Genomic DNA, 144,179 nt, shown 5'->3' with positions numbered 1-144,179 from the left:
CGATAATATTCCACAGAAATTTACCGAAGACCTCCGCTTGTCGATCTTTAAAAGCTCGCTTGAACTTTATTTCCGCTATGCCTGTACGTCCGCGCTTTTGCTGCTTTTGAACCAGTATGTCGGTGCCTTTCGCTGAATGAACCAGTATGTTGGTGCCTTACTGAATGAACCAATGTGTTAGTGCCTTTTGCGATGAGCCAATGCTTAGGCGCTTTAAGCTAAGTGAGACGATCTTTCATCAGGTCGATCACTTTATGTAATCAAGCCGATTACTAAAAAAATCGTGTCAAATTGCTTAGAGGGGCAAACTGGCGTACCAAGGAACCCTAAATATATTGCACGAGGTTGGAACACCCGTACTGAGTGGCTGAACGTTCTGGCGCCGCTGAAACAACACTGGCGCCGCTTATCTGGCTGTAGCGCCAGACGCTGGAACTAGCGCCAGGCGCTAAAGCTTATCGACTAGCGCCAAGGTCTGACGCTTGGCGCTAGAGTTGGGTTTTCCTTAAATACCCTTCTCTTCTTCATTTCTGCTGCTGTTGTTCGCGTTTCTTGCTCGAGAATTCTTAGAACTTCAATTCACCCGTTCTCGCTTGTTTCTCAACCAAATTCGATCAAATTTGTTGCAAATCAAAGCTTATTCCATCCATTTTCCCGATCTATGTAAGTTTCCTCCAAACTTACGCCGGTTTTAATGAATTTTGCATGCATTTATCCACAAATTTCTTGAAAATTCAAATTTAGAATTGCTTAATTCTCTTTATTTATCAAATTTTATGCCATGAAATTGCTTGATTATGTTTATATATTGCCTTGGGAGTAATTTGAGACTTGTTTGACTCAATTTGGTGAAGAAATGAACAAATCACCATTGTTGAACCTCTTAAGGTCGGGAAGACAATGTGGCTTGTTCTTGATGTTTTTGCTAGCAATTCTTGTCCAATTTATCACAATAATTACTATAGTATTGCAAGAAATTGTTTGATTGCTCGAAAAGGTCGTGTATGCTCAATTTGAATTTGTGCTATGTTTAGTACTACGTACTCTGTTTTTTGCGAACATAGTATCATGCGGCTAGGCGAACCTTAGATACCATAGAACCTTAATTTATGATAATTATGCACAATGTAGCATGGCTAGACAGCGAGGCTCGGGTTCACTGTCCCGAGACGTTCGACGGGAGCATGAGCCCATAGAGGACGATGCTGAACCGTCCTCTTCACTCGACCGACTCCCTGAGTAGGATGAGCAAACCTTATACTTCTCTCCCGTCCACCATATCTCTGAGAGGGTGAGACGGGGCGTCACAGTTGGGAGGACACGCTGTCATGGTTCCGGTTGTGACGGTTTGGGCGACCTGTACAAGATGTACATCGCCAAAGACGATCAGACGAGACTTCTATGGGAGTCTTGCGGGCTTACTGCACTGTTCGAGACCTCCGAGGCCATGATTACCTCTAGCGAGGGTCACCATGTAGTCCGTACTCTGGTGGAGTTCTTTTGGGACACCACTAACACTTTCCACTTCCCCTGGGGTGAGATGATGGTCACTCCTACCGACTTCAGTCTCATTACGGGACTAGAGTGTAGCTCTGTGGCACTGCCGTTCGATAGCGGGATTGACGTCTTTTCTTCTGAGGTCGAGGAGCTGTTGGGTCCGATTGCTATTCGGGCTTGAGCTGAGGTGGATTTGACTCAGTTCAATGCTAGGGGGATTCGCCGCTTGACTCTAGCAGTGGCTTTTGACGATGGTGCGACTACCCGAGAGCAGCGGGTGCGCATCTTTGCACTTATTTTGCTGTCAGGGACGTTCTCCTCTGACAAGGGTAGTAGGGCGCTGCTTTACTACCTTCCTGCTGTCCGTGATCTACACCGGATCGGGACTTACGACAGGGCCAGCTTGGCCTATGCTGATTTCATCTGAGCGTTGCAGGATTCGTGTCGGCATCGGTCCTTCGCGGGAAACGTTGCTCTATCCGGCTTTTGGAGGGTCGTAGAGGTATACTTTATTCCCTATAAAGTTTAGCTCTACATTTTAGTTAGCACTTGCTGATAACTTTTGCTTCTTGTATATCTGGTTCTACGAGTACTTCCCCTTAGCTGTGCTGGCGAGACCGTCGCCGCGCAGGCTTCCAGTTAGTGCTTCCTGGGGCAGCCGCCGTGTGGGGATGTCCACTGCCTATGTCCGAGATTGGATCATCTCGGTATGATTCTTTTCTTATTTGAACATTTTGTGATGCCTTAGATAGATTCTTGTTTGATAGACACTCTTTGCAGGAGCCTGAGATACTGTACCGACCGTGGGTCGACTTGGTAGTCCCTGGGCTTGCCGCGCAGTATTCTGCTGAGCGTCGCTATTTCTTAGGGACCTATGGAGCGGCTGCGTATCTTGGAGAGAGGGTTGCTTTGTCGTTCCTACTCCTCCACCACGTCACATGTTTAACGCCACGAGGTTGGTGAGCATGTTAGAGGGAGCTGGTACCCCTTGGCGATCTTACACGATCCCTGGGTGATGCTATGGGGAGGAGCTACTGCCGTTGTTAGCTCCAATTCCTGTACCTGCTGAGGATATGGCGGTATGATTTTCAGTTTCTACCTTTCGTTAAGTAGCCCCCAAGTGATGCTTCACTGATTTTGTTTTGCTTTGTCAGGATGATCCTGCTGAGTTCGTGCCACCCCGTATGTCTATCCACTATCAGGGGACATATGGGCCGATTGAGGAGATGATTCCTCCGGCTCCTGAGGGCGAGCGCTTTGTGGAGCGGTCGATTCCTCGTCACCAGACTCGGGTAAGCTTATTTATTTGCAACTTTTTGTCCATATATGTTATGCATGTTTACTGACTTAATTCTTTGACAGTTCTCACGTGAGGTGGTTTCGACAATGGCACGATTCATAGATGCCTTCCGTAGCCAGCTCGCCCGGATGAGGAACGTGGCTACATGTCGTCGAGACGACGCTGTTCAGGAGGTAGCTTCCCTTCTTATGTTTTTGCATTACCGCTTCTATTTTTCACGTTACTGATCTTAGTTTCTTTTGCAGGGTCATCCCATTCCTTCTCGTACCCGCACGAGACCTGAGGTGCGGAGGGATCGTGCGAGGTCTAGCTCGAGACGTCGCCGCACTGGTTGGGGCGGTTGTTCTAAGGCTGCCCGTACCGAGGCGGTAGAGGGCTCGGGCTCTTCATCTAAGGGTGCACATGCTGCGCCGGTAGGCCAGGGAGGGGCTACCTCGGCTCTTAGAGGTGATGAGATGTACAAGGTCGGCTCGTCATCGCAGCAGCCTCCGCAGCCTCAGCCTCATGCTGATCTCGGGTGGATGGGTCCGGTGCTGAGTTTTCCTCCTCTCGAGGAGACTGGAGCTGGAGCCGGAGCGGGTGGATAGGTTACTCCTCGTACGGCGCAGTTTTATGAGATGATGGGTGTATGCCCTCCAGCGCCGTAGTTGTTCCTGTGCTTTTATTATTTTATTTTGACTTTGTATAGAACTTTGTCTTTTATTAGACTCATTATTTAGACACGTTTGTATATACATACTATTATGAGTTTGTTCATTATTTATTGTGTTTTTTTATTTTTTCATTATTATGTGCATGTTTGTGTGTGCAAAGAATTGTGAATAATAATTTTGCGCAAAAAATTCAGTCATTTTTATTATTGATGGTGGGTATTCGACTTTCTCCCCCAAAAAAAGAAAAAATGAAAAAATAAGAGTCACATAAAAAATATTGGATTTATAAAAACTTGGAAGTTAGTCTAAATAAAATCCGAAAAAATAATATAATTAATATAATAGTTATATTAATTAAGAGGAAAGAATAAATGAATTTTTAGAAAAAGAAAAGGAAACCGTAAAGTCATTAGCAGACTTGAATCAGGTCAAAACGCGGTTTTTTGGAAAGCTCGTATGATGAGACATATTAGCGCCAGCTGGCGCCACGCGTTTTGGTGTAGCGCCAGGCGCTACACTTAGCGTTTGGCGCCAGGCTCTTGCGTCAGGCGCCAATAGTTGGCGTCTGACGCTAATGAGCGCTGACTCGGAATCCTTCCTGGATTGAAACTACTCCGATTTTGAGCATAAATAGCCCTCTGCCCAGCCGATTTTCTTCATAGTTTCAGCAAATAAAATTTTTCTTAGCTTTTAGAAAAATAACATCATGTCTCTAGTCTCCAAAAGTTTTACCAACTACACTCATGAATGGTGTCGGTCTCTTAATGCCAAGGAGAGAAAAGAGTTAGATGTGTTTCACTTGGGGGGTATTTATGGTGTCAAGGGGGTAGATCTTGATTCAGATTTTTTTCATACCGCTCTAGAATATTGGGATGTAGATAATCATTACTTTAGAATAGGGTATGATGAAATTAACCCTTTGCCGGAAGAATTCGGTGCTATTTTAGGCTTCCCTGCGCTAGATCTTGTAGTAATCCCTAGAATAAACGAATATTATTATAAGGATTTTGAACGCTTCTTCAATTTAAAAGATAGAAATCTATCAAAAATAGTAGATGGTAATGAAGTTAATTTGAAAGAATTTGCTCGCCATTATTTTGATAGACCTTATTCTGAATCTTTCCATGTTTATAGAAGAAGGGCTTTCCTGTTTTGCATGCTTAATCAATTTTTTCTCACTAGTGGTAAAAATAATGAGGGTCAATCAATTATATCCACTGTTTTAGAACAAATTAAATCTGGGAGAAATCCAATGCCCTTAATAGTTGGAGAGACTATGCTTAGTCTTGATGAATTAAAGAAAAATCCAAAAGCACCTTTTCGGGGCTCTCCAATTTTATTACATGTAGAAAAATAATATTTTTAATTACAGAAATCAAAAATATATTTTTGTATAGTAATAATAATTTTTTTGCATTGCAATTTTTACAGATGTGGCTAATGGAAAGACTGGAATTAATTAGCCCTCTGGACAACATTGAGAAGTATACTCCAAATTGCTTCATGAGAAGGAAGAAACGCTTCTCTAAGATGGGGCGCCATGAGTGGAAGGTCTTCGAATCTTGTAATTTTGCCATCAAGTGGGTCATCCCTTGGTGAAAAATAGAAAAGATGGTTGGTGTCAACAAGCAGCCTTTCTGCCGTCTTCCAAGTTTGTCCTGCATGACTTTTTATTATCCCTGCAGGGTAAAAAGACAGTATGGCCTACCTCAGACTATTCCTTCCGGTGATCTTCGTCGTCTCTACGAGTTCCCAGTCTCCCAGGAAGTAGACAAATTTGATGCTTATTGGAGTGCTAGACCTTTATGAGAAGTAATTACCCAAAAGGTTCCTCCTTCTTTGCCCAATAATGTGAAAAAGTGGCTTCTGAAGAAACCCTCAAAGGACGTGAAGAAAAATCAGAGTAAAACTGATGTGAAGTGTCGTCTAGGTGACAAAGTGATTCCTGTTAAGGAACGCTTGGGTGAAAGAATTGAGTTCAAAACACCTATAATGCCTAGGAAGAAGAGTACTACAAAAGATAAAGGAAAAAGGAAAGTTGACACCACAGAAAAGAAAGCTTGGGTAGAAAAGAAGCATGGGGTCCTAGCTAAGGGGGAAACTATTTACTCCAAAATTGAATGTAGGTCCTCTAAAGGATGCCTACTAGCTAAGGTTATGGATGAGGAAGAAGATGCAGACAAGAATTGGAAAAGGGCTAAGAAAGAGAAAAAAGATTAAGAGTATTGCTTAATTTCCAATTATTAGACTTAGTTTTTAAATTTAAAGTTAATTTATTTAAGCTTTATTTAAATTCCATCAATAATGTAATTTATTTTATTAATGAAATTCCAGCTTTTTAATTAAAACATTTACTTTAAATTTATTTTATTAAAGCAATGAAAACCGAAGAATTAATTTTCCAGAAATTTTTTCGAGTACGGAAGTCGAAAACTTTCCGAAAAACACCGGAATATTCCCAGACATTTTACTGTAAATTGGCGCCACAATTCTGCGACTGGCACCAGCTGCGATAGTCTGGCGTCAGGCGACGGAAGCTATCGTCTGGCGCTGATGTTCATCGGCTGGCGCCAGAATGTTTTCTGTGACGCCGATGTTTCGTCGATCTTATGTTGAATTTTTTATTATGTCTGGGATGCAAGATTTGAAAAAAATAAAGTGGTCGCACCCGTAACGGGTTTCCTATGTATCCTTTCTTAAGGAATCAGGCCAAACGTAGCTCTCTTGAGTATCCTACTCAAGTAATTATGGGTAGTATTTCTTAAGTTGGTCAAGATTTGTCATGTTCGAGAACTCATTGCCATCCATATCAGTTAATTTTGCTGCACCTCCTGACAGGATTGTTTTGACAATGTAGGGTCCAGACCAATTAGGTCTGAATTTTTCCCTTGGATCTAAAACATTTTTCCTTAATGCTTTTAACACCAAGTCTCCTACTTTGATGTTTCGTGTCTTGACCTTCTTATTAAAATGCCTAGCCATACGAGTTTGATAACATTGAGTGTGATGTAGAGCTTCTAGTCGTTTTTCATCGAGTAGAATTAGCTCTTCATATCTTGCCCTAGTCCATTCAACTTCATCGAGTTTTCTCTCTAATGTGATGCGTAGAGATAGAATCTCTAGTTCGACAGGTTGTACAGCATCCATTCCATAAACCAAGGAAAATGGCGTATTTCCTATTGATGTGCGAATTGACGTGCGGTAACCCCACAATGCGAAGTGAAGTTTGTCAGGCCAATCCTTGTAATTTTCCGTCATTTTCTCGATGATAGTTTTTAAATTTTTATTAGCTACTTCGACTGCTCCGTTTGTCTGAGGTCTATAAGGGGAAAAATGATGATGTTGAATGCCATATTTTTGTAGCAATTCTTCACATTCGGCTTGAAAGTGAGTTCCATTGTCACTTATCATTTCATGTGGGACTCCGTATCGACAAATAATATTTCTTTCGATTAAGAGTGCTACATGTTTTGCAGTGAGTTTAGCGTATTATTGCGCTTCGACCCACTTTGTAAAGTAATCAATTGCCACTAGGATATATTCGTGACCTCCTGTTCCTGGGGAAGTGATTTTGCCGATGATGTCAATTCCCCATGTAGAGAATGACCATGGCGACGTGTAAGTGTAGAGCAAGGATGGAGGAACATGTTGTAAATTGGCATAGATTTGGCACTTAGGGCATCTTTTTACGTATTGATGGCAATCCCTATTCATTGTAGTCCAATAGTATCCTTCTCGCATTATCTTTTGGACTAACATTTTGCCATTTACGTGAGTTCCACAAATTTCTTCGTGGACTATCCTCATTGCTCTTTGGGCATCCTTTTTTCCTACACATAAGAGAGCTCGACCCTTAGGTACCCTTTTATATAGCTCGTTGTCTATGAGTACGTATTGGGAAGCCAAGAGTCTTAATGCTCGTTTTGCTCTTTTGTCAGCATGGGGAGGGTATTCTCCTTTGGTGACATAATTAAGTATATCTGTATACCACGGTTCTTCTTCTTCTTCTTCTTCTTCGTCTTGGATTACTTCATCATCTTCTATAGCTTGAATATATGCTGGTTTGTGCCTTTTTTCTATAGTTAGAGGCATTTGCTCGATTTTCGTGGGAATCCTAACCAATGAGGCTAGTATTTCCAAGGCATCAGCAAATTGATTTTCTTCTCTAGGTAGATATGTGTATTCTACCTTCTCCAACTGATTAGTAAGGGTTTCCAGATAGGTTTGGTAAGGGGCTAGACTTTCGCTCCTTACTTTCCACCTTTTGGATATTTGATTGATGATTAATGAAGAGTCTCTGAATATCCGTAACTTTTTTACTCCCAATGCCAAAGTTGTTTCAAGGCTTACCACGCATGCTTCGTATTCAGCAGCGTTGTTGGTAACGTCAAAATCAAGCTTTATAGAGATTGGAACATGCTCTTATTTAGGTGATACTAGTAATACTCCAATGCCACATCCCTTTTGGTTTGAGGCTCCGTCGAAGTATAAGGTCCAAGTATCATCTTCAGTGACCATTAAGTCTTCATCTGGAAATTCATTGTCTTACATTGGCGTCGAGTCTTCTATTGGAAAGTCCGCTAGAAAGTCTAACACCACAGATCCTTTGATAGCTTTTTGCGGCATGAACCTTACATCAAACTGGCTAAATTGACTATACATCTCGATATGCGCCCATTGAGTGTAGATTTCTCGAATAGATACTTGAGTGGATCTAATCGGGAGACTACGAAGACTTTATGCACTAGCATGTAATGTCTTAACTTGGTTGTGGCCTACACCAAGGCGAGGCACAATTTCTCAAGTGGTGTATAACGTGCTTCATATTCGAGCATTTTCTTGCTTAGATAGTAGATCGCATTTTCTTTGCCTTCTACTTCTTGTGCTAGCATAGCTCCCATTGTCTCTTTGGTAACTGTTAAATACAGCCTAAGAGGTATTCCCGAGAGTGCTGGTGCTAATACGGGAGGATTTGCGAGATAGGCTTTGATCTTTTAAAAGGCTTTTTGACACTCGTCATCCCATATTACTGGTACATTCTTCTTAATCTTTTTAAAGATTGGTTCACATATTGTCGTCAATTTTGATATGAACCTACTTATGTATTGCAACCGGCCAATAAATCCTCGAATCTGCTTCTCTGTTTTGGGCGGTGGCATTGACATGATTGCCTTGATCTTGGTTGGGTCTATCTCTATTCCTCTAGAGCTTATGACATAACCCAAAAGATTGCCTGAGGTGACTCCAAAAGCACACTTAGATGGGTTTAACCTCATATTGTATTTTCTTAGCCTTTCGAAAATTTTTCTTAAGGCTACTTGATGGCCTGGGCGATCTTTTGATTTTACAATCATGTCGTCCACATATACTTCGACTTCTTTATGCATCATGTTAAGGAGTAAGGCAGTCGCTGCACGTTGGTAAGTAGCACCCGCGTTTTTCAACCCGAATGGCATTACCGTGTAGCAGTAAGTGCCCCATGGTGTTATGAAGGTTGTTTTCTCCATGTCCTCTTCTGCCATGAGAATCTGATTATAGCCTACGTATCCATCCATGAACGAGAGAAGTTCGTGATTTGCTGTGTTATCCACCAGAATATCGATGTGTGGTAGGGAAGTCGTCCTTTGGACTTACCTTATTTAGATCTCGATAGTCGACACACATTCTTACCCTTCCATCTTTTTTCGGAACTAGGACGACGTTGGCGACCCATTCGGGGTATTTTGATACCTTGATGAAACCTGCAGTTATTTGTTTTTGAACTTCTTCTTTTATTTTAAGAGCTACGTCGGGTTTCATTCGAAGTAACTTTTGTTTTACAGGTTTCATCCCCGGAATTAGTGGTATAGTGTGTTGAGCTATTTCTCTATTAATACCTGCCATATCTTCGTATGACCAAGCAATTACATCAATGAATTCTTTAAGCAAGTTAATTAAATCGGTTCTTTCTTGTTCATTGAGTGTTAATCCGATTTTAACTTCTCTTTTATTGGTTGAATCATTTGAGATATCAACCGTCTCAGTTTCTTCAATTATCGGTGTTTTCTTTTCAAGTGTTTCCATTGCTTTAATAAGTTCTTTGTCTTTTTCATTGTTAGTTAAGCAATGCTCGTCATCTTGGGTTAAAGAAGAACACCAGGAGTAAGGGGAAGAAGTCATATTATTATACTCTGAGATCATTACATCAAGGAGTGATATGTCCTCAGGGACTTGATCATTAATTATTCTAGGAGAAGAGATATAAGGGGAAGGTGCTACAACTAAAGACCTAGATGACTCTATAGGGAGAGACTCTGACTCTGACTCAACATCGGTCCTTGCCCTGTCGTGATAGAGATCTTCCTTCCACTTGGAATAGTCACCTTGACGGTCTTGCGCCACCCTTGTAGTGATCCTTCCGCTGGAGTGATTAGCTTCGAGGGAACGAAGTTTTCACTTTGTAGGACTGTTTGAATGAGCGAGGAGTTATCCTCTTTGTATGTCGGCTCATCCTTTTCTCTCCCAAATAATAATCCCATGACGTTAAAGTCAAAGCATGGGGGTGCTTTCTCCTTATGGACAGGAGTTGGGATTTCGTCCATGAAATAGCAATCTAAGAAAATTTCAAATCCCGGTTGCCTTATGCCGTTTACGACAAATGGTTCGGGAAATTCGTAGCATGGATAGTCCTCTCCTTCTTTTATGAATTGACCATTAAGTGTAAGAGGGTACTGATCCATTGGGATTGCTTTCTTTTGAATGCGAGCGTCCTTACGCGCCTTCGACTTCTCCTGGGCTCGCTTAAGATCTTTCCGAGTCGGTTCGAAACCAAGTCCAAAAGTATCTAATTTAGGGAGGCTAGGTGAGTCCAGCGGTTTTGCTATTCCTTTCTTCTTTCCTAGGGTCATCCCAGGAAAATGTCCTTGCTTTTTCAGAATAGCATTCACGATCATGTTGGAATGGGGGTCGTGGCAGAAAGGGATCCTTTCATCCTCCTGGATTAAGGAGACCTCTTCATTAAAGCCCCACAAATCTTCATCGTTTTCATCGTGCTCCACGTTAATTATTGGATTCTCATAGGCGAAGCATCGATGGTAATAGGAATTCCTCCAACTATAGCTTTTACTTGTTGGTGGAGAGATGAGGGGACGGCCTTTAGGTCATGAAGCCAAGGGCGTCCCAACAATAGATTAAATGAAGCTTTAATATCTACTACTTGGAAAGTAGTAGCATGTTCTATCGCTCCCGCCGTTACATTTATAGTAATTTTACCAAGAGCTTGACGACGAGTGTTGTCGTAGGCTCTTATTCCTTGCGTTGACGGGGTTAAGTCTTCATCCCTTATTCCTAGCATCCTCGCAATTCTAAGTGGACAGACATTAATGGCTGATCCATTGTCTACAAGAGTCATAGGGACGTTCATTCCCTTGCAAACCACTGTTAGGTTTAATGCTTTATAGTGTTTGTCACCTTCTGGGGGTAAATCCTTATCGGAAAAGGTGATCAAATTGATGGGACTAGGTAGATCACTCGTGAGGAAGCTAACCAACCCCTCAGGAGTGGTGTCAGAATCTATCCCTATTTTGTCCAAGGCATTCATTACAGCTAACCTATGTTCTCGAGACGTTGCCAGGAGCTTCCATACGTTCATTTCGACTTTAGTTTTCTTGAACTGTTTGACGATGTCATTATCTTCAATGATAGGTATGGGAACTTGCTGTGTGGTTGGCATGGGTTGTGTTGAAACAGGAGGTTGCATTCTCCCGGATCTTGTGAGGACGTCTATTGATGAATCTTCTTCAACCCAAAATTCATCCATGGCATATGAGACCGAAGGTGGAGGTCCTACCATGTCTTTTAAATAGACGTCTTCTTCGTCGCTGTCCCAAACTCCATTAATATTTACATCCTCTTCTTGTGGAACTTGGACTAGCTTTTTATCATCAATCATTTTCTGAATTAAATCCTTGAATTTAAAACAGTTTTCGATAGTATGACCCCCTGATTGATGATATTGACAATAATATCTATCTGTCCTTTTCAATGATTCAAATGGTCTCGGTTCGAGAGGTTTGATCTCGCCGCTCTCGGAGAGCATTTTGAACATTTGTACGTAGGGGATCCCAATTGGAGTGTAGAGTCTATTACTATTCTTGGGTTTATCGGTGACTTGTAAAGGAAAACGTTTCGCCTCATAAGTCGTTCCCATGGGTGTGAGCTCTCTCTTAGGTTCATTTTTCAGGAGTGGAACCTCGTCATATATTTTCTGAAGTTCTTTTATAACCTTGAGGGCTTCACGTAGCAAGTGTGATCCTTCCATCATAGTCAGTGTAAGCAATTGTAAGTCCTCTTTACTTGCTAGTTCTGGAAGGCTATCCATGGCATCGAAAAAGATCTCCTCCTCTTCTTCGATGGCATGGGTTTCTTTAAAAGGTTTGATGAGAGATGAAGGATCAACTTCGTTTTCCTCATCAGAGATGGACAAGGAATGAGCGAGAGGCGCATTATCAATACTTGGCTTCTTACTAGCAGGGGGCAATGGCAGCTTGTTGTTGTCGATTAAGTCTTGGATAGCTTCTTTAAGCTTCCAACAGTTCTCGGTTAGATGGCCCCTACCTTGTTGATACTTGCAATGTGCATTGGGGTTTCAGTTAGCCGTCCTCTTCTCGACTGGTGGGTCCCCAAATGGTCCAATAGGAGTTATAAGACCTTTTGCATTTAATCGATCAAATGCGGTATCATAACTCATGCCAATAGGAGTAAAGTTCCTCCTAAATGGTTTCTTTTGTCCTTGATTATTCATAGCAAGGACTTCACCTAGGTTAAAAGTGCTAACATTGTTTGAGTGGGTGGTTTTGGAAGAAGAAAGATTGTCATTCTTCTTGCCTTTCCAGCCACTGTTGGAGTTATTGTTGGCAGCTTTCAACTTAGTCAGGTCGTTTTCAATATTAATTCCAATGTCGTAGACGGCCTTGAAGGTATGGAGATTATTCTGATATTTGAGATGCTTTGAGTATTTTTCTTGAAGGTTTTTGATGAATAACCTTACAGACTCTTTTTCACTGGGCACCTCAATCATCTTAGCTGAGGTTTCTCTCCATTTGTTAAAGAAGGAGGTGAAGCCTTCATTCTCCTTCTGCTTGAGGATTTCAAGTTCCCTATGGTCAGTCTCAACTTGAATGTTGCATTTGTATCTATCAACGAAAGCGTTTGCTATGGACTCCCAGGTGGAGGTTTTTTCTTTCTCGAGAGAAAAGAACCATTGCTGGCAAACGGTTTCGAGAGATAGTGAAAACAGAGAGGGGAACACCTTCTTTTCGATACCCTTAATACTCATTATTGTTTCAAAGGCTCTTAAATGAAAATAAGGGTTATCCGTTGCTTTGAATTTCGGGATGTCGTTGGCATTGAACTTCTGTGGAAGAAGATCCTTGTCCACCAAGACCCCTTGTGAGCTAATCCCTTGAAACTTATAGTCGCTTGATAGCTTGCTCAGACTCTCTTGCATGAGGTCCATCTGTTGTTGTTTCACGGGATCATCGATCTTGAGGGTTATAATCTTTAGTGCCTCAGTCACGGTAACCAGTTGGTTCCTGAGCTCATTGACTTCTTCTTGTGTTGTCATTGTTGTCCTAGCCTTCCTCTTACGAGCGATAGGTTTATCGAAAAGTTGGACTTGTACAAAAAGATTGTCTTTGATTAACCGCCCTTCCTTTCTTGCCCACGCGTTGGAATTTAAACCATTTTTGTTTTAATTACTTGACTCAAATCGACCTTGACTTTACGGTTTTAAAGAGGAAAAAAAAAATAGGTGCATATTTTTGGCAAAAAAAAGGTATATATTTTTAGGAATCAAATATGGAATTTAATCAAGTGTGGTATTTAAATTGGAGGATTAATATCCGACTTACCCCCATAAAAAAAATGATGAAAAAAACGCGCATACAAGACTTTCTTAGACATGGTAAAAGTATGTGCATTGGTGTCTGCGTTGAGTGTAAGTGACATGCTTGGACTTTTGTGTAAGACCATGGGACTTGGTGCCTAGACTCAATTAATGACTTAACAAGGTATTATTAACAGTAAAATTTAACCGAATTACTTAGCAAACTGGTTAATTAGACACGAAGTGATGACTCGAGCAATAAACCGAACTGTCGTCAAAACGACAGGACTGGCGCCTCTCTTTGCATTGTAGCGCCAGACGACAGAACTGTCGCTAGGCGCTACACTCCACAGAGTGGCGCTACAGTTCAAACTTTGGCGCCATTGCTGGAGCGTCGATCTGAAACTATTTTCGGTATTATTGATCAACAGGGGTATGCCTAAAGTCGTACTAAGTCAACTCTGGTTAAAATATTAGACTTTACTTACTCAAATTAATTAATTAATTAATTAATTAGGCAAAGTTCTCTTAGTCATTTATTTATTTAATCTTAGCACAAGTCAAACAAACGGTTAAGAAAAACACATAGAGTATGCACAACAAATTAATGCACAATTAGTCAAGTAGGCACGATATGATGCAATGAGTTTGCAACCTAACCATGGCTCTAGTTCTCTAAAGTTCGGGATATGGGTTAGTCAATAGAGGGTCCATGGTTAATTATCCAGATGCACCGCGCGGAAGCCTAACCATGAAGGGTTGGCGCGAGTGGATGGGACACCGCGAATTTAGAAAAATTCGCTTCCATGGTTTGGTGAATTCAACATTCTCGGATGTACCCTTTGTTGCTCAGAGCGTTCAATCGGGTAGATGGAGCATGAATTCCCAGAGGGTTATGTCCATATGTAGAACACATATGGGTTTCAGAAAAGTGAGAAAAACTCAATCAGGAAGTAGGATCGAGCGAACAATGCTAAAAACTGGTCGAAATTAGAACGCATATTTCGGGCTCGGTATTGGAAGAACTTGGCGCCAGCAAACAGAGGCTGGCGCCAGCTTTTGGCTGTAGCACCTGGCGATAGAGGCTGTCGTCTAACGCTAAAGTCAAAATACTAGCGCTGATCTTTGTTCCCTGACGCTAGTTCCTACATGCCTCAGCAGCTTTTTGTGCTCGATAAAATTTTCCAGTTTCGCGCAGTGTTATTTCGATCCTAGTTGTGAAAGATATTTCTCAAATTTCCTACGTGTAAAAATCCTATGTTTTAACTCATTACGGATGGTCTTTCCAATGAGATCTTTTTTATGCAGATGACAATAATGTTAATCAAAATTACGCAAATGAAATACTTAGAACTTTTCGAGTCTCATCCACTCATTCTAAATCATTGCCGAAATAAATTTCAGGAATTAAAATAGAAATCCTCCCCGGCGGAGTCGCCAAAAACTGTAGGGAATATTTCAAGTGTTATCCCTAGCTTGAACCCCACTGTGATCATACACTAAAGTACGGTGGCGTCCAAAGGGAAAGAAGCTAGAGCAAAAGAGTCGCCAACAAGTTTTAGGAACTTGTAAACCGTTCACGAGGTGAAGGTTACACCAAAGTTTCGTCAGCTTACCGACTATAGCTCATTGATCCAGACTTTTGTCACTAACATACAGCGTGATCGTTACGAGCAAACGCTTATCGAAATGGCCTCAGCCTACGTCGGCTAGACATTTTTTCTGCCGCAGAAGGCCCTGCGGGCATTTTAAACTTCGGGGGTAGCCCAGCATTATTCTTTTCGTTATATTCCCCTTTTAGTCTAGTATCGAGTCAAATTTCGATTGGAAAAAAGTAAAAAAGTTTTCTTCACAATCCAATATATTATTATAACTCAAAATCTTGCTCGTAGATGTAGAAGAAAAGTAGAAACAAACAAAAAAGAACCTTCTCGTAATTTTTTTTTATTTATAGATCATCCAAAACTGTCAAAAAATTGAATTGTCAACAAGAATTTTGTTATTATTACAAGCAGACTGCCTGCTATCTACTTTGGAGAGTGTTCTCTAATTGGCAGTCAATTTACGTTTCAGAATCGAATTTTCGGCGCTACTTAACGATCCAAGAGATCGTCAACTCCAATAGGTCTTGAACCATGACTGGTAGTTCGGGGATGAAGGTACCAATCCAACCTAAAAGAGATTGAACCTGCCCTAATAGTAGGCCTCTACTTTATTCTGATCGTATTCATGTGCGCTTTCTGACTAACATGCAATCAATAGGATTAACCCTAAACCTGTTTATCTATTTTGGTTGAATATTAATGCACAAATAAATCTATTATTGGCGATCACTTGAATTATAATCAAATTAACCCTAAACAAGATTATTAATTATCTTATTATGCGTGATTACAAGTACCAACTCCCTTTAAACATGCATAAAGGCGTGAACAAGAAATAACAATAAATATATATCAAGCAACATAATAATAATCATAATTATTATAAGGAAAAATTGCCCAGAATAATCCCACCTTTCGCTCATCCGCCCAAAATAATCCCACCTTTCGATTATTTTTTAATAATCCGACCTATATGTCCGATCTGCTCCCAACAGTCCTAAGTGACTTGAAACCGGCTAAACAAGTTACCATTTGTGACTTGTGATTGTGTTGCACACGTGTCACCACGTAACGGGACAAAAAAAAAGAAAAATTAACAAAAAAAAATATAAAAAATTAAATAAAAAAAAAACCCACGGCCACCACCCTCTCCGGCACACCCCACCGAAACCACCTCCCCTATCCAGCCCAACCATCGAAATCTTCTCCTCTACCCAGACCAACCACCGAACCTCCTCTTCTTCCCAGCCCAACCACCGAAAATCGACCCTGTTTGCGATTTTGGGTGATGTGTTTGGTGTTTGCGATTTTGGGTGGTGTGTTTTGTGTCTGCGATTTTGGAGTTGATTGGATGGTGCGATTTTGGGGCTGATTGGATGGTGTGTTTTCAGGACCGATTGTACTGTATGGTGCATTTTGGGGGCTGATTGGGTGTTCGCGATTTTGGGGATGAATGTGGGTGGTGCGTTTGCGAAGGAGCGACAGTGTCACTGCAATGTTGGTGGTGTCGCGGGCTGGTGTCGGAGTCGAAGTCGGTCGAAAACGGGGGTTGGGAAGGGGAGGGGAGTTGGTGGCCGGAATCAAGGAGGGGATCTGGTGGTCAGAATTGGGTAAAGGCTGGTGGCTGGCTGCCGGATCAGAGTTTGGGGTTTTTTTAATTTTTTTTTTCTTTTTTTTAAATATTTTTATTTTTATTTTTCATTTTATTTTTTAAAACAAATCATAGGCTGACACGTGTTTTGCAACTTGTAATAACAAGTTTGATGACCGGTTAGGACCATTAAAAGCGGAATAGGTATAAAGGTCGGATTATTAAAAAATAATCGAAAGGTGGGATTATTTTGGGCGGATGAGCTAAAGGTCGGATTATTCTGGGCAATTTTTCCTTATTATAATCATCATAACAATCATAATTAAAATAATCATATCAACGCTAAAGCATAATAATAGGAAGATCCTAGGCATGATACTAACAAGATTAATAACAAACCCTAGCATGTCACTAAGCAATAAAAATCAAAGCTTTAACCCTAACATGATACTAACATGAATATTAGGAAAGAAAATAAAAGGCATCGCAGGAATCATGATTGATATTAGTAAATCACCCTAAGTATCATACTAAGAACTTATTGTTATCACCCTAAACATCAAATTAAGAAAAACATCCTAACATGATACTAGGAATCATAATAACAACCTAAGCATGATTTCTATATCATAACATCAATAAATCAATTAAAGCACTTACTTGGATGCCTCGTACCTCTTTCTAATAACAAAATACACGCGTTAGTAACTTCAAGGAAAATAATAATTAAAAAAATTAAATTAAATAATTGAAATAGAGATTTGGGACCAAACCCTCATAAATATCAAAACTTTCACGTCTAGGGAGAAGGCAACTTCGAATATAGCTAGGTGTATCTAAGTCTTGTGAGTGCGGAATTTTGTATTTGAGAAAAGGCTAGTTTAGAAAAGAGAGAGAGAATAATCAAGAATTTCATGATGAGAGTTGATGATAAGATAGAATTGGAGAGAATTGGTGAATGAAAACGGGATTTTTAGAAGACTATTTATAGAGAAAAATTAGCCAAAAAGATAGAAAATCAAAACAGAGTTCTGACGCGCAAAACGAGGTTAGCGCCAGACGCTGACATTAGCGCCAGGCGCCAAGCTTAGCGTCAGGCGCTAATGCTGGCGTTTGGCGCTAACTTAATTATTGACGCGTTTTCTAACATCAGATAGAAATTGATCGTACAGGAGGATAAAATCGTATTTTCCTCAAAAACATTCTTTTGTTCTGATTAAAACTCTAAAAAGTCAACAAACGTCAATTTATCAATGCTAATTGAATTAGAAATGAAAAGAACATTCTAGAAGAATGTAGAAGACTAAAACCATTCCTAATTGCATTAGGATTGATAAATCCATAGTAGGCCCTCCTCTAGATCATTGGGCCGCATATAAGGCTCAAACCAAGCCTAGTTTAGTAATTTGGCCATAACCTCCTCAATATTCATCGGAATTGGGCTTATAATATATCGTTGGAAAGTTCTTTTCAAGCCCAATCCAACTACACTACTATTGGACCCATATCATGGACCAACCAAACTGGATTGGCTGTTTTCTTAAAATAGGTTTTCAAAAACAGAGAGAAGAGAAAAGAAATTAAAACTATCCCAACACTAAACTTTCCACACTTTCACTTCATTCGATTATGATTCGACGTGAAAGGTACTCATCACCGGGTTTGGTTTTGGGGAGACACAAATGGGTGTCTACAGTCCTTAGTTTTTTTTATTATTATTTATTAAATTCTACTAAAGAAATTATAGGCACCTGATTGTGTCTCCCTAAAAACCAAACCCATGGATGAGTACCTTTCACGTCTTTGATTATCGAGTTAGGTGAAATGTTAAAGAGTCTCGTAAATTTCTCTTTCTAACCTCTCCTAAATATTTTAAGCCAAAATCATATATTCCATGCCTTTGAACTCCAAATAATTCATTTCGTGTCCTTTTTGGTCTATAATCTGGGTCCAATGATTGTATAGTTGGATGGGGCTTGAGAAGAGATTTCCAACGATATATTATAAGCCCAAATCCGAGTTATACCGAATAAGTTATATATAGCCAAAATACTAAACTGAGCCCAAACCAAATCTAAGCCCACCTTACCTATGACCCAATGATCATGTGGAGGGTCCAAAGACTTTAACCCATTCCAAAACCAATTAGAATTAATTATAATCTTCTATAAGTTTCTAAAAGATCTTGATTATCCTTTTCAAAAGATAAGAGTTTGAAATTGAATAAAATTTCTCTTTTTGAAAGTCCTAATTCTATTCAAATTGAAAGCAAATATATTCAGATATGATTTTTGTGCTTCATAATTTTTATCCAAATTTTACATGTTTGGATATATCTTGAAATTATCTTTTCAATGATATATTATAATATTGATTCCGAGCTATATAGAAAAAGATATGAGAGAAATACCAAACTCTAACCAAAACTGACACTGTCCCACTATTTCGTTCATATCTATTCTAAAAAAATATTTTAATCTTTTTCCAATTGAATTGGAAAGTAGACTTCAAAATATTTCCAACGACATATTATTTATCTTATTTCGATTTTTGGATCAAAATTTATGATAAAAACAATAACCGCAAAAACTGTTATCTATCGAAGGAGTTTTATTCCTATTCGAATTTGGATATTTTCTTGATTCTTCAACCCTCTTTTTTTCTTATAAATGGAGGTCATATCACCCCTTTTCAATCACCAACAATCATCATATTTTCTTCCTCTCTAAGTTAAAGGTTATTCTCTCTCTCTTTCTTACTTTTCTAAGCCTAGCCACACATAAAATATATTCTCTTTGATTTTTCTTGATTTCATCACAATTCCTCATTCACTAGACTCAAATACACCTAGCCAATGTTGAAGTTGCCTTAGACCTCGATGGGAAAGGTTGATAGTTCTGAGGGTTTTGTCTCAAATATATATTTCAGTTAATATTATTTTAATTGTTTGATTTAATATTTTTATTGAAGTTACTAACTTGTGTATTCTTTTGATAGAAGAGGTACGAGGCTTTAAAGTGAGTAATGTAATTGCTCTATTTCTTTAGGAATCATGCTCAGATTATTTTATTAATTCCTAGTATCATGTTAGGATGTCTCTATGATTCCTAGTATCATGTTAAGATGCTTTTATTGATTCCAAGTATGGATAAAGCATTGATCTTTAGTGACATGCTAGGATTTGTTATTAATCATGTTAGTATCATGGTTAAGATCTTGCTAATATTATATTATGCTTAGTGAATATATTATATGATTATGATGACGTTTTTTTGTCTCAATATATTATTATTATTATTACGTTGCTTGATGTTATTGTTATTGCTTGATCACGCCTTTTCCTGCAGGCTGAAAGGAAATTTGTACTTGAAATCACGCTTAATAAGATAATTAATAATTTGATTTAGGATAATATGATTATAATGCAAGTGATCATCAATAATAGAATTATTTGTACATTAATAATCAACCAACATAGATTAAACAGGTTTAGGATTAATATAATGATTGTATGTTGTTCGAAAAACGCACATGAATAAGAGAAGAACAAAGTAGAGGCTTATTTAGGGCGAGTTTAATCTCTTTTAGGTTGAATTCGTACCATCATCCCCTATTATCCAGTCATGGTTCAATACCACTATGGAGTTAGCGATCTTTATGATCGTGAATGGGGTGTAACCTTTACCTCGTGGACGGTTTACAAGTTCCTAAAACTTGTTGGCGACTCTTTTGCTCTAGCTTCCTTCCCTTTGGACGCCACCATGCTTAAGTGCATGATCACAGTGGGGCTCAAAGTTGATGCTTGAAATATTCCCTACAGAAACAAACTTATAAAAATTAATTTCCTAATCTGTTTTTTTTTTTTAAAAAAAAATAAATTTTAATCTTATACAATATAATTACGTTGAATAAAAAAAAAATTTGATTCTTTAACACAAATATTTATATACCTGTAAAAAAATTTCTTAACATAATTTTGACCAGTTTCTACATCATTTTCTATCTAACATATCTTTCATAATAATTTATTTTGATCAAAATTTGTCAACTATGTTTTTAGAATTTAATTTTTGTTTATAAAAAATTAATTATACAATAATTTAAATATGATTATTGAAAATTATAATCGTGCATGGCACGGGGACAGACTAGCAATGACACATGTCAAAGTCTGGTGTGTCCTTAATATATTATATTTTTATATAATTAACTAGTATTCATATCGTACGATGCACGGATTTTTATCTACGATGCACGGATTTTTATCTATAATTTTTTAATGTAAGGATTGATCAAGTTATGTATGCCTTAAGAAGTGAAAATAGGGGGGGATTTAATAAAAAACATATGTATGAAAAATTATACTAGCAAACAATTGGATTGAAACTCTTGAACAACATTGAAAGCTAGACATGCTACTGCCTTTCGTAGTTTTCAAAATATCAGTCAATTCAACATTTGATATGCCTATAACATGAAGCAAAATAGGAAATCAACATTTTGAAAGATCTTAGATTTTAATCTAATTAGCAACTAAACTATTTGACTAAGATGCAAAATGAGGAAAACCGAAGAAAAAAAAAAGGATCTACTTTGTTTAATGAAAGTTAATGGTAGAATGCCCAAAAAAAAGTGCATTAAAAATTGATTTACTGTAAACATACTTAGATTAAGAAGGAACGGAAAGATGCAAACTAAAAACTTAAAAAAAATTATAATAAAGAATAATGATCACACATAATATTAATATTGAATTTGACGCATGATTATAATTTTGATCAATTATTCCAAAAAAAATATATAAAAAAACTTTAAAAAGAAAAACATACCTTGATAATTGTGAAAATATTTCAACAAATAATATCAATTCAAACCAAAAACTTCACAAGTTGACATAAACCTAGAATGAATAAGCAAAAATATGTTAAAAAAATATATACAAAATCATGAATTGCACTATACCTTTTTTTTGCTAACTTTGTTTGTAAAAAAGAATGTATTGATTATTAGAGTAAAAAATTAGTGCTTTAGTTATTAAAAATTGGGGATGAATAAAATGATTTGGAGCAGAAAGAAGGGAAGAGTGATTACATTTATAACTGAAATTTAATTAGGGGAGAAAGTAAAACGCATTTTGATTTGAATATATACTAACAAAAATGGGAGTTTGATTAAAAAATATAAAATAAAAAACTAATGCAACCCTTCATGAAAAGAAATATAAAAAAAACAAATGCAACCCTTCAAGTATAAATTTACCGAAAGCTAATAAGTAAATGAAGTGGTTTTTGGGGAATAAAAAAAAAACATGAAAAAAAACCATGAAAAAATAAGGACACATGGACACTTTAAAATTCCTTTAAATTTAATTTACTCTTGAAAATTGTTTAAATTTAGAAAATCATGACAAAAACACACTAATTACACCGATTTGCGCGTGTTTTTGTCATGAATTCCTAACTTTATACATTTTCCAAGAGTAAATTCAATGCTTATATATAGCCCTAAGGGCTATGTATAGCATTACCCTTAAAATAATAGTATAGATTACTAAATTTTATTTAAGGAAGTTATTTAAAAATAAGTTTGTTTTTGTCAACTATTTAAATGATCAATAATAGATACCATTCTTAGTTGATATGAAATTAATTACGGAATAATAAAGAAATATATAGTTTTTTTTCAAGAAGATGTAATTTTGGTAGAAATTTTTATAAGAATATGATGCTGATCAAATATTCTATGTTACTTCAATTTTGTTCTAGATATTTTAAACAATTTATCCTTTCTCCGTTTTTTGATACTTGCAACACTTCCCTACAATGCAAATGTCACAATACTTGCAAGTTGCAACACACTATAAATGGAAAGTTATTTTAAGGGAAAACTATACTATTTCCCTTATCTAAAGCACATGGCCCTCTAAATTACACTACTAGTGTTAAAGGACCAACTCAACCAAAAGCTTAAGTTGTGATACCATGTTAGATTTCGGGAAAACTCCTCAATCTGGAGTGTGTACCATTGATCAAATATATAGAGTTTACAATGCTAGGTCTAAACACGTTAGGAAACCTAGATACGATAAACATACAAAATATACAATAAATATATCTTAATATGCGACAAATATTATCCTAAATATAATATCTATCACACCCCCGCAGTCGTAGCGGGAGGAGGTCGTACGCTAAGACTGGATCGAAATTCCAGAAATAATTCTCGCGGGAGGCCTTTAGTGAAAATGTCTCCGAACTGATATCTAGAAGGAACATGGAGAACCCGAACCTGTCCCAAAGCAACCTTTTCTCAAACAAAATGAATATCCATCTCCACATGTTTTGTGCGTTGGTGCTGTACCGGGTTGCCTGAAAGGTAGATAGCACTGACATTATCACAATAAACAATAGCCTGCCGTAGAGGACAATGTAGCTCTAGCAAAAGATTACGGAGCCAACACGCCTCAGAGACAACATTTGCGACGCCTCGATATTCTGCTTCTGCACTCGACTTAGATAATGTATGTTGACGCTTAGATGACCAAGATACGAGGTTGTCCCCAAGGAAGCAACAGTACCCCGATGTGGAGCGCCTGGTATCGGGACAACCTCCCCAGTCATCGTCAGTGTAAGTAATCAGTCGATGAGAAACAGTAGGATATAAATGTATACCGTGATCAATGGTACCCTGAACATAACGCAGAATGCGTTTCAAAGCCTCATAATGAGGTTCCCGAGGATCATGCATAAATAGGCACACCTGTTGTACCGCATATGAAATATCTGGCCCGGTGAAAGTGAGGTACTGAAGAGCACCTGCTAAACTGCGATACAAAGTAGGATCCCGAAAAGGTGGCCCTGCATCTGCACTAAGTTTGGACTTAGTGTCAACTAGAGTGGCGGCAGGTTTACAAGAAGCCATTCCTGCATGCTCTAAAATCTCCTGTGCATACTTCTCCTGAGAAAGAAGCATATAAGAAGGTTTTCGGGTTACTACCTAAAAAATAGCTAAGAGGCCCCAAGTCAGACATGGGAAACTCAGTTTGCAACTGAGAGATAATCCTTGTGCGCAACTTGTCAGATGAGGTAGCTAATATAATATCATCAACATATAATAGCAAATATGCCATATCATCTCCCTACCGGAAAGTAAAGAGAGAGTTGTCACTTTTAGCAATGACAAAACCCAATTTAGTAAGAAAATTTGCGAAGCGTTGGTACCAAGCTCTAGGAGCTTGTTTCAAACCATAGAGAGCCTTGCGGAGCCGACAAACATGAGAGGGAGCCCTCCGATCAACAAATCCCGGAGGTTGATGCATGTAAACTATTTCCTGCAAATCACCATGTAAAAAGGCATTTTTGACATCTAGTTGATGGATCGACCACTTCTTAGCCATAGCTAAGCTCAAAACAGTTCTAATAATGGCCAGTTTTACCACCGGACTGAAAGTTTCATCACAATCTATACCAACTTCCTGCGACCTGCCATCACAAACAAGACGAGCTTTGTGCCTTTCAAGGTCACCATTAGACTTGAATTTATGCTTAAACAGCCACATACAATTAACAACATTCACCCCTGTTGGCCTAGGCACCAACTCCCATGTCCCCGTTTTAATTAAAGCACTATACTCATCAAACATTGCCGCATTCCAATTAGGGTCATGTAAGGCTTTTTTATAGCTTTTTGGAATGGGTGACTTGTGAATAGAGGGACCCGAAGTAATCAAAGAGGTTTGACTGTACTTTGGGTTTGGCTTAAATATGCCTCGTTGACTACGAGTAACACGAGGGGATGGTGGTGGTGGGCGTGTGGGTTGAATGGGAGGAATACCCCTAAAAGGGGGAGGAGTGTATGGTGGTTGTGCAGTGCGGCAGGTGGGGTCCGGCTGGCTGGGCGTGGCTGGGCTGGGTGAGGCACCGGAGCAGGCAGGTGGGTCGGGTGGCTGTGCAGGCCGCGGGTGGGCCGCAGCTGTGGCAGGTGATGAGCAGGCCACCCGCGGAGTGGACTGGGCAGGGGATTGGGGGAAGGCGGGGTTTGGGTCTGGTGGGGAGTTGGGCTTGGTTGCTGGGCTTCTGTAGTGGGCTGAGGTAAATGGCGCAGCAAATAGTGGGTGAGAAGAGGAGAAGCTTCATCGAAACCCAAAAATTCATAGTCCTTAATCCGAAAGTGACCCAAATTTGTGTACGGGAAAGAGTGCTCATCAAAGGTGACATGCCTAGATAAAATAATTTTATTAGTTGAAATATCTAGACATCTATAGCCGCGGTGATTCGAAGGGTAACCTAAGAAGACACATGGAGCGGAACGAGGAGCTAATTTATGTGGAGCAGTGGATGATAAATTAGGAAAGCAAAGGCACCCAAACACCCGTAAGTGAGCATAAGAAGGTTGTTTTCTAAACAACGCTTGAGTTGGAGTTATGTTTTTGAGAGCTTTGGTTGGTAAAATATTTATGAGATATGTAGCGGTCTCAAGAGCATAAACCCAGAAATTAGGTGGAAGGGAGGCATGAAAGAGAAGTGTGCGGTTGACATTGTTAATGGTTCTAATCATACGTTCGGCTTTTCCATTTTGTGAGGATGTGTGAGGACAAGAGAACCTAAAGACCATTCCAATATCTAAGCACTGCTTTTTGAAAGGATCGTTATCAAATTCTCGGCCATGATCACTTTGAAAGGCTTTAATGGGCCGTTCAAATTGAGTTTGGACATAAGTACGAAAATTCACAAAAGTGGAAAAAACTTGAGACTTATAAGCAATAGGAATAGTCCACACAAAGTGAGTGAAATCATCAATGAGAACTAAATAATATTTATGACCATTAACACTACGAATTGGGGAAGTCCACAAATCGGCATGAATAATATCAAAAGCACAAGTAGTATGACTAGTAGAATCATAAAATGGTTTTCTAACATGCTTTCCTAATTGACAAGAATTGCAAAAAGTGGAGGTTGACTCCTTATTACAATTAATTAAATTATTGCTCCTTAAAAAATTAAAAGAACTAGCTCCAGTGTGACCCAAGCGACTATGTCAAGTGGATGGGGTAGTGACCATAAGAGTAGAGGCAAGGCATGATGAAGGTGTGGTGGTGGTTACTGGATAAAGGTCTCCCAAGCTATTGCATCTCGTTACTATCCTCCCTGTTCGAAGGTCCTTCACAGAAAAGCCATAAGGGTCAAATTCAATAGAAACATTATTATCATATGTGAATTTGCGAACTGAAATTAAGTTTTTAATGATTTGAGGGGCTAAAAGAACATCACGAAGGAGTAATTTATTATTAGGAAGGGTAGTATGACCATAACCCGTAATAAGAATGCGGTGTCCATTGCCAACTAAAATATTATTATTAGTGCTTAAATTAAATAGGGGCATGAGAGTACCTGAGTTATGAGTCATGTGAGATGTCGCACCCGAGTCCATATACCAACCGTTGTCCGGATTAGGTAAAGTCATGGACGAGTAAGTCGAACCTAGCTCCGTAGGAGTATAAAGTTGGCCATAAGGTGATGGATTGGCCAAGTATGCTTGCTGCGTTGGGCCTGACTGATGTGAAGGCCCATTGGGTGCTTGTTGCCTAGGTTGTCCAACTGGGCCAGAAGTGGTTGGATATGGACAAGGTGGTGTGGCCCAAGATCCATGCCACTGCTGGGCTTGCCATGGATGGGCTTGAAAGTCGGGCCACATTTGAGGTGTGGGCCACTGTTGAGCTTGAGGTGGGGTTTGTTGTTGTTGAGGGTTATTGGGCTGCTTGGTGGAATAGGTGCCCCTCCCTTTTCCACGGCCCTTACCCGTACCACCGCCTCTGCCACCGACTCGTCCCCCACGTCCGCGACCACCAGAGCCGCGGCCACCGTTAGCGGCTGGTTGCTACGGATTGGAGTTTGACGAAGCGTCATGTTGAGCGACGAACGCCGACTGACTTGAGTGAGCTTGGTCATTAGCACGACGGGATTCTTCAAGTAACATTCGAGACCTGGCTGAATTAAACGATGGTAATGGTTCGGTTTGTTGAATCATTGTCGCCACCGTGTCAAAATCCGAGTTTGTGAGACCGGAAACAAGGCGGATAACCATCTTCTGCTCCGAAACCGGTTGATCAATGTTGGCTAATTGATCTGCAATACTCTTAATCTGTTGACAATAAGCAGTGACATTAGAATAATTGCTAATGTGGAGTAAATTAAACTGATTTTCAAGATACACGGCCCTTGTATTTTTATTATCTTGAAAAATTTCTTTAATTCTATCCCAAAGTTGCCGTGCAGTAGATTTAGGGGCGAAAATTGTGTTGAAAAGTTCGGTTGAGATAGTGTCGTATATCCATTGTTTAACAATGGCATCGAGACGCTTCCATAAGGCATCCGAAACATCAGTCGGTCGGGAAACGGTTGGGTCGATGTGATCTAACACATTGTACGCACAAGCGTGATTCTCAAACAACTCCACCCAGTTGGATTATTGAACCTTCTCGTAATCAAGAACCAAAGGTATGGCATTCTTGATGTTACTGACTGCTAGAGCCGGATGAAATTCCGACGTTGGAGCCGGTGGAGGCGAGTTGGGTACTTCGTCGTCCTTGGCCATGGAGTGTTCAATGGAACAGGGAGCAGAAAGTTAAAGCAATAAGGAGTTGAAATCTGAAGCAATAAGCAGAGTATAATGTAGCGGAAATATGTGATGTAAGCAAGGTCCCAATAAAACAAAAAACCAAGAATTGCGAATTAATTCCACTTTAAAGGAGGGGTGGATGAGATTCGAACCCGTGACCTCTATGTCACGTTGGCTCTGATACCATGTTAAAGGACCAACTCAACCAAAAGCTTAAGCTGTGATACCATGTTAGATTTCGGGAAAACTCCTCAATCTGGAGTGTGTACCATTGATCAAATATATAGAGTTTACAATGCTAGGTTTAAACACGTTAGGAAACCTAGATACGATAAACATACAAAATATAAAATAAATATATCCTAATATGCGACAAATATTATCCTAAATATAATATCTATCAACTAGCAACCACTCATCCCATATCTATACTTATATATTAAAAAGCGTTCCTAAAATTGTTTATGTACCAGCCATTCCCCTCTCATAGCATTGTGCCACATCATCACTTAATGACACGTCATTACCAATTAACAAATTATACCAACTATTATTAAAAAGATTTTGATGGGTTTCGAACGCTAAACATCAAAGAAACAAGATCTAATTCCTTGCCATCTTAGCCAATAACAATTGATGTCATCTATACATATAAAAATAACTATAAATGACATGCATCAATTAAAAAGGAATGAAGTACAAGATAAACAGTTTTATTTATTTATTTTATTTTTTTTAAAAAAACAAGGAATAAAATCAGCATTACACAAACAATAGAGCGTTAAAAAAATCTTTCTATGCTCTTTATCAATTAGTAACATATTTTTTAACATCTATGCATAAAATACATAATCGGTGATAATATATTTTATTTTGTCAAAAAAGATGATAATATATTTCATAGATATACAATTTAATCAAAGTGGTAACCCGGTGCAACGCCCGGGCCGCACCCTAGTTAAAGTGTATTATATCATGTGAACCCCACATTTCTTAAATACCGTGAAAAAGTGTGTGTTGCAACTATTAAAAAACGGAGAAAATATATTTTATGTTATAAATAAATTAATTTGTCAGAAGAATATATGGGGTAATTAAAGTAACCGTGCATGTCACAGGACCTAACCTAACCTAGTATATACTAAAAGACACACCATAATGACACGTGTCATCCCCTAAAAAAAATATATTAATTAGGATTTTTTTTTTTACTTTTACCAATAAAAAAAATCACAAAATTACTTTTTACGACCAAAATTTTAAAAATTTTATTTTACCACAAAAAAATTTCTAAAAATTGTTTTTTACCGCCTACCATCAAGAAAAGTGTTAAATTTGTTTTAAAAAATCTTCGATTTTTCGTGCGCAAAACATGTTGTTCATAGGTTTAGGGGGGCAATTTTGCCCTATAAATCCAATTCGAAGTTAAAATTGAAAAAAAATGATCGAAAATGCCACGTTTTGCATGTTTCATGTTAACCGAGGTATTTTTAAACACGTAAAAGGAAGTTTTTCCGATCATTTTTTGTCAATTTTGACCTCAAATTGGACCCAAAGAGCCAAAATGCCCCCCAAAACCTCTAAAGATGATGTGTTTGGCACAAAAATTGAAGAATTGAAAATATTCCGTCAAGTTTTTTACGGCAGTTGGTAAAAAACAATTTTTTTGTGGTAAAATAAAACTTTTAAAAATTTTGGTAGTAAAAAATAATTTTTTGATTTTTTTTGTGATAAAAGTCAAAAAATCTTATTAATTAAGGAAACAAATCATTTACAAAATAATAATATTTTTTGATACATATTATTTCATATTAATGTAATAATAGTTGAATAAAAATATTTCAAAAATATTTTTAAAAAAATTTGGGCAACTCTAAACAAAAATTACATTCTTAAATATTTCGTGACCAGTTTTACAATAAGAAAAAAGATTGCTTGTAGTTTTTGCCTAATTTTGTTTAGTTGTATACTAGGTCATCCCCGTGCGATGCACGTTTGAAATTTATCTTTCTTGTAATTTATGTTTAAAAAAATGGAAATAAATAATCTCACCTTTGCCGGAACTGAAAATAACAAACCCACCTTTTGATATTTACGAGGCAAACCCACCTTTGTATACCATCTTCTTTTGATGAACCTTGACCTGTTGTTGCCGAGTTTAGTAGGTTGTATGCCTCATGTCAAATCTTAATTGGTGTATTTCATTATTAAATAAAAAAAAAAAATTTAAAAAAAAACCCCAGCCACCTTGAAACCCTAAACAACGAACCCTGACCCCAACCACCAACAAAACCGGTCGTCCGCCCTCCTTAACATTGGCCGGCTAGCACCCATCAACAGGTGATGTGTTTTTATGGTGTTTAAGGGAGGTTTTCAAGGGGCTAAGATTTTCGGCCGTTTTCAAAGGTCAAAGGTAGGGATGGCAATTTAATCCGAGTTCGATTCGAATCCGATCCAATCCGAAGGAAAAAATCCGATTCGAATCCGTTTAAAATTAGTCCGAATCCGAATCCGATAAAATAGATCCGAATCCGAATAGGAGGTGGATCGGACTTGGACCCTACGCAAAGTCCGACGGAGTCCGATCCGAGTCCGAATCCGAGAGTATAAGCATATGCTCTATAACTTGGGACAATTATTTGCTTGTTTTGTAGCAAAATTTTGTTATGTAACTTAGTTTATAATTTAAATATGTTATGTTTATCCTTTAATTGGTATGACAATACAAGCAATTATAGGTATATGACATTACAAAAAATAAATAAAAAAAAATATTCGGACCATTTCGGAGGTCCGAATAAACGGACCGAATTCGGATCCGGAAATTACGAGTCGGATCGGATTCGGACTCGGATTTTTCGGATTCGGACTTGGATTCGGATCCGAGTCCAGGGTCCGTTTACTAAACGGATCGGATTCGGATTTAGCCACATCCGACCCGAATCCGATTCGTTGCCATTCCTAGTCAAAGGGGTTAATAGACGCTGGGATGGAGGTTTTCAATCGTATCCTGAAGGTTAGACGGGTGAATCAGGGTTGGGATGGAGATTTTTGGTGGATTTCAAAGATTATAGGGGGTTTTCGCGGCTGGCTGGTGTTTTAAGGGTGGTGATTATGGTAGTTTCGGGGGTAGGAAAAATTTGGGCCAGGGGGTGATTTCGAAGTTGGACTTAGATCGGCGAGGTGGTTGTTTCTATTATTAGGGGGTTTCGGCTAGCCGATATTGGGGGTTTAGGGTGGCGGCTGGCTGGTTAGGTGGGCCTAAGGTAAGGGTTAGGATTCCGCGGTGTCTTGGAGGTGGCTGGTGATTGGTGGGTTTTTTGTCTTTTTTTTACATATTTTTTATTTTTTTCTTTAACTTTTTTATTTGGACCAATTATTAGGCGACACGTGGCTATAAAAAAACATTTTAACTTGTTTAACAGGTTGTAGGTAAAAAGGTTCATTAAAAGAAGATGGTATACAAAGGTGGATTTAATTTGCCTCGTAAATATCAAAAGGTGGGTTTGTTATTTTCAGTTCGGGCAAAAGTGAGATTATTTATTTCCATTTTTCCTTTTATGTTTTGTTACATTACATTTAATTTGAAGATTAGAATTATGTAAAAAAATATTTACTCGTAAGTAAAGTAACGTCAAACAAATTAGGTATGTGAAACTATAATTTAGAAGAGAAATTTGATTAATTGAATTTTATACACTCTTATGCATTGAAATGAAAAGTGTATATTAAAAAAAATCATTAATAGTTGATGACATCACACATAGAATTGGAGGGAAAAATTTTAATGTGAGAATAACAGCTAGGATAATTTGAAGGTCTGTGATGTTAGCAACGTTTTGTTTTAGTAATATTTAATAAATTAAAATCTACAGTTAAAAAATGCAAATACTGAATCGACCTACCACATAAGTTAATGATTCCTCGACTACTTTATTTTAATACTTATCAATCAATAATCTATAAATATATATAATTATATATTAACGTACATGGCACGGGATCTAACCTAGTATAATACTAAAACAGACACCAGGAATGACACGTGTCACTTTCTGGTGTTGTTTTTTCCCTCTAAAATTATTTCCACAAAAAATATTCTTACTTATTTAACTTTCTATTTTACTTTATTGACTTTATAGATTATAATAATAATAAAAGATTTTTTAGTATCTACTAATATTAATATATCTTATGGTAATAAAATAAATTTTTTATTTTTGTATATACAACTTCATAGTCACTAAATGTCTTTCAAATTAGGATTTTTTTATAAATTTCCACCCAAAAATGTACCATGTATTGAAATAACCACCCATTTTTTTTTAAATTAAAAATAACCACCCATATTTTACAAAACATGTAGGTTTTACCACCCGACTTGTACTCTGACAAGTTTTCTGAGCATAGGCTCCACATAACGGCTGTTTTTTTTTTTATGTATAACAGTTGTTTCTCGATTTAGTTCCTCCCTTGTTTCACAAACTACTCCCAAACTTAAAATTCTTCATTTTTTCCACAAATTCTACCAATTTTTACTCCAAGTTTTGCAAATTAACAAGCGAATCCTTTTAAGAATGCACTTAATTTTTTTTACACCAATTTGTACAACAAGGTAATTGAATAACGCACTTAATTTTTATTTCTTTTAGTTATTTTGCAATGTTTAATGAAGTAAAATTCAAGTTATACGATTTTTGTTGTTTGGAATGTGTTTTATTAGGAATTTAATGATGTAATCGTTGTTTGATTCATCCAATTTGGCTTGAATAATTAGGGTTCTTCATAATGAAATTGTGGGAAACATGCTTGAAAAATGGTTGGAGTATAGGTCGGGGTGGTAAAACCTACAGTTTTGTAAAATATGGGTAGTTATTTTTAATTTCAACAAAAATGGGTGTTTATTTCAACACATGCTACATTTTAGGGTGATAATTTACAAAAAATCCTTCAAATTATATAACTAATAAATAAATTTAAACTTTTAGCCGGGATACGAGATAGCGACACTTGGTGATTCAATTTTCAACAAGTGTCACGGTACGTTGAATATATTTAGGCCTCGTTCTCTTCACCTTATTTTTGTTCAACTGAATTATTTTTACTGAAACAAAATTATATTTGCTGAACTTTAATTATTTTTACTGAACTTAAATTAATTTTATTGAAATGAAATAATTTTTGCTGAACTGAATTTATTTTTGGTAATTTTCTGTTATAATTCATTAAGAAAACTGAATTTTACTGAACTGAACTTATTTTTATTGAATTAAAATTATTTTTACTGAACTGAAATTAATTTACTGAACTGAACTTATTTAAACTGAACTAGAATTATTTTTACTTAATATTATTTTTTAAGGTGAAGAGAACAAGGCCGTAGATAGACTTCGTTGGATAAAAAAGTTAGTTTAGAATTCTATTTTCAATCAAATTTGAACAGAATTTACGACAAAAAAGTTGGATAGAATTTTAGGTAAAATCAGGTTAGAGCTTTATTTTCGATAAAATACCAATATTTCATATGTACATCTCGATGAATTATAATTTTATTAAAAAAAATATTAGGTTTAACTCTCAATAATTTCATATAAAAAATATGAAGTAGTACAAAATGTATCCATTAACTACAATATATTCTAATCGATTAAAATAATATACTTCACAGTCTAATATGATTTTATTATTGTATGTAAACCTCACAATCAGGTCAGATCACAAGTCATTTTAGATTGAGTCATTACAAGTTACAATTCAAGAAATGTTCAACCTTATCCCAAAGTTTGGGTTTCGGTTCAACCCAACAGGTATAGAACAATTTTTTATTTAATTTATTTTTGGCTAATTTTTAGAAATTTCTAATATATCATGCTTACTTTGCTATTTTTTATGTATCTAATCGAACATTTTCACTAATATTATTGTTAGTCATGACATCCTACTACATAGTTTAAATCGTTAAAAAATCACATCAATTCCTAACTAATTTTGTATCAATGATATATTTTAAAATTTGACATATAGATTAAAAATTTCTTAAAATTCGTTACACACCCGTGCATCGAACGAGCACCAAACTACTTTTTTAAGAAACTCTAACCTATTAATCAGCTTAACATCTCTTTGGTAGAGATACAATTTTAATTTCAAGCTAGGGGTTCATTTGACATCACTATAATTTTTTAGTATTTTGTTTTTCAAAAGCATATGATATATGTCATATAATGAAACAAAATTAGTTAAACTTATTTAAATCGTGATAAATTTGAAAACTGACAATTAAAAGTGGAAACACCTTTTTTTTATTTCATGTTTTGGTTTTTTGTTTTAAAAAAAACAAAAAAACTGAAAACCAAAAACGATGTAAAACAAACCCTAAGTTATAGTGTACACAAACCAAAAAAGAAGTATATATTTTTCTTTTTGTAAATTATTATTAAATTAAAAATTCGTTATAGTTTACACAAACTTTAAAAAAAAATCGGGTGTACAATAATTATTGTACATCCATTATAAAGATTTCTTAAAGTGATCAAAAGTTACCCTTGAAATGAATAAATGTTACCCCAAATATTCATAAAAAAATAATCTACGCTTTATTGGTAAAGAATCACATTTTTAAATGAGTAAAATTAAATTATAAGTGATTGAAAGTAATTTTATTACCCTTAAAACTTTTCTTTTTCTCTTACTAGTTTAGGACTCGTGCCATGCACGGTCTATTTAAAAATTATTCAAAAATTGACAAAACATACGCATAAAATATTTTAGCATGAACAAACAAAAAATTGACGTAATGTAATGTTGCAATGACCATTTTATTATTGTTAATAATAAAGTATTTGTCAAGAAAAAATCATTAATGAAATAAACTAAGGAAAAATTGCTCAGAATAATCCCACCTTTGGTGCGTCCGCTAAAAATAATCCCATCTTTGAGTTATTTTTAAATAACCGATCTTTATACTTATTCCGCTCAAAATGGTCTCTGCCGGTCATGTAACTTGTTATAACAAGTTACTTGACACGTGGCGACTTATGATTGGTCAAAAAAATAAAAATAAAAAGTATGCGTAGTATGTGTGTATAAGCATGCGTAGTATGCGTGTATACATATGTACATGTACATATATACTACCTCCAGTCCAAATTACTCGCAACTTTGGGGTATTATTTGTGAGATATAAAATATTCCAAAGTTGCGAGTAATTTGGACCGGAGGTAGTATATATATATATATATATATATATATATATATATATATATATATATATATATATATATATATATATATATAAAATATTCCAAAGTTGCGAGTAATTTGGACCGGAGGTAGATATATATATATATATATATATATATATATATATATATATATATATATATATATATATATATATATATATATATATATATATATATATATATATATATATATATATATATATATATATATATATATATATATATATATATATATATATATAAAATATTCCAAAGTTGCGAGTAATTTGGACCGGAGGTAGTATATATATATATATATATATATATATATATATATATATATATATATATATATATTTGAAAATATTTTAATTTGCTTAATATAGGCATCTAAATCACTTGCCCTGGGATGTCGCGCGCAACCCATTCTGATGCGCGCAACACTTGCTGCGGCATAATACTCGAAACCCTAAATGTATCCATTCCCTTTAAATAGAGGCTTAATACGAGGCTTAAACGGACAGAAATTAACCCGAAACTATGGCAGAAACTTTGTGAACTTGTGTACACTTAACTCTCTTGTCCTAAACACTCACCCCTTTATTACTTGTTACTACGGTGGAGGTTCCCGAACAAGGAGTCCATAAGTGTTCCAAACGAAGATCTAGCAAGGAGAAGTGATGAATTCCTGAGCACTTAGATCAATCATCTTTTTCTTTTGTTTAAACAAACCTTTAATTTATTAATTAGTGTTGTTTGACAACTTTAAACAAACTTTTAATTAATTAATGTCACATAGTATTTTGCGACAAATAAAGAATAGAATTGAATAATGAATTGTTGTTTGATCACTTAAGATAAGGCGAATATTGTTTATTTCTTGTTCTTTTTCACGCTGCATACATTGTTTGGTGATAAAATTGTGAAAAAGAAAGAGCTAGTAGAGGCCGCACTAGGGCTAGGATAGAGATTCCCCCCTAAAGGGAACGTTATCTTGGTACCCTCGCTCCCAAACTCATTTCTGGTACACGTAGACCAATTTGGGCATGGGTAAACTTACGATTCGTGCTAAATATTCCTTGAATTCTACTTGGGAGAAAGGTATGAACGAGGTTTGTGTGTTTTCCTTAAACTCATTGGCGACTCCTTACTTGCTTCTTACAAAAAGTGTAATGATAGAATCAACTCTATTTCAAGGTCCCCCAAAACAGTCAGGGATTCAAATCCTAATACACCCTAACAAGTGTAAAGTCCTAGGCTTTTAAAGGGTGATGGGCATATAAGGAGAAGGATCCCCTACGATGGGTACACCCTCCTTACACCCAACAGGCAAGGTTTCGGAAAAATATAGGAGACCCTTCCTCACCATGTTTTTCGGCCTTGTGGCCTCTTCCGCTTCCCATGTCCCTTTTCCGGCCCCCTCCACTTCACCTCCCCCGTCGATTCCGAACCAATCCCCTTCCTTTGGGGCATGGTGGTTTAAAGACATTGATTTCAACCGATCCCCTTACTTTCGGCCAACAAGATTGAGAGTGGTGGTTTAAAGACGTCGGATAGAGGTAGGGGGAGGAGCGGTGACCGGCGCGGTCTGGGCTAATGGTGGCGGCGTAGATGTGGTTGGGGTTGGTGGTGGTTATTAAATTAGTTTTGAAATAATTAATTAATGTTAATTAGTAATAATCAATTCCAAAAAAATTAAACTTAAAACTTATTTATTGACCAACCACGTAGCAACACGTGTAAATTAAACTTAATTAAAAAAAAATCTACTCAACCGGTTACATTTCACCTAAGACCATTTTGAGCGGATTGCGTATAAAGGTTGAATTATTTAAAAATAACCCGAAGGTGGGATTAAATCTAGCGGACGTCCCAAAGGTGGAATTATTCTAAGCAATTTTTTTTATAAATTAAAACACAAAAACATAGAGGGAAAGAATAATGTTGAATTGCACATGTGTTATCATTTGGTTTGCCATTATTTTTTCAACTTTGATAGTTGTTCTAGAAACTTGAACAATTATTATTTAATCGAGGAAGATAGCAATTGAATGAGGTCATCCTTCTACATACGATCACTGCATAAAAAGGGTAAGGATCATTATATCTTTTGTAAAATTACATAATAAAATAATGATAAAATATATGGTTGAGAAGTTTATTAAAATTTGATATGTCAAGATTATACAAAATATCAACATTCTTGCATTTTTTGTAAGAAATTAATCAACTTTTTGGGTGTCTCTATAAAACTGTTCAAATGCTTTAGATAATAAAAATAATATTATATATTGGTGAAAGAGAGGGGCAAGCCCTAAAGAGAAGAACAATACAAACAAGCCAAAAGAACGAAATAAAACAAAGAAACACCAAACAAAAAATAAATAGAAAACGACTAGAAAAACAAAAATAAAACAAACAGCTCGAAGCTAGACATGCTAAGTACGATCCTTAGGCACCATCCTTGCACGAGCAACTCCACTTAGATCCTCCAATAAAACGGCCTGAAGATCCCCGGGGATCGCCTCAAAAATCACCATCTTTTGATCAGAGTGAAGACCATAGTTGGCCAACCAATCCGCTTCTTAGTTAGCTTCTCTATAACAATGACTAATAGTCTAATAGTCACATCCCACCCTTGACGAGAGATAAGCGATCTACATTTTCGAACAAGATGAATATAAGGAGAGTGTGGAGGAACATCATCCACTAAGAATTGCACTACCACTTCAGAATCCACAACCAACTGCACTTTTCTATGACGTGCATTCCAAGTCAGCGCAAGCCCACATAGCACACCATATAGCTCAGCTTTAGTATTTGTATAGACATCACAATTGGAGGAAAACACTTCATAAATTTCACCATCATGGCCACGCACAATACCACCAGCACCTCGGTGTTGAGCTTAACCCATCCAACACGAGGGAACTCCCGTCGAATAAATTTATTTCCTTTTATCTGGCAACACCAGCAGGTCCAAGGCCAATCGGTTTCTCAAGAGCTCGTTTGATGTCTCCAACACGAGTGTGAATAAAGGCCACTTGATCGATTGGCAAATCCGGCTCCCTTGAGAAAACTCTTTCGTTCCTCCAATGCCACAACCACCAAAGAGTAACAGCAAAGACAATCGACTTGTGCTCCTCTCCTTCAGTACTAGAGTTCTCTAAGTTCGAAAGAATCCAATTAGCACATGATCTGTTAGCCTCTAAGCTAGTTCTATTCATCAATCCCCAGTTTAATCCAAATAGCATGAGCTACAGGGCACTCACAAAATATGTGATTAGAATTTTCCTCAGCCATACCACAGACCTTACACCTCGGATCATCGGTTAGCTTACGAATAAAGCTATTCGAATTAGACATAATACTATTCTGAACAGCCAACCACAAAAACATTGCGCATTATATTGATGGAAGAGCTCAGAGAAAATCCACCAGACGCTTCACCATTCCAGAAGATGAAGTCTACAACAGTATCATCCTCACTAATTTCATACGAAGCAATTTTCTCAAGGACGGAATTTAGCAAAAAAATCAGCAAATAAGTCCAAACGCCAACCAATACTTGGATCCCAAAAACCACAAACTCTGGCATCATGGAGGTGAGCAGGGAGTACGAGATCAACAAGGGGGGAAGAAGTAGCCCATCGATGCTTCCAGAAAGATGTTTGCTTGCCATTCCCAACGGCCGAGCTTATTCCCTTTTTCAAAATATCAATATTGCTCATAATACCCTTCCACACAATCGAGGAATTCAATTTCTCTTTGAACATGTCGATATCACATCTACCATCACAATACTTGTTTCTCAACACTCTTGACAATAGTGATTGAGGTTCGGTGAGAACCCGCCATCCCAATTTTGTTAAGAATGCTACATTAGCTTGCCTCATGGACCGTAACCTCAAACCTCCCTCTGCCTTGGGCTTCGACACATTTTTCCAAGCCACAAGGTGAATTTTACGATGCTCATCATCACCACCCCAAAAAAATCTTCGCGTTTTTCTATCAACGTCATTATAAATAATACGCGGAATTTTCGTAGTTTGCATTGTATAAAAAAAGGATAGAAGACAAGCAAGATTGGGCAAGAGCAGCTCATCCAGCCAAGGATAGGGTCTTTATTTTCCATCCAGCCAATTTAGCATTCACACGGTTTAAAAGATATTGATAATCACTACGGGATTTTCTTCCATTAACAGTCGGAACACCTAGATAGGTGCCTAAATTATCAGTATTACTCATCTTCAATGTATCAGAGATGGAAGTATTAAATTCAGGGTTCGTGTTCTCAGAAAAGAACACACAAGATTTGTCACAATTGACCTTACTCCCCGACACATTGCAGAACCTATCTAGGCATTGCTTCATATACTCCGCTTGTTCAGCCGATGCCTCGCAAAATAAGATAAGATCGTCCGCAAATGCTAGATGGGAAATTTTAGGCCCCTTTCTACTAACTATAGCTGGTTTCCAATTACCAAAGTGCACCTCATGTTCAATTAAGTGAGCTAAGCGTTCCATACAAATTACATAAATATACTGGGACAAAGGATCCCCTTGACGAATACCTCTAGTAGGAGAAAAGGCATCCATAGGTTCAGCATTCCAAAGTATTTGCAATTTGGCCGATAAGATACAATTTATAACCACATCAACCATCGATTGAGGGAGACAGAGTTCAAGCAATGATTCCCTAATAAAACTCCAACGAAGCCGATCATACGCCTTCTCAAAGTTAATCTTCCCCGCCATCCAACCCACTTTGCCTTTCTTAAGTCGCATAAAATGTAGCATTTCTTGGACAATAACTATGTTATCCAAAATTTGACGCTTAGGAACAAAGCTACATTGAGTCAGTGAAATAAGAGTTGGAAGAAGAGGCTTGAGGCGATTAACAATCACCTTAGTCCCCACTTTGTAAGTGATGTTGCATAAACCTATTGGCCGAAAGTGGTTTGGTTTTTTAGGAACATCTGTTTTTGGGATTAGAACAAGCTAAGGAATGCATCATTGAGGCCTTCTGGGAAATCACGGCCTTCCAATACATCCTTAACTAATTTTATCAAATTTGGTGCCACTAAATCCCAATATTGTTGATAGAATAAAGGTTGGAAGCCATCCGGCCCCAGGGTCTTGAATGCTTTCATACTCATAATAGCCTTTATAACCTCACAACCCGAAAAAAGGTCACGATATTAACCCCCTATCCTCGTCAAAAAATAAAAGGGAATTGGTTCAGCAGTAGATGATCTCTAGTGAATGCGCCGACTTTTCTTGAAAAAGGCTCATCCAATAATCCGAAACCAACTTCTTGACCAAATCTGGACATTGAACCCACACTCCATCAGCATTTTGAAGCGTTTCTATTTGGTTACGATGTCTTTAAATGATAGTAGATAGATGGAAATACTTGGTCTTCCTATCACCATCTCGAATAGCTTCAAGCCTAGATTTTTGAAACCACAACAACTCCTCTTGTTCCAAGATGTCATCAAGCTTCCTTCTCAAAACTTCTTAGAGCTTTAATAGATGTCGGTCCCTACCTTGAGCCAATCTCCTTTGAATGTCTTTAAGTCTAGCCCACAATTCACTATTCTTTTAAAAGATATTATGGAAAATTTCCTTATTCCAGCTACTTAATAAGCCCGAGAAGGATTTCAAATAAGGAATAAGGGGAGCCGAATTATCCCACTTAGATCAAATAAACTCTTCAAAGTGATCATGCTTCATCCATGCGGCCTGGAAACGAAATGGTTTGATAGCATTAAGGATAGGAGCAAAACCCGTAGTGCTCATAAGAATTGGGCAATGATCACTTCTTGATTTTGGCAAATTACGCACAGCACCCTCCAGAAATAGAGCTCGCCATTCTTCATTAACAAGCCCTCTGTCAAGCCTTGCCGATTTAAAGGTTTCATTAGAATTACCCTTAAACTAAGTATGTTTAGGACCCGAGCAGCCAAGGTCCAACAAACCATTATTCTCCACCCAATTTGAAAAATTTCGACATCTTCTTATCTTCTCTGCGCTATCAACTCCATCTATTTCCCCTATACTCATGGTTTCATTAAAATCTCTTGCCAATAACCAAGGGCCTGACTAGTTGTTCTTGATTTTCTCTAACTCTTCCCAAAGTTTCTTTCTAAGAGTACTATAGGGAGTAGCATAAATAGTCGAGAAAATCCACAGAGTTTCATCAACCTTTTGAATTCTAACCGTGACATGCTGGGAATGATTGTCATACTAAGTCACAATTACTTCTTTAGATCTCCAGATTACCCATATCCCACCAACAAACCCTTTAGCATCAACACGGGTTTGCCCTGAGAAACGAATTTGATTACAAATATTTTGCGCCTGATTACCACTAATGTGAGTCTCAACTAACACCAAGATAGTAGGATTGTTAATCCTCAAAAGCTCTCTAATCAAAGACAATTTGTTACCAACCCCTTGAACATTCCAAATCATAATTTTTATAGACATATTAAAACTTGGGAAGTTTGGGTAACGATCATAACTGTTCAAAGGAATATTAGGCATGATTGAGAGGTAAGATTCCCTCAAAGCTCTCATTGGTCCATCCGTCTTTATTGGAATCTGGAACGATGCCATTAGACCCGGAGGATTGTGTGCCGGAGGCAGAAACGTACTCACTTCCACATGCGCCTTGTTCACTAGAGGATGAAAACTCACCAGCGTTGGACCTTCCGTCGGGTAGTATGCGAATGTCTCGAAGGACGACGGGATTTGAGTCTCCAAAGTGATCGGGATGTTACCTGGATTCATCGAGGCCTTGGTTCACATAATTACTCAGCTCACCACTGTTTTCTAACTGATTCTTCAAAGCAGTAAGAGTATGAGAGGCCACTTTCACCCAATTGTCCTTACCATACAAAGATCTTGATTTGGAATAAGGATGTGAACTTTCTTATAATCCAATTTCCTTAAATCCCTATACTTATAAGATAGAGAATTTTTATTTCTAGTTGCCAAAGGAAATCTTTTACCAATATATATCTCTTCAATTGGCAAAGATTTATCACTATCTTTTTCCTTCTAATTTTTACCAAGAAGATCAAGGGAAAAATCATCTTTTTCCTTTCCCACCCCATTATCAGTTGGAATATTTCAAAAGTTATCATTACTCCTTCCAAATTAAGACTCTCCTAGTTTAACAATAGACTCATTTGAATTGATTTAGTCCAAGCCAATTTTGGCATTATTGCCTTGTGGAATTAACCTTTCCTCAATCATATGATCTTCACCCAAATTTATTGTCTCGTCTTGAGCAAGGTTGCCCTGGTCACATTGCATATCCATATGATCTCCAAATTTGTTATCTGGGAGAGCCGATTGATTCTCCAACTCAACTTCTTCATTTCGAAGGACTTCATACCTAGACCTAGAAGGCTTATCCTTCTGTTGCTTGTTACCACTTAGCAAAGGAGGAGTTGTTTTCTTTGACTGAGCGTTATTAACTTGATAATTTTGCTTAGCTCCAACAGCCTTATCTTGAACTTGACCCTGCTTGACTTGGAATCCGACTTTTCCTTATTCCCATTCTTTCTATTACCCCTTTGAACAATCATTCAAGAGCCATATTGCTCCTCTGGCTTTTGAACCCTAGGTTTAGTCACCGAGTCTCCTACTTGGTTGTTACTACTACCTTCATCTTTATGAAAACTATCATATTGTTCATCTTTGTGTCCCAACTTACCACACTCTTGAAACAGATTAAGCGAAGTCCTTCATATTAAATTCTCCAAATTCGACCATTCATCCTAAATTTGGACAACAAAGGTTTGGTTAGATCCACCTATATACTAAATCTCACAAATTGACCCCTACTTTGAGCTTCTGTATGCTTCGACCCAATTTTGTGCAAAAATTGCTTATCAAAATACTCATTGTCCCCCCCCCCATGTTCCTATAGTGGCTCCGCCACTGACCTTATGTCCAATGTTGTTTCTCGATATGATTTTAGCCTCAATTATATGGTTACCTAGTTGAGTAATCACTAACCTAGTGTCATTACATAGACCATTAGGTTGGTCTATATTTCTAAGTAACATAAATGAAACCCCAATCTTTAGTTTCAAGGTATGATTTGGAAGTTCTGAACATTTTATGGTATTTAAAAAATATGGTGTATACAACTCTTGATTACCCCTCACTTTTGTATCTGATGCACATATATTATTTAAGCTAAGATAAATTTTCTCTTCCCCGGGAATAATAGACAATATATGCTCATTAACCACCTCTACGCACTCATTTGTTGGCACAAGAATAACTCTCTCTTGAAAGTATTTTGCGTTATCCAAATTATATGATATGAATGGATACACACTTTCAACAATAGATGCAATCGGACTATTAACTAATTCATCTTTAAACAATAAGTCACAGGAATTTTTATAATTGCCTCCCCATCATTAGGTTCTCCTTCTTTACCATCTCCAATTCTCAATATCCACTCTGAAAATTCTTTGATCTCATTTAAACTCAAATGTGAACTTTCCACTTAAAGTCTCATATTTTGAGCTAATGATAGTACATGACAATAATCCCGTATGTATGAAGAGTTGATGGCTGAAAATACAATATCTTGTCGACTTCCTTTAGGAATAACCGGTAAAATTTGCCGAAAATCTCCCCCAAAAACAACTACCTTGCCACCAATGGTTGATCCATACTTTTTGGATTAGAAAACCTCATAATATCCTTCAGACTTCTATCTAGAGTTTCAAAATAAAACAAGAAAACCTATGAACCATTGGAGCTTCATCCCAAATAATAAGTTTTGTCTTGATTAAAATATCGGCCAACGGGGATCTCTGTTTAATTTCACAAGTTGTATTTTCAGTTACAATTATCCATATTGCAAATCTAGGATGAGCAGTTCTACCTCATGGAAGAAGAAGAGATACAATTCCCCTTGATGCAATATTAAGTACAATTTCGCCCTGAGATTGTATAGTAGCTGAAAGTGTTTTCCACATGAAGGTTTTTCCTATGCCACCGTAGTCGTAAAGGAAGAAAACACCCCCTTCATCTCCAGCAAGAGCATTCATTATTTCATCATACACCCCTTTTTCTCATCAGTTAGACATGAAGATAGTATTTTTTGCTCTAAATCAATTGACATTCTATCGTAATGAATTTCTCCTTGAATAAGCTTATTTAGCCCATGCGAAACCAAATCATGACCTAGTAATGGCATCGGAGGAAATTGTGAAAAAGTACGACCATTACTTTGTAGTAAGTTCTCGATAAGTGCCAAAGTGTGGTCCTTTAAATGATATTCACTTAATCAAGTCTAACAAAAGTAAATTATAATATTAGCACAAAAAACGGTGACTTTATTTGCATGCTTAAAATAACTGAAGTTTTAAAAAGTAAACATGTTTTCTTACACGAAACTGTCATTACAGTAGCCTAGTGATGCTATAATATCTTTTTTAAATGGTCATAAAACTTAATTAAGAGAATATATCATAAAACACGTTTATTAGACTAATGAAATAAGCAAAATTTGACAACATTATTAAACAAAACCAAACAACTTAAAAACATTGGTAAACAAAACCAAACAACTTAAAAACATTGGAATAATGTTGTACCAGGAATTTGAAGAATACTTCTTTGTCTGAAAAGTACATCATCTGCAAGGAATTTCCATATTTGCTCCCACACAAAAATTCGAGTCTTGACATACTTCCTATGGTTCTTAAATACTGTGTTGATCCCCAAAAGCTTGTTTCGGTTATACCATCAATGTATTCTTTGTCATCGTCTACTAGTCCAAGAGCATAGCAAGCTTCTTTGAATGTTGAGTACAGTACACCATTGACAGTTCTAATATCTCCATAACATGTTGGACCTTTAACTATATTCAACAAAGAACTTAGGTAATATAGCTCTCCACTTCTATAACATGTTTGACCTTTAACTATATTCAACAAAGAACTTAGGTAGTATAGCTCCCACTTCCAGAAGGCACATAATAAATTCTTCCAATAGAAAATCTTTGATCCCTTTCCCTCCCTCCCTTCCTTCCTTCCCTTTTTGTGCCACACAAATTCTATAGGGAACTCACAATAAGTTAAGGGCTTGTTTGGAATCATTTTTGGTTTTCAGTTTCTTTTTTTAAAAAAACCAAAAACATAAACACAAGAAAAAGGTGTTTCCACTTTTCTGTTGTCAGTTTTCAAAATTATCATGATTTTAATAAGTTTAAATAATTTGTAATTCATTATGGGACATATATCATATACTTTTAAAAACCAAAACACAGAAAACCACAGCAATGCCAAACGAACCCTAAATTTCTTGTTTTTAGAGACTTTTTATTGCAATCCATCCATTATAAAAACATTGAACTATTGATCCCCGACTTGTTTATGAAGTCTTCAAGTGGCTCGTTGTAGACACCCATTTGTGTCTCCCCAAAACCAAACCCAGTGATGAGTAACTTTCACGTTGAATCATAATCGAATGAAACGAAAGTGTGGAAAGGTCTAGTGTTGCGGAAAGTTTTATTTCTTTTCTTTTCTCTTCTCCCTGTTTTTGAAAACTTTATTTTTAAGAAAACAGCCAATCCAGTTTGGTTGGTCCATAATATGGGTCCAATAGTGGTGTAGTTGGATGGGGCTTGCAAAGACCTTTCCAACGATATATTATAAGCCCAATTCCAATGAATATTGAGGAATTTATGGCCAATTTACTAAACTGGGCCCGGTTTGAGTTTTAAGTACGGCCCGATGATCTAGGGGAGGGCCTAATATGATTTATCATTCCTAATGTAATTAGGAATGGTTTTGGTCTTCTAGAACATTCTAGAAGGTTTTATCATTTTTAATTCAATTAGGATTCTTCAGAGTTTTAATTAGATCAAATAGCATTTTCGACCGAAATTATATTATTTTATCTTCCAGTACGGTAAAATTATCAGATTTTCGAAAACGCGTTAAAATCCGGTTTGGCGTCCAACCCCAGGCCTTGGCGCCTGGAATCAAGGTTAGCGCCAGACGCCAGAATTGGCGCCTGGCGCTAGCCACAGTTCCTGGCGCCAATGAGCCAGGTCTGGCGCCAAGGTGGATTTGTGGTCTTCGTACTCTGTTTTGATAAATTATCTTTTTTGGATGATTTTCTCTATAAATATCGTATCAAAAACTCCGTTTTCATTCACGAATTCTCCTTATTCTTAAGTCTTCATCAACTATCTTCATCATCTTCATCTATCATTCACCAATTCTCTCTATTCATTAGATCTAGAAACACCTAGCCATATTCGAAGTTGCCTTCGCCCTAGACGTGAAAGGTTTTAATTTCTAAGGGTTTGGTCCCAAATCTCTATTTAAATTATTTAATTTAATTGTTTGATTATTATTTTTCCTTGAAGTTACTAATGTGTGTATTTTGTTATTAGAAAGAGGTACGAGGCATTCAAGTAAGTACTTTAATGGTTTAATTGATATTATGATATAGAAATCATGCTTAGATTGTTATTTTGATTCCTAGTATCATGTCTAGGGTAACTTTAATATTAAGTATGATTAAAAGTATGATGCCTTTTATTCTCTTCCTAATATTTATTCATGTTAGTATCATGTTAGGGTTAAAGCTTTGATTTTTATTGCTTAGTGACATGCTAGGGTTTGTTATTAATCTTGTTAGTATCATGCCTAGGATCTTGCTATGATTTAACATGATTATGATTATTATATTTATGATCGATATTATTTATGATTATTATGATGTTATTTATTTATTATGTTGCTTGATATTTATTTATTGCTTGATCACACCTTTTTATGCATGTTTAAAGGGAACTTGGTACTTGTAATCACGCTTAATAAGATATTAATAATCTTGTTTAGGGTTTATTGTGATTATAATTTCAAGTGATCGCCAATAATAGATTTGTTTGTGCATTAATGTTCAACCAACATAGATTAAACAGGTTTAGGGTTAATCCTATTGATTGTATGTTAATCAGAAAGCGCACATGAATACGAGCAGAATAAAGTAGAGGCCTATTATTAGGGCAGGTTCAATCTCTTTTAGGTTGGATTTGTACCATCATCCCCGAACCCTTATTTGGTTCATGACCTTATGGAGTTGACGATCTCTTGGGATCGTTAAGGGGTGTAACCTTCACCTCGTGAACGGTTTACAAGTTCCTTAAAAACTTGTTGGCGACTCTTTTGCTCTATCTTCTTCCCTTTTGGACGCCACCGTACTTTAGTGTATGATCACAGTGGGGTTCAAGCTAGTGGGATTTTTAAGGCTTGAAACTATTCCCTACACTCGTCGTCCTCAAATACAATACTTTGTTCATCAGGGAGATGAAAACGCAATATTTCAACTGATAGAGTTCTATAATGAATATCATAACCCAGAATTCTCCAAACTGCATCACATGGAGAAATGTACTTTTTTTTATATTTTTCCCATTTATTATATTATTATATAATTATACTTAAAGTAGAATACTAAAATAGATATAAACTTGGGAAAAAAATAAAGAATTAAATTTCAAGTATGAATTATAAGTACAAAAGTCTTGTAACTAATTATACTGAATTTACCTGCATCGTAGTATGCTTTTATCTCATCTTTATCATGATTATTTCCATCATCTCCTATTGTCTAACTTAGAAATGCAGTTACTCGATCGTGTCCTTTGCTAATATATTTAAATAAATATTTAATAGCATGGGATTGATTGCACCACTCAACCTTCTCTTATGTATAAAGCAGATTTTCATAAAACTTGCACCATCTCTCGATCAAACATAACAAACAAAGCACTTCCCAATTCATCAACAACTCTAACTTGTAGTTTATACCTTGGAGCAGGCTCTACATAATTATTGCGCTTTATCACACCAAAATTTTGTAAGTTCGTTAATAACCATGCTCTGAACTTTCTTATAGTTCTTTTTTCATGTATGGTAGAACCAACAGTTTTCGGGTCAATAGAGTTAATTGTAGCCAATGTCATAGAGTTACAAACCTATGGGCAAATTAAAAAACCTTAGTTATTTAAGCGATATATATATATATATATATATATATATATATATATATATATATATATATATATATATATATATATATATATATATATATATATATATATATATATATATATATATATATATATATATATATATATATATATATATAGAGAGAGAGAGAGAGAGAGAGAGAGAGAGAGAGATATTTAGGGTCAAATGAGAAGGGAGTTAAAAAAAGAAGGATGAGAAGGAATCTCATACGTTCAAATAAAATGATCCAATGGCTCTAATAACATGTTTCATTAATGGAAAAACTGTAAATAATAAAAATATATATATATTTGCACATTTATTTTTCTCCTCCAGTGTTTCTCTTCCTCTTTTTCCCTTCATGTTCAGCATTGTATCCTTTTTTTTATTTTTCTTTCTCTAAAAGTTTATGTTCCCCATCTTTGTAGCTCCACCCCATTCCTCTCCTTCTCTTTCCTCCTTATTCATTTATTTTCCTACATTTTTTCTCTAAAATTTTATAAGTTTTTTTTTTTATGAATACATATAGTAAATATATCATGAACATAGCAAGGTATTCAAGAAAATAAAGAAGATTAAATATGCATAATATCTATATTAAACGTGCATTATTCTTGTAAAAAATGTTCATATTTTAAAATTAATATGTGCGTGAGTATTTACTGGTAGAAATGTGCAAATCCTATGTGCTGAAGATGCATATTATTTTAGTAAAATGTGCATCATGTATATATTCTTAAAGATGAAGAAGGTATGTCTATTTCAAACTCTGGTCAATTGATTGATGATTATTTCCACAATCCATCTTTGCCAAGTTATAAGATAGATCATGTGCTACATTGTGAATGGTAATCATAGAATGTTTAACGTTATGACGAGTTCGAGATTGCAATACAGCAATTGAACTCACCTGGGTTACGAAGCGCAAAAATACTTATTAATGGGTTCCCAAATTATTCCTAACGACAATTACTTTCTCATCTCTAAAATCAAAAAATTGTTTGTTCCAAAAAATCATTAGTTTGAACTTTGAATAAGTTCTATTAGGGGGGAGAAAGAGCATGTTGCAGTGAAGACATAGATTGAAAGGAAAAAAAAGTATATGCATAAATTTTGAATTAAACGTGCATAAATTTTGAATTAAATATGCATAAATTTTGTAGTAAATGTGCATAATCAAGATAAGCATATAATAAACAAAGCAATACATCAAAATTCAAACTAACTATGCATAAATTTTGCTTATTGTCTCATTCTTCTCATTTTAAGATCCTTCTCATTAGATCTCAAACCTATATATATATATATATATATATATAGTAGTCATGTCTTTTAGAGATATGATGACTACTTATTTGTGCCACCATTTCTACATAAGTCTTTCCTCCACCATCATATCAAAACTGAATGATAATTTATTCAAATTATATACATAAGTCATTTTATAGTTGTATAAGAATATTATTAATTAATTTTGACATAGAAAAATTGCATACCTCTATTTGAAATCTTCTATCTCAGTAATGTTGGAATTTATACGAAGTTTAGTGGCAAACAGTGAACTCGATATTCTAACAACACCTATATTGTGTAGAAAGAATTCAAAACACACACATATAAAGTGAAAATAAATCATATAAGGAATAAAAAATTTAAAAAGTAAATATACCTTAAAAAGTCTTGATTTCTGCTAATTGAATGACAATAAAAGCTTGTCGATTTGGATGCTCGGCTAAATAGTCTTTTAGTTGGTCAGCATATGTATTTCACAAAGTGCAATCCAAAACATTTTTTCTATAACAAACAAAATAAAAAATTTAGGTGTGTCATGAATTAAATAAAAAAATTGATACTGCTTGATAAGATATGACTAAAAACAATGTATTTATTAAGGGAAAAAAATGTATTCTACATGCTGCAATTCCACCAGTTTGATGTTGATCATCTTTTGTTGATTACCATCTCTTAAAAATGTATTGGTTGATGATATTCTGGAAAGATATCCAATATAATCTTTTTTCACGATTACAAACAAAAAATAAATTATGTGTAAAAGTAAAGTAAGATAAATATATTATATTAAAAAAAAATTAATTCATCATACCAAATAAAATATTGGTGTCCAGCTTGTTTAAAACTATTGAATCATAAGGTTTCAAATCAAAACCAGAAATGGGAATGCTTGTTCCTTCCAATTGATTGACTGTAGTTAAGTATTTAAAAAGAATTTTGTACGCATGTCCCGTAGGTTTATACGATCCATTATTAAATCCAACTCCAAATTTTGAAATATTATAAAATTGTCCTTCTTCTATATTAGTATGAAATATCACAAGCAAGGACTTCTTTAAGGAAGCCTGGATCTTTCCTCCCTAATTTATATAAAAAAAAAATAATAATAAATTAAAAAAACATAAATATTGAAACTCCATAAAATTCTAGCACAACTTATACACATATATAATGATGACAAACATTAGATTACAAACATGTTCATCTAGTAGAACCATCTCTAGAGAATGTACATCGTTTGCATTAATAAAAGATGGAATATTCCATAAGCAGATAACCCTAGCTTGTATAGTAATATTTTCATTCAACGGATTGGTATTTTGTATAAGTGTATAATTTTGAGCCATCAAGAAAAAAAATATATAACGTTTAAAGTTATTTAGTGGTCGTGATTCAAAAATTTAGATTAGTGCTTTTTATAATGGTTAGGTGGGTTAGGTAAGATGTTTTTGGAAAATTTGAGATAAAAATAAAAGGTAAAAAGAATATTGCATGATTTAATTGACTTTTTGTAAATTTATTCAATTTTTCCTATCTTTGTTAAGTCTAAGTTTACATAATTAATCTATTTCACTTTCTCTAAAGTAAGAATATAGACATATAGTCATCATCTTTAGTAAAATAAAATGTAAACATTATAGTATATAACCGAACTTGTATCATAAATGACTTTATATTTATATTTTTCTTCTAAACCTACTTTAAAGCTATGGTAATATATATTAAAACAGTATGATTAGCTAAGATTTTTTTTAAAAGGAAAGATTGTATATCAACGATGGGAATATATATTAAAATAATATGATTAGCTAAGATTTTTTTTAAGGGAAGATTGCTGTTGTGATAATATGATTAGCTAAAATATTTTTTTTAGGGAAGATTGCATATCAACCATAATAATATGATTAACTAAGATATTTTTTAAGGGAATATTGCATATCAGCCGTAATATATATGTTAGGACAATCATAGTGTATTTAGTAGCTAGATACTATAAACTTGTCCCTCCGCTAGATTAGTTTGAAATATCAGAAGCAAGGACTTCTTTACGGAAGCTTGGATTTTTCCTCTCTAATTAATATATAAAAAATAATAAATTAAAAAAACATAAATATTGAAACTCCATAAAATGCTAGCACAACTTATACACATATATAAAAAAATGATGACAAACATCATATTACAAACATGTTCATCTAGTAGAACCATCTCTAGAGAATGTACATCGTTTGCATTATTAAAAGATGGAATAGTCCATAAGCAGATAGCCCTAGCTTTTATAGTAATATTTTCATTCAATGGATTGGTATTTTGTATAAGTGTATAATTTTGTGCCATCAGAAGAAGAAAAAAAAAAAAAAAAAAAAAAAAAAAAAAAAAAAAAACGTTTATAGTTATTTAGTGGTCGTGATTCAAAAATTTAGATTAATGCTTTTTATAACGGTTAGGTAAGATTTTTTGGAAAAATTGAGATAAAAATAAAAGGTAAAAAGAATATTGCATGATTTAACTGATTGTTTGTAACTTTATTCAATTTTTCCTATCTTTGTTAAGTCTAAGATTGCATAATTAATCTATTTCACTTTCTCTAAAGTAAGGATATAGTCATCATCTTTATCAAAATAAAATGTAAACATTATAGTATATAATAGAACTTGTATCATAAATGACTTTCTATTTTATTTTTTATTTTTTTATTTTTTATTTTTTTTGTTAAACCTACTTTAAAGCTATGGTAATATATATTAAAATAATATGAATAGCTGAGATTTTTTGTTAAAGGAAGATTGCATATCAACGATGGTAATATATATGAAAATATGATTAGCTAAGGTTTTTTTATTTAAGAGAAGATTGCATATCAATCGTAATAATATGATTAGCTATTTTTGTAAGGGAAAATTGCATATCAACCATAATAATATGATTAGCTAAGATTTTTTTAAAAGGAAAGATTGCATATCAACCGTAATATATACTTCCTCCGTTATATTAATATTGCAACAATGGACTTTTTGCACTATTCATCACTCTTGTTTGACCATATAATATGAGTTATACGTTAAACAAAATATAGTCAAATGGGATCTTGTTGGATTCGTCTCATATAATACTTTCACATTATCAACCTTTTGTAATTTTTACTCTTACACAATTATAGGTTTTTAGCATATAAAATGTGTTTTGGGATGCGTAATTTCCTCTTTGTTGCAATATTAACAGAACGAAGGAAGTATATGTTAGGATAATCATGGTATATTTAGTAGGTATTTATTAGGTGATTATTATTGTTTCCCTAATTCTAGGAGATAATTAATGGTGGGAATATTTATTCATATATTTGACATCATTGTATCTTTTTCATATAATTTCTCTGATTACCGCAAGATTTATATTTATTATTAATACTAGTACGTGTCCCGGGCGTTGCCCCGGATACTCATTATAGAGAGTGTACTTATTTGTGGGCATGTTGTGTATTACTACTATTATAATTATAATAATAACAATAATAATTATTATTGTTATTAGTATTTATATATTTTTTTAAAAAATTAATAGTTACAAAAATTAATAATACATGGTCATATTTATAATTATAATTACGTGGTTATTAGTATAGGAGTAAGATTATATTGTTAATTGAATATTCATATTAATTATAATATGTGATGTGTGTAGATATAAGTAAAATTCTATTGTCAATAAAAAGATAAATTTTTTTCAAATAAATTATAAATTATCCTATGTATACTTTTTTTATCTTACACAAATCTATCTAATGTAATCTAACGTGACATCTAATCTAATTACAACAACATCTATTTGTCGCCTATATGACGCAACACTTAGTGAAAAACTAGAATGCCAAGTGTCGATGTTTTGTGGCCTGGCTGCGAGACCGACTTTTATGTATAACTGATATGATATAATATAGTTTTGTGCACATACGATGTTCGGATTGTCCTTAACGTTTTAGCTTGAATGTTGAGTACGATTATATAATCCTTTTGGTGATGTAAAATATTTAGACATACGATATTATATCGCTTATTTATATAATAGTGTACTTTTTATAGTTTTCTTTGTAAATAGATATTTATGTTATTAATGACTTGTTTATTGAACTTAAATTATCACTATAATGAAAGTATTTTTCCCAAAATAAAATTAATTTTACCAATTAAAACTTATTTTTATTGATCCTCTAATATATTTTTTTAATTAAATAACAATGCATTATTTATGCGGATAGCCACAACATCTGGCCGAACAAAGTAAGCCCTATAAAACTGACCAAGTAACCCCCTTAATACTAATTGAGTAACCTCTAACATTCTAAGGCCCCCTTTTTAGAGTTGCTCTGCTCTTCTCTGCTAAGCCCTGCTCTGCTCAGATCAAATCTGTTATGCTATGCTCAAAAGAAATCTACTCTGCTCTATTTTCAAAAAATAATTAATAATAATAATAATTAATATTCAATAATAATAACTAATATTGTATTGATGATAATAATTTATTATTTTATATATTTATAATAATTATTGATATTAAAACTAATTATAATAATTATTAATATGAATAATAATTAATAATTAAAAATATTTAGAATTAATAATAAATAATATTAATTAGTAATTTCTAATAATAACAATTCTTTCAAAATAATAATAATAATAATTTCATTTTTTAAATAAAAATAATAACAATTTCTACTATTTACCGAGAATAATAATAACAAACAGTTAATATTTTTTCAGGGAATAGTAATACTAAATATTTTTTATTGAAAAGAAATACTTAATATTTTATAATAATACTAAATACATAATTATTTTTAGTACTAATAACCAATGATATAAAAATAATAAAAAAAACTGCAATAAAATTGTGCGCTTTAAAATATGTGATAACAACGAAGATCAAAGTGACAGTGAAGATGATGAAAATGACATTCATATGGAAGTAGATGGTTAATTCACCACGATGTTAAACTCTTATCTAATTATGTTCTTATTTTGATATGCGGTTGTAATAATTTGAAGGTGTTAAACTATTGTCTTTTATCTTTCTACTATTAACATATGTTAAATATGGTACACATTTAGTTATGTTTTCACTTGCATAAATCAATGGTATATGCACTTAATAATAGTAATTATTATTGTTGTTGTTGTTGTTATTACTATTACTACTACTACTACTACTACTACTACTACTACTACTACTACTACTACTACTACTACTACTACTACTACTACTACTGATGCTGCTGCTGCTCCTACTACTACTGCTGCAACTACTGCTGCTGCTACTACTACTACTGCTGCTGCTGCTACTACTGCTCCTCCTCCTCCTACTACTACTACTACTACTGCTGCTGCTGCTGCTGTTGCTCCTCCTCCTCCTCCTCCTCCTCCTCCTCCTCCTCCTACTACTACTACTACTACTACTACTACCTCCGCGCAACAATGTGTCTTTCGCGCGCCCACTGTTCAACGTTGACTTTGACTCGTTACGAGCAATATCATACGGAGAAAACGATACTACCGCTTCAAGGTTAATCGTTAAGTAGGTGCTAAAAATATCTCTTTGGCTAACAACGTTGTCTAACTTTTACTATAATCATTTTTTTTTTGTTTTTTTCGAAAAATCCAAAAACATGTTTTTTATCGTTCTTTTTGCGTTTTCGCAAAAAAAAAAACATAACAAACAAAAAAAAATGTTTTTTATCGTTCTTTTTGCGTTTTTTTTATCGTTTTTTTTTTTTTTTTGCGTTTTTGTTAAAAAATGTGTTAGATGCTACTGTTGAAGATGCACTTTCCACCTTAGAGCAAGACGACGGAAAATTGCGCGCGATACTATTTTTGATTATGATGATTCGTTTACGTACTTCATAATCAAACTAATGACATTACTTCTTACGAGGTTCGTCATTAGAAGTTCGCATCCCTCAATAGGACGTTATCAATATGTTTATTCTTAAACGTGCCTATTTTCGTGTTCATCATGTTTTAGTTGTAATTGATCAACCTTGATTTAAGAGTATAATTTATTTATCTCTTCTATGTTTTAAAAAGAAAATCCCGAGAACCTTACTTGGGATGTTTGCCTTACACAAAAAAAAATGATACAAAAAAAAAAGAAAAAAAATATTATAATTCTAAAAAAAAAAGAGAAAAGATAATGAATGATAAAACCGAGAAAATGATTTAATTATTTCTTGGATTTTACATTCGGAGGCCATCATTCTTTTTAAGCAAATAGTATAATATTATCCTTTAAAGATGAGCAATATGAAAAATCATAATTGAAAAAAATGATATAGATCTCTATTGCAATCTAAGTGATCAACAAATACCATAGTATATTTGATCATTTTAAGGAGTATGTTCGGGTTGATTAATATTCCTAAAATTTGATGAGCATTTTCAATCCAACTTTCTTGTCTTTCTCTTCTACCTTTTTCGAAAACAATTCATTTAAAGTAAAATCCTTAGATGATTACCTTGTTGAAGTCAACACGAATCATTACATTCCATTAATGATTGTTCGTGAATTTTTTGACATTCTTCATCAACAAACTTGCTTAAAGTAAATTCGTATTACAAGGATTAAAAAATAAATAAATAAAACAATCATTTTGACTTTGGTTCATTGTTTGAATGCTTGGTAGAAAAGGTTTAAGTGAACGCGATCAATTTCTCATGATACCCATTACTAGATCATCTTCCACATTCGCATACTAGTCCAATCATGGGTGATAAAGCAGCATTGGAGAAACTTAGAGAGGAAATCCAAAACCTAAAGGCCCTACGAGAAGAAGAAGCTCAAATGAAGGCTCATAAAAAAGCAGAAAAGGCTAAAATAAAAGCAGAAAAAGAAAACATTCTGCAAGAAAAAGCAAGAGCCGAAAGAGTAGAGACCTTGGAGAAACTTGTCCTTTGAGCTAACTCAGGGAATAAGTACTTCAATTATGAGCTTGCACCACAACCTAGTGGCAAGACTCTCCCAGAAAAGTTCTTGACTACGAATTTGCCAACCTTTAAGGTTACAGACAATCCTAGGACTCACTTAATGAGCTTTATTGGAATTATAGCATTGAAAGGGGTTAAGCCAAGCTTATATGCAGGTACTTTTCCTCTTTCATTGGACCCAGCTGCTAGATCATGGTTTTATAACCTCGATGCAAAACAAAGTGTAAAAGCGTTTTTAACCCAATATGGAGATAACATCGAGCTCATAACTACCTTGCGCGATCTCGAATTGCTTAAGCAAGGAGAAGAAAAAGGCTTCGTTGACTTCTTTTCCAGGTGGCGATCAAAGGTTGCTCTTATTCCACAAAGACCTCCAGATCATGAATTTGTCCCAAAGTTCATAGACAATGTGTCTCCACCATACAAGTGCCATTTACAATAGCTTGGTTTAGACACCTTTCAAAAAGTCTATACTATGGGAATATTAATTGAAAGGGACTTGAAAAATGAAACCATGAATCATATAGATGGACTTGATTTTTAGAGAAGATTTCACCATCGTTGGAAACAGACAAAACTCGAAGACGCAATCTCAAGAAGTTGACAACAATTCAAGACGTAGCACCCTAGGTCTTGTTTTGTTTCTTTCCTTTGTTTTTTTTTATGATAAACTAAAAGATTCATGTTGTCCAATTTACTTATTTTGTACTCTCATTAATTAATGAATAAAAAATATATTTTCAAGTACGTCTGTCTTGTTCTCTTTTCAATCTCTTTATTGTTATTGGCTTGAATTAACTAAAACGTATAAATACAAACAAGCAATATCAAAAGGAATACATACTCAACACTTTAAGAATCTTGATGAGCTTTGGCTTACAAGATGTATTGAATGAAAAGAGGCCCATCTCAGGCCCACAAAGAAAGGATATGATGATTTCACCAACACAGGAGGCAACTTGAAACTCCACAAATATAATCCCATGTTCTTAACCTTAGAGAAAATCCATGTTTTTTGCAGCCCTTTTGAGCCTCCTCAATTGAGCCTTAGTTATTCAACCTACATTATTCCATACCTTGGGATGGGAATAGTGCAAAGATACAAATAGGAAATTGGGGAAACGAAGCATAAGAGGGGGACACAAAGTTAGTCTAACCCCAAAAGAAAAGATCAAAAAATCGTTCTAAACCCAAAACAAAACTTGTCAAAAAAAAAAAAGAGAAAAAAACAAAAAATAAAAGAGAGATGACAAGGAAAAGACACCTAATGTAGGAAGTTGCCACACAAAGCAGAAAGGTTTAAATTTGAGAAGCACAAAAAGTAAAGGGTTTTGGGAGTATACTTGAGCCTGTCCATTGTTCATAACCCCAAGCCTAGCAACCTTGGAAAGGCCCTCCTTGAGGTAGACCATAACCATATACCAAAATCATCATTCCATGAAAATATGGCCAATCTTAGGCCTTTACACATATGAACCTACTATTGAGTAGTCATGCCCATATATAAAATGCATGAAGTGTTGAGTTATGATTTCAAGATCATAAAAAAAATTCAAATGATTTGGATGATTTGATAGCCATTGGCTTGATTACATCATGTTAGTAAAGCAATCGAATCAAACTAAATTCAATGTTTTCCATATTTTTTGCCAAAGAAAAATAAGATGATTATCACTTTAAAAAAAACAATCATCTTATTTTATTTTAATAATAGGGCTATTTATCACCAAGGTAATTCAGGTTCTATATACATTGCCTAGAAAGAAAAAGAGTTAATACAATAAATTGATTTGATATATCGACAGTCTTGACGTCAACTTTTGATGTCTTTTACAACTCTTGAGAATTGGTCTTTTCACTTGTCATGAGCAACTAAAATGTCTGCCTACGTGGGATATCTCCATCTTCTCTAAGAGAGAATATTGATTGAACATGATCGCTACATGAAAAAAATGATCGTTATCGCTATCACACGTATACTTCATGCCAAGTCATCACAATGATTCAAATATTAAGTCAATAATCCTTGCTTTTCGAAAACATGTCTAATTTTCTTTCTTTATTCTTCTATGGGAAAGTTGGATTCCCCTTCCTTTTTATACAAATCCGTCTTTTTTGTTCATTTCTTTTTTAGGGGGTAATTCGGGATGATCCCTCCCATTTGGCAGCTAAAATACTCGAAAATAGTATAATTTTTTCGCTCTTTGCCTCAAATTGGGGGCTTAAAAAGCCAAGACATCCCCACTTCTCTCTATTTACAGATTTGAACACGCTATTTATGCTGCAAAATCAATGTCATGCAAAGCTTATTACGAACCATATTAATAACTTTAAATAACAAAGGGAAGAATACCACTTCCTATTTTTTGACCAAGATAATTAATTATGTTACTTGATCAAACAATTTATGATAAACATATGCAATATTCCGCAAATTGAAAATACAAATCTTGGGGCCTTAAATAAACATGAGAAACATCCCCTAGCATATGTATACATGAATTCCAAAAGCCACCTAAGTCTACACTTGAGGCCGGGCTTCAAATTAAAAATATAAGTCTCACCTTAATTTTCATTTTAAAATGAGACCATATTTTGGAAAGTGATTCGAATGATTTTATAAATTATTCTAACACTTCACCAAACCTAGATTTGATAAACATTCGTTTTCAAACTACGATGCTTATTTAATTGAAAGAAATTCACTTTCAATTAGCAAAATATGACAATGATAACAAAAAGTAAAACTTAAACAAAATCAGATATACGAAAGTTTGCTCACATTTTCATATCTTTGTTGAAATAAGTTACAAATTACAACTTACCTTCATCAATCTTTGACAAAAAAAGTCACACTCAATTACGAGCTAGACTTTTCTTTCCATTTTGGGTTCAATTTTGAAAATAATATTACGTATTTTGCCAACTATAAAAAGTTTCTTTTCAAAACAAACTTTTATTTAAATTATTGGACCATTTCCAAAATTTGAATTCTAGTTCAAAATAACCTGTCTCTAATAAAAAATAGTATTCAAAATTTCCTTTCTGAATTTTTGTTTCATTTCCTCAAATAAATAAATTTTCAGATTCTCAATAACCGTTTGGATAATACGTGTATGTACATTTATATTTTCAAAAGGAATGAACTAAGATTCGACTTCTTGGCTCGAACTTGTTCTCATTGGCTTAGGGATGGTAAACAAACACCTGCAAGACCAAAATCAATGATTGATAAGAACAAAGAAAATATTTGATGTTATAAATCAACTTTGAGAATAAAATCACCACAATGATCTTTACAAATGTTTAGACATTAGGTATGATATAATAAACCTTAAACACAATTGTTTTGGGTTATAAACAAGCAAAGAACTAACTTGCTTTCTCGAACATGAGTTTAACTAAAATGTGAAAGCCATGTCATTGTCCTAAATATCTCAAAACAAAAATAGGACATATACATAGGTCCAGGCCATCTCAATATCATAATTATATGAATGGCCTAAACAATAGCAAGTCACTACCCCAAATTGGGGGCTCCAAGACTTGAGAAATAGCAAGAATGCGCGTAACCCGACACATGGGGGCTCCAATATCCACAAAGAAACAAAATGAGATATTCATGCCATTCGAGCTACTTTCGAGAATCGCCTAAATAGTTGTAGATCTCAAGCCTTATAATTTTCAAATGCATCACAATGATTTAATAATCATTTTGTTCCTTTGAAAACTAAGTTTGTAACTGAACTTGCCCATGAAACAAGTTATATATTCGAGCCATTTTCAAGTTCAACTTCAAGAACTAATCTTAGTGCATAATTGTTGTTTCAATACTTCAATTTACTCTAGAGATTAGAGAGTATGACTAGTATAGAGCAACAAAGTCATGATACTTGCTCATGCGAAAGTTTAGTACTCAATCATTCATCATGAAAATTGTATCAAGACACATTATTAACATAAGACAAACAATTTCATGAGTTAGAATATAAACAAAAGACTCCTAAATTCGAAATTAAGGAGTCTTCATTCTAAATTATTCTCCATTGTTGCACACATTGGAATTTCGCAAGGAGGATAACATCTACTTTCTCAAGCTTCAAAACAGTGACAAAATTTGAACTCAAAAGAAAGAATTCAAAAGTAGCAAGAATAGACGAAAAATTTGAACAACATTTCATTTTTCCCCTTACTTGTTCTAATGAATGACCAATATTACTAGACTTAGCAAATTTCTTTGTTAAAACAATGAATGGTCAAAAAACGATTTAAACAAACTAGTTTAATTGTTTCCAAGATCCTAGTTGTTATCATAATAAGACAAAACACGGGATTTCTAGACCCAGTTCAAGCAACATGAAAGGGTCTAATTATTAAAAAAAACAAACAAGTCATCGAAGTCACCCAACATTGGGGGCTACAATATTCGTAAACATAAAATGGGGGCTCAAAAGCCCGAAGTATAGCCAAACTATTCCAGTTCGATGATCTCTTCAAGAATTTCCTAAAACTAACTAGTTTTGTGGAATCTTGAAATAATCACAGTTTTATAAGTGAATAATGATAACCATCGATTATTTTTTATCATTGATAAAACCAATTTTGCAACTTACGCATGAAAAAATAAAAAACAAAAAAAAAGGAGTCGCAAGAACAAATTCATGCTATTATAAAAGTTCAAAATTTCATTTATAATTTTAATGCATAATTGTTGTTCTAAACACTTCATTTTAGATTAAAATTAACAAGTATAGTCTATGTGAGCAAAAAAGAGAAATAAAGTTCAAGCACAAAGTAAAAATTAGAATGAACAAAAAAAACACATATATGCTTGACATGCTCATACACGATCAATACTTTATCACTTCATATGAAATTTGTTGCAATATATTGCTTAAACATGTCACAACGACAAACAAACAAATTCATGAAAACAAGTCGAATAAAAAACCCTAAAATTCAAAATTTCGGGGTTTAACGGTTCGAAAATCGCCCAAATTCAGCCAAGAATGAATGAATTATGGCAAATATGAATTAAGAGTGAGATCTACTTCCCTTAGCTTTGAAAATCTCAAGAAAACAAGCTTTCTAGAGAGAGAAAGGTTCGAAAATGGCGAAAAGGGAAGCGAGAGAATGCGAAATGAAAATCGCGTTCAACAATTTCTTTTTGCTGAATTAAATGTTGCGCGCAATTGAATCAGTTGCGTGTGATAGACCAGCGCAACTCAGAATGATGCGCGTGCCTGGCCAGCGCAACCTACTGAAATGCGCGCGGATACTGGTCACTAAAATGACTAGTATCCAGATTTTGATCCGTTTGATCATTTTCCAACGGTTTTTGCTCGTTATTAGACGTAATGGCGCGCAATTTATCAAAATCTTTTAAATTGCTTTGCATTTTGTAGTTTGTTTTCTTCTTTGTTAGTTTTTTGCATCATCTTGCATGTACACCGTGCTTTGTGCCTTCCCTAAGCATATTTGAACGTTTTTCGTAAGAGTGTCTTAAGACGTTTCGTGGTGGTGCTTTACGTAAAAGCACCCATAGACAGGTTTGTCATTTTACTGTACTGATGTTATAAATGTCTAGCTTTTCTTCTTTTTTCACGTCTGAAGCAAAAAGGAAGGCGTTGTCATGCAGCGTAAAGATGCAAAAGGCGTATCGTACGACGCAAAATTGTACAGCGTAGGTGTTGCGTAAAATTTCACTTCAGCCCAAGATTTGGGAGATCTACCTCTTAGAACTAAAATGTAGAGGATTACTTTAGGAGGTAGCTCACGAGTCGACAGGCGCGCCAAACCATCAGGAATAGACACTTCTTAATTGGAAGCAAATATGGTAGTTAGTGAGCTTACTAGCTTACCGGACAGTTAGGGTGTCCGTCCAACCCCTGTATAAGAAGCGACGAGACGATGTCGCGCCTATGTAGTCACGTGCCCCCAGCCTTGAGACACGTGTACTCATCTTGTGGACAAAACTGCTGAGAGAGTTGTTGACTTTCTTCCCTCTCACTGGATTTGGATATGTGCCTCCAGTCCTGAGACATTTATTTCTATCTTGTGGACATCCGGCTCGATTACTGGAACGTCTAAGCTCGAATGCCGAAAACACCTTTTTCACCTTTTTACTTTGTTAAAGTCAGGCTAAAGTTTCAATGACATATCGAGGGACTTTAAACCAACGATGACATGATTGAGAGGAAATCATCCCCTTTACTCCTTTTTTAAACCGATCTCTTCTCATGACTTGACATCACCAAGAACACCTTTACTTGTAAAAGTGTTCTACAAATGCAAAGGATCAATCTAGATTCTTTAACGCGTTGAGACTAGAGATAACTTTTTCTAGCCTTAATAGCTACTTGTTTCAAACACTTAGCGAATCAAGGATCGTTTCGACATCCTTAACATTTCTGAAAGATTCTCTATTCTTTGAGAACTTTGCAGAATGAGTCTTGGATTTATTTCCTTGACTACTTTCATCATCGTCTATTCTAGACTCGATTAAAGTGGGGGATAACTATAGACACCTACTTTTGGCCTCTTATCCCGAAAGGAAGTGCAATGATGTTACAAAAATCCGTTCTTCATGTTAGATCAATGTTGAAATGTTTATGGACTATGAAAAGAATTATGAAGTAAGTTAAAACCCATATTTGAGACCAATTTATATTAGAGACTTTTCCGATTACTAATTAGGCCTAAAACATGTTCATGCATATTTAAACTTGATTAATAACGGACTCAAATGCATCAAATGCAATGATTGGATCCAATGGAACCTACATTGTTGAAAAACCAAGACAAACAGATAAATCAAACATCAAATTCCCATGTAAGGCCTATACATATGGATATACCTTTCAAATATCTTTCCAATGGTATATTATAAGCCCAATTCCGAGCCAAAACGAAGAAGTTATGATTAAAAAACTTTACCGGGATCTAAAACCGACACCCTTGCACTCCAACGGCCATAAATTTTGATCCATATCATGTTTTAACCTAATTTAACGGCATTGGAAAGTAGACATTCAGAGCTTTCCAATGATACCTCACACACCTTAATCCGATTTTGCAATAAAAAATTATGGAAGTTTTAAAAACGCATTTTCGTATAAGGCAAACCGCAAACTAGCGCAACTCAATCAGTTCGCACGCCTGGCGCACGCGACTCTTTGAGATGTGCGCGGCACCCAGCGCGACTCAGAGAGTTGTGCGCACCACCTGACAGCGCGGCTCTAAAACCCTAAACCTAGATCCCTACGCCTATAAATAGGGGTCTTCGTTCAGCATTACGGGGACCGAAAATTCAGAATTAAAACCCTAGTATTCTCAAAACCCTAATCTATCAACTTCTCGTACTATCATACTACTTTTTCTTCTCTCTTCCCAAATACTTTCCCACCCTAATTGAATCCATTGAAGTCCTAGGAGGTACGAAGAAGAAAGAAAGTCCATAAACACATTAAACGGAGATTTAACATAAAAGAAGAACGGTTAGTTTTCTGAGCACTTAGATAAATCACTTTTCCTTTATTATTTAAATAACTTTAATTGAATAAATAGTGTTGTTTGATCACTTTAAACAAACTTTTTATTAATTAATTCACATAGTACTCTTTTGTTAATCAAGACTAGAATTTGAATAATTTATTGTTGTTTTATCACTTAAGACAAGCTAAGGCGGATATTGTTTATTTATTGTTCTTTCACGAATATTGATTAAATAAGAATAACGACTTTTGCAATGTAATTCCTACATGATTAATGCGTGTAAATAAAATCAACTAACTTAGTTTTAGGTATCGCGTTGCATATATTATTTGGTGATGAAATTGTGAAAAAGGAAGAGCTAGTAGAGGCCGCACTAGGGCTAGAATAGCGATTCCTCCCTAAAAGGAACGTTATTTTAGTACCCTCGCTCCCAAACTCATTTCTGGTTTATGTAGACCAATTTGGGCATGGGTTAACTTACGATTCGTGCTAATTATCCCATGAACTCCACATGGGAGAAATGCATGAACGAGGTTTATGAGTTTTCCTAAAACTCTAGGCGACTCCCCACTTGTTTCTTATAAAAAAGCATGATGACAAAATCAATTCTAATTCAAGGTCCCCCAAACAGTCAGGAATTCAAATCCTAAATACACCCTAACAAGTGTAAAGTCCTAGGCTTTTAAATGGCCATGGACATCTAAGGAAGGATCCCCTACGATGGGAACACCCTCCTTACACGTGTCACAATAATGCATACGTGGCGTGACACTTGGTGAAAAATCGAAATGACATGTGTCGCTGTCTTGTGGCATGACTACGAGTCCGGATTTATATATTACTAACTAGTTTTGTGCCCCGTACAATGTCCGGGTTATTTATTTAATTTTAAGATAAATTTTTAATCTATATATCAAATTTTAAAATAAATCATTGATACCAAATTAGTTAGGAATTTATGTGCTTTTATGACGATTAGTAGGCATGTAATCGCTAATAATACTGTTGGTGGAAATTTTCGACTTAAAAATTAGCAAAAAAAAATAAATTAAATTGTATAAATGTTCGAAGCCCGTTGGGTTGACCCGAATCCAAAACTTTGGGCAAGGGTTGAACATTTCTTGACTCGTAACCGGAAGTGGTCCAATCTGATATGATTCATGACCCGACCGTAATTGACAGGTCTACATAGTAATAAAATTCTATTAGATTGTGAAGTATATTATTTTAACCGATTAGTATATATTATATATGTATGTACTTACGCTTTGAATTACTTTCTTCGCTCCAAAAAATATTATGATATAAAAACTAAATTTATATGATAATTTTATAGAATTATAATCTAATATGAGTAATTTTTTTGAATAAAATTATAATTCAATTTGTACATTTGAAATATTAGTATTTTATCAAACATAAAACTCTAAACTAACAATTTTATCCTAAAATTATATCCAAATAGAATTCTAAACTAACTTTTTTATCTTATAAAGTCTATTTAAATCTATCTAACATGGAGTGACACTTAGCGAAAAGTTAGAACGCCAAGTATCGTTGCCTCATGACCTGACTAAAAATTTAGCTTTATATATTAGTTATATGATATGATATATGCAAAATATCTCCTCCTTTAAATAATTTTTTTTTAAAATAAATTTTAAAAGTATATACTAAGGACATATCAGGAGATAACATGTGTCATGGCCGGTGTGTCTTTTAGTATACAGTTATTGATTATTGATATAAAAATCATATCATGGTCAAAATTACCCAAAAAAAAGGCAAAAAGTTACTCTAAATTGGCTTAAAGTTACCCTTATACCGCTCGATGTACATTAAAATTAGTGTAAAACGGATGTATACAAAAGTTTTTGTATAATTTATTAATAAAATTGTTCGTGGCACGGGACTTAAGCTTGTACGAGTATTTCTATAAAAGACGGTCATATAAAAGATTGTAAATACTACGTATTATAATCAAATTGGGTTACGTAAAAAGAATATTTTTTTTAAAGAACGAATCAATCAATAACTTAATACTAAAACAGACACCGGATGTGACACGTGTCATATCCACGTGCTGTTTTCTCCCTCCAAAATTTCCTTTCCTTTTTAGCAATTTTTTTAAGAATATTTGTATAATACAATTATTTATTTGTTAAATTTAGTTACTTTTTTAAAAAAATAAAATAAAATTTTTACTGTGCATGACGCGGGGTCTAAGCTAGTACATAATAATAAAATAGACACCAAGAATGGCACATGTCATTTCTTAGTGTCGTTATTTCCCTTTAAAATTCCCTCCCTTGTTTTTCCTTTTTTTTTTATTTTCTTTTTTTCAGCCAATGAAATTAATTACTTAATATAAGTTAGACACAAAATATTCACCAAATCATATAATATATTTGTGATTATATTAATGCATATACTTTTCATTTATGTAATTAATATTTTCCATTCTATGTAATTTTAGACTATATATCTAATGTAATACTACCTCCGTTTCTTCTTAGTTGACACGTATTTCCTTTTTAGGAAGTTTTTTTTAGTTGACACATTTCCTTTTTGGGTATATTTTCTACCTTGCATTTACAAGCTACCACACTTGCTTTTTCATTCTCTCTCACTCTCTCTCCTCTCCTTAATATATGTGCCTAAATCAAACGGATAAATAAATATACATCTTAAAGTTAACAAAAAAAAAAAATTCAAGGAAAATTTATGCTAAATTTATAATAATAAGGAAAATTTTAAAATTACCACCCAAAAATGTGACCATTTTCGAATTAACCACCAGTTTAATTTTTTATTTTAAATTACCACCCCTTAAATTAAATAAATGCTCAGATTACCACCCACTTTAAAAATCCGGTGGATTTTTCGTCTGTGGGCCCCACCTTACGCTAATTTTGACCATTTTGACAGATTTTCACCGATTTTTCTCTTTAAAAACGCTCTCCTAACTTCAATTCACATTTCCTTCACCAAATTCTACCAAATTTCACTTTAATGGGGGTAAATAGGTAGATTTGGGAATTAGGGTTCATGGAATCAAATCGAATGGGGCTGAAATTGGGGCTTTGAATTTAAATCGAATTAGGGCTGAAAATGAAAGTTGCTACTGTTGCGATTCACTCTTTCCGGTGCTTAGCAGCCACAATTAGCTCCTTTTTGTGGGATGCTATTACGGTTGGATTGGGGGATGCGAGTTGTTGCGCGGCTATAGATGAAGTGGGGTCGGAGGTGGTATTGGCTGGGTTGAGTGGTTCAGTACTGCAGAGTTGTTGATGTGTTAAATTACTGTTGTAATGGTGGGAGATTCGATGAGAACATCGGTGCTAAGTGTTGTGAATTGTTTGTGAGTGGAGCAGGGGAGATGTGATGTAGGAAATGGTGTGAAATTGGGTGTTGAAGGAGATTCAAGATATGGGTGTTGAGAAAGAGGGAGAAGATTGATGATTTTTCAACAATTTATTTAAGGAATTCAATGAAGGAAGTGAGATGATTAAATCAAGAGAAAAAAGAAAAAAAATAGTTGGGAAGTTAGTTAGGTGGGGCCCACTGATGGAAAATCCACCGGATTTTTAAAATAGGTGGTAATCTGACATTTATTTAATTTAAGGGGTGATAATTGAAAATAAAAAATTAAACGGGTGGTTAGTTCGAAAATGGTTACATTTTTTTTTGTGGTAATTTAAAAATTTTCCTAATAATAATAATAATAATAATAATAATAATAATAATAATAATAATAATAATAATAATAATAATAATAATAATAATAATAATAATAATAATAATAATAATAATAATAATAATAATAATAATAACCACCCGTTTAATTGGGTGGTATGAATCTAGTTGCCGAGCAAATGGATATGTGTAATACCCGAATATTTTATGATTTTATATAATATATTTTATAAAAATAATAGCTTATTTTTATTTATTAAAAAAAACTTTCCTGACCTCATATTTTTATTTTTGTGCTGGAAAGTTTTAAAACCCTATTTTACATCGGATTCAATTCATAATTTTAACCTATTATATTATACGTAATATTTTATAGCCGACTTATTTATTTATTTTTACAGGGTTTCCGTCTTGCTTTCTTTTTCTTTCTTGATTCTTTCGATCAAGACTTCAAACTCTATGATTGTTTTTCTTAATTATGCAAGCAAAGTCAACTATGATATGTTTTTTGTTTGCCATAATCTTTCTTCTTTGCAAGCCTTGAGTATAAGAAAATTAAAAGTAGTAGTTGTACGTTAATATATAGCAACCATGCAATGTGTGGACTTGCATGATAATGCTTATGAGTATTCTGTTTTCGAAAGGTAATCACACTATCGATCGTTTGGAGTTGCTTGATTATAATGTGATTGTATTAAATTATTAGAATTGTTTGGTTACAATTTGTTTATTGATTGTACTTTATATTATTATTATGTGTAAATTTTATAATTGTAATTCATGTGATCAAGTTTGTATATGTTTATGATTGATTATGTTTATGATTGATTATTGGTATTATATGATTTGATTGGATATGAGTATCGTATTACTTTTATTGTTTATGATTGATTATTTCTAGGGTTTTAATGTTGTTGCTATAAGGGGTATTATTTTATCGAGGTTTAGGGTTATTAATGCAGAGTATTATTTTGGGTTGAGAATGAATTAATTATGGGTACTAGTATTAGTCCTATAAGAGTTGAGATATTTAATTTTATGAACCAAATATGTCATCATATATAAATTGGGAGCTTGTGCCAATATTGAGATATTATTTATTATCATGTGAAAGATTATTTGATCGGTTTATGAGATCAAAAGGTTGAGAATTATTATTTTGTTATTGGTTTGAGGCTCGGCGTTATAGACCTTAGTACTTGGCATGTTGTTAAAGAGATAATGATCATGAGTGAAGAATGAGGTACAATCTTTACTATTTATTTTTCTATGGTCCCCTACAGTGGGAATTGACCCGTATGTGGTCTGGTTTAAGGTGTTTTTATGGTTATTGAGAGTATTCAAGTTTTTTATACTTGTTGGTTTGTTGTTCGAATTACTCATGTCCAAGGCTAAGTATAAAAAAAAAAAAAAAAAGCGTGGCACACTTATGGGATAAATGAGTTGAGTAAAGGTTGATATTATTAATCGAGGTTGGGTTTGACAAAGGTTACCCCCAGAGTACAATGTGTAATGTAGTTTTGAACTACATGGTTTATTTGAGCTAGTAATGATGATTATTCTATTATTCTCTATATTTTGATATGTGATGATTACTCGGCTTTTTGCTGACGTGTGTGTTGTTTTATTGTGTTATTTGTGTTTGTGGCCATGTCTTTTTCTTACGGTGGTCCTGCGACGATCTATTTTGGATTTTGTCCTTAATGGTGAGCAATCAAGTTTGTATAAGCAAGTTAACCAAGTGGTGGTAGCTAAAGAAGCTCAAGTGTTTCAATTAGTATGCTATAACGAGTTTGTGAAGTTGTATAAGTAACTTACCTAGTTTATGAGTTCTACAGTTGGGATTTTGTAAGCCTTAACACTTGACTGGTTGTTGAGTGTGGCGGTAATACCTCCGATTTAGGTGTATGCTTCCGCTATTTTTTTCAAAGATTGTCTATTTTTCCTTTATTTATTGTTTATTTTTAATTAGTAAATCAGGGGTGTTACAATATGGATTCCTTCCCTTCTCATTTTCTTCGCTTTGGGAATTAGACATGGAGGTTGTTGCGTTGCTGAAGCGGGTTTAGAAGTTCTCGACGACTCAGGACATTGGGGCTCGTGCTACTGCTCATATTTTTACTAGGATATGCTTTTCTATAGCTAGAGGAGTGGGGGCCCAAATTGTATAACAATGTGTGGTTCCTACGGGCGTGGGTACCTTGCATCGTACCATCGTTTCACAAAAAGAACATATTATACAAATGTAAAGAATATAAAATTGTTAGGAAAAGAACATACTATTATAATGTAAAGAACATATATCTAAAGTAAAAAGAACATATTTGCACCAATAAAGAGTGAAAAGAACATATATATGTCCATATTCTTTGATTGTCAGTGTAATAAACTTTTATTTGTGATACAATGTTCATTGCTTATTGCGAAATGTTCATTTAATCATGTCTTAAAATTATGGTAGATATATAAAATAATGTTCATTACATAATATTTTCATGTTCTTTATCAATATTACAGATGTTCTTTAGATATACAAAAAAAATAAAATTGGATATTCTTTACAAAACTGCTATATGTTCTTTAAAATACAACGCTATGTTCCTTACAAAACAACTACTTGTTCTTTCGCGCTTTTTGTCTGTACCAAGCAAGGTACAAGCTGCCGCATCTTAAAATTTTCATCTGTTTTTGAGATATAATAATAATAATGATAATAATAATAATAATAATAATAATAATAATAATAATAATAATAATAATAATAATAATAATAATAATAATAATAATAATAATAATAATAATAATAATATTTAAGGATTTTTGTGAATACGACATGTAAAACATGTATTAGATTATAACTATTGAAGCGAAAGGTATGGCAAAAAAATTTTAGCTCTTTTTCTCTACAGGAGATAGGAAATGAAGGACTCAACTTATCTTATATAGTTATGTGGAGCAATATTCATTTATTTATCAATTAATAAAATGAATTTATATAATAAAAAAATACAAATAACTTAAAATATTATTCAAATTACGTTCCTTTATTTTTGTATCGACCATTAGTAATTGAGTCACTTGTTGCTAATTGAATTATACTACCTCTGTTAACAGTTATTTGCAACAAAGGGGGTATGCGCGGACTCCTAGGCAAAACTTCTTAAACATGATTATTGAAAGTTATGGACATGTATTTAACTACTAATCAAATTATTTTTTTTTTAAAAAAAAAACAATTACAATTAAACTATGGCTGCCAGAACCACTACCACACGCCACCTAGATTCACCACCTATGCCACTCAGAACCCACGAACCACCACTATAGGGAATATTTCAAGCATCCCACACTTGAACCCCACTGTGATCATACACTTAAGTATGATGGCGTCCAAAGGGAAGGATGCTAGAGCAAAAGAGTCGCCAACAAGTTTTAGGAACTTGTAAACCGTTCACAGGGTGAAGGTTACACCCCTTCACGATCCATGAGATCGCTAACTCCATAGTGGTCTGGAATCATGACTGGATATTCGGGGATGAAGGTACAAATCCAACCTAAAAGAGATTGAACCTGCCCTAAAAATAGGCATCTACTTTATTCTTCTCGTATTCATGTGCGCTTTCTGACTAACGTACAATCATTAGGTTAACCCTAAACCTGTTTAATCTATGTTGGTTGAATATTAATGCACAAACAAATATATTATTGGCTTGAATTATAATCGTATTATCCTAAACAAGATTATTAATTATCTTATTAAGCGTGATTACAAGTACAAATTCTTTTTAAACATGTATAAAATGCGTGATCAAGCAATAGCAATAAATAATGTATATCAAGCAACATAATAACAATCATCATCATCATAATAATCTCAATAAAGCATAACAATATATTAGCAAGATCCTAAGCATGATACTAACATGATTAATAACAAACCCTAGCATGTCACTAAACCATAAAGATCAATTTTTAGCCCTAACATGATACTAACATGATATTAGAAAGCATAGAAAGCACCCTAAACATGATACAAGGAATCAATAAAAAAAACATCCTAACATGATACTAGGAATTAAAATAATCTAAGCATGATTTCTATATCAAAAGAATTAAAGCAACTACTTACTTGGATGCCTCTTATCTCTTTCTAATAACAAAATACACTCGTTAGTAAATTCAAGGAAAATAATAAATCAAACAATTAAATTAAATAATTGAAATAGAGATTTGGGACCAAACCCTCAGAAATTATAAATCTTTCACGACTAGGGCGAAGGCAACTTCGAACTTGGCTAGGTGTGTCTAGAACTAATGTATATGGAATTTGGTGAGAGGGATGGTTTAGAAAAAGAATAGAGAGAGAAAGCTTCTAGCTTTTAGAGAGAGAATAGAGAGAGATGATGATCATGAATGATGATTGAATAAAAACGGGGAGATACGACCCCTATTTATAGAAAAATAGTTCGAAAATGATAGAAAATACTTCAAGTTCTATACAAAATATAACTGGCATCTGTCGCCAGACGACAAACATCAGAGTCAGGCGACAGAATTAGCGCTAGGCAACAAACATTAGCTCCAGGCGACAGACTCTGTCGTTTGGCGCTAATTAAAAGATAAAAACGCGCTTTGTATGGAATCCTCTTCTTAATATGATTAAGCAGCAAATTCCGTGTTTATCAAATTAAAATCAGGTTTTGTGATGAAACACTTATTTTATTCTAAATAAAACTCTTAAAATATAATTATCAATCCTAATCTCATTAGAATTTAAAAGAACATTCTAGATTATTCTAGAACATTAAAATCGATCCTATTAACTTTAGGAATAATAAATAATAGGCCCTCCTCTAGATCATTGGGCCACATAATTCATTTTGAGCCAAAATTTAATTTAAGCCATAACTTCCTCATTATTCATCGGAATTGGGCTTCTAATATAGCGTTGGAAAGCTCTTTTTGAGTCTGATCCAACTACACTATTATGGGACCCTTATCATGGACCAAACTAAATTGGGCTGGCTATTTTCATAATAGAGTGTATGAACAAATATTTTCAAAAACAGAAAGAGAGATATTTTTAATAAAAACAACCACACCACTAGACTTTTCACACTTTCACTTTGTTCGATAATCAAATGACATGAAAGGATATTCATCACTGGGTTTGGTTTTGGGGAGACACATTTGGGTGTCTACACAAGCCCCCACTGTGACTGAGTTTGGAGAAACGCAAGTTTCGAAAACAAAAGTCAAAGTAGCGATAGGGACGGAGAATGATTCAGAACGTCCTGCTATCCTAAATCATTCTTGTAACGGCGATACTTGCAAACTAGCATTAGTTAAACAGATAAAAGAGTTAAGAAACGCGTATCTTGCACCGTCAAGCACACGTCTCTGAAGTAACCGATTTTATTATTATATTATTGTTGGTGATGACCTCCACAGTGCCTCGTGAACGCCATCTGAAGGTAACAGTGCCTCGCTATCTTCATTTGTTTGTGACAATCCTCCACAGTGCCTCGGGAACATCATCGAAGGTGACCGTGCTTCGCCATCTTCAGGGGTTGTGGCAATGCTTCGCTACGGCTGTGCCTCGCCACTATAGACAATCTCCTCTCTGATTCGGGACATTGTCAAAGACCGCTTCTTGTAGCTATCTTTAGTTGTGGTCGTACCTCGCCATGGTTGTGCCTCACTGCTGTAGACAATCTCCTCTGTACCTTGGGACATCGTTAAACACTGCTACTTGTAGCCATCTTCATTTTTATGATGATAACCTTCCCTGGAAAGTTATCGAAGACCACCGCTTGTTGATCCTCAGTGCTTTACTTCGCTATTTGCTTGTTGTATTGATGCCTTAGGGGTGATGACAATCCTCTCTTCTTTAGGAATAGTTGCCAACACAACTCTTAAACGATGTACGATAATCCAATTTTAGGGAAAGTTTTTATTGCTACGTAACAATCCATCCTAGGAAATGTTGTTGATGAAGCGATAATCCGTATCTCGGAAATTTTGCCAAAATCCAAATTTGGGAAAAGTTGCCAATGCTTCGTAACAATCTGTCATAAGAACCTTGCTATGATCGACAATCCACGTCTTGGAATATAACTCTCGAAAGCAATCCACCTTGGAAATTTTCTAATATTATGCGACAATCCTTTTGGGAAATTTTGCCATAGGGAACTAGGTGTATGACAATCCAATCTCGGAAATATTGCCAACGATTTGATGAATGTATGACAATCCGAACTTGGAAAAAATTGCCAAACAGAGAATAAGCGCGATAATCCATGCTTGGAAACATTGCAGTTTGAGATGACAATCCACTCTTAGAAAATTGTCGTTGGGATGTGCTTCTTTGTGAACCATTACTTTGGTGCTTGCGATGAGCCAATACTTAAGCGCTTTAAGCAAAGTGAGACGATCATTTGTGAGGTCGATCACTTACTGCGATTGTAATCGAGCCGACTACTTAATCATGTGAATTTGCTTACATGGGCTAACTAGCGTACCAAGGAACCCAAAATTGCTGCATAAGGTCCACATAATAATTTATGGAGGTCGTGCATCTTTTCGCCACACCAGCGTACACTACTACGCTCTGTCGCAAGAATTTTGTCGCCAAGCGACAGGCATTAGCGCCAGGCGACAACTCTGTCATCTGACGCTGAAGTTAGGTTTTTCGAATAAAACCCCTTTATTCTCCATTCCCGCTGCTACTGTTTGTTGCTCGGTTTCACTCCGAACCTTCAACTTAGTCGTTTCCTTTCAACCAAATCTGCTCAAGTCTTTTGCAAATTAAAGCTCTTCATCTCTAATTTACCGATCCATGTAAGTTTTGCTCAAACTCCTCTTATCTTGGAAGAATTTCATGCATTTATATTTGCGGATTTTCACAAAATCCGGGAATGTTCTTGCTCGCTTGTTCTTCGGAAGTGATAGCTTCCCATGCCTTGAAACTCTGTCGAAAAACCTATCCTTCAAGATTTTACCGAGTCCAAGTTAATATCCGTAAAGATATTCCATCTTGGGAAATTCGCGATTACTATTCCAAACGAGGAGCTTGATCAAAAGTCGGAAGTGCTCAATCAATCAGGTCGATCGTCAATCTAACTGCGATTAGGTCGACTCTAGTTAATTTGCTAAGCCATTTGCGTCCTTTTTCTTTAAATCTTTTGTAAAGGTTACTCGTACCTGCATTTATATTTTGTACTATAGGACTTTGCTCATCTTTTTTTAGGGTTAACCTAAGGCTTAGTGTTGCTTGAATCGTTGTATAATACTTAATGTGTTTTTAACACATATGACTTGTCATGACTCGACTTAAAGCGTTCACATACATGGCTTGATATGACTGACTTAAGGTGTAAACTTGACTTAATGATGACTCACCTCATGTGACTTGTGTGTGCAAAGTATTGACTCATGAGACTCGATGTGTACATGACTTATGTGTGCATTCGACTCGAAAACGCAGAAAAAACAAAAATTTCCGTCATTTTTGTGGAGGGTACCGACTTTCTCCCGAAAAGGAAAGACGCGAAACGACAGGAGGAAAGTGTTATGATGCATGTCGAATGAGCTTTAACAAATGTATATGTCGATGTTGTATCTTGGGGTGCAAGGATTATAACATCCTAATCTATCTCCATGGTTGATTTTGGATGAAAGTATTTAGGTAACTTAGGCACGGAGGCTAAGCACTTCATACTTCGTGATGCAATGATGACAAGGTATGCTTCCACGTTATGTTAGGATTTCGTGACAAAAGGTTCCTAAGGGAACTATCATTTGGGCATGTATCTGCGACGTGTGTGAAAGTGATACTAAATTTAGGCTGCAAAGGCTAACGGTATGGAAAAATATTATTTCGAGAAGAGTCAAATGATGGTGACTCTCAGGCTGGGTAAGCTAATGATATAGGGATCAAGCCCCCAAGTCTAGCTCTAAATGGAAAGGGATGAGCATTGGAAATTCCTTGATATGATCATGGTGTATGTGTGTGAATATGAAAATGAATATATTTTTATTACGACCGCACCTCGATGTGAGGTTGCCTACGTATCTTGTTAGGAATCAGGCCGAACGTAGCTCTAGCCGAACCTCGCACAAGTGTGTGTATACCTCAAAGAGGTCTTTTGACGGTTGTAACGTGGTTAGGCTAAAGGTTAAAGAAGAAAGGGAATAAAGGCTCAAAACCCTAGATAAGCCCTCAAGGTGTGCAATCTTGCATTTGAAATATTTACATTTTTATGCTTGAGGTTTCCTCACTCTTTTTTCTTTTGTTTATTTTTTTCTCTCTCTTTTTTTGCTTTTTGCATTTTTTGATAAATGTGGGCAATCCCGATCATGTGGTTTATCACTCACTTGGCATTCATGTTTCTCATGCACGGTACCGATCTCGATAAGAGACGCAATTTGAGACGTGTTCTTATCAAAGACATGTTCATATCAATGACATTGGAACATTTGCCCTTATGCACACTTTTATTGTTTTTGCTTATTTTAATTTTTTGAAATTACTCAAGTTTTTTTTCTTTGAAAATCGCATAAGTTGCACACCATCCCATCCCAAGGTTAGGTAGATGTGGGTCGAAGAAAGAAAGGTCTATTGTTAGACGAGGCTCAAAGTGGTTTCCCAAGAAAAGATTTATATTTTTAAAGGGTGAAAGGTAATATGATATGGCTACAAGGGGTGCCTCTGATCATAGGTATACCTTGTTCTTAGTTCGGCATGGAATTTTTTTATTATTTTTTTTAATGCAATGATCATATGCAAGAAAATAAATGCTCATTTTATTTAAAAAGTGAAGGGTAAAAATTCTAAGAATACAATCTAAGGAAAATAAAAGGTACATATGCTAGACTTATTGGGGAAAGAAAGAATAAAAGAAAATAGAAAAAAAAATCACGAAATCTTGTTGTTGAAGTTTACCTTGTGTCTTTTGCTTTATCATCATCCAGTCTTCTTGCTAGCTAGAGGCAATGGAATCTTGTTTGCTTCTATGATATCTTGAATGAGATTTTAGAATTTGTAACATTCATTTGTGGTATGACCATTTCCTTGATGGTACTTGCAATAAGAGTTGGGATTTCATCTTGAAGATCGCCTTTCTGGCGTTGGATCTTCAGTAGGCCAATAGGTTTGATTAATCCTCAATCATAGAGACGATCGAAAGCAATCTCATAGGTCATTCCAATGGGTGTGAAATCTCTTTTGGGTTTCCTTTTAGATCCTTGATTATCCATGGCTAAGACGCTGTTATGGTCAAAGCTACTAACATTGTTACTAGAGTAGGTGTTTTCGAAAGAAGAAGGATTGTCGTTCATCTTTCCTTTCCGGCCACTGTTGTTACTATTGTTAGTAGCTTTCTGTTTTGCAAGGTCATCTTTGATGTCAATACCTATGTCATAGACAGCCTTGAAAGTATTCAAATTGTGTTGACATTTCAAATGCTTTGAATACTTTTCTTGGAGGTTCTTGATGAACATCCTTACAAACTCCTTTTCAGTAGGAGCCTGACCATATTAGCGGAAATTTCCCTCCACTTGTTGAAGAAAGAAGTGAACCCTTCGTTTTAGTTTTGCTTTAGCATCTCGAGTTGTCTACGGTCAATTTCAACTTGAATGGTACATTTTTATCTATCAATAAAAGCGTTTACTATTTTGTCCCAAGTAGAGGTCTTCTCTTTATCAAGAGAAAAGAACCAATGTTGACAAACAGTTTCAAGATATAGCGAGAACAAAGAATGAAAAACCTTCCTATCAATCCCCTTAATGTTCATTATGGTTTCAAAAGCCCTTAAGTGAAAATAAGGATTGTCCGTTGGCTTGAACTTAGGGGTGTCGTTGGCATTGAACTTCTGCAGAAGAAGTTCCTTGTCTATTGAGACCCCTTGTGAGCTAATGCCCTAGAATCTATAGTCATTAGAGAGTTTTCTTAGGCTTTCTTGCATGAGCTCCATTTGTTGTTGCTTCACAGGGTCATTGATTTGAAGGGTCATATCCTTATCAATTTAGTTATGTTAGCCACGTCTTTCCTAAGTTCGCTGACTTCTTCTTGAGTTGCCATTATCTTCTTAGCTTTTCTTTTCCGACTGATTAGTTTGTCAAAAAGTAGTACTTGAACAAAGGTGTTGTCCTTGATTAATCTCCCTTCTCTCCTTGACCAAAGTGTTGTGGGGAGGGAAGTTAGGGATAAATTTTTATTTTTGACTCAAGCTCTTTTCAACATGTAATAGATGGGATGAGAACATTGAAGGAAAAGAAGAATGATATGGGTGAAAGAGAAATATGGGATAATTAGAAATAGAATAGGCCCCCAACTCGAATGACGAAAATAACGACTCATGCATGAACCTAAGTCATGGTCATGATGATAAATACACAAAGTGTGTGCTAAGACTAGTGAGTGTAGGTAACATGTTTGAATCGTGTCATGACCATGGGACTAGACTATGTGACTAGACTTAATTAAGGACTAAACATGATTATTGTCATTAATAAATCGGTTAAACTGATTAATTAGACTCGTCGTGAAGATTCAAGCAAAAACATGGACTGTCGCCGAAGCAACATGACTTTCGCCAAATGCTAAGGACCAGCGCCCGACGACAACATTGTCTCCTGGCGCTAATCACTAACGCGTGGCGCTACAAACCAAACTTTTGCGCCATTGCTAGAACATTGGTCTGGGACTATTTCCAGTATTTTACTCTAAAGGGACAAGCCTAAAGTCGTACTAAGTCAAGTTTGATCAATTTATTTAGACTTTAATCATTTATTAATTAATTAATTAATTAATTTAGCAAAGTCTTTTAGTCATTAATTAGTTTATTTAGACTCATTCACAAGTCAAACAAACGGTTAGTGGAAACACATATAGGTTATGCACAAGCAAATAATGCACAAGTAGTCAAATAGTCACAATATGATGCAATGAGTTTGCAACCTAACCATGGCTCTACTTCTCTAAAGTTCAGGATATCGGTTAGTCAAAGAGGGTCCATGGTTATGAGTCTAGATGCACCGCGCAAAAGCCTTACCTTTGGAAGGGTTGGCGCGAGTGGATGGGACCCCGCGAGTTAAAATCTCTTCCACGGTTTGGTGAATTCAACAAACTCGGATGTACCCTTCGTTGCCAGGAGCGTTCGATTAGGTAAATGAAGTGTGAATTTCCAGAGGGTTATGGCCATATGTAGAACATATATGGGTTTTTGAAAAAAGGAAAAAACTCAATTAGGAAGTAAAACCCAGCAAACAGTACTAGAAACTAGTCAAATCAAGAAGGTAGATTCTATCTCGGTGTTGGAAGAATTCAGCGCGAGATAACAGTGCCTGTCGCCAGACGACAATTACTGTCGCCAGGCGACAGAGCCATCACGTTGTTTTCTCAGTGCTAATTCCTACATTCCTCGACAACTTTTTGTTCTTGAATTTTTCAGTTTTTCGCAGCGTTATTTCGATTTTAGTTGTGAAAGATATTTCCCTAATTTCCTACGTGTAAAAATCCTTTGTTTTTGACGCATTACGGATAGTCTTTCCAATGTGGGCCTTTTTATGCATATACCAATAATGTTAATCAAAATTACGCACATGAAATACTTAGAACTTTTCGAGTCTGATCCACTCATTCTAAATTATTGCCAAAATAAATTTTAGGAATTAAAATAGAAATCCTCCCCAGCGGAGTCGCCAAAAAACTGTAGGGAATATTTCAAGCATCCAACACTTGAGCCCACTGTGATCATACACTTAAGTATGATGACGTCCAAAGGGAAGGATGCTAGAGCAAAAGAGTCGCCAACAAGTTTTAGGAACTTGTAAACCGTTCACAGGGTGAAGGTTACACCCCTTCACGATCCATGAGATCGCTAACTCCATAGTGGTCTGGAATCATGACTGGATATTCGGGGATGAAGGTACAAATCCAACCTAAAAGAGATTGAACCTGCCCTAAAAATAGGCATCTACTTTATTCTTCTCGTATTCATGTGCGCTTTCTGACTAACGTACAATCATTAGGTTAACCCTAAACCTGTTTAATCTATGTTGGTTGAATATTAATGCACAAACAAATATATTATTGGCAATCACATGAATTATAATCGTATTATCCTAAACAAGATTATTAATTATCTTATTAAGCGTGATTACAAGTACAAATTCTTTTTAAACATGTATAAAATGCGTGATCAAGCAATAGCAATAAATAATGTATATCAAGCAACATAATAACAATCATCATCATCATAATAATCTCAATAAAGCATAATAATATATTAGCAAGATCCTAGGCATGATACTAACAAAATTAATAACAAACCCTATCATGTCACTAAACCATAACATGATACTAACATGATATTAGAAAGTATAGGAAGCACCCTAAACATGATACAGGAATCAATAAAAAACATCCTAACATGATACTAGGAATTAAAATAATCTAAGCATGATTTCTATATCAAAAGAATTAAAGCAACTACTTGCTTGGATGCTTCGTATCTCTTCTAATAACAAAATACGCGCGTAAGTAACTTCAAGGAAAATAATAAATCAAACAATCAAATTAAATAATTGAAATAGAGATTTGGGACCAAACCCTCAGAATTTATAAACCTTTCACGTCTAGGGCGAAGGCAACTTCGAACTTGGTTAGGTGTGTCTAGAACTAATGTATGTGGAATTTTTTTAGAGGGATGGTTTAGAAAAAGAATAGAGAGAGAGAGAGAGAGAGAATAAAGCTTCTAGCTTTTAGAGAGAAAATAGAGAGATATGATGATCGTGAATGATGATTGAATAAAAACGAGGAGATACGACCCCTATTTACAGAAAAATAGTCCGAAAACGATAGAAACTACTTCAAGTTCTATACGGAATAAAACTGGCATCTGTCGCCACGCGATAAAATTAGCGCCAGGCAACATACATTAGCACCAGGCGACAAACTCTGTCGTTTGGTGCTAATTAAAAGATAAAAACGCGCTTTGTACGGAATCCTCTTCTTAATATGATTAAGCAGCAAATTCCGTGTTTATCAAATAAAATCAGATTTTGTGATAAAACACTTATTTTATTCCAAATAAAACTTTTAAAATATAATTATCAATCCTAATCTCATTAGAATTTAAAAGAACATTCTAGATTATTCTAGAACATTAAAATCAATCCTAATAACTTTAGGAATAATAATTAATAGGCCCTCCTCTAGATCATTGGGCCAGATAATTCATTTTGAGCCCAAATTTAATTTAAGCCATAACTTCCTCGTTATTCATCGGAATTGGGCTTATAATATATTGTTGGAAAGCTCTTTTCGAGCCTAATCCAACTACACTATTATTTTGGACCAATTAAATTGGGCTAGCTATTTTCATAAATAGAGTGTAAGAAGAAATATTTTCAAAAAAGTAAGAGTTATATTTTTAATAAAAACAACCACATCAGTAGACTTTTCACACTTTCACTTTGTTCGATGATCAAATGACGTGAAAGATATTCATCACTGGGTTTGGTTTTGGGGAGACACATTTAGGTGTCTACAACCACCCACAAATCACCGAAACCACCCACTAACCACCAATATCCACCTTTGAACCACGAAAACCACCCAAAACCCACCAAATCTGAAACCCAAAAACCACAACCACTCACGAAATAACCATCAGAAAAACAACAACAACCACGAAATAGCTACCCATGAACCACCAACACCTACAAAATAACCACCCACGAACCACCAACACCCATAGAAAAATTCAAGATCTACTGAGCCCGCTTACAAACCACACCCATAAACCACCAACAACCACCCACAACCAAACCAAATGAGAGATGAGGAAGATAATTTAAAGTAAAAATGATGGATGAGAAATGAAGAAGGAGATGATAGATGAAGAAGGAAGAAGATGATGGAGGAAAGAGATGAAAATGGAGGAGAGTGATGGTGGGGAGATGGATGAATATGATATTTTTTGGGAAAAAGTTTAGATAATTACATTAGATTAGAGTTATAATTATTTGCAATTATGTGTAATATCATGGGTTAATAATTTTTAAATGAGGGTATTTTGATCATTTTATTAGAAAAAAGTTACTACATTAGGAAAGAAATAATTTTATTGCATATAATAGGTAGCACCCTTTTTGAGTATATGTTGCAAGTAACTGTTAACGGAGGTAGTATTTGTTATTTTTCTAGGGAACGAAATTAGTAGTTTAATTTATAACAGAACTATGCTAGTAAATACTTCCTCCGCTTCTTTTTAGTAGACACGTTTCTTTAGTTACGTTTGCCAATACACTTATTCAATCATTAATATATTTAATTACTGATAAACAGAAATTATGAAAAGTTGATATTTTGAAAGTATATAACGCGACGAATCTAACAAGATCCCACGTGACTATTTTTTATTATTATTAAGTATAAAGCACAAAACACGGTCAAATGGAGGTATATGAATAGTGCTTAAATCAAAACGTGTCAACTTAAAAAAAACGGAGGTACTATGTAGTACTTCCTTCTTCTATTAATATTGCAATAAGGATGAAATTACGCATTTCAAAGCACATTTTATATGCTAAATATCTATAATTGTGTAAGAGTAAATATTATAAAAAGTTGATATCGTGAAAGTATTTTATAAGACGAATCCAACAAGATATGACTATATTTTGCTTCCTGTATAAATAATATTATACGGTCAAACAAGAGTGATGTATACAGTTCAAAAAGTCTATTGTTGCAAAATTAATAAACGGAGGGAGTACTTAATTGGTGCCCTGGTCTACTGGCATACTCGCCACTTTCTTATTTCCCGCCATTCACCTCTGCTATTTCTCTCTCTCCTTTCGTTCAAGCCGTTCATCTTCTTCTTGTTCATCGCTTCACGATGTTGTGGGTGGATAAATACCGACCCAAAAACCTAGACAAGGTTTTAATTCACGAACAAACTGCCCAAAATCTAAAAAAATTGGTATTTTTTGCTTCTGCAACTCCAACTTCTTTATTTTTGTTGTATAATTTAGCCTATTAATTGCTATTAAATCTCTTAAATTTGTTATTTTGTCGTTTTAATTTGCTAATTTGTCAGGTAACTGAGCAAGATTGTCCACATTTGCTGTTTTATGGACCTCCTGGTTCTGGCAAGAAAACCCTAATCATGGCCCTTCTTAGGGAGATGTTTGGACCTAGTGCTGAAAAGGTATTTTTATGGTGCATCTATTTATAACAATTTCATAGTAGTTAATTTATTTTTATCTGTGTTACTTGCACTCGGCTAGAATTGTCAAAGTATGTGTTAAGTATTTTTGTGAATTTTTTTTCTTTTGTATGGTTATGCTTTTTGATATTTGGAGTTAATGAATTGCTAGCTTACTACTGTAGATTTTGGGTTTAATTTGAGGAATTTCTTGTGTTATTTTTCCAGGTTAGGGTGGAGAACAAGGGATGGAAAGTTGATGTAAGTTTCTCTAAGTTTCACTTATTTATTACTTAAAAGTAAGTGATGTATGTGTTGTTAGTTTTGTGATACTATTGCTTTAGTATGACAAGTACTATTGCTAATGTATAGAGAGTGAGGGATAGCTCAAGTAGTTAGAGCTCCCCTTCCAGATCAAGGTGATCCTAGGATCGATTCTCATTCCCGGCCCTTGTGGCTCTCTAAACGCCCCCCCCCCCCCCCCCCCCCCCCAAAAAAAAAAAAAAGCTATTGCTAAAGTACATGTAAATAATTATTTAAGAAAAATACCGACTACTATCATTGAGTCGTATCATTATAGCCATTTTTTTTCTAAGTTTAGTTCAATGGTTGACATATTGCTGATCTATGTATAGTCTTTGGCCATAATTACGGAGTATATGGTTTTAGTTTGATAATTTGAATAGGATGGACAGACATTGTCATGAAAGGATAGGGAAGAGAATTAGGGACCAAATTATTTTGCCCATCCCAATTTTGGTTTTCCTTTTTATTGTAAGGGAATAACACATGGATATTTTAGTTTATTGAATTTTCGGATTATATTAGTGGGTAGTGTAGGAGGCATTGGCTGATTAGGCTCATATAGCAGACTTTCATTTGAATTAGTAGTTCATAGTTGTGGGGTGTCATGTTCATGAAATCAAGGTTTTTGTGTTAAGGGTTTTGATCTCATCGCTCCGCAGAAAGTTATTTCTTAGCATTGTCTGTATAATCATACTGTTAAAGTTGTTATAGACTTTTTTGTCGCTGCTTCATCTGTTCATTGTTGTTAAATCCATCAACTATAGTACTATTCAGAGCTTCAAGCATGTATTATAGTTATAGCCATCTTTCTTAACCCTAGGTCTGCTCACACAATAACTAGAGTAGGTCTAACCGTCTAATTAAGTATGTTTTATGTGTCTTGAATTATGGCAAATTGGCAATTAGACCAATGTGATTTGGGTTGAAATGTTGGGCATATAGAAAGAATCATGTTCGAATATTCGATAGATTGGAGTGGTATAGATGTGGATAGTGAAATGAATCTGTGGGAACTCCTCTAGGGATATATAACTATGAATGAAGACATTTAGAGAGAAGCTGGGAGTTGCGCACATCAAGATTAAATAAGGGACAATTGATTTTCTTGGTTTGGGCTTGTAAGATGGAGATAAAAAAATGCACCAGAAAGGAAATTAGAAAGTAGGGTGCACAAGGATCTTGGAAGCAGTAAAGAAGTTAGAAAGTATTGTTATACGCACTAGAAAGGAAATAAGAAAGTAGTGAAGAAGTTAGAAAGTAGTGTTTTATGCACCTAAGATGGTGCATATAAAGTAGTGTTATATGCATCATAATGGAAATTAGAAAGTAGTGTTATATACTCCTATAAGCCAAATCTCTTCACTTGAATGGAGGAGTTAGGAATCATGTGAAAACATTTGGCTTATAGGAGCATATAACACTTTATAAAAGGGAATGGAGGGGAAGGATCTTAATTGATGACTAATTTGGTGCATTTAGCTGATCAAATTATTGGGATTAAAGCTTTGATATTATGTTTCATGGCTCATTCTTATAGTAAACATTGTAGTACCTGAATGAATAATGTGTATGTTATTGATTTCAATGTATTGTAATTTGCATTTTAAAACGACTGGAATTTAGCTCTTACCTTTTGAAGGAACGGATAGTTTTACTTCTCTTGGTATGTGTTCAGCCAACTTAACATCGCCTGGGAAAGCCTCATGGCTTGATGATTGGCGCTCTTTTTTATTAATAAGTAAATAGGAATGAGGCATCCTAGCCAGGCTTGGGAAGTTGGGATCCTCTGCGCAGGATACCGTCCCCCCTTGGCAAAGAATTTTGGCATGTGAGATCTGTGGGGAGTGGGAGTAGACTGATTACATTATATTTTATTTTCCTTACATCATAAATTCATTGCCATTATTAGCCAATTCTGTGCAATAAGAGTTTTACTTCTATTTTCCTTTGGGACATGTCTTAAGTTACTTGCCTATTTCCTTTTTGAAAGTCTTTTTTTCTACTTTTTCTCTTTGAGTTGGGTCCCACACTCTACCACCCATATTTCTTTTTACCTTTTCTCTTAAAATTGGCATGTAGATAGAGATGGGTAGATGGATGGGCTAATCCATATGGATTTTATTTTATTTTTTTATTTTTTGGTGTATAATTTCGAAAGATTCTAAAATTATGAGAGTTAATCTATGATTTAGGAGATTTTGATCTTTATAAACCAATTTGAGAAGTAGGACTTTGTTTGCTGGCAGAACCATTGCTTTTAAAGTTAAATTAACTGTCATATCTTTGAGGAGTAGCAGGTCTCTAAATAAGCTTTCGCCTTGTACTAGTTATTTTGATTAATAAGTTGGTCTTGCAATGTACTTTCTGTTTTAATTTCATAATTAAGGAAACATCAAATTTTTGATTAATTACTATCCAGTTGATTCTCTCCAATTTTGCTTTTAATAGAATTATAGTTATAATATCTGTGCTCTGAGTTTGTTTAGCTAAATTTAAAAGCTGCCCTTTGGGAGTTGTCTTTTGAGAGGTACTACCTGAGCAATACTGTCTTTAAGTAATTAAAGTAAAGTTGTTAATGATAATTATAATTAACACCAGAGTTTATTGATCCACACCCATTTTGATGATCTAATCTATTTTTCTATCAGAAATATATAAGCAGCTTTAAGTGGATGGTAGAAACATACCTATCATTGGCCTGTATGTATATCTTAATTTTTTTCTTGCACTTTGGGCTAGATAATCAATAGCCAGAATTGAGATGATTGTTTTCATGAGATCACGACTATTTAGATTTTATCTTTAACTCTTCTTTTTATATGGTGTAGGCTGGGACTAGAACAATTGAAATTGAACTTACTACTCTATCTAGCACTCATCATGTGGAGTTAAACCCAAGTGATGCTGGGTTTCAAGATAGATATATTGTTCAAGAGATTATTAAGGAGATGGCTAGAAATAGACCTATTGATACTAAAGGAAAGCGTGGATTCAAAGGTTAGAAGCTTTCTTACTGTTCTCTCTCTTGATTTTATGCCCAGATGCATGTTTCCACCATTCACTTATAGCTGCCTTATATATTCTGATAGAAAAAGAGGTATTTTGTGCTACTATGCCCGGCAAAGAGAAGGACAATATTATAGTATGGAATGTTTCTCTGTTTTTGAGTGAGTGACCATAGGTCCGTGGTGTTTTTTTTTTTTTTTTTTTTTTTTTTTTTGGCTGTAATATTCCTACTGGCCACTTTACCTATTTACTATTGAAGTTTCATAAATAAAGGATTCACTTATAAATTTATTTGGCAATTGATTTCATAACTTAATTTTTAGTAACAAATTCTTCCTCCGTTTTCTTTTACTTGCAACACTTCCCTAAAAATGAAATGTCACCATACTTGCAACACACTATAAAAAGAAAGTTACTTTAGGGAAAAACACACTATAAAGCACATGACTCACTAAATTACATTATTTCCCTTTTTTAAAGCACATGGCCCACTAAATTATACTCCTAACAACCACTCATCCTATTTTAAAGTTTATTATATCATGTAAACCCCACCTTTCTCAATTACTGTGCTAAAGGGTGTGTTGCATCTAGAGAAAAACGGAGGAAGTATTAACTTTATTGTGTCTTACGAACTTTGTATTCTCTTATAATAATGGTAGAGTCATTAAAATTCTATTCTACTCTTTACTCAAATGTATATTTTTTCCTTATAATTTTTGCACATAATTTTATTTTTCCTTACATTAGTATAGTTAGTAATTTACAAATTTGTCTAAATACAAGCTTTCATTCTTTACATTATCTCCGTTAATTATTATGTGCAAATTTGGAGTATTATTTGTAAGATAAAAAAATTCCAAAGTTGCTCATAATAAACGGAGGTAGTATAAATATTTAAGTATGTAAATTATTTTTCTAAAAATTAAAATTTTTCTGTATCCTATGTACTCCTATTCAACTATTACAGCTCTTCTGGCTTCATGGTTTCATTTAAAAGCTCATTATTTATAAAGGTTGGCTAAATATAATGTAAAGTAACGGTAAGGAGTGAGATATTGATAGAGATGAATTACAAGGGAGGGAGGAGAAGGAAAGGATGACCGGGCTATTGTTGCCTAATTGCTCTTCATCCTTGGCAAAGCTTTTTCTAGAACTTGAAAATTAGGATATAGTGCTCAAGTTCATATGTACTTTTTACTTGTTGATAATTAAATATACGAATGATAAAAATAATGCATTGACAAACGTAAAATGAGGAGTGTTGCAAGTAAAAAAGAAATGGAGGTTGGCAGATGGATTTGGGAATATAGTAATCTAAGGTTAGAGGTTTGCCATCACCCTACTTTAGGATTATGAGAAGAAGCTATAAAGCAAATTCCAATGCGAGTAGTTTGATGCAAAGTATGATGTGGGGTAATATTAGTTAACATGTAGGGATTGGAACTTGGTATTGTAAAAAAAATAAATACACTATAAATATGTAGTATAGATAGGTCTAAGGGCCTCAGCTTAATTTCAGTTCAGCTCCAACCAGTTTAGTTTAGCTCTTAATTTTCTTCTCTCGTAAAATATTCATTTCAGCTTTATTCAGTTTAGCTCAGTTCAGTAACTGGGAACATGCCCTAAATGATGTGAAAGGTAGACTCATCAAAATGTAATAAAACATTGTGACACATAGTGTTGCATGTGTGAATTCATTATAGATCAGGGGTAACTAACTAACTACAAGTGGTTCATTAATATCTCATTTTATCCTTTGCAAAATTTTGATTTCCTCTTTGGGAAATGGTTTAAAATATATTTAGGCTTTTAGTTGATTTATGGATACTTCCTAAAACCATTACATACTATACCCTTGAATTCTATCCTCTTCCTCAACACAAAAATGAGGAAATTTGTTCATTGCTTTTGTTTCATCGGTTAGCATTCTGATTGTCTTTGTAAGTTTGCACTCTAGTCTTGTTTGATATCGTCACAGACTCGCAGAAGTAGTATGTCTTCATTGGTTATGAAAGCAAAACAAAGACGAATTAGCACCTTAATATGGATCCTCCTTGAAGTTTTTTTGGATTTTAGACCGCTTCCTGATTTTGTAACACATTTTCTTAAATTGTAGTGTTGGTACTTAATGAAGTTGATAAACTTTCAAAAGAAGCCCAGCACTCATTACGAAGAACTATGGAGAAGTATAGTTCATCATGTCGGCTTATTCTGTGCTGCAACAGCTCTTCAAAAGTTACTGAAGCAGTTCGATCTCGTTGTCTCAATGTGCGAATTAATGCTCCCATGAATGAAGAGGTAGCATTTTGTTTTGCTTTATTTTATACTTCTTTATCCTTTTCCTTTTCCATCAGTGAACATGTGAAAAATTGAAAATAACTTTTGCCCAGCAAGGCAGCAACAATAACTGTTTACTTCAAATATATAACCAGGTCACTACCTAGAATACTTGTGTTTGTGTGTGTTTGGAGAGAGAGAGAGAAGGGGGGGGGGGTGCTTTTACTGTTTTGATATTTATCGTCGTGTTGCTGTCCCTTCATGATACGTCGTAACTAATAATTTTCATTTTACTCTCAGGTTTATTTCAAGTGATTATTTACTGTTTTACAGAGTACATAATATAATCAAACGAAAATTTTCAAATGTTCATATGTGAAATATTGCATGTGATTTAACACCTAAGAATTTGGATATATATCTGTGTAGATTGTCAAGGTACTGGAATTTATTGGGAAGAAAGAAAGCCTGGAGCTCCCGCCTGGATTTGCTGCTCGAGTGGCTGCAAAATCCAATCGCAGTCTAAGAAGAGCAATATTACTGTTTGAGGCTTGCCGTGTCAAACAGTTAAGTACTGATATACTTGTGGTATAATGTTGCAAATTACATTGGTAAATAAATCAGTTCTCTATCATATAATTTTGTTTCACCTATTAATTACCTTTAATATTTTCATAGGTATCCCTTTACAAATAGCCAGGCGATTCCCCCTATGGACTGGGAGGAATACGTCTCTGAGATAGCATCTGATATCATGAAGGAGCAGAGCCCTAAAAGGTTATTAACTGCAAATTCTTTCAAGTGTTTTAGTGTTGTTGAGATTACATATGAGCACAGTCTTTGGTTCCTTAAAAAAAATTATGTGCCAAATTGTGTGACCTTCTTGAGTTGGGCTTCATAATATTGTAAACTTTGAAGGATAGGAGTTTGGTGTAAAATGCAATGTAATAACATATTATGTTGCATGAATTATAATTCTATAAATTTCTCTTTTTCAGTCTCTTCCAGGTTCGAGGGAAGTTCTATGAGCTACTAGTTAATTGTATACCCCCAGAAATTATACTAAAGGTAGGTGGTGGCTGAGAATTTATCACTGTTATCACCCTTCCACTCCTTGACCACGACTTATATTTTTCCCTTTTAATAAATTTCAGAGGCTTCTTTCTGAGTTATTGAAGAAACTAGATGCAGAACTGAAGCATGAAGTTTGCCATTGGGCTGCCTATTATGTAAGTCTTTTAAGGTTTCCTATGCTGATTTGTGTCTTTTCCTTTAATTGTGTGCTATAGCTATTTTTCTGTTATTTCAATTAATTTTGGAAAGACGTCTGGAGAGAAGAGAGTAGCATCTTTTTTTTTTTTTTTTTTTTTGTTTCCCTCAACTGTATACATAGACCACTTTACATGGCACTCCTACTATGGCATTCTAAACTAGCAATGTTTAGAATCTTCACTTGCAGAGTCATTCCCATGATAGGGAAATAAGGTAGCTCACCTCCTCCTCCTCCTCCTCCTCCTTTTCCTTGATGAAATTTAGATTGTAACACAAGTTGTGGATTGCTAGATGTCTAATGATCAATGAGGGTAAAGTAGGTTGAGGTTCTATCTATATGCCAGATGTAGGATTGGTAGTGATCAAAATCAGGTGTGCTCAGTGGAAATAATGTCTACTGTGAACAGTGTACAGTCTCACAAAGGTCAAATTTTGGCATCTCTAGGGGATCAGCTTTGACCGTGTGTCTCTTGGCAGGAATGATGCTGATAGTTGCTCACAAAATCTTTGTAGAACCTGGATCTGAGTTGAAGTCAAGACCTGTATCCTTAGGTTACTCCAGGAAATATAATTTCAATGGAGAATTAGAATTTATAAAGTCTAGTTAATCAGGGGAATAATTTTGAGAAGGGTTTTCTAGATTGGTGCTGTTTAGGTTTTTCTTTGTTTGGTGTCTAATGTGAGTCTGTGAGGAGACTGAGAGCATCTTGTCCTCTTGCTATATTCCTTCAGTCATTCCTGATAATATTTTATCTTATCTGAAGTAAAACAAGCATAGATGAAATGGCCATACATGCTGCTAAAATCCAAAAGCCATAAATCAGCATGAAACAAAATTTTTACTGAGGAAGCGCATTCTCTGGTTCCTAATGAATATTTTATTCATGCAACCTAATGTTACATGTGTGTGTCGGGTATATTGCTGACTTCCTTTCCAATTCTTATGCTTATGTTGAACTCTCGTTTGATGATGTTGCACATTGTTGAGGTGGCATTTGGATTGTGTATTTGGAATGTATGTGCTGTATCTTTATAAAGCTGATGGAACCTGAATCATGTGTATTGAAATTTTATTCCCGAAGTAGATAAACTTTTTGATGGGAAGTCGTGCTGTATCAGATTACATTGTAGCATTGGCTGGTATCTCATTGATTAAATGTGTATAGTGATTTGATCTCTCAAAAGCCAAGAAGTTCGCATTTTATCTCTAATGACTGCAATTTTTTTTTCTTCTATGATTTATCCTGTTTCTGTATTCCTCTCCACTTTTGACAAGAACCTAGGTTTGTAGTCCACATACCTTGAAATGTTACTAGAGCTATTGTATGTAACGATGTAAGCTTCCCTACTTGCAAAGATTGGTGTTAAACTCTGAGTACTCTGGATGCTTTGAGGGTCAAAGTCTTTTTATGATTTAAAGTCTGCTCTAACCCTGTTTACTTTCAGGCATTAAAAGCCCTCATGTTATATCATCCAATAAACAAAAACCTAAAAAGAACAATGACAGCCATTGATATTTCATATGTGGCAATATTTCTTTGTGAGGTGAGAGTCCGTCTTCCTTTTGTAATATTTCTGAGGTAAGCTTTTCATTTTCTACAGGAACATCGGATGCGTCTTGGGCAGAAAGCCATATTCCATCTCGAAGGTATGATGTGTAAATAGAACTATCATATTTGATCCTATTTCCTACGTATAATTTTTTATATCTCCTCTTACTTTATTGCATGTGCCAACTATGTTGCAATTAAGTACTCCCTCCATTTTTTTTATAAGCTAGAGTTACTATTTACGTCCGTTTTATTTTTAAAGCTAGAGTTTCATTTTTGGAAATATATTACAATTTAATAATATATCTTTACCCACTCTTTTTTACTTTATCATTTATCACTCCTCCAATGGTCCCCAATCCCTCTCACACTACTTTACTTTTCAATAAAATAATAATCTTATCTATCCCACTAACATCTTATTTTATCAAACCACCAACACTCTACGTTATCTCATCTCTAGCCTATAAAAAAAAAAAAAAAAAACGGAGGGAGTAATAGTTTATACTGTGCTATTTACCTGAATTTCATGTATTTATATTAATCTGAACTTAATTACTCCTTCCCCCTATCTTATCTTTTCTTCTTTATTTTTTTGGGTATATTATTAGATCTTGTATGAACTTATTAGCCTTTATTTATTTGATCTAAACGTATTAGCCGTTGTCGAATCTTATTTGAACTTGTTAGACCTTAAATGAATGAAAATAAGGTAAGAACATAACCTAACTCTTCAAGTCTTTGTTATGCATGCATTTAACAGTTTTACAGTAAGGATAAATTTTGAATTCTGTAATTTAACAAGAGTAAGAATAGTCTGAACACTTTTGCCATTTTCATCTGTTTGGTTTTTATGGTATGATCCTACCAATTATCTATTATATCATACATTTCTTGTAGAACTACTACTTTTTTCACACCAACTCTTCATTAACTTACCCTTACGAACACCCCACTAACTCCCATTACATCTGCTTTTCTATAGACTTCTAATCTAATTATTATAACAATAGATAACCCTACTGCAACTTATTTACTTAAATCCTAAATTACAGGGAGTGATGGAGTAATATATGTTCGAACCGATTTGGGATGGAGGGAATAACTTTTAGGGGATGTTTGGTTGTATGTCAAGTAGAGGCATGTTATTTAAACATATAAGACCTAAAGGGTTTGCAGAAGAAATTGTATTTGTTACATTTTACCAGTAAATTAACCGAACTATTAGTTTTTAACGTGTGCAAATTACAATCAACTAAATGATTTTGTTAGTTTACTGTTACTATTTTCTGTTAACTATTAACTGTTAAAAATTAACTTATTTTTTAGTCTACCACAGTTGAATCCCTCCCCTCCCTCCCTGCTTATGCTCACTTCTCTGCCATAGCCTGGAGGAAGAAAGGGGTTTTGACTTTATCAATTTTTTCTCTTCTCCCTCAGATCTAATTATTTCAGCAACTGTATCTTGGTTTTGTTATTTTAGAGAAAAATAAGCTTAAGTGATATTGGATTCCATCATTTCAATGTTAGAGTTTTTCTTTTTCTTGTTTTTTTTTTTTTTTTTTTTTTTTTTTTTTTTTTTTTTTTTTTTCTTTTTCTTTTTTCCTCTCTTTTCTTTGGGATATTTATATGTTGGGTTGAAGTATCCAGTCTGTTTTTGTTTTAATTGATGATATAAAGTTGCAAATTTGGGATTTAGTGAGGGAAATCATGACAAATTGGGGATTGTAATGAATTACCCTGTCTGTAGTTTTGAACAAACTAGAGTAAAAAAAATAGAAGTGATAGTTATTAAAAGGTGGTTATTGTTTTTTTTTTTTTTTTTTTTTTTTTTATTTTTTTTATTTTTTAAATAGAGGGCTAGATTTTAATTGAGTGATATGGGTAGTTATGAGTAACAATGGTGGTTATTGGTTTTTTTTTTTCAAAAAAAAAAAAAAAAATCAAAAAATAGGAGGGCTAGATTTGCAAGGATGAGAATTTGGAGTGCTGTGAATGAAAGTTGGAAAAAAAAAAACTCTTAAATTATATATTAGATTTTTTTTTTATTGAAGAAAGTAACCTGGATTGTAATGTTGCTATCAGTTTGTAATTGGAACTTGGATTGTAATGTGTAATAATTTGTCAGCACTTTGATCTTGTTTTAAGAAATATTTAGAAGGTTATGATAGCGGTTTTGCTGCTTCTGAACAGTACGGTTGTCTGTCAGTGAACACCCCTTGGTGGATCTTGGCTGGATGTAAGTGTACTCCCTTCCTGTTTCTGATTACACATTCCAGCAATTATAAGCTAACTTTATAAAAAAAAAAAAAAAAAAAAAAGAAAGAAAAACACTATTGTTTCAATTTCAAGTGCTCTGCTGCCTCCTCCCTAATTACCAATATACGAGCACTCAACCTCCTTGATGGACATATAAATATATGATCCTCTGCCTAGCTTCGAGACTGAACCACCGTCACCTTCCATGGAAGCTTCAGCCCCCTATGAATCTCATTATCGTCATGCTTCTATTACATCCTCCACTCACCAAATTCCCCAAATAGACACCCGCACAGGCACTTAGCAGACATAGGATTTTACTCAATGGTCAACTTAATTGCCAAGGTTCTGTAGATCTGGTGCCTCTGGCAAATTGATGCTCTGTACGCTTTAAAAAGGACTGAGGAGGAAAGTGGATAATGTTAGGACTAAGGAGATGACTGGAGGTTGATATAGAGATGGTTGTTGTGATCTGAGATGGAGTAGTTGACGTGGAGAAGAGGAGGTGAAAGGGTGACTGAGATGTTGAGGACCTGGAAGACAATGCTCCATATGGATACAGAAGACTGAGTTGAAGGAGAGGAGTGGGGAAGGGAATTACTGAGACTGAACGGGGTGTGTAGATAGATTTAAACAAAGGCTGTTCTGTCACGTGATTTCCACTTTGTTAAGAATTTTTACTTATTGTGTGAATATCTGCTCCACAAATGTATTTTAAACTGACATATCTGTTGCTGCTGTTGTGTTTCATGAACTATCGAATCGTCATGAAAGAAAAAGTAGACTCATGCTATAAGATAGATAACACAAATGCTTAGAATCTCAAATTTCTTTTAGAGTTATAAAATGGTGAAAAATATACTTTCTGGCATAATTTCAAAAAGACATAGTACTTCGTATTAAAATGAAGTGGAGATTGTCTGAAATGTTTTTGCACAATGCAATGGGCCTGAATTATGATGCCTAATTTTAAAGATACCTTTTCTGCAGCACTGTGACTGTCATTTGTGAGTTTGTGACTGCAAGGTTTGCAAATTTGGCATTTTTTTCTTCTTACGATTGCCCCAAACTGAACCAATCAATGATACAAGGTATCATGTCTGGGTATGAATGATTGCATACCTGAAAATGTCAATTTTATACTCATTACTGACACCAGATGCGAACCAAACAAGGCTTTGCTATAAACTTTCATGGAAGTCATGTATGTTATAAGAACTTATGTGACAAGGCTTGAAATCTTCTCAATAAATAAGATTCATTACAGTGAATCTGAATGTGAAAGTTATGTTGTGCATATACAACTTGATATTTTGTAATTGCAGTCTCTAACTGATATTTCCCTTGAAAAATGTGCAGCGTTTGTAGCCAAGTTTATGAGCATTTACAAGGGTTTCCTTATTGCAACTTTTGGCTGATGCTTGAGCTGGTTTTCTTTTTTGACGAGTAGCTTGAGCTGGTTTTCTGGTTTATCTTGGATGCCCCTCCCTTTGAACTAAAATTGCCCTCTCTTAGTTGCCAACTTGCAAATTACCTTTCATGATCACTGTCACCTTTTCTTTTTCTTTCTTCCGTTCAGTTTACTAGGCACCTCTGTTGAAAAAGGCAATAGAACTAGTGTGCTGCCAAATGCAACAAACTGCGATTGCTAAAGTTTTTCGGCGTTGTAGCTTGTGTTTTTGGCTTTTTTTGTGGTTAAAGAGGGTGAATTTTCAGGTGTATATTTGTAGCATGTATTGACAATTGTTCTGTAGATGGATGAAATGAAACATAAAAGATTGGGAGCCTTTAGCAAATTTTCATCTATTTGCTTAACACATGGAAAGTTTGCCAATTCTAATGTATCAGTGATTTTGAGTTGATATAGTAATTTGGCAATTAGTATTAGGTATTCTTGGAGTACCTAGTATTGTACTCCAGGCCCAATCTAATAAGTAGCTGGAAACCCAACTTTAAAAAAAAATAAAAATAAAAGCGCACGTATAATTTGTGAAATAACAAGTTAACAAAACGAAATAATATAAAATAGAAGCATATTATTCAAGTTACTTAACATGATATTTATTGTTATTGAACATATTATTTTAGAACTGATAAATATTTTTGATTACATTATTTTAGAATGAATAAATGTTATTTTATAAAAAGAAGGATGTTATTTTTATAACTTGGAATATTATTCCAATTCTTATAAAACATTATGTTATTTTATAAAAAGAAACATGTTATTTATATAACTTGCAAATTAACTGTTAAAACACATGTAATTTTTAATTGACGTTTTGTTATTTAGATTACACTATATGTTACTTTTTACAAAGAATCATCAAATTTGCAATTGCGCAAAATCGAGCCGCCCACCCTAGCAAGCTGGTTGCCACCGTCGTCACCGGGGAGCTTTGGCAAGGGTTCTGCTTAGCTTGCCCCGAAACCTTACTCAACAAGGATCGTACAACTTGTCATGGTTTGGGATGAAGCCAAGCTGATACAAATCGAACATCATCGGCGTAGATACACAGTAAATTTCGCAAAATCATCTTCAATTTAGGAGTATAATTGATGAAAAGAGGAAAAAGAGTGATTGATTGGATTGAGAGAAAAATCTGAACAAAAAATTTGCAATTGGAAAAAAGAGGATAAAAATCATTACAATTGAAAGAAAATAAAGGGAAACAAAGCATATCAAGAAGAAAAGGGAGCAAATCAGGAAGAAGGAGGGGACACTAGAAGAAGAGCTGAAAGCGTCGTCGTTTTGTACCCGGAGTACCTTGCTCACGGTACTCCGGGAGTAAGGAAGAAATTATAAACTTGGATAATGTTAATATTAGAGGTGTATTAATAAACTGGGTTGTTGATTATGATTTGTCATGTTGGATAATGTCAAAGACAACATAGAGAGGAGAAAAAAGGAGTTGGAGGGATGGTTAGTCCCTCCATCCCTCCATCCCCCCATCCCCACTAGTGATGGGGTTTCGATTCCTCATCTAGCCCGCTAAAAAAAGGCAACATACAAAGTATCATAAGTTGATTACTGTAATTGTTCTTTGTGATGATGATGACATTTATTAAGCTATTAGAATCACTATGTTTAAATGTTGCTATTTAAAAATAAAGGTCATTATATTAATATAAAGGTTACAATATTAAAATAAAGGTTTTTTTTTTTCAAAAATAAAAAATAAAAAAAAATAAAAGTTTGAGCAATTGTCAATGTACGAGTGTTTTAACATTGGATCTGTGCGGCACACTCTCGTATATTGATGACAAGGATTCTTGCCAAGTGCTAAAAGGAGCTTTCTAGTAAAAGCACACTAGCGAGTAATGAGGGGGGGGGGGGGGGGGGACTCTTGCCTATTAGACTATTAGTGACGAGTGGAAAAGAGGGTCAGTTGGGGCTTATGATGGCCGATCAAGTTTTAGCGCGCACAATCAAGTCTGAAGTTTTGGACTTTGGAGGGTCCTTGGTTTAGTGGGTGTGCTTTAAAACTAGAATGACACAATCCTATAACAACACATAAGTTTTACATCAATAAACAATTAGGTTGAGAGTATATATGTTAAAATAAGTCATTATGTAACACAGATTGATAACTAAGAGATTAATATTTTATAATGAGAGTTATATTATTCTAGACTATATTTTATGAATAATAAAAATACTAAAATTAGAGTCACTTTATTAAATGTAATATCGATTGGCATACCTTGGGTCCTCAATAAATTATTGTGAATCGGGTCCACATAAGTTTAATAGGATCCCCACTTGTAGTTGTCTATAGATAGTCTTGAAAATTCTAAGGTGATCAAGTAGTTTCTGGACACCATAGAATATCCTATGTGATATTCTCATGGCCACAAAAAAATTGTCCCTCTTTCGTTTTTTTTTTTTTTTTACAAACGTTTAAATTTTTCTAAATTGTTAAAAATGTTTTAAACATTAATATCTATGTAACTATGTTACATTGATATCGGTACGGGTATTTGATATTTGTACGGATCCGAGTGTCCGGTACATCATTAAAAAATATAGAACACAGAGACACCGTCTTAACTTTGGACTCGAATACAAATACAACAATAATTTTCTTAAGAAAAAAAAAACGAAAAATTAGTAGTTTGGGAATCTTGGAAAAGCTTGTTTGGGAAGCCAAACCAAAGTAATAATTAAAATAAAAATGAGTAGTTTGTACCTCTTTTTTAGGAAACCACAAAGTTCACAATCTGTGAGGAACAATTTGTAGAGGGGTTAAAGAAATTGTGGTGGGTCAGGTCAAGAGGTCAAATTTAAAGTTAAAAACTTAACCCATTTTTTAAAATAAAAAGAACTTTTAAAAGGATCCTTCTTGAATTTCATGGAGAAGTCAAAAACTCCGTCGCTAGAAAAGTTGTAATACCCGTATTGTTTTGGGTGTTTTTGTCCCTTGGGAGAGTTACGTCACGAAGTCTGATCCGGCTGAGCTGTACCTGTAAAACAACGGAGACTCCGGGTGGTTGGAGCTCCGCCTCCGACGATCAAGTCAGTAACTTGAAACGGAATAAAGAGAACGGAAATTTAGGTGAGTATCTGCTCGGATTCCAAGCTCAGGTCTTTCTCTGATGTAAGAGAATAAGGGTGCAATAAATGATTGTATTTTTTCCCAAAGTGGGGAAATATCTCCCTATTTATAGGGTCGTTGGAAAATGTGCCCCTACCTAGGTCACTTGACCTAGATTTTAGTAGGCTGCACCGTTTTACGGCGCTCCTAGGAGTTTGGGCCTTTGAAAGCCGCCATTTCAGAAACATATCTGAGGGCGCCAAGTGTCAAGAGGATGTTGAGCCACATGGGCCATCCTGAGCTTGACACGTGGCAACCTCTCATTGGTCCACGTGTCAAGAGGTTGTTGAGCCACATGGGCCATCCTGAACTCGACACGTGGCGACCTCTCATTGGTCCACGTGTCTAGGGTAAAAATACCCTAAACATTTTCCCCTCACAGGTCGCACGTGCATGCCACGTGGGGCCTGTGACACGTGTCCACCTTTCATAGGTGAACAGTAACGGGTAAAATTTTGAATTTCAAATCAAAATTTTCCCCCCGCTTTTACTTTCTATAAATAGAAAGTTACCCCCCCTCCTTTTCACACCTTACGTTCATATTGACTTTTTAGAGAGAGATTTTTAGAGAGAGTTTTCTCTGCTCCCGCCTGCATAACAGCATGTTTCAAGTTTCCGAGTGCTAGCAGTACATCACCCGGTTCACCGGCTGTAGCGGTTTTCAGATTTTTCAGAGTCAAAGCAAGGTAACTGCCTGTACCATTTTAGCTTTTCTCCCCTTCAATTTACATACCATTTTTTCCGCCTGTATGCCCGGCTTTCTTTAGAAAATAGAAAATATAAATGAGTTCCCAATCCACCCACTCGGCACTGCCTAGGACACTCAGCCGATCCCCCGGAACGGCTGAGTCTAGAACAGGGGGTGCCTCTTCTGGACTGTCGGAACCAATATGCTCATCTCCGAATTCCTCCCTCTCTGTGTCTGTGCAGGACACAATGGCCAGAACGAAACAAACGGCCAGGTGGTCTAAGAGCCGGCGCACCATGAGAGTGCCAGCCGATGAGGTTTTCCCGGAAGGGGATCAGAGGAATTGGGAGGAGAGCAGATCTGACGAAGAGGCTCCCTCTACCTCCGGGAGCTCTGGAGTAAGAGAAGTGGACGGCGAGGGAGCCGCCTCCTCCAATGAAGCCGGCGATACTGAAGCCGGCCAGGGATCAAGAGCGGAATCCTCCGGCTCTGACCAGGGAGATTTTGCGGCTGACTATCAGCAGCCGCCCAAAGCTGCTGACCATCCCAACCCCAAAAGAACCGGATGCTGCCGAGTAACGTCGCCCTTCTCAACAGCGGGTTCAAGGCTTTTAAAGAGAAACATCCATTTGGAAGGGGTTGGGAAGTTATTGTCCCTCCGACTGATGTTGTGATGACCTGGGGGGACGACATTGACCATGCAGATGACTACTTCATCTGCTATGAGGCGGTTATAGAAGCCGGCCTCCGGTTCCCCCTCCACCCCGGGATTAGGAAAATCCTCAAGGGGTATGATCTGGGTGTTTGGCAGCTCACCCCTAATTCGTGGGTGAACATATTAAGTTACATCGCCGCCTGCGAATTCCAAAACTTGAACCCCAGTTTCTTCGCCTTCGCTCACATGCACTACTTGAGCAAGGCTCCAGGCGGCCATGGGGCATGGTATACACTGACTACCTTGCCCCAATACTTGATGACTTTGGACAAAGTGTCCAAATGGTCCGGGTGGAAGGACAAGTTCTATTTGATTTCCTCTCCAACCCTAAGACACAACCGGACACTGCGCCGATACAATACTGAGCCGGCTCTTCTTGGACGTAAATGCCCTCTCCCGGCACTATCTACTAAAGCCCGGGAGCAAATCATGGAGCCGGGATTTTTTGAGACAACAACTGAGCCCATGGGGGATGGGACTCACATCATAGTTCCCAAGAACTGGATCCCCCATCCGGACTTCTTCAAAGATGAGTGCTTCTTGTCCGCCTGCGGACTGAGTACGATGTTTCCCAGGGGTAGAATACTTCTCATCCGGAATGATTGTCATTTTATTTTTATTGCAAACTTGCCTTAATTCTTTCTAACTTGACATTCTTGTTTTTGCAGAAGAAGCCCTGAGGATGGTTGACCAGGATAAGACTCCTGCTAAATCTGCGGCGCAACTGCGCAAGGAGGCGGCCCTTGTCAAAAAGGCAGCCGTCGAGGCTAAAGATTCGAAGAAAGGCGGGGTAAGACCGCCTGACTTTATGTTTGCATTTTTTTTTATATACCGGTTGGGTATACTTATATTTTGCTTCTTTTTCAGGAGTCCGCCAAGAGAATTCCTCGATCATTCTCCAAGATGCTCAAAAGGCAGGGAGATGATCTTGAGAAGGCTCCGGCTGCCAAAGCCGCTAGGAAAGATCCCCCCAGAAACAAACTTCTGCCCAATCCGGTCGTCCAACGACTGGGGGCAAATCCCCTGCTGTTCTGAAGAAACTAAGTGAAAGCTCAGAACAGCAGAAAGCGCCGAAAGCCTCTATGGCATCGAAGGGTGGCGAGCCACCCAAGGTTGCAGGCGGTGCGGCAACCACTGGGGAGGAGAACAAGCCAGAGACCCATCCGGAAGTTCACGGTAAGGAACGAACTGAAATACCTTGGCCACTTGATTTTATGAGAATCAAGACTAAGGTTGATTCTTCAAAAGGGTCAGTCAGCAGCCGACAATGGATGAATGCCAGCTACGCTGCTTCTATCTCACAAAGAACTACTTTTGATGCAGATCTGACTCCTAACCCGCCGGATCTCGTAGGCTTCGCGAAGCAGATGGTGAGGACCCTCACCCGGTCTGAGAAGGCCTCCATACCTGATCTGCAGGTCGTGGACTTTGACCGGATAATGGGCTCTCTGGCTGAGGTACATGATTCCTCTATCTTGATGTCTTTAATCTTTATTTTGACTAAGTAACTCATAAACCGGCTGTTATTGACTCAGGCTATGGTGAGAGTGGACAATCTCCGGGGTCCCTTCAGGCGGAAGCAAGAAGAGGTAAATGACGCCAAACGGAGGGCCCTAGAAAACCTCAACTTTGCTGAACATTCTGATTATATGTGTAATTTAAAGATTAAAGCAGTAGAGTTGAAACAGGAGGAGCTGATCCGGAGTTTGACGGCTGCAAACGATGAAGCTAACAGCCAGGCTGATGACCTTGATAAGCAGCTGAAAGATGCCAAATCTGATCTCAAGGCATTAGAAGATGCTGACAAGGAGAATGCCCAACTCCGGATTGACAATGATCGCCTGAAGCTTGAGCTCATGACCCTGCGCAACAAGCAGTCGGATGAGCTGGCCCGGGAGCAGACCCGGCTGACTGAGGAGAATGAACGGGACAACTTGGCCCGGCTAAAGATCACCTGGGGCCTCCTCTACCCAGAAATAGACTTTGAGGTCTATAAGCCGAGGTATGATTACGCCACTGAGGTGTATGATGCCCAGCAACTGGGTGATGCTCCTCCGCCTCGCTTCCAAGACTGGGCTGCTGAGCAGGGATATGAAGTCTCTGATGATGAGGAGCCGGCGGATGATCATCAAGAGGGCCAAGCCAGCCAAACTCAGCCGGAGAAGACTCCGCCTCAGCCTTAGGCGAGCCTCCCACCTTTCTGCGGCAGTATGCCAATCAGTGTTATTTACCGGCTTGCATGCCGTGTTTTGTTGTATCTTTTTACCAACCATGGGGTTAAGTTAACATTTCCACTTTCTTTCTTTACCGGATGTGTCCGGTTAACAATTATTCTGGCCTTTGTGCCATTTCAAATATAAATGAAGTATTCCGACTGAGTCGGATTTTATATATGTCTGTTTTGAGTTTTTTTCAATTTGAATTTTTCATGTGTATGCAATTCTTTAGTATTTTGCCTAACTTAAAAAAGCATGCGGCAATTTGCAATCCGGGTGCTCTTGCCCCTGGGCGGCTGTGTGGTTGGTTTTATGTCAAGCTGATTGATTGGCTTGAAAACACTTGATACTTGGAGAAGTATGGAGTGTTTTTAGGCCAATCAATCACAATGGTGATTGCCCCAAACCAAGTGCACAGCCGGCCATAAAAGCGGGTGCTTTGAGCTTCTTACCCAGGCGGTTATATTCCGTCTGGGATTAACGCGTAGCCATTACACAATCCTTTGCCCCAATAGGGGAAGTGAGTGCAACTTTGGAATAAATAACCCAAGTAAGAATTTCTATCAATGACCGACTGATGCCTATGGGAATCCGGTATCTGGAAACTTATTCGTTCTTCATAGGTTATTTTGGTCAGACGGCTATGAGTTGGCCAACTTGGTCGTTCAATTTTTGCCGTCTGCATGGGTACGTAGAACCGACAAATAGTCTGTTCTCTGCGACGATTGCACCCGGAGGGGTGTCGCCGGACGCCTTTGTCCATGCTGGGACATGCGATTTTATAAAATGAGCAACCATCCGGCTATTTTAGCCTCTGGTCTTGTTTGAGACCGGTTATATAGCCACTGAACGTTTTTGTGCTTAGTTTTTAGTCAGTATTGAATTTACACTAAGTATCAAACTTAGTTTTTTAAACAAGCAGGTCAGTCTGGGTATTACCCAGGCAGATAATCAGGCAGTTGAATAAACAAAGTATCAAACTTAAATAAACAAGGGATCCGAGTAGTACCCAGGCGGTCCAACAAATATAACCTTTACTAAGTGTCAAACTCAGTTAGGTAAAGAAGAATTCGCCTGGGTATTACCCGGATGGATAATTAAACAATAACTCGATTTTGCAAACAAAGTCTGAATCTTCATTAATTGACTCATTGTTTACAAAAAGTTTACAATCTCAGAAGTAGTACTTTTTTAGGTTGTCTACATTCCAAGTTCTAGGCAGACGCCTGCCGTCTGGGGTTTCCAGGCGGTAGGTGCCATCCCTTACTTCTTCATAGATCCGGTAGGGGCCTTCCCAATTTGGAGTTAGCTTTCCCAGCTCATTGGCCCTATCGGTTGCCTCCATTTTCCGTAACACTAAGTCGTCAACTTTCAAGGGACGCTTGTGTACTTTTTTATTGTAGGCTCTAGTCATTCTCAGACGGTAAATCTCATGACGCAAGGCGGCATTGCCCCTGCGTTCTGGGAGTGAATCCAATGCCAGGCGCATTGCTTCCCAGTTTGCCTCTTCATCATACAGCATGACTCTGAGAGTCGGCTCGTAATGCTCGATGGGCAAGACGGCTTCAGCACCGTAAACCATGAGAAATGGGGTTTCACCGGTTGCCCCTTTCGCTGTTGTCCGGATGGCCCATAGGACATGGATTAATTCTTCTCCCCATAAGCCACCGACTCTTTCTATTTTCTTTTTAATGCCGTCTGAGATGAGTTTGTTGAAGGCTTCAACTTGGCCGTTTGCTTGGGGCCGGCCAACAGATGCAAAATAGCTTGAGATCCCCTGATCTCCCAACCAAGTTTTTAGCTGAGGCGTCTCAAACTGAGGACCATTATCAAACACCATAGACATAGGTACCCCATACCGGGTGATAATGCTCTTCCAAATGAAGGAAATTACGTCTGAGGTCTTGATGTTTTTAACCGCCTCAGCCTCCACCCACTTGGTGAAATAATCCACAGCCACCAAGATGTAGCGCTTTCCGCCTGGAGCAGGCGTGTAAGGACCTAGAATGTCCATGCCCCATTTTGCAAACGGGATTGGGCTGTGGATGGCCGTCAGATCAGTAGCCGGACGGTGAATGAGTTTACCAAACTTTTGGCACTTGTCACATTTCTTCACCAACTCCTTGGCGTCTGCCTCAAGAGTGGGCCAAAAGTAATGTCGTCTGGCTCTGACGGCTAGGGACCTGCCGCCTATATGAGAGGCGCAGAATCCCGAGTGCAAGTCTTCGAGAACTTCCTTCCCCTTTTCTGGGGTGACACACTTCAACAGGGGCTTAAGAAATCCTGCCTTGAAGAGTTCTCCATTTTTCAACTCGAAGCTTGCAGCTCGCTTCTTCAGGTTGGCTGCTTCCTGTGGTGAATCAGGAAGTGTGCCGTTTGAAAGATAAGCCCGGATGGCATCCATCCAGGTGGAGCTTTGGTCTAAGGTTCCAATGGGCTCTTCATGTATGCTTCTCTTTTCAAGAACTTCCCAAAAGACCGACCGATGAGTATCACAGCAGGCGGATGAAGCCAATTTGGACAAGGCATCCGCCCGGTTGTTATCTGACCTGGGCACTTGATTCAGACGGAATTCCTCAAGTGCCCCAGTCTCTTCCTTGACTGCCTGAAGATATTTGATCATAGCCGGATGAGTTGCCTCATATGCTCCTTCATACTGGCTAACAACCAACTGTGAATCAGAATAGGCGTCAATCTTTGTTGCCCCTGCTGCCTTACACATGCGGATTCCGGCTAGTAGGGCTTCATATTCCGCCTCATTATTTGAGGCTTGAAACTTAAACCGCAGTGCATATTCAAATTTGTCCCCCTCTGGGGACTTATATATAATTCCTGCACCACATCCGTTCTTTGTTGAGCTTCTGTCTACATACACTTTCCAAACCTGGTTAAGATTATCCGGTTGCACCGGTCGGGTCATTTCAACAATGAAGTCGGCAAACGCCTGACCTTTCACTGCTTTTCTAGGTTCAAAAGTGATTTCAAGACTTTGCATTTCAACAGCCCATTTCAACATTCTTCCGGATGACTCCAAAGTAGACATTGGCCGCTTGAGGGGCTGGTCGGTGTAGATTACCACCGGATGAGCCAGGAAGTATGGTTTCAATTTCTTGAAAGCCATATACAGAGCAAGGCCAAATTTTTCTACCATGGGGTACCGGAGCTCAGCATTTTTTAAGACATGGCTAATGAAATAGACCGGAAGCTGAACACCGTCTTTCTCAACAAGGAGAACGGCACTGAGAGCATGATCTGAGACGGCTAAGTACATGTATAAAACCTCCCTATGCAATGGACTAACAAGTCTTGGCAAAGAGTGGAGGTGTTCTTTCAGCCGTTGAAAGGCCGCCTCAGCCTCATTTCCCCATTCGAACCTGGTCTTCTTCCTGATTGCTTGGAAGAAATAAAGGCATTTGTCGCCTGACCGGCTGAGGAATCTCCCCAGAGTAGCCAGGCAACAGGTTAGTCTCTGTGCTTCCTTGACAGTGCAGGGTGACTTCATGTCAATCACCGCCTGTATCTTCTCAGGGTTAGCCTCTATCCCCCTTTGATCAATCAGGAATCCGAGAAACTTCCCAGACTCAACACCAAAGATGCATTTCTTAGGATTTAACATGACCTTATGCCGCCTGAGTGTGGTGAAGGTTTCTCGGAGATCAGCAAGGTGATCCGCCTGCTGTTTGGATTTGACTATCATGTCATCAATGTATGCCTCTACATTCCTCCCAATTTGATTAACAAAGACAGTATTAATCATTCGTTGGAACGTAGCCGGCGCATTTTTTAAGCCAAACGGCATCACCGTGTAACAGAATAGCCCCTAATCAGTGACGAAGGCCGTCTTTTCTTGATCTTTCTTCCACAGGGGTATCTGATGGAAGCCGGAGTAGGCATCCATAAAACTCATCAAGGCGTGACCGGCTGTAGAGTCGACCAGACTGTCAATCTTTGGAAGCGGATAACTGTCCTTTGGACACGCCTTGTTGAGGTCTGTGTAATCAACACACATGCGCCAGGTCCCATTCGGTTTCTTAACAAGGACCACATTGGCCACCCAGTCGGGAAAATTACAAGGCCGAATGAACCTGGCGTCTAGCAGCTTTTTGACTTCGGCAGCTGCCGCCTGACTTCTTTCCTCGCCGTGGTTTCTTTTCTTTTGCCGGATGGGCTTCTTTTTGGGGTCCACGGCGAGTTTGTGGACAACGAGATCCGGGCTGACGCCTGGCATCTCTTCCACTTCAAAGGCAAAAATGTCTTTAAATTCCTTCAGCAGAAGGTGTAAGCTTGCACCCAAGGTAGCATGAGCAACCGTCCCAACCTTAACAGTACGTTCTGGACGGCTGTCATCCAGAACGAGATCAATGCTTTCGCCAGCCGGTTGGGGACGGAGCTCATCTGACCGTTCACCGGCCAATGATTGCTATTTTTTCTCTTTATTCACCTCCACCAACAGAGGTGCTTTTCTTTTCTTTCCGGCTGCTGGTGGGGCAGGAGCTGGGTCGGCATCCTTGACATTGTCAAGGTCTATGGGTTCCTGACCGCCTGGGGCCACGGTATCTCGGACGGCTGAGAGATAACACTCTCGGGCCGTCTTCTGATCCCCATTCAGGGAACCCACAGTGCCGTCATCCCTCTCATACTTGATGAGCATGAGAGATGGGATGATTACTGCCTTGGCTACGTTGAGAGTTGGCCGGCCAAGGATGATGTTGTAGGCAGTCAACTCCTCAACGACCAAGAATCTGACGACAATATGTCATCCCTGGCCTTTCTCCCCCAGCCGGATGGGTAAGTCAATTCTACCGGCTGGGTAGACCATCCCACCCCCAAAACCAACCAAGGGGTGGGTGATCGGGTGCATGCTGCTGACATTGTATTTCAGCTTTTGCAGGCACCGGAGGCTGATGATGTCTGATGAGCTGCCGGTGTCTATAAGGATCCGTCCAACCAGCTGGTTGGCAACCTTACATTCAATGACCACCGGGTCATCATGAGGGCGGCGGACGCTGCCCCTATCCTTCTCAGTGATCAAGACGTCTGGGAAGGAAGAGCTAGCAGACGCCTGCTCATCATCATCTTTGTCCATCTTTCGAAGATGGCTCTTGGTGCCCCGGATGGTAGGGCCACCACATGAGAACCCGCCTGCTATAGTGTAGACCGGCTCCTTGTCGGTATCCGAACTACTAGCAGGCTGGGGGTAGTCTTGGAGGACTGACCCTTGTTTTTCTTTTTTGCCCCAGCTGGGGACTTAGAAATATAGGACTTCAGCATCCCCTTGTCAGTCAGACGGTCCAACGTCCGTTGAAGGCTGAAGCAGTCGTTGGTGTCATGGCCAACTTCCTCATGGTATTGACAAAATTTATTTTTGTTCCTGGATTGAATGGAACTTTTCATTGGATTCGGCTTCTCTAGGGACAGCCGGTCCTTTATCTCCATGAGGATGGAGTTGCAGTCCTTGTTAAACTCGTACTTTGGGACGTACGGTTTAAATTCTTTCTTTTTCTTCTGGGACGGCTGGTCAGAGTCACTAACCGCCCAGACTTCTTTTCTCTTCTTGCTCTCCTCTTTCTTTTTAGCCGGCTGAGCAGGCTGGTTGTCTTTCTGCTTGTCAGACTTCTTAAAGTCCGACTGGCTTCCAGGCGAGCAGAGGTCGGTAGCTTGAATGTAGCTTTCCGCCTCTCTCAGGGCCGCCTGCAGGGTGAAAGCCCCTTTTCTGACTAGGTCGAACTTAAAGGTCGACCCGTCTCTCAGACCTTTGAAAAAGTCTATAAAAGCTACCTCATCAGACAGCCCCTGAATCTGAATTCTGATCAGGTTGAACCGCCTGACATATGAGCGCAACCCTTCTCTCTCTCCCTGCTTTACAGTGCTCAAATCAAGGCTTGTTTTCTTAGCAGGGATGTTCATTCAGAAGTTGGAAGCAAACAGGAAGGCAAGCTTCCTGAAGCTATCGATGGACCCGGCTGGCAGATTGCCAAACCATTGTTGGGCAATGCCCTTCAATGTAGCCGGGAAGCATCGACACCAAGTGGCATCATCCAACCCCTGCAGATACATGAGGTTGGTGTAAGCCATGAGGTGGCCTTCCGGATTGGTGGTACCGTCATAGGTACCAACCAACACGTTCTTAACCTTGGCCGGCTGAGCCGCCTCGGTTATCTCCCGAGTGAACGCAGAAGGTTGTTCACCCAGGCGAAGCAGACGAAGCTGCCAGTCCAATGGCTGGACATTTGGGTATGCCGCCTGACCCCCAAAGAAGGCCGGCTGCATGAAGTGAGGGGGATACTGCCCGTAAGCCTGAGTAGGCACATACGGGACAGCTCCAATCATATGAGGGCTAGAATGGACAGTATTACCGCCTGTCTGACTCTCATGCAGGGAGGGTGCACTCCCTGCAGAAATGTTGTTAAAGCTGTCTGGAAAGTTCGACGTTGAAGCCGACTCAGACAGCGACTGGTTTCTCTTCCGGTTGATGATTTCCCGGGCATCAAGAGTTGATATTTTACTTCTCACCGGCTGCTGAGTCCGGCGAGTGTTATTGGTATTCTTCCTAGGAAGGAGAATTCTTGACCAATCAATGGTCCCGGCTGCCTTCTCCTTTGGATGAGGAGTGGGCTGCCGGTTTCTGACTGACTTCCCCTTCTCAGGAGGGGTCTTCTTCGCCGAATGACCTTTACTTGGGCCAGCCCGGCTTTTGGTGATCAACTCGTTAATTTCACCCTTGAAACTTGTCATTAATCTCATGAGTTCGTCTCGGGTGACAGGGGCTGATCCAGCTGCCGTTTGGGTTTCCCCTTCCGGCTGCCCAGTGGGTCTGCTTGGACCCGCCTGGGAGGCACCCCGCTCCAGAGTCTCTCTGGGCCGGATGCGCTTGATTCTGAGAGAGCCGTCTTCGGCTGTAAAGGTTTCAACCTGAGGATCTTCATCCTCCTGGTCTGTAAAAACTTTTGGGTCATCGCCCAGACGATTAGGGGGTGGTACAGACTCTTGAACCATCTTCGAGGTACTCTCCCCACAGACGTCGCCAAATGTTTTGGGTGTTTTTGTCCCTTGGGAGAGTTACGTCATGAAGTCTGATCCGGCTGAGCTGTACCTGCAAAACAACGGAGACTCCGGGTGGTTGGAGCTCCGCCTCTGACGATCAAGTCAGTAACTTGAAACGGAATAAAGAGAACGGAAATTTAGGTGAGTATCTGCTCGGATTCCAAGCTCAGGTCTTTCTCTGATGTGAGAGAATAAGGGTGTAATAAATGATTGAATTTTTTCCCAAAGTGGGGAAATATCTCCCTATTTATAGGGTCGTTGGAAAATGTGCCCCTACTGATGTGTCCATTTTATATGGTATTTTACCCCCGTCCCTTGGTCATAATTAGTAGTGTTTTTGGCTCTTTAGAGCCACTTTTATTACTAATCGGTGTTTTCCAGTGTTTTCGTAGATTTGGTTGACTTTTGCAGGGATTTATGCTTTTGGAGTATTTTCCCGAGATATTTTGAAGCAACTACGAGCATTGGAGGAGCACGACCGTCGTTGAAGCCCAAGGCCGGCTAGAGCCATCGAGCCGGTGATTAAGGGCTCGGTATTTGGAATACCGAGGTTTGGACCGAGTATTCAAGACCCGAAGAGGAGATCCGAATTGGGCCGAGGAGTCGAGCCCAATCGGAAGTCCAAAGCCTCGAGGAGTCACAAGGGCCCAATCGGGCAAGCTTAGCTCGATCGGGCAAGATGCGCAGCAAGCCAAGGATGTGTGGCCTAAGGCGCGCCCGATCGTGCGAGGCTTAGCACGATCGGGCGGTGCTGCTGAGAAGAGTGTGCTAGCAAAAAGGCGGGCCCGATCGGGCGCATGTTTTCCTAGGGTCTGATTAGTTTAGTTTTAATTCGTGTTTTAGGAAAGGTTTAAATACAATTGGTACGGAATTATTAGTGACCTCGTCTCTTAGATCTCCTTCTCTCTTAGACTTTCTCTCTCTACTTAGTTTTCTCTCTCTTAATCTCTCTATCTAAACCTTTGTTCTTATTTCTTTCATTAATTTCAGATTTATTTTTGGTAACGATTCCTCTTCTCTTAATCTTAGTTATTTATTCTATTCCTTTCATCATGTCTTATTTTATTGCTTTGATTAGTTTAGTTTTTAATATGTGTGAGTAGTTTAATTTCTAGGGTTTATGGGGATCTAATAAATAATATAAAGGGGTAAATTATTGTTGTTGATTATCAATGCTAGATTAATTTCCTATTGATTGATTTAATGCTCTGTGACTAGATTAGGCCTATCTTTTATGCATGAGTTTGACAATATTGATTCAAGAATCGAGAGATGAGAATTAATGTTTAGGTCTAGTTTCAATAGGCAAGTTAATTTATAAATGGTTAAGTCAAGATTCGAGAGATGAGATATAATACCGATGAATTAATTGTGTGATTGTAATACGTAGCGAGAGCCCTTTACAATCTGGTTAATTGATGCAATGATGATTGACTATTATTGATTATTGGTATTGCATGATGATTTCTTATTGGATTGTTTTAATGTTTTACAATTGCGGCTTGTAAAAGTATAGCAATATTAAATTGATGAATCGAGCAGATGTTAATTTGATATTAAAGGCTATTTTCAATAAGGACTTAGATCTAGTAAATTGCGAGAGCCTGTTAGATCTATGTTGATTAATAAATTGCGAGAGCCTGTTAATCATGTTATTTATGCAATGTCAATGATTGATTACTATGTTTTACCCTGGAATATTATTTATTGGTGAACCTATGCCCTAGATCCTTTCATATATTGTTTTCTTCCCATTCTCAACCTTAGTAGTTTAATCTTTTACTTAATTATAAATATTGGTTACTTAAATAATTTAGATTATAATATTTAATTAGGAGTAAATAGACTTGTTTCCCTGTGGAGATCGACCCTACTTCCCTATCTACCTTAATTAGTGATTTAGGTAATTATTTTTGATTAGGGGATACGACTTTACCCTGTCACCTACCTAGGTCACTTGACCTAGATTTTAGTGGGCTGCACCGTTTTACGGCGCTCCTAGGAGTTTGGGCATTTGAAAGCTGCCATTTCAGAAACATATCTGAGGGCGCCAAGTGTCAAGAGGATGTTGAGCCACATGGGCCATCCTGAGCTTGACACGTGGCAACCTCTCATTGGTCCACGTGTCAAGAGGTTGTTGAGCCACATGGGCCATCCTGAACTCGACACGTGGCGACCTCTCATTGGTCCACGTGTCTAGGGTAAAAATACCCTAAACACGTATATTTCAATTCTAAGTTTTGAGTACAAACTTCTTTTAAGGAGGGTATATTGTAATACCCGTATATTTTATGATTTGATAAAAAATAAAAAATTCGAGTTGTTGAACTTTTTAATAATCTTTTTTCTTATTTGATAGAATTTTATAGTTAATTTTATGAAACTATATATAAAATTCTATTCTTATTTAGGGCCTGTTCTCTTACGTTGAAATTCAGTTCAGTTCAGTTCAGTTCAGCTCCTAATTTCCTTCTCTTATAAAATATTCATTTCATTTCAGTTCAGTTCAGTTCAGCTCAGCTCAGTTCAGTTCAGTTCAGTTCAGTTCAGCTCAGTTCAGTTCAGTTCAGTTCAGTCAATGAGAACAGACCCTTAGTTGAATTTTTATCCCAACACTACTATTTTTATAGAAAAAAATAAAATAAAATGCAGCCAAGGAGTATATATATAGTGCTCGACTGCTCGTATGTTTTCCTATTCTATGCATGTCGCTGCAGTGCGAGTGTTAACAATAATCATTGATGATGATAATTCCTTTTCTCCAATTCTTTTTGTTTGGGTACTAAAATGGTCATAGCCATTTAAGTCATGGGTAATTCTACCCAATAAGGCTAAAAGGGTCTAAAAAGGCCTGAAAAGCTCCAAATAAGCCAAACGCACTACTATGGCCCAAAATGACCCACATATGTACTACTAGGGTTCATTAATACCCATCATGTACTAGTATAAATACCCCTCAAGGGGCCAAAGGTAAGGAGAGGTCACTCTTACACTAAGATGACCTTACTCCTCCACCCTCTCTCCCCTAAACTCATCTCTAAATATGCATTGTTTGGCATCTAACTTGGGCGTCGGAGATTCCGCCCCGGGGTCCACCCGCGGGGCTCGGGGTTCATTTTGCAGGTCCATTCAAGGCCCAAATCCGAGCTCCATAAGCAGCCCTTCAAGGCCATGTTTGCTCATTTTTTGCCGAAACACTTTTATTTGTCCCAAGTCCAACGAAGTGAATACCATTGCTTGATTATTTATGTAATTTGGTACTTTGAAGGTAATCACACTAATCTTATTTCTTGGTTTTGTTTGATTATAAATTCTTGTTTGTATTGATTGTACATCGTATTATTGTGTATAAATTTTATGATTTATTATTTGTATGATCAAGATTTATATATATATAGGGTTTTAAATGTTGTTGCTCTAGGGAGTATTACTATTGAGGTTTTGGGGTTACTAAAAAAATATTGGGTTGAGAATTGATTATATTTAGGTATTAGAATTATTTCCCTATAAGGGTTGAGACGTTTTATGAATCGAATTGTTGTATTATTTGGGAACATGTGCCATTGTTGAGATACTAAATATTAGCATGTGAATGGTTATTTGATAAAGTATGAGATCAAAAGGTTAAGAATTATTATTATGTTCTTGGTTTGAGGCTCGACGCAATATACCTTAGTCCTTGGCATGTTAGTAAAAGGATGATAATCATGAGTTAAAAATGAGGTACAATCTTCATTTATATTTTTCTATGGTCCCCTACAGTGGGATTTGGCCTATAGGTGGTATGGTTCAAGATATTTACTAGTTATTGAGAGCATTCAAGTTTTTATACTTGTTGGTTTATTTATTCGAAATATTCATGTTCAAGGCTAGGTATAGAACAAAAGCATGGCACACTTATTGGTTATGAGTTAATTGAGTGAAAGATTGTATTATTATTCGAGGAAATTTTAGAAAATAACTCCACAACAATCTCACAATTTTGATTGTAACACCACAACTTTTAAAACTTTATCATTTATAACACCACAAAAAAAATGATTTCACCACCATTTAATTTTTCCATCCAAAAAATCGTTAGTGGGCCCCACTTTATACACGTGCCAATTACTTATTGGATAAAAAATATGAAAAATAAAAAATTATATATAAAAAACCCTAAAATCTAAATCTAGCCACCACCGACGCCGGTTCGCACAGCCGTCACCCCAACCCAACCCCCACCTTTCGTCATCTAATCCCAGTGAACCACTGACGACCGACGAAACTAGCCCACCCAATCTCATACCCTAACCTCAACCTAAACCAGTCGTCACTATAAACCAGCCCCGATTTGGTTTCTGGGTAAGGGTTTGGCTCCAGGTGAGGCTGAGAGGAGTAGGACGGTTTGTGGATTGGGTATGGGTGTGGGTTCGTTGGGGTTTCAGCAGTTCAGTGACGTTATGGGTTGGGCAGACAACAGTGGTTCGACGATGTTACGGTGGTTCGGCGATAGTGTGGGCTGGGGTTTCAGCTGGTTTAGGTTGCGGTTACGATAGTTTGGTGACGGTTTTGGAGGTTCTAGGGCTGGGTATGGGTGACAGCAGCGGTGGTTCAGTGTAGTTTCGGAGCTTCAAGGGCTGGGTTTCGATGGCAGCAGTGGAAAACCACCGGTGGTGGTTTCTGGTTGAGCATTTCAGGGTTTTTTTTAAAAAAAAAATTTTATCCAATAGATGATTGACATGTGTACCGTGTGGAACCCACATAACGGTTTTTTTTGGATGACAAAGTTAAGTGGTGGTATTTTTTGTTTTTGTTTTTATTCTTATTTTTATTCTTATTTTTTTATTTTTTTTATTTTTTGGTGTTATAATAAATTTTTGGGTATTGTTGTGGTAAATTTTTGGGTATTGTTGTGGTGTTATTTTCTAAAATTTCTATTACTCGAGGTTGGACAAAGTACAAAGTTTTTAACCCTTGAGGTGTATATGTGCAATGTATGTAGTCTCCAACTACATTATATAAGTGATCTAATTATATAAATATTCTATTATTCGTTGTATTCTGATATGTGGTGATTACTCAGCCTTTTGTTGACGTACGTGTGTGTGTGTGTGTGTGTGTGTGTGTGTGTGTGTGTGTGTGTTGTGCTACTTGTGTTTGCGGTCATATCTTTTTCTTATGGTGCGCACTGCGACGATCTATTTTGGAATTTGTCCTTAATGGTAGGCAGTCAAGTTTATTTAAATAGGTTAATCAAGTGATCGAAGCTAAAGGAGCTCAAGTGTTTCGATTAGTACTCTTATAATGAGTTTGTAAAGTTGTATAAATAGCGCACTTAGATTATTGGATTGTAATTATAAAGATTTTGTAAGCCTTAGCACTTGACAAGTTGTTAACTGTGACAGTAATAACTTGATTTAAGTATATGCTTTCACAGTTTTATTTATAGCTTGTTTATTTTTCCTTTATTTATTGTTTATTATTAGTTAGTAATTCAAGGGTGTCACAAAAGCGTCCAGGGAGCTTAAGTTGTGTTTTTTCTTCTAAACATTGTCGTACCTGAGAGCCAAGTGGGGTGTTCGAAACTGATTCATACCCAAATCCATCTGTGATGGCAAAATTAGAAAAAAAAAAAAAAAAAAAAAAACCGTACGTCACCCCCTCCACTAGCCCCAACCTCGCCACGACAACCGACCCAACCCCCTAAACCACCACCGAACCAGCTTGTCTCTTGTCGACGACCCAACCTCACTCTTTGCCCCCGTCGATGACCCCCCTAGCCTAAACCTTAACCCAAAACTCCCACCCCATTCCCCTTCCAACAACGAAACAACCACCCCCACCCTTTTCGCTGACACCCCTAGCCGTTTCGTGGTAGGCAAAGGAAACGGGTTTTTTGTGGTGGGGGAAGGGAGGGTGGGTTGTGGCCTTGTGGGCTTCGAGTTTAGCGTAGCAGCGGGATAAAGGGGATTGGAAATGGGAGGGATGGGTCGACTGACGAGGGAGGTGGGTCGTCGACAGGAAGGGGAGTTTTGGGCCACCTGGGAATGGGGTGGTGGTGGTTTTCCTTTTAATTTAAATGTTGTTAGTGTTATTAACTTCTATAAGTGATTTTAATCTATCAAATACATGACAATTGAATCAAATAAAACTATCACTTTAGTAAAACAATGATCACTATTGCAAATCATATATACTTGATACCCTTTATATCAAAAAAATTACTAATTGCAAATTCTAAGTCATGTTTAGCTTGTGTTTTATAATATTTTAAGTAACGTCACTATCGTTTTGTGTCGAAAATATGTTTTTAAAATAGGAAAAATTGCCCCCATTAATCCCAACTTTGCCTCGTTCGCCAATATTAATCCTTACTTTCGTTTATTCACTATCACTCCCAACTTTGCACCTTATTAATTTCTATTACACCAACAGTCATCTAACTTGATGTAGCAGGTTACCTAGACACGTGTCCACACGTAATAGGTCCAAACAAAATTAAAACAAAAATTAAAAAAAAAAAAAAACAAAATAACAAAAAAAAAAAAAAAAAAAATTAAAAACCCCAACCAAGAGCACGTGGCAGCCTACCACTTCCAGCAGCGGCGCCCTTGTCGTTTTCTGCAGGTGGCAGCCCTTCCACCTCTGGCAGCCGCGCCCGCAGGGAGAAATCCCCACAACCCATCGCCGGCAAGCCCACCCAACTACCACCCTCACTGAAACCTCATAGCCTCCTTCACCTTCGAATCACCACCAGCCCCCGTCAACCAATCGCCACCAACCCCGTCAAACCCAATCACCACGTACAACCCCCGTCAAACCCAAGCACCGACCACCTTCCTTTTCCCCTTCGATCACCACGCGAACCAGGCATAATTTCCCAAATCCCGAGAAAGGAGGCCACGAAATTAGCCATGAATGGCCAAAATCGGTCGATTTAGGGTTAATATCAACCATTCAGCCCGAAATTCAGCCGATTTCGGGCGTTTTCGGCCATCTTTGGTGGTCGTCTTCAGGGAGAAGCGGTTGTTTTCGGTGGGAAAACGGTCAGATTAGGGCTAGGTTTCTAGGTAGTTATGGGTACGGAGGGGGTGTGTTCGGCGTTGAGGTGGGCCAGGGGCTGCACTGCACTTCTTGTGGTGTTAGTAAGGTGCTAGGGGCTAAGAGAAGCTAAGGGGAGGTGGCGGTGGTGGAAGAGGGAGGGTTGTTGGAGATTTTTTTTATTTGTATTTATTTATTTATTTTAATGTTTAACCTCTTCAACCGGTTCTAAGTAATTTGGGTGCAATAGAAATTAATAGGGCGCAAAGTTGGGAGTGATAGTGAATAATCGAAAGTAGGAATTAAAATTGGCGAACGAGGCAAAGTTGGGATTAATATTGGCGGACGAGGAATGTTCATAAACTTTGTTTAAAACCAAGTCATTGAGAATACACAACTAACACAAGAGGGGCATAAAGACTACAAACCCTTTTAACATTATATCAATTATGTATATCCATAATCATTACTCAATACACACCAAGTTGAACTCTCAGTATTAACCGCAAACTACAAAGAATTACCCTATGAAAAAGCATCTCATGGCAGCTACTATTTACTACACAACACGAAAATCTAAGAGGAAAAATTTTCTATACAAAGATTTTCTTACAGGGAGGCCAAAAGATCTCTCATTTCAGATACAGAGGGGATGTTCTCAGTGGGGTAAACTTTGGCCACAAGTTGTGCAAAGCTTTCATACTTGTCCAGAAACTCTTTCTGCAAATGTCAACGCTTTTCATCAGTTTATTTTTCTTATGATACACAGAAGTTGCATAAAAGTACCATACATGTGGGCGATCAAAGCTGATAGAAAGATATGACTATAAAATGTTCACTCGGCTTACCTTGCATTTATCCCATAACGAGGGTAATAACTCCTCCGAAGTCAGGTTCTTCTGCAATTTTTTGGACATTGCTTGGATGGATTTGTCAACCTGAAGTAAAATGTAGCCGAAGTGATGGTCACACAGGAGGTTCACCAAGGAGTTATTGTAGAGACTAATAGAAGATAAGATTATAAACATTAGGATTAATTTTACTAGAAGCTTATCTTGACTTACCCCAGACAAGCTAGCTTTCAACACTTTACGGAGATCCATTTTAGATAATCCAAGCTGGAATGGAATCTGAAGATGACAGACAAATCAAAGTCAGGCATCAGCTTCACTATATCAATTTTCTTTTCTTCTCCATCATCCTATACAACCGAAAACTAGGAGAGGTTCATGTGCATAGAGCCTATATAACAAGGGATGTGCCATAACATATGCAGAATCCCAAAATAAATGAACGCTGGTATACAATAATACAAGTCATTATATAACAAGGGATGTGCCAGAACATATGCAGAATCTCCGAAAAAAATTTAATAGAGACCTGAAGTTTTCAAAATAAATGGGGCGTATTTAATTATTTTATAAAAAATAAAAGAAAAATCTAGTAACAGTCTACACATACGAGAATACCTGAAAAGAATGAAACCAATCAAGCATAAAATACTAATATCCTTATAGACAACCACTAAAGGAGGCTCCTGGGTTAAAGGGTCCGGGAAGGCCGGATGAATGATATTTCTTTGAATAACGGCAATCGATATACTCTCTCCGTGTTTTTTTAAGTGTTACTCTTCCCATTTCCGGCCGTGTTTTTTGAAGTGTTACACTTTCTTTTTTGGCAAAAAGCTACATTAAAATATTATATCTCTCTCCTCTCATGGTCCCCACCCAAACCCACTACTACTTTTATATTATATTTTCCTCAGTAAACTATTAACCCCACTATCTTTCTTTTACAATTTTTTAATACTCCAACTACCCCACTTACCTTTATTTTATTTAAGTCAATTAAATTGCCTAAAACTATGTGCCGGTCAAACTGTAACACTTAAAAAAACACAGAGGGAGTACTAATTGTAGATAAAGCAAATAGATAAAAGAAGGGGGAAAAAAACAATTTAGGCTCCCAACTTAGGGTTTGTTCTCTTCAGCTTATTTTCAGTTCAGTTCAGCTCCAATCAATTCAATTCAGTTCCTAATTTTCTTCTCTCATTAAATATTTAGTTCAGTTTAGCTCCAATCACGTCAGTAAATCAAAACAGGCCCTTATAAGAGACCTTTTTCCATTGGTCAAAGGTCAAGTGTCTGTTCTTCATTTGTGCTGAAAATGTCACTAGTCTTTCTCTCACACTATATTTTTGTTTTCCTTTCTTCTCCTTCAAAGGCCTCACACGATTCTTTAAAACTACATTGATACAAATTGAAGGTATGTCTATAAATTTATAATAAGAGTTTTGACAAGAAGGTTTTGTCATCATCAAGGACAAAGGGCCTACATAAGGACTCTCACAGTGTTAATTCACTGTTCAAGATTGGTATGGAAATGCAATTTTCTACCTGGTTTTATTAACTTAACAAAAAATGTACCACTTGCACGTTTGCAGTTGGGATTAGTGAGTTAGATACACCGCTCACACATCATGGTCACAACAGCAAAATCCAGGTATAGACTGGTTTTAATTCATGGCAAATTTGTCAAAAAAAACCTTTTAAATGCACCATTTTGCGAAAAAAAACCTTTTAAAAGCTTTTTTGTTTAAAAAAACCCGAACTTAGTAATTTTTTGTTCAAAGAAACCTGGTATCACAAATTAACTCAATTAACCTCTAATCTTTTCTAATTTGTCTCTAACACTCACTTAACTATTACATAATTAAATTAATTTATAAATTTAAAAAAATAACAACCACCACCACTCTAACCACCAACCCAACCACCTTCCTTTCTCTCCCCTTCCCCTGGCAGCCACTCCCACCACCGGTGACCCAACTCCACTGCCGCTGACCCCCTTCCCTTTCCCTCTTTCCACCTATGCCACGAAACCACCTCCAAATGGCCTAACCCCCACCTACGACCGACCCCCTCTAAAACCCTAACCCCGACAACCTTCCTACCCACCACCTCAGCCGCGAAAACCACCCCAGCCACACCCACTCGATTGGAATTCCCGAAATACCACCGCCCACAGACATCTCCCTCTTCTACTTCACTTTTTCCCCCTTCTTCAACCACCATCAACATTCAACCATTTACAATTATTCAATTTTGAAAACCCGAAAATGACGCTTGAAAACATGGCGCCGAAGATCGGAAACCGCCATTGACGGGTTGATTTGCTTAATTTGTGGAATTTGTTGTTGATTTGCTCTTTTTTTGCTTTAGGTTTTGATAATCTTAAGGTGGATTGTCGGGTTTAGGGTTTCGAAAGGGGGTTGGCCGGATGTGTAGGTGAGTCACCGGAGGTGGAGGGTTTAAGGCAGCGGCTGAGTTGGGGGAGGGGGTTGCTGCCAGAGGAAGGGGAAAGGGAGGAGGGTGGCTGGTGGTTAGAGTGGTGGCGGTGTTTTATTTATTTTTTAATTTATATATTAAATAGTTAAGTGAGTGTTAGTGAGTAATTAGAAGAGATTAGAGGTTAATTGAGTTAATTAGTGATACTAGGTTTCTTTGAACAAAAAATTATTAACTTCGGGTTTTTTTTAACAAAAAAGGTTTTAAAAGGTTTTTTTTCGCAAAATGGTGCATTTAAAAGGTTTTTTTTGACAAATTTGCCTTAATTCATACTACCTAGCAATGGCACAAATCTAAGAAGGAAAAGAAAAAAAAAAATCAGGAAGAAAAGGAAGCCTGATAGACCTCTTGAGTAAGATTCAGCTTCAAAGGTCTTCCCTCGAGCAGCAGGTCATATCTGAGATGGACGATGACCACAATCATTTATTTCTTTATTATGGAGTTGTTTGGTGAGTGATTGTGGGGCATCCTAACGAAAGTGCTCAAATGTTGCAGGACATCCATCAAGCTCAGAGTTCCTTAAATGACAAGAACTGGCTAGTAGGGCCCAGTCATGCCCAAAATGCGACCTCTCAAGCCTGATGGATAAAGGTTGCTCTGGATGGGCTCATGACCTAGGGTATTTTTTACTCATTGGGCACTGAAGGAGCAAGTGGATGCAGGTACGGTTAAAGAGAAGCATGTGTTGGTATTCATTCAGAAACGTTCTAAATTCGTGTTCATACTTAGGAACTATGCATGAAGATGCCTGCAAGAGCCACCTGTTGGATTCTGTAAATTTAAAAATTTAATGGTGTTCCAGGGATCTTACGTGGATTTACAGCTTCTACCACAAATATTGTCAATAATTTGTGAAAGTCTGTTTTATGCTCAACATTCCTGCAGACACTTCACAGTGTTGTGATAGTTTAAGAGTACAACAAGTTTTATATCAACACCAGCAAGATGGGCTGTCTTCAAACTAATAAAATATGCTCACTAATCAACAGGTCATACTAGATTATAGACCGCACCTCTCCCGAGCCTAATTCCTACCAAAGCGCACATATGAAAGACTCGAAAGAAGGAATAGGAAATTGATTATGCTACTGCGGGGAATAAGGACTAATAGATTTGTGAGATGGACAACACCAAATGTATCGAGATGGAATAGTTTGATTACTTCAACAGTATCTCCTTTTATGTACTAACTTGACATACTTTCTACTAAGCTAAAGACTCGAGATAAGAGAATGAAATACTAATGATAACTAAAAAATTTTACACACATCCTAGATATAATGTATTATCACATTTCACATCCACAATCAAACTGCATGACTGTATGTTTCACAAGTAGCTGAAAAAAGCAAAGTTCTATGACATCAGATACTTACTTCTTCTGGGGTTATGGTGTACATGAGGTCTTCAATCCTTCTAGCAAATTGGAAAAGCCGTTCGAATTGCTGTCAATAATTGTCCAAGAAATTCTCTCTGAGTTAGCTTAGCTAATATTACTTACTAGTACAACTAACAAAAGAACCAATATATTGCAGAAGGATACCAGTTAAACACAAGACAAAAAGTATCGTGAAAAAATCAGCTTACTCACGTAATATATGATCATGCTTATGTGGCGCGTACATGCTTGCTCATAAGCTTCGCTTGCCTGATGGTAGAACTTTGCTAGAGTTGGCACAACATTTGCAAGTTCATATAAACTGCAATCAATTGCCTATATAATCAGCTTGTTGAATATATTTAGTAGCAGAAAGTTGGCACAATTATGAAAATGAAATTAGTACCTATTCTGAAATGCAGCATAATTCTCCAAAAGAAAAACATCTGCATATTTCGGGTCAGTCTGGGCAATTTTCTCCAAGGTCACAAACATAATGCTAACCTGTCAACAAATTAAGTTCTTGTGACTTATATTTTTCATATACATATTTTTAATAAGAAAGAGAACACCCAAAGTGTGATCCTAAATGAATTTTCATTTCATTTCAAACAGGTTTCTGGATTAAAGGACAGCTTGTCCATCTTTCTCTGTATTGCTTTTTCAGCAGTTATAAAATTTATTTTCTAATTTAAAAAAAAATGGTAGAGTATAGAGTATGATTACACACAAACACCACATTCTTTAACATATATATAAAGCTAGAACCAATTACTACATAATAAAGTTAATCAAAGGTAGTTTTTTTCCTTTTTAAGTTGGAGGTTACAAAAAAGTTAAAATAAGGACCATATAACTTTTTAAAACCAAAATATTTATTAGCAGCCAGAATTCCGGATCAACCCATAGCTGAATAAATTGATACTTACAAATTTTGTATATGCCTGGTCAACTAAATCCCTGGATTGTCCCTGAATATACTGCTCCATACGAGTTGCAAGTGTAGCGAATCTATGCACACACACACAAAAAAAAAAAAAGTAATTTTACGAATAATTCAGAAGATAAAGGCAAGTTGAACTGTTGCTTTCAGTATTTTAATTTTCTATATTGCTCTTAAAAGTTATAATACAGAATAAGTAAATAATTATGAAGTACATTCAACAAAAAACAAGAAAGAAATCGAACACGGGTTAGGTATTCATACTTATTTTTCTTACTACCTCAAATTTATCAAGACAGAACATAAAAGACACGAGGCATTAGCAAATAGAAGTTCCTTCTAGTCCATTTTGCTTTTAATAATTCTTGCATTTTGTTTAGTTGCCTAATTAACTGTTACATTTAGTAAACACACAGCTTTAAGCATTAATATCTTTAATTATGTAAAAACAAACATAAAGAGTTAATAATTTGATACTTTAATTAAAAATAAAATTGAGAAAAACTAACATTCCACATGACTATATTTTTCCTTGCATATAAATAACCAATGATGGTCAAAGTGGGATATTGATATATAAAAACTACCCAAACATTACCAAAAGTAAAGAAGGAACAAATAAAATTAAAAAAAGAGAAGGCTTCATAAACTCCTTCGTCCTACATTAGTTTTTTACTTACTTTTACATAAGCCCCACATTAGATTTTCACACTCCATTTTTAACACATACTTAGGATCACACACTTGCTATCTCTTCAATGTAAAATTATCTTCTATCTCCTATCACATCTTCCTTATCCTAAGACTCACTATAATATTACACACTATCTATAATGACATACTTTACACTATTACCTGTACCACCAATATCATTCTCACTTCTAGTTGATAGGTAGAAATTTGACTTTAGGGCCATGCCCTATTACGAAAATTAATGCATGACGAAGGGAGCATAATCTCACTTTTAGTGAAAAACATAAGATCCTGACTTATGTTACGTAATCAAATTATAGCCAGGAAAGCAAACATCATGGATGAACTATTCCTGAAGACTGCTGCTGGCCTGCTGCAAGGAATCAATATTTGGGAGAAGGGCATATTAGTCATAGTCTATTATTAGTGACTTGGGGAATAAGCTAGAGTTTGTTAGGAGAGTCTTTCTATATATAGACCTCATTAGGAGGAATAATCATGATGTTGAATATTATTGAGGATTGTTATTGGGAGAGAGTGAGCCTCTCGAAAGCTCATACTTGGAGAGCATCCACCTCTCTAAAGTGGAATTATCATTCTATCTAGTGTAATTTTCATATTATCAATACGATCATTATTTTCAATTCCTAATTCTGCCATTGTTAAGCTGTAATCATGCCAGAAACCATGCTAATTCTAGCAGCTGCTTCTTATAACAGAGGCCCTACTCTAAGAAGAGGTTCCTATATAAAATGTTTACAAGTAATTTTCACCTTGGGATGTATGACAGGACACCCATCTGTCGGACATTTCTCTCATTTCTTTCAATCTGGTGACAAGCCTCATCAACAAACTGCAAGGATATCATAACATCAAAGACTTTCCAACAATAAAAATTACTATTAGTTGGTGCATGTAAACATCATAATTGCAATGGAACCAGCATATATAACTGACTTCCAACAATTAAAATTACTATTGGTACATGTTAAAAGGCTGGAACTTACTCTGCTAAACTGCATGGAGATCCTAGATTCAAGATCACCAAGCAAGAGGCGCACAAATCCAGCTGCATCAGCTTTCTGACCAGAAAGATAGCGTTCTGTAATCCCATGCATCGATATACATCGCAAGGGGTCAATCTTGTAGGCCCAATCCACAACAGCATAGAAGTCCTCCTGATATTTAATTAGAACACAAAATGGTTGAGGCAGTTGAAGGTAGTAGGGATTATCTAGATTAGTAGAATTTAGAAATTGCAGATGGACATTCGTGAGAAGTTGTCGTCAAAAAGTAACCTTTCACCTATCTATGACAGCACATGAGACTAAATTTTGGTCTTGTTGAGAAATCAACTATTGGGGGTTAGCTTTTGGCTGTTTCACCTAGCTTGTTAGACAGTAGCATTCAATGTATGTATTGATTGTCTGAGCCTTTGAGGGGACTGGGTGTATGTTGTTCCATGAAGGTTTTTAATTTGGTTGAAAAGCCATTGAGCAAACACAATTTTTGGCAGTTTGACCAAATAAAGTTGATACAAACCAGCCATGATCAAGCAAAAAGCCATTCACCAAACAACACCCTTGTCACATCCTTTTGCTCCCTTTAAAACAAAAGGGGAAAGAGGGCACTGCTGAGAAGTATCAAAGGGGACGGAGAAAATCTTCGTTTGTAAAAGTTTAAATATACCCAGAGTAGGTGCAAGACCTAGGATATATAGTACAAGTGAATTAGTGATAATATAAGAGGTGACGGTATATGCCTCACTAAGTGATGCACATATTCCTTTAATTAAATTTATTCATTTATATAAGAAACATAACACCCTTGCATATGCATACTATATTATTATGTTTTCAAACATATATCATGAAACATGATGATTCCATATAAAAAGAAGACAAGGATATATGTTAAGTTTCAAGAAATAAAACTTGAAAGGCGGTTAATTTAACATGTTAGCATGCCGCGCGGAGCATGTTAACATGTCGTTAAGGAGACCTCTAGTGAACCCTGAATCTAGTGCCTCATGCCACACGGAGCATACTAACACACTGGCCAATAGTTTGATAAACACTTATCTCTTTTAATATTAGCAGATAATGCCAATTTTTTATTTATAAAAAGGTCATTTTTTCCATTGCCTTGCAAACTTTCATATCTGGTGCAAATTTCACTGCACCAGCACAAATATTAATACTTCAAAGACAGTAAACACAACCAAACAATACTCATCATTCACATGCTCCAAAACGAAATTCTTGACCGTGATGGCTTAACGGCATAAGAGAATCCAAGTTCATCAATAAGAAGATTTCAAATAAATTGAAGATAATTGGCAAAATTACCTGAATCCCATCCAGCAACTCTTGCAGACATTCATTTAATGCTGCCAACTCAACAGAATTTTTACCTAGGCACAATAAATAAAATTTATAAGTTACAATTATCAACCTACAAGGGGCGAAGGCATTAGACAAAAAGATGAATATTTGGTGCCAAAAGATGAAATATACCTGATTTGCTATCGTTGTCATCGATATCCATGATTCCAAGATCATCATCATCGACGTCATCCACATTTGATGCGGACTTACCATTGGGAACTCCTCCCGGTGGATTGAGAGCAGGAACTTCAAAGCACATGAAGTGAGCAAAAAAGGAACTCTGAGATTCAAAAGGCTTCCCGTGAGACAATAATATACAAATTAGAATCTATAACACAAATTTGCTGGAATATAACCTCATCAACAAGGAGTGGAACAAATATTGTAAGCATTTTGGCATAAGCATCAGAAACTGCTGAAGTGTCTGCATTGCTCACAGTTTGACCAGCACCAGCAGAGGCATCTAACCAAACAGTTGGATTTCTTGATGCTTTAGTGCTGGCTCGAAGCTCATTTGCAAACTCTCGAGCCTGCATAACACAACAGGAATATACAAACAACAAATAAGATAAGAGAAAAAAGTTTTAGTTTCAACTTAGGTTGATGGAGATATTGTTTTTTTTTTTTTTTTTTTCCTGCAAATAGATCATCAGTCCAAATAACCTAGGAATCTGGTCTAGCAACAATCCCTTTGCGTTCCTTTTTCTATTATTAAAGGGTGTTTCAGAAAAATATAACTTTGAAAAAAAAACCATGGCCAAGAAGATAATTCAGTTTTAGACCACCAAAAATAAAATAAAAAAAATTCAGCAAAATGTATCATCATTAAACAAGACCACACCATGCGCAGCTAGGCACAGGTGAACTATTGGTCAGTCCAAAAAAAAACTTTGCTGGCTGGGTTGCGAGAATTAGACATCAATCATCTGAGTTTCTGAGTGATTCTCACATTAAGCAGAATATTTCTCAGACACTTTTTCATTTTCAAATGAAATACATTGGTATGCGTACAAAGCAGTTGATGTCTTAGATTCAGTGTGTAAACATAATTTAAGTCCTTTCTGGAAATATATCAGTCATGCCACTGTACCTTAATTTAAAGGCACTCTATTTGTCGTTAAATATCAAGTTGGCAACCAGTATGATTAACAATTAAGAACTATTTAATCTACTCACCTCTCTACGGAGAAGCAAGTTCAGAGAGCTACAATACGCTTTCCTCAATGGACCCAAGCAATTCTTATCAAGGCTCTGGAACATCAAAAGAAGGGATAAGATTAAACAAGAAAGACGCAAGCAAATATGACAACGGATTTCAGTGTTAGAACCTTCAAATGTTGCAGAAGCCGAGCATATGTCCTGCATTTATACCGCAGATCAGCATGGTCTGGTCGTTTTAGCTGTCCACGCTGCTCAATGATACAAAATGATTAATCTTAACCAAAGAAATAATTTTTCCAAATGTGTGAGGCAATTAGTTGATCCAATTACCTGAGAAAAGTAACTCTTGTCACTTATCATGAAGTCCACCAAGCTGGCAAAGTAGTTCCTCAAGAACTCAGATGCTCTCCGAACGAACGTACTTTTGAGCTTTTCAACTTCAGCTTTTTTTTCTCTAATCTGTGATATTTTTTGAGATAAAGAGGTATTTAATAAATCAAATAAAATATTACAAGGACAAGCAGTATACACAAAATTGCAAGAATACAAATGCCCAGGTGGGGGCTATCTAAAACTACCACAAAATACAAAAATGAGCCTAAGAATATCCCTGTACTCAATCAAACCAGCAAAGAGAACTAGACATGAAGTTGCAGTATACACAAAACTGCAAGAATACATATACCCAGGTGAGGGCTATCTAAAACCACCGTAAAAAGCCAAAAACGAGCCTAAGAATATCACCATACTCAATCAAACCAGCGAAGAGACCTAGACATGAAGTTTACTGGGAATTACACCCAAACATTAGAACAACAAATTTTAAATGTTTCATTGTTAGACATGGAGGGGATATAAAAGGGAAAGATATCACAACTCTTTGATTTACATTGCATAGTGAAGGTCAATTTTTACTCACTTTTTGTAATCCTATGATTCTGCAATTAGAACACTTTTTATATTAGGTGGAAAATTTTCAGTTAGATTAAACAACTAAGCTGAACTTTTTTTTTTTTTAAATACTTCTTCCGTCCCACAATATTTGTCTTGTATACTACTTCGGTCTAATTATCTCTCTCAATTCTCTCTGGGAACCCCACTAATTTCTCTCACACTATCATTTTTTTATTTCTTCTTTTTACACTATCTACCCCAAAAGGCTACACCCACTAATACTCACTATTACTATATGCGCCCAAGCCTAAAGAAAAAAAACAATAAGTTTTGGACAGATTGAGTATGATATTTCATTTACTTGCAACACAAGCATTAGGCTCTCAAACATATCATTCAACGTTGAAGACAAAGCACAAGCTGCTATAGAATTATCAGATGAACAAACAAATGGCCACATAAAGCAAGTCTGAGATACTGCTTTTGAGAAGAAAAATAAATAAATAAAAGATACTTGGAACATACTGCACGCATGTTTGCAAAAGTGGTATCCAGATTCGGGACTTCCAAGCCACGGAGAGCACCACTTAGCCATTCACATGCTTCAATGTTTTTAATCATGTTTGATTCATCAAAGGAACCTCCTGTAAGACATGTTGCATACTAGATGCAGGGGAATCGTCAATTTAGATTAAAAGGACCAAACAAGCAAAGATAGGAAGGGAAGAAGCATACCTCAGAAGGAACACGTAATCGCTCAAGAAGCTTGTCAAGTTCCTCAATCAACGATTTGTTATTTACAGATTGCATCTCCAGCTTGTTATTACGGGTTTCAATCTGAATATAAAAAACAAGAAATAGAAGAGGTTATCGGGAAGAAAATGAGACAAGTTAGATCTGCATGCTTTATCTGTTCACAACAATAACATTCTTATGAATTGCAATAGCAATTATATCATTCTTGACTAAAGTAACGGCATTCTTCAAATTCTATTTATTTCCCCCCTACCATTTAAAGGTTATAGAATCATAAATCAATAATTGAGGAATATTTTATGGTCAACAAGATTATTTTTAAGACACCAATTTGAATGTGCCAAATCACAGGCTACCCTGTATAATTTCTCAGAAATCAACAGAAGAAATTTTATGCAGAAAAAAAGTAAAGCTTAAGCAAAAAACATGTTATGCAACTGCAATTGTATTCAGCAACAATAATTTATAAGAAATGGAAAACAGCTAAAAGTCAACTTCACCTACCGACTCGATGTCTTCTCTCATGTGTCTCAATTTCACATTGAATATCCCCAACCACTCATCCATATCATCCACACAATTCAAGGCATTATCAAGCCCTCTTAATACCTGCATTTAATAAAACCCGTTACATAGCTTAACAATATAAGATTTAGGGTGCTCCAAATAAATTATTCACTCAAGTAATTCTTGGAATTTGGAATATCTATAATTGTAATAGCAATGGTCCAAGTCAATAGTTATCACTGAGGGGTTTGAAATCTTCCCCGTCCCTACTGATATTACAAATCAATCATGTTTGATCACCAAAAGAGCATGAAAGGTTTTTTATGCAATTATCTCGACAATTCTTAGCTACGGGAATTAGAGCACTAAATTCCAGCTCAACAAGTTTCATTTTATTTTCTTGGGGAGGGGGTGACTGGACGAGCTTAAAATTATATTATTTTAAAAGAAAACAAAAATTATTTAACAGAAGGAATGATAACAGTATGGAAGCCAGAAGTCCACTAACAATCAAGGCAAAACAAAATAAAGAACTTCTGGAATGATTATTTGTGGAATGCAAATTTACTCCTTCAGATCAAAGTTTTCATCCTTACTGTTATTTTTACTCTTATATGGAAGACATTTGCAAGCCAGAATGAGAGTACAACTTTATCTGTTGTTGCATGTAGTGTGAGTGGATTCAGAAGTTAAATTGCTTGAACATTGTAAGATGGGAAAAATACAAACAAAAATATCAACAAAAGGCCTATTAAAAACCAGGGACAAATCAACTCTTTTGGTCAAGGGCAAAGCAGACGAATTTAGAAATTAAAAACAATGCTAAAAGCAGTTTACCTGTTCCACCAAGGGTTCTGTTTCCAAGATAGCATGAACATTTGCTGCTTCCAAAGCCTGAAGTTCACGCTTCAACCTTTCAGAAAAAGCTTCTGCTTCTCCAATACCCATGACATACCTGCATTTGACAAATCAATCAGGGCCATATATTGTAAACAGACTACATAAAAAAATCTAAATTTAGAAGAAATATTCCCAAAAGCAATAAGAAGAATCTACACTGCTGCAACAATTGAGAAGCAAATTAATAAAAAAAAATTAAAAGAAAATTAAAAGAAAAAGAAAACAAATATTTCCTCTATTTTTTAAGACACGCAACAAGTTCACTTTATTATACAAACTTGTTGCATACATTGAAAAGCAAATGAAGTAACAAAAAAATAGCAAGATTTACAGAAGCTATCAACTGTCAACTGCCTATCTATGCATAGATATCTAGGTAACAACTAGCAAGAGAACCCAGTACATTAAACTGATATATTCCAAAGAAAACTGGGAAAGAAAAACTTACTGATTCTCAAATAAACACCTCAAATAGACAACAAATTAAAGCAATTCTGACTCAATAATAGTGGCCCAGTATTTGTTTTGAGATGACATGACAAGACGATTACAAGTTTTAGAAAATTGAAGCAATGATAGAAGATTTGGATGGATACTATGCTGAGGAAGTCCTGGACAAAAAGAATTTGTGTTTCAAAGTGTTAAGGCCTGGTTAGGGATCATCACCAACAATCTCCACAGGGATATAGCATTCGTAAACACAAGGGTAGCGGAAGTGCGGAACTCACCCAAAACCTTATGACACAAGCTGGCAACAGCCATACAGCACCTGTGTCCGTGTTCCAGAAAGAAAGAAACCCCCTCTTTCAAGAGGAGTTATGGCGAGGAGCTATGGCATGCTAAGCCCTGGTAAGGTTCTTGCTTTGTAATAAATTTAACTTTTAAACCACATGTTACAACACTTGAGCAGTTTCCTATTAATTCATTTGAGCTTCATTCTTGCAAAAGTACTCACCATAAAAGATACCCAAAGCATTCACTACAACACTGCTGGTGTGCTATGCATAGCACCTAGTATCCATCGTTATAAAGCTAGAACTAATGGGGTATTGAATCCCATTCACTCTCCTAACTTTGGTCTCAGCCAAAGTGCTTACAATTTATCTAAAACACCTATATATCCCATTCAAACTTATCATGAACATGACAGACCTTCAGAGATTGGAAGGGGATACTAAAGAGATATATCAAAAAGTAGGAATCACAAGCCAAGAAAAATCCAAGCCTTGGATAGTTTTTATCTAGTTCTTTTCAATCCTTTTCTTTTAGCAAAAAACTACATAGATACCTTGCTAAAAATCTCAAGAATTCACGCAGAATTCTCTAGTTTCAGGTTGAACATCAGGAACCAAACTCAGCCCCACTGTAGGAGTTGAGAAAGGGTTGCAGTCAGGTAATAGAAGAGGTGACAAACAGCAACGTGTATAATATATAGTCATCAGAAGGAACTAAAATCATAAAGAAAGAGAGGCTTTGAACATGAAAATCCAAGGGAAAGAGAAAAATAAGAGGGGCACAGAGGAAATAAACAAAGCTTAAAAATAAAATAGGAATGAATCAAAACCCCTCCGAAGAATTGCTCATGATTCTCTGTCAATGTTCTTCCCATCATATTACATTTCCTGCAAGAGTACCACACAAACAGCAGAACAAGGTATATCCTTAATTTTAAAGGGCGCTAGGCACACCAAGGTGCTAAAGTCCTTGAAGCTTAGGCACAAGGCATGCGCCATTTGTAGGTGAGTGCATGAGGCAAAATTTAATTATAAAAAATATATATTAATTTCTATTAAATAAGTCTTACAAAAAAAAGTCAGAAATGGTAAAAGGTCCATTTGATTAATAGCTAGAATTCTTCAGATGGAATTGGGGGATATGGGGTTGCTCTAGACCTCTAGAATTAAAGTATATTTGACAGCCACAAAGTCACATGGTGTTTTTAAAAAAAAAAAAAAAATTATCTTACATATTAGTTATTGATGCCTTGCAACATAAGATGCAAGAAGCAGCCTAGAAAAAAGCGCATAGATGAGCGCTTTTGTAGGTCTTTCAGTCTTTGTACTTTGCAAAGCTAAGGCACCACCTATTGAGCCTGATTGTGCCTTGCACCTAGGCGTGCCTAAGGCATGCTTCTAAAACTAAGCCTTGTATCTAATAGTTTTCTGCTGAACCCTTACTCTAAATATAAACCTAAGATTTTAACACACGGCACTTGTTCCAGAAAGACTTCTGCACTTGTCCTTAAATATTTTAGGAATAACCCAGCTAGGACTATAGCTTCAAGGTTCTGCTACCCCAAATCTTTAATATGTGTTCACATCCCCATGTAAGGATTGCATACAAGTGATCCAAAACCCTATATGGGTGCAAATAATTGAATGCATGGATCCCAATCAAAACAGCACTTAATGTGTTTAGCACTTCAGAAGAATATTGGTATCATAATATGAGATTGTCACAGAGTTCTTTAGAAATACTCCCTCCACCCATATTGTTTTTTCCATTTGCCAAATTTCACAAGAATTAAGAAGTGGAAGGAGGAATTACAAGAAGTACATTAAAATGAGAGAAAAGTATTTTTTTTTTAATAAGTACATGAAAAAGAAAAAAGTACATGGTACAGATATGTAGAGAAAATATGAGGGTATTTTAGGTAGTTGAGTGAATAAAAAAAATGAAGGCAATTTGGTCCTTACAAAGTGTCCAAAAATGGGAAAAAATGAAATGGGAAGATGATTTTGGGACACCTAAAATGGAAAATGGGAAAAACGACTGAGGGAGTATATGCTAAATGACACCAAGGCAGTGTGCTCTGTGTAGAGGAGAAGGGCAAAAGCCAAAAAATAACACGCCTTGAAGCTAACATGTGAATTGCAACCAATAAGATACAACACCATATAACAAAGAAGGACAAATCTACTCAACTCAAATAGCTTTATTCAGTTAATTCTGATTGTTAGATTTATGTTACACAATTTTCGGAACTAATTGTGCCTGCTTTTCATTTACATAATACTAAATGGTGAATAAAGCTCTTCAGTCATAGCAAAGCTGTTTAAAGATGGTTTTCACGTTAGTGTTCCATGAATAAATGTTCTGCAACAGGTTTTTTAAACACACCATGATGTGTTGTAGACCACTATGTCACCGCTTGAGAAGTTGAGCTATTTTAACCCATTAATTCATTGTGTATAACTTAGAATTGAATTTCCCTATGAGAGAAATTTTGAATCATTTTTTTAGCCACTATAGCAAGTACTTCCATATATGTTTCATACCATGATCACAGCAGTAATGCCCACAAAATCCAGCTTCCCGAGATGGCATCCATCGCCACGATCACAAAAAAAAAAAAAAAAAAAAAAAAAAAAAAAAAAACACTGTTTTTTCTATTGTTCACCAGCTTTATCATTCAATATGCCTCAACATCTTCAAGTAAGTGGGATTTTAAATTAAAAGCCTCAATTAGAGAGTAAGGTTATGTTACATTTACTCGGTCACTCTTATTCTATTATTTTACCGACAATCGTTGAAAGATTTTAAACAGCAAATTAGTAAAACTGAATAAGAACCTAGTGGTGTCCAAACACACAAAAATTCAAATAAGTGTGGAAGAAGGTAGCCAAAAACAGTAAAAGTAAGAATCCATACGTGCCAAGAAGAGCTTCCATATCCTCTTCTTCTGCCTGGGATACAAGATCCTTCTCCACATTAACCTTCATATCTTTTTCAGCCATCGTTGTAGGAACAGGTCCGTCTTCAGAATTCACCTGATTGGTAGTGGTGGTGGTGGTAGTGTTTTCCTGTTGTGCATTAAGACAGTGTAAACAACTACATAAAGGGGAACAGGAACTTAATGGGATAACTTATGATGGAATATCTGTTAAGTGGATAAATTGTAAGTTTTTCACTAGTTAGGAAAGTTCAAAAGAAAAAAAAATACTGGGATATAATTTCTCCCTCTCCATCATCTTTTTTACTCCAATCCTGCCAGGCAACAGTATCTGAAGACTTCTGCAACCAGACCAATGGTTGGCCTCATTTCTGTTGGCAGCTCTGAGGTGGTGGTTGTAAAGGAAGTGGCTAGGGATATAAGAGCAAACCATAAGCAAGAGAGATGAAGAGGGAGGAGGGAGGAAGCAGTAACCCAGAGGGATGGTGAATCATAATTAACCCCATTTCTGGAGTAATAATTTACCTCACTTAATCATCTCTCCCATTGCACCCACCCAACATTTCCAGAAATTTTCGGTTCTTAATCTTTACCCTTCCATTACCTTCATTTCAAGCATATATAAACTTAGAGACATTTCAACATGTGCCAAGATAGCTAATTGAATAATGAGGGGCATTAAATAAGTAAAACAATCCAGATGCATCTTTCATATTCAAAACGTAATTTAGCAAACTGCACGCACAGAAGCAGATTTAAATTAATGCTTGAAGCCCATTAAAGAAGGTAAATAAAGCATAAGACCAAGACCTAGGTGGGCACAAGATATTATCCGATCGCATTACCTTCTAGAGTTTTAGTTGATTAGTCATCAATATACTATCTGAATACGTCAACTGTTTAATGCAAAATGTTTGGCAAATTTAGTAGTTTTTTTAACTATTATTATTCAATAACTGCTTGATGGTGTAAATATAGATAAGGACATTAGATTATCTTCTTTCACTGTTGCTAGAAAGAAAGCCTTTTTGGTTTTCAAGTTTCAGAACATTAACCTGAGAAACTTCATAAACATTTTTTTTTTGGTAAGTACATCTTTTGCACTCGATAAAGCAAGTATAAAAAGATAGATGGCAAACACAATAATTAGATGTTTGACTAGGCAGACCCACTAACCAACCCACCAATATCTGATTACTTCACAACAAGCTCTTCACAAACAAGAAAAGTTCACAATGCTTTTACGCATCTTCACTTGGCCCTTTATGGCTTCTGCCACATATAATGGGTAAAAATAGGTCCACATATGCCCAATCTAGTGTAGTTTTGCATGGAGTCTTCTGGAGGTTTTAAGGAGGCTATGATAGCAAGGAAATGTGATACACACTTGATGCTGACAAGGAATCATCTTCACAATGGCTGGAGAAGTGATTCTGACAAGGTCTGGAAGAAGCTCTTTGTCTCAATGACTGTCTTCCTTAAAGTAATGCTAATTGTTATGTTGGCTTGCCATCTTCTTAGGGTGTGGAGTGGGTCTACCTTTTATTTCAAAGCACTAGCAATTTGCAAGATTCCTATGAAAGATTAGGCAAGCCATAAGCAATGTGAAATTTTATCATTATAATGTACATGATGCTTAGAGAGGAGCAAACAACAATGACAACAATTGAAGCCATAATCCCAAGAGATGAGCAGGCGGATTTTTTAAGGTAGGGCTTCAAAGTTCCAACCAAGTGGCTGTCTTGTCAAGGTAAGGGGATTATCACAATACATTGACTGGACAGAAAAGGAATGCCAAATGAATACACGGGATGTTAACAAAGTAACAAAACCACATTCCGTAAACCAGAAGGGGAAAACACACCACAGATTTAGAATGGAACATTGAACATAGAATGATAATTGAAATTATAACTAAAATATCAAAAGATAATGGATTACCTAACACCTCAGTTTTTTTTCTTTGGTTCTATTTACTTTCAAGGTTTTTTTTTCCCATCTTACTTTGTTCCATATTTGACATACTCCCTTTACAATCATACCCTTCTTATCCCCACAATTTACAACTTTCTATACTCAATGACTTTATCTTACACCTTCCCACCTACTGTCTTACATACTCTCTTACTTTTTATTACACCCACTCATGCTTTTCAAAGTTTCTTAAACTCTGTCTGAGTGGGTGCGAGTGCACGCGTGAGAGAGAGAGTATTCAAATGGGAAAAAGAAAAAAATACTACAGCTCGAACCTATAGGGTGCAAACAAATGTTTTACATACAACAAAAAATATTTCCATACCTTCGCCCAAAGAGCCATTTCAACAACATCTATTCCAACAACTTTGGGAAGACGACCAAGCATGTCCTTGCAGACATTCAATATACAAAGTAAGAGACGATTCCTGAAAACACAAAGACATGAGATGTGAATGACATGAGTACAAATTAGACTCATATTGGGAAGAAAAAGGGCTCTGCAAATAATACCTATCATCAGTATTCCGCATGGTCCACTGTGGAGGAGCAACTGTTTGGTTCCTCAGGTTATCAAACCCCTACAGGAATAGAAAGTCAAAAGATTGTCAAGAACAATGTAGGTTGCTAGACCCAGGAAACATATATCCCACATGCTAAAAGAGTAAGCAATACCAGAGTAAAAGTACATCCACTGGGATCATTTGAGTTAACCTCCACCTTTGAAAGATGTTTTAGCTTGTATATTTTAGCCGGCTTCAAGAGAGATAATGAAATAACAAAGAACAGTTAGTCCAGAAACTACAACTAAAACGAAAAGCTTAAGATACCATAAAGCATAAGATAACCATTCAAAGCCTAAAGTACATCAATTCTATTGTTCTTACTGAATGTCTCTCAGCAGTGTTAGTAGTTAGTATATCCCAAACTCTTAAAAACTCACGATTTTTCTCGCAGTTTGAATGTTCTAACTCAAGATTTATCTCAGCAGTTTTAATAGTTAGTATATCCCAAACTCTTAAAATTCTCATCAATTTGAGCAAATCTTAAGATGCCGGAGGAAATTGGCTTTTGAGAAATTTTCCAATAGGGTGCCAAGTCATCGGCGATAAACTTTTTCATTTTTCATTGAAATGGCAAAATTACCTCAAGAATACCACCATTTGAATATTTTAAGACACGCAAGAAAGCTTTCGTCCGCTGGCCCTTCTGTTTTACTGCATTAAGTGTAAGTTGTCAAAATCAAAGTTGCGTCCTTATATGAGATAGATGTCTACAAAACAAAACTAAACCTGAAGAGAAGAAGGGACACAGTAATTGAAGGAGAACAATGGAAACAACTGGTGCATAATTTTATGCTATAAAATTGCATGACAGAACTTTGCATCGTCAAACAAAGACCACAAACTTATGAGAAAATAGATAAACTATACGGATATATTTAGGGTCAAATGAGAAGAATTTTAAATCGGGAACGATTTAGTGTGCTTAATTTTCATATAAAACATTGACGAAGTATCCCCTATAACACTGCCGGGTAACCCCCCCTATAACACTGACTAAGTAACCTCCATGATGGCCAGCCACACGGTGTGGCCAACCACATATAAAAGTTGGTGATATTTCTGAGCTAAATGAGCAACTTTACATTAAACAAGAAGCACTTATTTCTTCTGAAGAATGAGTATATTTTTATATATTTCCAGGAAATCGAAAAATAATTCACATTCAATTAATAATTCTGCACATGCATCCTTCTCCTTTTTTATCCTAAGAAACATTTTATTGAATCACTTTCTAACATCATCATTCATCCCAAGCAGCATGGTGAGAGTCCTAGGGAAATTGGACCAGACTCCTCCAGCTCGCAAAATGGTGGCAAATAGCAGCCAAAATCAGAATTACCTAATCCAAGTAGCAATCTAATATCCAGAACGGGTACACAGAATGCAATTCATTACCTTATTATGTTTAAAGAGTCCAAAAGTCGCACCAGAACATGTGTACCAATGTGCGTTCCCAATATGAGATTCCCAGGAGGATACATAAATAAGAACTAAGACTCTAAAAGAGAATGCATTCCTAACCAACAGTAGAGCAAAACAACCGAATGAAGAGTCTAAAAAATTGTGTTCATGATACCCAAAATAGAAATTGTAATATGTCAATGATGCGACAATGCATCAATCAAATACGCACACATCATCATTCTTGTTTGAGATGAGTTGGGTGCGACTTTGTTAACTAAAAGATATTCTTATGGTCAAAAAGGATGAAGAAAGTTTGGCTTTCTGAAGTGTGGAAGAAGGATACAGTGGTGGGCACTTGTAAAGAAGAAAGCAACGAGTTTTTGAGGGTATTTATTACCCATGTCAAAGTTTCAAGAATTGTTCTTTGGAAAGTAATACTTGAGTTTTATTGCCCTGAGTCCTAGTTTTAGAAACGGATTAGAACCTTCTTAAGAGTGTGTTTGGATAGAGAAAAGGGAAGGAAAGAAGGGAGGGAAGGGAAGGGAAAAGGAGGGAAGGGAATAAAGATGAGTTTTCATTCCAAATCTTTCCATTGTTGGAGAGATTAGTTTCTTATAATTTAACCCCTCCATTTCTTCCCCCTCTAATTCCTCTCCTCTCTCATTTGTTATCCAAATGAAAGATATTTCATCCCTTCAATTTCCTTCCCCCCTCATTCAAATGAAAGATATTTCACCCCTCCATTTCCCTACTTTTTTTTTTCCTCCATTCCCTACAATCCAAACAAAGTGTAACGCTTTGATTGGATAGCAAAGAAGGAAGGAAATGAAGGGGAGGGAAAAAGGAGGAAGGGAAGGGAAAAGAAAGGGAAGGGGAGATGAGCTCCATTTTCCCTCCAAATCTCTCCAATTTTAGAGGGTTTATGCTTATTAAAGAGAGTGGGAAAATGGATCCCTCCCTCTCCTTTCCCTTCCTTCCCCCAATCCTTTACCCAAACAAGAGAAGTTGTCTCTCTCCCTTTCTCTTCTCTTCTTTTCCTTCCATTTCTTTCAATCCAAACAAAGTACAAATGTCCCGACAAATGCCACTCAAACTCTTCAAGTTAAGTGCCAATACTAGATTTACAACAACTTTAACATGGTTGGTATACTCTTCAGCTCAAGTTTAAACCTGCTTAAAAGACGTAATCTAAATAGCACAACTATGATCACCATTGCAACAAAATAGTACATGGTTTGCAAATAATAATCTTCATAAGATAATCTCAGCGGGACACGATCCACAACCAGCGAACCTCAAAAAAACACTTTGAATTAGACTTGTCCCCCGAATTAAGTCATTGCTGTTAAAGTCACAATTTTGAGGGTGGCATCGGGTAGAAGTGTAGAACAAATATTTAAGCAAAAAAAAATCCAATCATTCACAAATCACAAATTAGAATAGTTCAAATGCTAACATTAATAGAAGAATATTAATCCCAAATTACAAAAATCATCATAACGCAGTATAATAATTGAGAACAGAATAAAATCCCAAGACAGTAAAATTGCAAATGAGAGATGAAATGTAAAATTGAGAAAAGAAGAAGAACGTAACTGGAAATGGCAAGAACCCTAGGTTTGGCCATTTGACGACCTAATTTGCCGGATTTGCCCCAAACACCGCGACTCTTAGCAACACGGATCGACATAATAACCTTCTGCTTGGTGCCTTCAATGGCGGACTCACAAGCCCGACGCAGCTCTTGATCATCGGCGCTAGATTTCGCCATTGTTGATGTTCTTCAGCTTCCTTCCAGCTCAATAGACTTTCTCCGAGATTTAGATGCTGTATTCTGTATTGGTGTGTGGTTGATTTTTCTATTTTTTTATTATTTGTTTTACACGTTTGAAATTATTTGCCACGAATTTTTATTTACAGTTTGGAATGATGTTCAGCTTTTAGGCTTCACGTTGAATGTGAATCAATTGATCATTTTGATCAATTTGTATAGAAGGAGACCAATTTATCGGTTATGGATTTGGTTTGGTTTGGTTTGGTTAGGTTAGAATTTAAATTTTGATTTTAAGTGGTGTCGGGTTGGATTTAGAGAAGAATTATGATGGGTGATGCTTAGCCCAATAAAATGCTGGACCAGCACACCAATTTTATGAATATTAAATGCTCTTGGTGGGCCATTATCTTGTATTGGTGTGTATTTTGTATGTATGAACTTGTATGCCCCAAATGTATATATTGTTGGCGCGCTTTCCAAGACCGTTACAACAAGTTGGTCCGTTATTTTGCAAATGGGGTTGATTTGATTCTTATAGAGACAAAGATGAGAATCTAGGGTTCTTCATTCTCCATCTTGTTTACCTGAGCTACCCCATTTTCATTCCTTATCTTCATTCTCGTTCAAACCTCAGCTTCTTCAGCCCCTCTTTAGTCTTTACTGGTCCTAATTTGTTGTCTGAATAATAAAGGGTTTTTGGGGTTAAAGATGAGGGATAAATTGGATAATTGGGGTAAAAGTGCATCAATTGTGAGCGGATTTAAGAAATTGTGGTGTAGCAATGCGGATTGGGTCATTCTACATTAATGGAGCTGATTGAAAGTGATTGTGGCTACAACTTAATTGGGGGAAATTAGGTATGTTAACTAACTCTATTCTTGAGATTAACTTGATATTCGATTGGTGCATTTTTGGAATTGGGGTTTGGTCAAAAGTAATAATGACATTTACAATTGCTATTTTGGATCTGTAACATTTACAAATGACAATATTATTTATCACAAATGACAAAACTGTGTATGACAGTGGACAATAATGTTTATAGCTAGCTAAAATTATAGGTTAGGTTAGATAATTAATTGTACATACAAATGCCATTAAAGTTTGAAATAAAACAATATCAATTATAATAGTAGACAATATTGTTTAGCTAAAAGTATTGGTTAGTTAGCTAAAATTATAGGTTGGGTACTTGGCATTAATTGTACAATATAATACATTCAAATGCCATTAAAGTTTGAAATAAGAGTATGATTGCTTTTAAAACATACAAACATGGCTTGTTATGATCACATGTGATAGATTAATTGTTATAGATTGAATGTGATGGATAAATTGTTAAATGTGATAGATTAATTGTTAAAGATTGATTATTTGACATACATGTTATTAACTTGTGGAAAAATAATTTATTGAAGGTTGAGGCAGTGATATTAAGTTCAAAGGTTGCAAAAGATATTTGTGTATCATTGTTTCATAGGGATGAAGGTGGTGTAATGGATTTGATAAACTTTGAAGAAGGGGCTGGTGTTGATATTGGTGAATTATGTCCATATGAAGGTGGAGTGGGCATGGATAGTGATGGAGGTAATATGGTGAATCTGAACATAATTAAAATAGACGCACCTGAAGTAGGAATGATATTTGATTCATGGGAAGAAGCTGATAAGTACTATAATGCATTTGGAAAACAGGAAGGGTTTGGTGTGGTTCTTGGCCAAAGTGCATACAAAACTCTGAAAGATGGTCGCAAGGTTAAACGGGTTGTTACATGGAAATGTGAGAGTGCAGGTTTTCCAGACACCCGAAGGAGGATCGGTGGAAAAGGATTACCTAAGGAGTTGGAAGGGGAGCCAGTTGTAACAAAGAAGTCGAAAAAATGTGGTTGCGAAGCCAGGATGTATGCTGGTTTAAAGGATCATGGTAAGTGGGAGATAGTAAGAGTGGAGTTGAAGCATAAACCCCATCAGGTATCACCTTTAAAATCAATTCTAGTGACAAAATACAGGTTGGAGGAGTTGGAAAAGATGCATGTGAGGCGTAAACTGCATTTTGGAGAAGATGTGGAGCTCCCCGCTGCTACTATGCACAAGTGGTTGGCTAGTGAGAGGAATGGGGTTGAGAATATGCCCTTTACTAAGAAGGATGTGAATAATTTGATATCAAGGGAGAAGAAGCTAAAATTGAAGGATGGGGACAGCAATGCTATGATAAATTATTTTATAATGATGCAAAAGAACAACAAGAAGTTCTACCACATACGTCAGTTGGATGCCAATGGGGGTATTGCAAGATGTGTTTTTGGTTGATGCGCGTAGCAGAGCTGCATATGAGGATTTCGGTGATGTAGTGTGTTTTGATACAACTTTTTTGATGAATAAGTACGACTTGACCTTTGCAAATATTGTTGGAGTAAACCACCATGGGCAAATAATATTACTTGGATGCAATATCATATCCCACGAGGACACTGAAACTTTTACGTATGTATTATTTTGTTATGGTTTAATTTTGGTTATGTTGATCTTGATAAGCTTGTTTCTTGGTCTGTTTATCTCTGAACTAATTGAACCATTCTTTAAATTAAGAAATGAGGTAACCATGCCGATATTTTTATCCTATCTAACCATTTAGTTGCTTGTTTAGGATAAGTAATAATTACACTTAAGCCAAATAAATGTATATTATTAAATTATTCGAAATAGAGAGAATGACACTAAGTTTGTTGGTATGATAATGAAATTTGAAAAATTCTTTATCTGATTTTGTAATTTTATGATTCTGTAATTCTTTATATGATTCTATATTTTTTATTTTTTTATATATTATATATGTATATATGACAAAATTTTGCATTTTATTTATTTATAGTATATCTGTCAAGAGGCGGTTGTTCAACACTTAGCTAGATGATGTTGGTGGTAAACCTCCCATTGCTATCTTGACAGATCAAGATCCTGCTATGCGCAAAGCTTTGAAAGTAGTGATGCCACAAACAAGGCATAGGTGGTGTTTCCTTGTTTGTGGCACATCATAGAGAAATTTGGAAGCAAACTAGGCAGGTGTCCAGGGTATCACGAGTTCAAAGATGAGTTGAAAAATGTTATTTATGATAGTTTATTTTTGGAGGAGTTTGAATTGAGGTGAAAGGAGTTTATTGTGAAGTATAAATTTCAGAGCAACCTTTGGCTAGCTGGTTTGTATTCGGAGAGAGAAATGTGGATTCTAGCTGCGATGAAACATTTATTTTGGGCTGGAATGAGGACGACCCAGAGGTTTGAATGCATTCACAAATTTTTTGATGATTTTTTTTATAAAAGCACAGGATTATGTGATTTTGCGGAGAAGTATGTTGCTGCAATGGAACAACGTATCCAATCGGAAAGGTTGGCAGATGCTAATTCGGTTGTTTACCTTCGTGGATTAGTCACTAATTTTAGGATTGGGGAGATCTTTAGGAATTAATACACAGATGCAAAGTTTATGGAGGTCCAAAGGGAGTGTAAACGGATGATGTACTGCAATGGCAGCAGCATTAGAGAGATATCAGAAGGTTACTTTGAACAGTTAATTGATAGTCGACAGAGTTTATGTTTGGAGTGATTTTGATAAGAAGGAAAAGCCGATTGGCAAGTTCCGTACTTACCATGTTCTATTTTTTAGTGAAAATAAAAGTGTTGAATGTGAATGAAAGTTATTTGAATGCAGTGGGATTTTATGTAGACATTGCATCAAGGTGTTAGAGTTGCAACAAATTGTTGATGTGCCTAGTATGTATATATTGGATAGGTGGCGTAAAGATATTTTTCGAAAACATACTAGGGTGAAAGTTGCGTTTCATGATCCAAGAAAAATTGCTGACTTAGTTCGCTATGACAAGATGATGGTTGTCTTTGAACCTATTTCAAATCTAACAAGTGAAAATGATGAAACAATGATGATGGTAATTGCGGGTCTCAAAGAACTGGAGATGAAAGTGAAGGAGAAAACTACTCCTGCCCTTCCTATGAGTAATGTTGGGGAGACGGGGTTTAAATCCACTCCTCCTAGTGTGAATGGCTTTAACATTTGAAACTCCGTCATCAGTTGGTAACATTGGGGTTGAAGGTGTTGTTTTTACTGGCGAGGAACAGGTTCAGCGACTTGGACGTCAGGATATTGTTGTTGGGTCAATTAAGGATCCTCCTAGCAAGAGGGGTGTAGGTTCAATTCGTTGCACTAGGTTTATGACGACATTTGAGGAGGTGACAAGACAGAAGGAGTTGCATAAGAAAAAATATGATGAAAAAAAAGGCTCGTGAAGAAAGAGCAAAACAAAAGGCATTTGACAAACAAAAGAGCGATGAGTGCATTGCTAATTCAACTGAAAATAGGTGTATATAGGTATACATAGTACTTAATAATTCTATAATTCAAAACCTATAGCTGTTAAATATGTCAATTACAATTACGTAAATGTACACTTTATTTGACCAGGTTAGTGAAGACACTGTTGGCAATGAATCCTACTTAAGGAGGGGTGAAATGTATTTGGTAAGCTACCTTTTTATATGTTGTCCAAATTGTTACAGATACATTTGTCTAAGGCTTTCCTTAACTTTTGTAGGGTTCTCTACAACAACCTGTAGTTGAGGACCAGTTGGTTGTTCATGATGAATTCGTCGAAAGAAATTATTCAAATAACGAAGACATCATATTTGTAGAAGACGAGTTCATACAGAGTAATGGTGTGCAGTGGTGCTGAACTTGGAAAACCACAATTAGTAATGTTAATAATGTCTACGTGCCATTGTAATGTCTATGTGTATTTGCTGAACTTGGGAACTTGTAGGGAATAATTTCAAGCCTTAATCCCACTAGCTTGAACCCCACTGTGATCATACACTAAAGTACGGTGGCGTCCAAAAGGGAAGAAGATAGAGCAAAAGAGTCGCCAACAAGTTTTTTTAGGAACTTGTAAACTGTTCACGAGGATGAAGGTTACACCCCTTAACGATCCAAGAGATCGTCAACTCCATAAGGTCTAGAACCAAATAAGAGTTCGGGGATGAAGGTACAAATCCAACCTAAAAGAGATTGAACCTGCCCTAATAATAGGCCTCTACTTTATTCTGATCATATTCATGTGCGCTTTCTAATTAACATGCAATCAATAGGATTAACCCTAAACCTGTTTATCTATGTTGCTTGAATATTAATGCACAAATAAATCTATTATTGGCGATCACTTGAATTATAATCACATTAACCCTAAACAAGATTATTAATTATCTTATTAATCGTGATTACAAGTACCAAATTCCCTTTAAACATGCAATAAAAGACGTGATCAAGCAATAACAATAAATATCATCAAGCAACATAATAATAATAATCAATAATCATGAATAATAATTATAATAATCATAATAATAATAATATCATCATAAATAAAATAATCATCATCAAAATAATAATAATAATAATATTCATGATCATCATAAATTATAACAATTATAATCATAATCATGTTCATGTTAACATTAAAGCATAATGATAGCAAGATCCTAGGCATGATACTAACAAGATTAATAACAAACCCTAGCATGTAACTAAGCAATAAAAATCAAGTCTTTAACCCTAACATGATACTAACAATCATAAATATTAGGAAGAGAATAAAAGGCATCATAGCAATCATATTTAATGTTAAAGTTACCCTAGACATGATACTAGGAATATCATAATAACAATGTAAACATGATTTCTACATCATAATATCAATAAAACAATTAAAGTACTTACTTTGATGCTTCGTACCTCTTTCTAATAACAAAATACACACGTTAGTAACTTCAAGGAAAATAATAATCACAACAATTAAATTAAATAATTGAAAGAGAGATTTGGGACCAAACCCTCAGAAATTAAACCTTTCACGTCTAGGGCGAATGCAACTTTGAATATGGCTAGGTGTTTCTAGATCTTGCGAATGCGGAATTTTGTATTTGAAAGCAAAGTTTAGAGAAGAGAAAGAATAATCAAGAAAATCTTGATGAGAGTTGGTGAGAATTGGTGAATGAAAACGGAGTTTTTAATACGTTATTTATAGAGAAAATCAGCCAAAAGGATAAATTAAACAAAACAGAGTCTGACGCTCAGAAAACAGAGCTGGCGCCAACCCTGGCTAGCTGGCGCCAGACACCAACACTAGCGCCAGGCGCCAATGGCTAGCGCCAGGCGCCAGGCCTAGTTCCAGGCGCCAAGGCCTAGGGTTAGGCGCCAAGCCTGATTTTAATGCGTTTTCGAAAATCCGATAAGTTTACCGTACTGGAGGATTAAATCATATAATTTCTTCGAAAATGCTATTTGATTTTGATTAAAACTCTGAAAAGTCATTAAAAGTCAATTTATCAATGGTAATTGAATTAGGAATGAAAAGAACCTTCTAGAAGAATCTAGAAGACTAAAACCATTCCTAATTGCATTAGGAATGATAAATCATATTAGGCCCTCCCCTAGATCATTGGGCCGTACATAAAGCTCAAACCGGGCCCAGTTTGGTAAATTGGCCATAACTTTCTCAATATTCATCGGAATTGGGCTTATAATATATCGTTGGAAAGGTCTTTGCAAGCCCCATCCAACTACACTATTATTGGACCCATATTATGGACCAACCAAACTGGATTGACTGTTTTCTTAAAATAAGTTTTCAAAAACAGAGAGAAGAGAAAAGAATTAAAACTTTCCGCAACACTAGACCTTCCACACTTTCGTTTCATTCGATTATGATT

The 144,179-nt window shown here is 36.2% G+C and overlaps 2 protein-coding genes across 2 annotated transcripts; one reads left to right on the top strand and one right to left on the bottom strand.

Annotated features, from left to right (window-relative positions):
* The first annotated feature begins 81,652 nt into the window (after positions 1-81,652).
* Positions 81,653-94,567, top strand: LOC145584483 (replication factor C subunit 3-like). Its single transcript, XM_081641320.1, has 11 exons — positions 81,653-81,867; positions 81,985-82,095; positions 82,321-82,353; positions 85,227-85,395; positions 87,524-87,705; positions 88,114-88,250; positions 88,363-88,461; positions 88,683-88,752; positions 88,839-88,913; positions 90,559-90,604; positions 94,125-94,567. The coding sequence occupies exons 1-11, from the start codon at positions 81,784-81,786 to the stop codon at positions 94,181-94,183; spliced, it is 1,065 nt and encodes a 354-aa protein (XP_081497446.1). The 5' UTR covers positions 81,653-81,783; the 3' UTR covers positions 94,184-94,567.
* Positions 94,568-115,460: 20,893 nt separating this feature from the next.
* On the bottom strand, positions 115,461-137,613 carry LOC145597424 (exocyst complex component SEC3A-like). The gene is made up of 25 exons (XM_081653586.1): positions 137,226-137,613; positions 134,806-134,876; positions 134,335-134,415; positions 134,173-134,240; positions 133,985-134,087; positions 131,664-131,815; positions 127,950-128,067; positions 127,110-127,214; positions 126,585-126,686; positions 126,375-126,512; positions 125,286-125,414; positions 125,123-125,203; positions 124,971-125,045; positions 124,151-124,324; positions 123,924-124,074; positions 123,756-123,820; positions 122,415-122,585; positions 122,181-122,260; positions 120,701-120,782; positions 120,178-120,275; positions 119,985-120,093; positions 119,770-119,838; positions 116,111-116,176; positions 115,895-115,984; positions 115,461-115,766 (listed from the first exon to the last, which is right to left on the bottom strand). The coding sequence occupies exons 1-25, from the start codon at positions 137,398-137,400 to the stop codon at positions 115,656-115,658; spliced, it is 2,664 nt and encodes an 887-aa protein (XP_081509712.1). The 5' UTR covers positions 137,401-137,613; the 3' UTR covers positions 115,461-115,655.
* Between the last annotated feature and the right edge of the window lie 6,566 nt (positions 137,614-144,179).

The sequence above is a fragment of the Chenopodium album genome, chromosome 2, assembly GCF_948465745.1.
Source record: "Chenopodium album chromosome 2, dcCheAlbu1.1, whole genome shotgun sequence".
NCBI classification, from domain to species: Eukaryota; Viridiplantae; Streptophyta; class Magnoliopsida; order Caryophyllales; family Amaranthaceae; genus Chenopodium; species Chenopodium album.
Note: the sequence above shows the minus strand (reverse complement) of the source record. Positions and strands in the feature narration are given on the sequence as shown.

Coding starts and splice junctions, on each gene's coding strand:
- LOC145584483 (XM_081641320.1), top strand. CDS start 81,784: ATGTTGTGGGTGGATAAATACCGACCCAAAAACCTAGACAAGGTTTTA. Junction 87,706..88,113: donor ATGCTCCCATGAATGAAGAG/GTAGCATTTTGT, acceptor ATATCTGTGTAG/ATTGTCAAGGTACTGGAATT. Junction 88,914..90,558: donor GCCATTGGGCTGCCTATTAT/GTAAGTCTTTTA, acceptor CATTTTCTACAG/GAACATCGGATGCGTCTTGG.
- LOC145597424 (XM_081653586.1), bottom strand. CDS start 137,400: ATGGCGAAATCTAGCGCCGATGATCAAGAGCTGCGTCGGGCTTGTGAG. Junction 134,088..134,172: donor ATGCGGAATACTGATGATAG/GTATTATTTGCA, acceptor TTGTGTTTTCAG/GAATCGTCTCTTACTTTGTA. Junction 122,261..122,414: donor TCTCCATGCAGTTTAGCAGA/GTAAGTTCCAGC, acceptor ATATCCTTGCAG/TTTGTTGATGAGGCTTGTCA.